This window comes from Doryrhamphus excisus, linkage group LG17, assembly GCF_037039965.1.
Source record: "Doryrhamphus excisus strain RoL-2023G ecotype Guam linkage group LG17, RoL_Dexc_Guam_v1.1, whole genome shotgun sequence".
In the NCBI taxonomy this organism is placed as follows: domain Eukaryota; kingdom Metazoa; phylum Chordata; class Actinopteri; order Syngnathiformes; family Syngnathidae; genus Doryrhamphus; species Doryrhamphus excisus.
The window spans coordinates 2,461,383-2,583,278 of record NC_136373.1 but is presented as its reverse complement, the minus strand read 5'-3'; the positions used below and the strand labels follow the sequence as shown (position 1 = coordinate 2,583,278).

General features: G+C 42.1%; 8 protein-coding genes and 3 long non-coding RNA genes across 16 annotated transcripts; 6 read left to right on the top strand and 5 right to left on the bottom strand.

Moving 5' to 3' along the window:
* The first annotated feature begins 1,679 nt into the window (after window positions 1-1,679).
* Window positions 1,680-28,969, top strand: LOC144901988 (uncharacterized). Its single transcript, XR_013630196.1, has 3 exons — window positions 1,680-1,917; window positions 18,055-18,175; window positions 28,892-28,969. It is a non-coding gene; the product is annotated as an uncharacterized LOC144901988 (long non-coding RNA).
* An 8,798-nt stretch (window positions 28,970-37,767) lies between these two features.
* runx1 (RUNX family transcription factor 1) lies at window positions 37,768-44,602 on the top strand. Of its 3 annotated transcripts, XM_078798148.1 has the most exons (9): window positions 37,768-38,022; window positions 38,104-38,204; window positions 40,189-40,331; window positions 40,413-40,523; window positions 41,528-41,684; window positions 41,976-42,080; window positions 43,119-43,355; window positions 43,643-43,789; window positions 43,852-44,602. In XM_078798148.1, exons 2-9 carry the CDS (start codon window positions 38,126-38,128, stop codon window positions 44,382-44,384), a joined length of 1,512 nt encoding a protein of 503 aa, XP_078654274.1. In that variant the 5' UTR covers window positions 37,768-38,022; window positions 38,104-38,125; the 3' UTR covers window positions 44,385-44,602. The 3 variants fall into 3 exon arrangements, with proteins under 3 accessions (XP_078654274.1, XP_078654273.1, XP_057941881.2); XM_078798147.1 differs by lacking the exon at window positions 37,768-38,022 and having other exon boundaries at window positions 38,069-38,204; XM_058085898.2 differs by lacking the exons at window positions 37,768-38,022; window positions 38,104-38,204 and adding an exon at window positions 39,179-39,444.
* A 189-nt stretch (window positions 44,603-44,791) lies between these two features.
* On the top strand, window positions 44,792-48,986 carry donson (DNA replication fork stabilization factor DONSON). Its single transcript, XM_078798145.1, has 10 exons — window positions 44,792-45,312; window positions 45,401-45,592; window positions 46,488-46,666; window positions 46,749-46,824; window positions 46,886-46,988; window positions 47,050-47,209; window positions 47,275-47,470; window positions 48,271-48,340; window positions 48,408-48,538; window positions 48,606-48,986. The coding sequence occupies exons 1-10, from the start codon at window positions 44,887-44,889 to the stop codon at window positions 48,744-48,746; spliced, it is 1,674 nt and encodes a 557-aa protein (XP_078654271.1). The 5' UTR covers window positions 44,792-44,886; the 3' UTR covers window positions 48,747-48,986.
* A 778-nt stretch (window positions 48,987-49,764) lies between these two features.
* On the bottom strand, window positions 49,765-55,477 carry LOC131137692 (serine/threonine-protein kinase 24-like). Its single transcript, XM_058085930.2, has 11 exons — window positions 54,604-55,477; window positions 53,199-53,429; window positions 53,066-53,122; window positions 52,890-52,998; window positions 52,009-52,166; window positions 51,755-51,940; window positions 51,515-51,663; window positions 51,319-51,442; window positions 50,979-51,047; window positions 50,786-50,907; window positions 49,765-50,706 (listed from the first exon to the last, which is right to left on the bottom strand). The coding sequence occupies exons 1-11, from the start codon at window positions 54,643-54,645 to the stop codon at window positions 50,667-50,669; spliced, it is 1,287 nt and encodes a 428-aa protein (XP_057941913.2). The 5' UTR covers window positions 54,646-55,477; the 3' UTR covers window positions 49,765-50,666.
* Window positions 55,478-56,602: 1,125 nt separating this feature from the next.
* On the top strand, window positions 56,603-77,241 carry LOC131137649 (sodium-driven chloride bicarbonate exchanger-like). The gene is made up of 26 exons (XM_058085837.2): window positions 56,603-56,854; window positions 57,515-57,544; window positions 61,073-61,154; window positions 62,279-62,422; window positions 62,486-62,627; window positions 62,697-62,857; window positions 63,586-63,774; window positions 65,035-65,123; window positions 66,742-66,899; window positions 66,987-67,074; window positions 67,177-67,323; window positions 67,772-67,872; window positions 67,945-68,119; window positions 68,190-68,323; window positions 68,419-68,664; window positions 68,933-69,038; window positions 69,722-69,883; window positions 69,987-70,100; window positions 70,529-70,690; window positions 70,760-71,011; window positions 71,079-71,147; window positions 71,909-72,082; window positions 72,149-72,271; window positions 72,999-73,063; window positions 73,130-73,234; window positions 76,866-77,241. The coding sequence occupies exons 1-26, from the start codon at window positions 56,807-56,809 to the stop codon at window positions 76,939-76,941; spliced, it is 3,342 nt and encodes a 1,113-aa protein (XP_057941820.2). The 5' UTR covers window positions 56,603-56,806; the 3' UTR covers window positions 76,942-77,241.
* A 2,459-nt stretch (window positions 77,242-79,700) lies between these two features.
* On the bottom strand, window positions 79,701-83,556 carry LOC131137726 (uncharacterized). Of its 2 annotated transcripts, none has more exons than XM_058085987.2 (6): window positions 83,373-83,556; window positions 81,783-81,885; window positions 81,585-81,713; window positions 81,118-81,234; window positions 79,804-79,950; window positions 79,701-79,737 (listed from the first exon to the last, which is right to left on the bottom strand). In XM_058085987.2, the coding sequence occupies exons 2-6, from the start codon at window positions 81,869-81,871 to the stop codon at window positions 79,713-79,715; spliced, it is 507 nt and encodes a 168-aa protein (XP_057941970.1). In that variant the 5' UTR covers window positions 81,872-81,885; window positions 83,373-83,556; the 3' UTR covers window positions 79,701-79,712. The 2 variants fall into 2 exon arrangements, with proteins under 2 accessions (XP_057941970.1, XP_057941971.1); XM_058085988.2 differs by lacking the exon at window positions 83,373-83,556 and adding an exon at window positions 83,321-83,369.
* Window positions 83,557-83,618: 62 nt separating this feature from the next.
* LOC131137660 (dipeptidyl peptidase 4-like) lies at window positions 83,619-91,948 on the bottom strand. The gene is made up of 26 exons (XM_058085857.2): window positions 91,836-91,948; window positions 91,661-91,748; window positions 90,464-90,562; window positions 90,307-90,398; window positions 90,150-90,224; window positions 90,020-90,072; window positions 89,882-89,954; window positions 89,656-89,776; window positions 89,435-89,589; window positions 88,827-88,924; window positions 88,628-88,757; window positions 88,517-88,555; window positions 88,346-88,444; window positions 88,206-88,276; window positions 87,965-88,018; window positions 87,776-87,885; window positions 87,660-87,707; window positions 87,495-87,593; window positions 87,328-87,397; window positions 86,541-86,735; window positions 86,396-86,450; window positions 86,032-86,131; window positions 85,542-85,600; window positions 85,409-85,481; window positions 85,028-85,101; window positions 83,619-84,959 (listed from the first exon to the last, which is right to left on the bottom strand). Exons 1-26 carry the CDS (start codon window positions 91,836-91,838, stop codon window positions 84,867-84,869), a joined length of 2,226 nt encoding a protein of 741 aa, XP_057941840.2. The 5' UTR covers window positions 91,839-91,948; the 3' UTR covers window positions 83,619-84,866.
* LOC144901986 (uncharacterized) lies at window positions 84,379-87,723 on the top strand. Its single transcript, XR_013630194.1, has 3 exons — window positions 84,379-86,125; window positions 86,239-86,387; window positions 86,509-87,723. It is a non-coding gene; the product is annotated as an uncharacterized LOC144901986 (long non-coding RNA).
* A 1,514-nt stretch (window positions 91,949-93,462) lies between the features above and the next one.
* Window positions 93,463-97,714, top strand: gca (grancalcin). Its single transcript, XM_058085973.2, has 8 exons — window positions 93,463-93,596; window positions 94,086-94,292; window positions 94,375-94,444; window positions 94,523-94,566; window positions 94,637-94,784; window positions 96,352-96,465; window positions 96,569-96,627; window positions 97,229-97,714. Exons 1-8 carry the CDS (start codon window positions 93,573-93,575, stop codon window positions 97,253-97,255), a joined length of 693 nt encoding a protein of 230 aa, XP_057941956.2. The 5' UTR covers window positions 93,463-93,572; the 3' UTR covers window positions 97,256-97,714.
* On the bottom strand, window positions 97,104-100,816 carry LOC144901979 (uncharacterized). Its single transcript, XR_013630174.1, has 3 exons — window positions 100,635-100,816; window positions 100,005-100,037; window positions 97,104-97,898 (listed from the first exon to the last, which is right to left on the bottom strand). It is a non-coding gene; the product is annotated as an uncharacterized LOC144901979 (long non-coding RNA).
* Window positions 100,817-101,011: 195 nt separating this feature from the next.
* On the bottom strand, window positions 101,012-111,666 carry LOC131137651 (voltage-gated inwardly rectifying potassium channel KCNH7-like). Of its 3 annotated transcripts, XM_058085841.2 has the most exons (16): window positions 111,391-111,666; window positions 110,616-110,846; window positions 108,754-108,909; window positions 108,146-108,601; window positions 106,180-106,403; window positions 105,492-105,697; window positions 105,272-105,413; window positions 104,975-105,206; window positions 104,737-104,904; window positions 104,417-104,617; window positions 103,475-103,729; window positions 103,192-103,397; window positions 102,753-102,840; window positions 102,594-102,677; window positions 101,895-101,973; window positions 101,012-101,384 (listed from the first exon to the last, which is right to left on the bottom strand). In XM_058085841.2, exons 1-16 carry the CDS (start codon window positions 111,464-111,466, stop codon window positions 101,267-101,269), a joined length of 2,922 nt encoding a protein of 973 aa, XP_057941824.2. In that variant the 5' UTR covers window positions 111,467-111,666; the 3' UTR covers window positions 101,012-101,266. The 3 variants fall into 3 exon arrangements, with proteins under 3 accessions (XP_057941824.2, XP_057941823.2, XP_057941825.2); XM_058085840.2 differs by having other exon boundaries at window positions 103,475-103,727; window positions 104,418-104,617; window positions 105,272-105,697; XM_058085842.2 differs by lacking the exons at window positions 101,012-101,384; window positions 101,895-101,973; window positions 102,594-102,677; ... (1 more) ...; window positions 103,192-103,397; window positions 103,475-103,729 and adding an exon at window positions 103,987-104,237 and having other exon boundaries at window positions 104,418-104,617; window positions 105,272-105,697.
* Window positions 111,667-121,896: the final 10,230 nt, after the last annotated feature.

The window sequence follows — 121,896 nt, the reverse complement described above, 5'->3', positions numbered from 1 at the left end:
ATCTTGTGATTAAATGTGATTAATTGTGAGTTAACTATGGACACAATGCAATTAATCATGATCAAATATTTTAATTGATTGACAGCCCTAGTTTATATATGTGTCTACCTGTGAAAATAGAAAAAAATGCTCATAATGCTGTTATTCCGGTACATTGTGCATGAAAATGTTAGCATGCTAACAATGCAATGTTCTGAAAAAGTGCTCTGAGTTGAAAAGTTTGCAGAGTTGTAGGCACTAATGCTAAAAATGGTCCTATCTTGCAATGTTAAAAAATCCAGACAGTGATCAGGATCAAAGTTTGGACATGACACATTTCTCCACATTTGACATCACGTGCACATCAAAAGAAAAGGCTTGGTGTGTGCGTGTGTCAAGCTGTGCTGCGGCCAGCACTTCCTTTATTGTTTGTGAAAGTCGCAGGGATTTGAATTGAACAAAAAAGGCGCGGAGGGAGTGAAAGGGCCTCCAATGCTTGCTAATACCATCCTGACCTCTGCACTCCTGCGCTTCTACGGACCGCTGGGCTCGAAGCAACACACCCCAACTCAAGCAGGCTGATATCAGCACGTGCACATCCCTGCGACAACCTCCTTCCTCGTTTCTAATGGGCTAAGGCTAACAGCTAGCTCGCTTGTGTAGCTTATTTTTGATGAATTCCAGGAAGAAATATCGTACAAAGAGGTGAATTGTAACATCTGACGCCATATAAAAGCATTACAGTTAGTAAATGGCTCTCAAACCAACTTTAATGGTAAAAAAATAAGCTTTTAGAAAGGAACTGGCTCACCTGACACGCCGCCATTTTGGGGACATACCATGCTTCTAATGGGTTATGGCTAACAACGAGCTAGCTTGTGTAGCATGTTTACTATGAATTCCAGGAAGAAATATTGTAAGAAGAGGTTAATTGTAACATTTGACACCATATTTAAGCATTACAGTTACTAAAAGGATCTCAAACCAACTTTCATGGTAAAAAATAAGCTTTTAAAAAGGAGCTGGCTCACCTGAAACGCTGCCATTTTGGGGACATACCATGGCTTCTAATGGATTATGGCTAACAGCTAGCTAACTTGTGTAGCATGTTTACTAGGAAGAAACATTGTAAGAAGAGGTGAATTGTAACATTTGACACAATATTTAAGCATTACAGTTACTAAATGGATGTCAAACCAACTTTCATGGTAAAAAATAAGCTTTTAGAAAGGAGCTGGCTCACCTGACACGCCGCCATTTTGGGGACAAACCATGGCTTCTAATGGGTTATGGCTAACAGCTAGCTAGCTTGTGTAGCATGTTTACAAGGAAGAAACATTGTAAGAAGAGGTGAATTGTAACATTTGACACCATATTTAAGCATTACATTACTAAATGGATCTCAAACCAACTTTCATGGTAAAGAATAAGTTTTTATTTTATTTTGGGGACACACCATGGTGACGAATGGGGGATCGGCAACTCTTTAGCGCCGCCCTAGTGGCTCCCTGGAGCGTTTTGAAAAATGTTTAAAAATGAAAAAAAAAGATGGGGGAGGGAAATATAATTTTTGTTTTAATATGTTTTCTGTAGGAGGACAAACATGACACAAACATTTTTAACGTTTTCCAATGCTTTAAAAATGTGTAGAGTAAATATTGAATTTCATCATTTCTGTCAACGAAGAATTGCGTCATAGCCTGCGACACACGTTTCTATCAGCAGGGCGGGATGCCGGGCAGGTGACTGTTGTAAACCAACCGGCGGCTGTGTGATGGGGGCCATGCATCCCAAAGGGAAAAAGAGAAAAATAACTAAGGAGAACAGAGGATTAAACGTTTCTTGGACCGAATCATTTGCATTCATTGCATTCATCTTCCATGCCCGATGTTGACAAGCTGACCAGTCATGTCCGAAAACAGAAGTGACATTAAACGGGTAAGAACACAATTCTGTCATAAGCACATATTTAGTAACAAAGTGGCTGTTTTTATAAAGGGAATTTCGTCAGTATATATTTGGAATGACACTTATAATATTATTGTGTTTTGTTGCTCGTGTCCGAGTGTTACAGGCATTTGCCTTGGGCAGCTATGTAGGGTGGACTTGCATGAACTTTGAACCAGGAAGTTCGTTCGGCTGCTGTTTTATTTTTATGAATGCAGGCTGCGTTTTGTTAAGCACGTTCGATTTTGTTGTTGTTTTTTTCGAATCCTCAAAATAAAAATTACATCATAAATCGGATTTTTTAAAATTTCATCAAAGCAATGAAACATAATTTATTAATATTGTAATAAGTTATACTTGAGGCGGCATCTATGACAGAGTAGTCACGTGGTGCGTCATTCCCTACAGGATGTGCTGCAGGGAAAATAAACATTTAATCATGAAGGCTCATTATGTTTTGATTGTAGGCTAATATAGCTAACATAGATACATAGAGCATGTGTTGCCTTCATTATAAGGCTTTGAATTTTTTGCAGCTCCAGACACATTTGTTTTTTTTTTGGTCCAATATGGCTCTTTCAACATTTTGGGTTGCCGACCCCTTAGTTAAGGCTATAAAAGCTAGCTAGCTTGTGTAGCATGTTTTCTATGAAAATATTGAGTGGATCAACAAGTCAAGTCAATGTATGAATAAATGATTTCCGTACAAGACCGTTGTGTATTTCTTACACAAGCGTGTACAGACACACACACTCGTCACTCGGGCAACAGTGGCGTTACAACTCTGAATATAATCAAGCACAGTTTACTCATCCAGACAGAAAACACACTCAGTTACCATGGAGACACAGGAGGAATGTTCTGCTGTTAATACTATGGTAGGACAAATAACACCACCATCGACCAGGGGTGTTCAAAGTGCGGACATGGGGGCTATTTGTGGCCCTGAGCTGTTTTTTTATTGGCATATAACACATTATAAAAATATAATTTAAAAAGTTGCCCATTTTGCTGCATAATAATGCACGGCCCCATCTTGTGATTGTGTCGCCGTTCATCCACAACCACCACTGGATGTTTCGTTATGATAATACACGGCCTAATGTTGTCATTTTTGTACAGATTATAAACGAGCGTGCCACACAAGCACCGCCCCCTGTCCCAGCATAATCATGCATGGCCCCACGTGGTGCCGTTCATCCACTAGCATCACCTCATGTCCCAGCATGATGATGCACGGCCCCATGTTGTGGCATTCATCCACTAGCATCACCTAATGTCGCAGCGTGGCAACGCACGGCCCTGTCATCGTTTTTGTGCAGTTCATACACAAGCACCAGATCACGATGCGGCACGATAATGCACAGCGTGAAGTGAAACCATCATGAGTGTATAAAAATGAAATATCAATCTTTATTGTTGCCATAGGTGGTTGCTATGGTCGAGAAGGACTTTATTTCACGAGTGCGTACACATACAAAAACAATGTGCATCTGTCTTCAAATCAAAAAAATGTAGGAGGGGTGCTATTAATCGGGGTTGTTTCTTCATGCGCTCGGCTGCGAGCACACATCGTCTCCTTGGATTGGTCACTTTTGAAAAGGTCTGCGTCCAAGCTGGCGCCGCCACGGGAGCCTTCCTGATGCCACAGCGACGTTGCCTAGCACTCAGAGGTCAAACACTCGCCCACGGGGGAGGTATGGAAGGTGGGGTGGTGGTGGTGGGGCGGGGCATGGATGACAAGTAAACGTTGCTGCATATGCTCTTACAAGCACTGGGATAAACTATAGTATTATGTTGAATGGATGATAGGGGGTTAAATGGAAGAAGCTCGCTGGTTATGCTGGGTGGCGCCCACTCAGTTCTGGGAGCAGTACTTCCAGAAACATACTGTTGAAGAAATACCATCACTTCAGGATGGAGACCAAACATTCTAAATTCTCAAACAAGGGTGGGCAAACATTTTCACTTTAGAAATGTGGGCCAGGGAGGGGGGCATGCGTTTATGTGTACCACCGTGTCATGACTAAGCGAGATTGTCCATCCTTTCTGGACCCAGGTCGTGGGGGCGGCAGTGTCAGTAGGGTAGCCCAGATTTCTCAATCTCTGCCCAACTCGTGCAGTTCAACCTGAAGACCAGCTTTGAGACATAACCCCTCCAGTGTGTCAGGTCCTCCCCAGGGCCTCCTCACCGGGGAGGCATCCGAACTAAATCCCCATGTATTTAGAAAATAGTACTGCAAATCACGGGGGACAGCTTTGGTGTTCTGTATGTTTGCCCACCCCCGGGTTGAAAGCCTGACATTTTTACCTCTTTTGTTAGTCTTCTTGGGTTGCGGTGGGAGGGACTTCCGGAAGTTCCGACCAGTCAGGCTGGGAACGAGGACGTCGGCGCTCGCTCTGGATGCGGTGCTGTCATCAGCTGCTGGGGTGACGGTGCTGGGAAACACTCCAACCTTAATGCAGCAACAAGAGTGACAATAGAAAATTGAGGTGAACCTGATTGGTCGTCTGCATATGTCTAAAATTTAAAAATTATCAATCACTGAAAAAACATTTAAAAACACTAAGATTGCACTTCATCGGTAAAAGGAAGTGGCTAAAATTTGCATTTGTGGTAAGTGTACAATGACCGTAATGCCATTATGTTAGCAGTGTTAGCATTAGCATTCACACTTGAGAGATGACTGAAAAGTCTTTTATACGAGATGCTTGATAGGGGGCTGCATCGGGGGGCTGACCGATCGGTCTTGTCTCAGAGGCTAACTACCCCTCAGGAAGACCTGACCTTGCGGTCTTTGTTGTCTCTTTCAATGGCGGACCTTTGAGGTGTGTATTAGGGATCCTGACTAGTGCATGGTCGCCCACCGGGGGTTTGCACATGTCTCTGGCTCCTGGGCTCTGGGTTCATAGACTGGAATGGTGCTGGGTTTCTCGGTGTGCTCTCCAGGCTACGTCCACCCCTGCCTCTGGTGGTCTGGATTGGGTCCTCTGTGCCCCAGTGTTGATGTTGTGCCTTAGCGATGATATCTAGTGGCATACTTTGTCCCAAACACTAGCATGCTAGTCTAGCAAGTGTCTCTGCCCCAAGTATCTATACTGTGTTCTCTACTACTTAAAATAAAGTACAATACAGAAGGTGTCAGTCGAGATTGGAAAGATATAATAATAAAAAAAAAAGACCTACCACTTTATTTTTTTGTCCTGCATTTCTGCCATTTGCTGTAATAAAAAAACACATGAACTGAGATGTTATAGCATAATATCATCATTTGATACTGGAGAATAAAAAGTATACATATAAACACAATAAGCAATCTTACATTTTCCAAGTAGTTGTACCAGTGAAGTACCCGTGTGTCAGGGAAACTTGACTTTTTGTTGAGTACGCATGAGTTAGCGAAACTGCAACAGTGAGTCAGTGAATGTTGAGTATTTGATGAATACCCGTGAGTCAGTGAAACTGTGTTTTCGTTGATTACTCGTGAATCAGTGAAAGTCAAGTCTTTGCTGAGTATCTCTAAGAGAGTGACTCTCCAGTCTTGGCTGGGTATCCATGAGTCAGTGAAACTTGAGGTTTCATTGAGTACTCGTGAGTCAGTAAATAGTTGCATCATTGTCAAGTACCTGTAAGTCAGTGAAACGTGGGTCTTTGCCGAGTCCCCTTGACTCGGTGATATTCAAGTCTTCACCGAGTACCTGTGAGTGAGCGCTGCAGCAGTCTTTGTCAAGTACCCGTGAGTCAGTTCAACTCGAGCTTTTGCCGAGTACCTGTGAGTGAGTGAAGCATCAGTCTCTGTTGAGTACTTGTGAGTCAGTGAAAGTGGCTTCTTCCCCAAGAGCTTGTGAGTCGGTGAAACCCGAGTCTTTGCCAAGTACCCGTGCGTCAACAAAACTTGAGTTTTTGTTGAGTACCCTTGAGTCAGTGAAGCATCAGTCTCTGTCGAGTACTTGTGAGTCAGTAAAAGTCGCTTCTTCCCCAAGTACTCATGAGTCGGTGAAACCTGAGTCTTTGCCAAGTACCCGTGGGTCAACAAAACTTGAGTTTTTGTTGAGTACCTGTGAGTCAGTGAAGCATCAGTCTCAGTCGAGTACTTGTGAGTCAGCGAAAGTCGCTTCTTCCCCAAGTACCTGTGAGTCGGTGAAACCTGAGTCTTTGTCAAATACCTGTGGGTCAACAAAACTTGAGTTTTTGTTGCTTCACTGACTCACAGGTACTCATCAGTCTCAGTCGAGGACTTGTGAGTCAGTGAAAGTCGCTTCTTCCCCAAGTACTCGTGAGTCAGTGAAAGCTGAGTCTTTGCCAAGTACCCGTGGGTCAGCAAAACTTGAGTTTTTGTTGAGTACCTGTGAGTCAAGACTTTGCTGAGTATCTGTAAGTGAGTGACTCTACAGTCTTGGCTCGAGTTTTCGTTGAGTACTGAAGTGTCAGTGAATCTTTGCCGAGGCCTCTTGACTCTGTGATATTCAGTGAAAGAGTCAGTGAAACCCGAGTCTTTGCTGAGTACCCATGAGTCAGCAAAACACAAGTTTTGGTGAGTCAGTGCCTTTGTTGAGCACCTATGAGTTAATGAAACTTGAGTTTTTTCCAAGTACCCGTGAGTCAGTGAAACTGGAGTCTTTGTCAAGTACCCATGAGCTGAAATAGATCCATTAGGTATACATGATTTATGGGAAAATTAGCTTTTGGAACGGATTCATTACGAAAAGCGTGGTACGGCTGTGGAGCGATGAGTGTCAAGTGTGAGAATATGAACCTCTCGGAAGGAAGGTCATCCGTGTGCTCAGTGTACTATTAAAAGTCCGCTGCATCTCCTCCAGGACTGACATCATCTTCCGCATCTGGGCCCGCTTTTCCGGACCGTCTGGCCCAGGGTGGGTTCTCATGGCGGCAGTAAACGTCCTGGAGGTGGTTCTATCGGCTCTCCTCGCGCCTTCTCCTCTGCCATTCCAGCGCCATTGTTTGAGGAGCTGGCTCTGACCCAGGGTTGGAGGCTTCGGTGGTACGGCTGACAAATGAGTCAGACTGGGATGAAGCTCCGGTGTGTATAGACGTTCTAAAGAAATGGAGAGAGAGACCATATGGATGGGCGGTGGTTCTTGTAGATGTGACAAGCTAGTAGGGTGGGTACTAGTAGGTACCTCTGATTGGGTTGAGACGTGTGGAAGTAGTACATAAAATGTGTTGTTCTGTGGAAAAGTCTGCAAATGTTGTCTGGAAATGCTGAACGTGTCAAAGGAAGTGTCCATTTATCAACAACAACATGTGTGTTTGCGTGTGAATGCTGAAGCTGAACCACAAATGCTGCATGGAAAATTTGGACTTTTGGGAAAAGAGGCAATTTATAAGATGTGGAAAATTGTTTTCCTGAATGTTTTGATGTTTGGGTTAGAGTTGGTGTTAGACGTGGTCGGGGTTCAGGTTAACGTAGGTTAGGGTTGGACATGGTTGGGTTTGGGTTAGCTTTGGCTAGGGATAGGGGTTAGACATGGTCGAGGTTAGGGTTAGCGTGGGCTAGGGTTAGATGTAGTCAGGGTTAGGGTTACTGTACGTTAGGGTTAGCGTAGGTTAGGGTTAGGGTTACTGTACGTTAGGGTTAGACACGGTCTGGGTTAGTGTAGTTTAGGGTTGGATGTGGTCGGGATAGGGTTAGCTTTGGTTAGGGATAGGGGTTAGACATGGTCGAGTTTAGGGTTAGCGTGGTTTAGGGTTAGATGTGGTCAGAGTTAGGGTTGCTGTACGTTAGGGTTAGCGTAGGTTAAGGTTAGACATGGTCAGGGTTCGGGTTAACGTAGGTTAGGGTTAGACACGGTCTAGGTTAGTGTAGTTTAGGGTTAGGGTTGGATGTGGTCGGGTTAGGGTTAGCTTTGGTTAGGGATAGGGGTTAGACATGGTCGAGGTTAGGGTTAGCGTGGGTTAGATGTGGTCAGGGTTAGGGTTACTGTATGTTAGGGTTAGCGTAGGTTAGGGTTAGACGTGGTCGGTATTAGGGTTTACATAGGTTAGGGGTAGCGTTTGTTTGGGTTAGGGGTTAGATGCGGTTAGGGTTTAGACGTGGTCGAAGTTAGGGTCTGCATAGGTTAGCGGTTAGACGTGGTCGGGGTTAGCGTAGGTTAGGGTTAGACGTGGTCGGGTTAGGGTTTGCGTATGTTAGGGTTAGACGTGGTTGACGATAGGGTTAGCGTAGGTTAGGATTAGATGTGGTCGGGGTTAGGGTTAGCGTAGGTTAGGGTTAGATGTGGTCGGGGTTAGGGTTAGCGTAGGTTGGACGTGGTCGACATTAGGGTCAGCGTAGGTTAGGGTTAGACGTGGTCGACATTAAGGTCAACGTAAGTCAGGGTTAGACGTGGTTGACGTTAGGGTTAGCGTAGGTTAGACGGGATCAACATTAGGGTCAGCATAGGTCAGGGTTAGACATGGTCGACGTTAGGGTTAGCGTAGGTTAGACGTGGTCGACATTAGGGTCAACGTAAGTCAGGGTTAGACGTGGTTGACGTTAGGGTTAGCGTAGGTTAGACGTGGTCGACATTAGGGTCAACGTAAGTCAGGGTTAGACATGGTCGACGTTAGGGTTAGCGTAGGTTAGACGGGATCAACATTAGGGTCAGCGCAGGTCAGGGTTAGAGTCGCTAAGGGTCCTTCATCCTTACCTCGGTCAGTGGGCGCCGCCCCTCCTCCACGGGTTGCCAGAGCCAGTGCCATGATGGTGATGTTGAGTAGCGGCGTGGTTTTCCAGAGCATCTCGGGTGTCGCCAATCACATCAGAAACATGAAAAGTCAAACAAGGAAGTGATTTGGGGCGGGATTCTTTGGTTTGATCTTATTGCCGAGACGCTCCATCGGTTGTCAGCATTTCTACAATATTTTCAGTCCTCTTGCCGTGAATTTGGATGTTCCTTTGAAAAAGGAAGTATTTCAACCCGGGGAAGGTGCTCGTCGATGTAAGGATGGATTTAAATACTTTTGTTCTTCGAGGAATGCGCCTCTTGAAGAAGAAGGCTTGTCGAGCGTTTGCCGTTCCCCTTCCACGGCGTCGCCTTTTTAAAAATCTGCCTCGGAAAGACAGAGCGGCGACATGGCGTGGACCAATGGGTCGGCGCGGCTCCGCCCCTTCGCTTCTCAAAGACTTGGTGACATTTGAGTATGGCGGCGGTGAGCTTTGAGTCCAAATGGTTTTGTAAATGTGTGTTTAGGCTTTAAAGTGTTGGGGGGGGGCAGTGATTAGGTGCTTCTTAACATGTTTGCTCGGACCACAGGGACAGAAAGACCCTCTGACGCAGGAGGACACGCAAGGCAAATACAAATACCTTCACAACACCAATCGTACACAAACGCACACCATCCCGGGACGAAAGGTTGCCGCGCACACACACCGGAAAACAAAGCAGACGTGTGATGCGCATTAGACGGCGTCCAAAGTACACACCAGGCCATTCATAGCGAGTGACGATGTCAGGGTCCCCAAGAAGCTCCTTTTGGGAGGGAATCAAAAGAAATGATATTTACAAGTATTCAGTACGTGTGTGTGTGTGTGTGTGTGTGTGTGTGTTGCTGGGAGAATAGAATTTCCCTTGTGAACATCCACTCATTCATTCCTGCGCTCTGTAAAGAAAGCGGGTTGGGAGGGGTTGGGGGTCAACAGGAAGTGAAGGACCAAGAGCAAATTAGTCGTCTATCGTTTATAGCGGCTCATTGCTTACAGACTTAGATCATTTCTTTCACGTATCATCTTAGTAGCTACAGCATCGCATCATCATTAGAGCCCTCCAGACAGTAAATAACATCCCTATAGCCAACTCTTAGCCTGCATGGCTTAGAGGGCGAGCTAACTTTAGCCAGCTAGCTAGTTAGCTTCGAGAGGCCAAAAGCTACAACAGGGTATTTGTGGTATTTATTTTAAAAAATCTGAGATTTCAAGGACAAAGTAAATGGAAATAAGCAAGAAAAAAGTCGGAAATGTATTCTTGGAAATTTACTTTTTTATTTCTCGTACATTTACTAATATATGGCTTTTTCACATAATTGTACAATTTTTATTTACTTTTTTCTCTCCATTTCTTTTTTCTCGTAAAAATGAATGTGACTTTTATTCTCATAAATTTACTTTTTTCTGTACATTTACAACTGTTACTTTAAAAAAACGACTTTTTTTGTAAATTAAATTTTTTTTAGTAAATTTATAGCATTGGCTGGGAGGAGAACATTTTACTAAGGTTATAATCTAAGTTATTTTGTTCTTTTCATGTAATAATAATATGTTTAAGTGTGTTATTGTGTCTCCGCATTGACATTACTTCATATGTTCAATACATAAAGTGTCCTTTAGAGGGCAGTGTTCGTCTTTCCAAGACCTCCATGCTGCAGCTCACACTTCAATCGTCTTAGCTTACTGGTCAAACATTTGGGATCATAAATAAACATTTCTATTCTATCTTCCTAATTATGCTTTATAGTGATGGTAATCACGACGGACAAAAAAAGTCATTTTTAGGTGTGTGACCCTGGCTGGGCTTGTGGATAGATTCTCCCCGCCAAAACCACAAATGCATTTTTCTACAGCAGGAAGTCTCCTAACCCCAACCCTAACCCTAACCCCAATCCTAACCCTTGTATGACTTTCATCTTTCCGTCTTTCTGGGGTGGGGCTTGGTTTTGAGGTTGGGGTTGTGGTTGAGAATATGCTTGGGGTTAAGGTTGGGGTTGGATTTAGGGCTCGGGTTAGGGATAGGGCTGAGAATGGGGACTAAGGTTGAGGATGGGATTGGTTTTAAGCTTGGGGGGTACGGTTGGTGTTCAGGTTGGGGATGGAGTTGGGATGAGAGTTGGGGTTAGGGTGAGGATGGAGTCGGGGCTAGATTTGGGGTTAGATTTAGGGGTTAGTTGGAGATGGGATTGGGGTTAGGGTGGGGATGAGGATGGGGGTGGGAGTTAAGGTTGGGGATGGGATTGTCTTAGGGTTGGGGGTACGGTTGGTGTTAAGGTTGGGACTAGAATTGGGGTTAAAATTGGGGTTTGTATACGATTAGCGTTACGATTGAGGATGGGATTGGTTTTAGGTTTGAGGATGGGTTCGGGCTGGGGTTTAGGTTCGGGTTGGATTTCGAGCTGCTGTCAAGTTCGGGGACTTTATTCTTCTCAAATGATTGCTGATTTGTCCATTTTTGCTGTGGTGGGATTTTCTTGTTAAATGATATTATTAGAATATGCCACGGGCCGCAGGCTGCAAATGGCCCCCCCGGGGCCGCACTTTGGACACCCCTGGCCTAGTGTAGTCTCTAGAAGAGGCAGGCATGCGATCAGACTAAAACGATGGCGGGCCCAGTGACGGGGAGGAAGAAGAGAGCACCCGTGGGACAAAAGGAAGGTCACAAATACAAATATAGTGTGTGTGTGTGTGTGTGTGTGTGTGTGTGTGTGTGTGTGAGAGAGAGAGAGAAAAGGAGTGAGTGATTTGTTTTCAGTGAAAGGTGAGGCCACTTAGCTGCGGCGTGGAGCTACAGTGGAATCTATTACAGTGTGTCAAAGGAAACACGAGAAGGGCACGACTTCAAAGTGTGTGTGTGTGTGTGTGTGTGTGTGTGTGCGTGTGTGTGACGTTGGTAGCCGCTGTGCTCGTTGATTTGATGCCGTTTGTGTGATTGTTGATGTGTGCATTATATTAGTTGCATTAAGTATATTAATAGCATTAAATATTGGGAGACAGAGTCTGTCCATGGTGTCCTGGGTCTTCCCCGAGGCCTCCTACCGGTTTGACCGGGGTAGACGTCCCGACCAGAAGGCCGAGCCACATCATCTGGCTCCTCTCTTGTACTCGAAGTTTCTCTGCCGGATGACAGCGCCCTCATCCCTAAGGGGACTCAACCCAACCCGCCATCTTGTCATTGGGTCACTACCCAAACCTCACGACTATAGATGAGGGTAGGAATGTAGATCCTTTGGGCTCAACGTCCACTTGACCACAACAGGCCGACGTAGAGTCCGCATCACAAATCCACCTTTACGTCACTCGTGAACAAGACCTTGAGGTCAGGTCAGGATTTTCTAGGAGAGAACCAAGGTCAGGGACTCAATCCTGCAGCCACCAAAAATGAACCCCAGAACCAGAACACCCAGGCTGCGCCTAGAAATTTTGTCCATAAAAATATTGAACAGAATTGCTGACAAAGGGCAGTCCTGGCGGAGTCCAACCCTCATCGGAAACCGGTCCGATTTATTACCGGCAATGCGAACCAAAGTCTAACGCCGGTCAGACAGGGAAGGGACAGCCTGAATTTGGTGGTCCGATATACCGTATTCCCCGATTCCCCGGGGAACATGAATGCCTTCTCCGCCAATTCAAGGGCAACGCCCCACATGATGCCCACAGCAGCCAGGGCCTTGAGGAACTCCGGGCAGATTTCTTGACCATCTCGGCAACCTGAGGCCCCAGGCACTACTTCCTTAATGGAAGCCGTGTCAGGGGGATTGAGGAGGTCTTTGAAGTATTCCTACCACCAGTTCATAACACCTCGAGTGGAGGTCAGTACCCCACCATACACAGTCTTGACAGGGTACTGCTTCCCCCTCGGTGGTCCAGACACTCCGATTTTTTGCCTCAGCGACCGCCAGAGTCATGGACCGCTTGGCCTCCTGGTACCTGTCAGCTATCTCTGGAGTCCCAAGGCCCAAAAAGACACAATAGAATTCTTTCTTAAGCTGGACGGCATCCCTCCCCACTGCCGTCCACCAACGGGTTCCGGGATTACCGCCATGACGGGCACCGACCACTTTACGGCTGCAGGCACAGAACACGGACCACCACCTCCCTGGGAACATAGTCCAAGCAGAGTTGAAACTCTGGCAGACTTTCCCAGCAGACCCTTACAATGTGTTTGGGCCTGCCGGGTCTGACAGGCATCCTCCCTTCATCTTGGGAGTCAACCCCCCACCAGGTGTTGATCGGTTGAAAAAACAAGTTAAAAAAGTATTTAAAAAATACGAGGATGATCTTTGACAGTAATTGAGTGGGCTGATGAGCGTGGGATGAAAGTGGTGTGTCTGAGAGGACTCGGTGTCAGCATTTGGGTGGGGGTGGGGGGGTGGCCGGGTCCAGGAGGGAGGCGATGCCAGTAGATGGATGTGAAAACAAGTGAGTAGACTGACAGCCAGGGGAGCCATTGATCCTCCGCCATGCTCCCTCCATCCAATCCCGCCTTCCATTGGCAGAAGACAGATAGTGTTTAGGTGGCCTGTATTGGATTTATGACTTAATGGCCTTGCCAGGATGAGACAGATGGAGAAATAAGGAAGACCAGAGGCCAGGGGGAAAAGATCTGGACGTCAAAGAGACAGGACAACGTGGTAATATTTTATTACAAGCTTTTACAAAGGATTTTTATCAAACCGGGGGGGGGTGTCCAAAGTGAGGCCCGGGGGCCATTTGACGCATTCTAAAAATATAATTTCACAAGAAAACAGAAAATAGCAAAAATAATGTCATTTTAGTTGCATTGAGTTGACATATAAAGTAATTTTTTTTTTTTTTTGTCATAATTTATTCCTGTGTTATTAGGGGCAGGGGGTCATTTGTGGCGGCAAATTAAAAATGTATATTTAATCTGAGTGGTGGGCGGAGATCTATGGGGGGGGGGTTGGAGGATGTAATTTTATCAGGATGACAGGGGATCAATGGTGACTGTCTCACACACACTCACGTGTATTTAAGCCAAGATGCATGTCTTGTAAGGAAGGGAAGGATGTACGTAACATCTAAAAGGACGAGGAGGACAATGTCCCCTCATCCTCCTTTTTTTATGAATATACTGCTTGTTTTAACCCATATGAAAACTGTAAACGTGCCCAGAATGTGTCCTAGATTTGTCAGAGTACATGAAATCATTTTTTTTTTACAGCCTTAACCCATAATAAGCCATGGTGTATCCCCAAAATGGCGGCGCGTCAGCAGGAAAGCTAGCTCATTTCCTAAAGCTGATTTTATGCCACAAAAGATCATTTCAATCAATCAATCAATTTAACGACTGTAATGTTTTAATATGGTGTCAACTATTACAATGCACCTGTTATTAGTAATATTTATTCTATGATTCATTAAAAAAAATGCTATAGACACAAGCTAGCTTTTATAGTCTTATCCCATAAGAAGCTATGTTGTGTCCCCAAAATGGCGGCGTGTCAGCAGGAAAGCTAGCTCATTTCCTAAAGCTGATTTTATGCCACAAAAGATCATTTCAATCAATCAATTTAACAACTGTAATGTTTTAATATGGTGTCAACTATTACCATGCACCTGTTATTAGTAATATTTCTTCCATGATTCATAAAAAAACATGCTATAGACACAAGCTAGCTTTTATAGCCTTAACCCATAAGAAGCTATGTTGTGTCCCCAAAATGGCAGTGTGTCAGCAGGTAAGCTAGCTCGTTTTCTAAACATTATTTTATGCCATGAAAGCTCATTTTAGATCCATTTAACAACTGCAATGCTTTATTAATGTGTGGAAATATAACAAGTCAACTATATTGCTTCAATAACTTAATAGAAAACACGCTACAAAAACTAGCTAGCTTTTATAGCTATGGTATGTCCCCAAAATGGCAGTGCATCAGCAGTTAAAAAATAATTTTATGCAGTGAAAGCTCGACAACTGTAATGTTTTAATATGGTGTCAATTATTACAATGCACCTGTTATTAGTAAATAAACATTAGTAATAAGTTATTAGTAATAAACATGCTATAGACACTAGCTAGCTTTTATAGCCTTAACCCATAAGAAGCTATGTTGTGTCCCCAAATGGCAGCAGGTAAACAAGCTCCTTTTCTAAACATTTGATGCCATGAAAGCTCATTTTAGATCCGTTTAACAACTGCAATGCTTTATTAATGTGTGGAAATATAACAAGTCAACTATATTTCTTCAATAACTTCATAGAAAACACGCTACAAAAGCTAGCTAGCTTTTATAGCCACGGTGTGTCCCCAAAATGGCAGTGCATCAGCAGGTAAACATTATTTTATGCCATGAAAAGTCGTTTTAGATCCATTTAACAACTGTAATGTTTTAATATGGTGTCAGAAATTACAATTCAACTCTTCAAGGTAGCATTATTAGCTGTGGAGACTCCAGCTATGACTTGTCTAATCAATTTCACGTCTCAGCAAACATTGACAAAGTTATCAGAACAGTAAATCTCCACACTGATAGAATTTTGACCTTCAAACATTGACGTCTTTGTGACCCACGCTGCAATTATTAACTCTTGCCCCTTTTTTTCCAGCCAGTGAAAAATTAAAGTCAGGAATATATGAATACAGGCATATTTTGTATTAATATTTTGACTTTATTGTTACGTATACTTTATAACATTGTGATTTTTTCCGCCACCTAAATTTCCAAAATATGCAATCATTATATTCTCATTATACATCATTATATTCTCATTATATTGTGACTTTTTCCTATTTTTTTCTTCATTATTTCAACTCTACGCTACTAAAATATTTAAAATTATAAAATGATACTAAATTGATATTTATTTAACTTAATGAATTTATTCATATAATGTATTATATTATTAAATGTTTATATTATGTATAAAAAAGAAGCGAGAGGCAGCACCTGGGACACCTGTGTGTTATACGATGGTGACTTTTGGTGGTTTTCTGAATGTTTTTGGTATAAAATATCTTCTTACTGATCGCTGCGGTCAGCTAATGTTGCCGCACACACACACACACACACACACACACACACACACACACACATTGGCACGGTGGGTAACAAAGAAACATTCCTATTGATTGGGCTTCGAGTTACAGCAAAGAAATATGTACACAGAGCACTAAATAGGTTACACACACACACACGCTAAAATTCCCTTTGAAAAGGCAAAGACACAAACACACACTGGTCAGTGCAAAGCAGGTTAGCGCCAGCCAGTGAGTGAGTTAGCATCGACAGAGCGTCTACGGCCGTCCGAGCTAACCACTGTGTAGAAGGCGTTAGAACCCTGCAAGGAATGATGGGGATTTCTTTCAGTCGTGGTGTTGTCGTTCCAGTGTAACTGCTGAGCTTCTTCATTCTGTGTGTGTGTGTGTGTGTGTGTGTGTGTGTTTGTGTGAGACATCTTTTAGCATCATAAACGTCATAGAGGAGGTCACATGACTAATGCCTCCATTACTCAAATGTGCTGCCACACAGTAACATTAGACAAGAACAAACCATTTCCACTTAGATTGGAAAGATGATTATTGATCTATTTCAAGCAGGTGATGTCCAAAAAGGGCCTGCTGGGGGGACCTTTTGTGACCCCCGCGGCACAATAGTCACCTTTACACTCCTATCACCCAATATAGTAGACATCTTCAGAGAAAATATGACATATTAGGCATAATAAACCTGTGTACCACCTTCCAAATATACATTTGAACATTATTAGAGCCCTCTATACATGACATAACACCCCTATAGTCACATTTACACTCCTATCACCCAATATAGTAGACATCTTCAGAGAAAATATGACATATTAGGCATAATAAACCTGTGTACCACCTTCCAAATATACATTTGAACATTATTAGAGCCCTCTATACATGACATAACACCCCTATAGTCACATTTACACTCCTATCACCCAATATAGTAGGCATCTTAAGAGAAGATATGACATATTAGGCATAATAAACCTGTTTACCACCTTCCAAATATACATTTTAACATCATTAGAGCTCTCTAGACATGACATAACACCCCTACTGTCACATTTACACTCCTATTACCCAATATAGTAGACATCTTAAGAGAAAATAAGACATATTCGGCATAATAAACCTGTTTACCACCTTCTAAATATACTTTTTAACATCATTAGAGCCCTCTAGACATGACATAACACCCCTATAGTCACCTTTACACTCCTATTACCCAATATAGTAGACATCATAAGAGAAAATATGACATATTAGGCATAATAAACCTGTTTACCACCTTCTAAATATACTTTTTAACATCATTAGAGCCCTCTAGACATGACATAACACCCCTATAGTCACCTTTACACTCCTCTTACCCAATATAGTAGACATCTTAAGAGAAAATATGACATATTAGGCATAATAAACCTGTTTACCACCTTCTAAATATACTTTTTAACATCATTAGAGCCCTCTAGACATGACATAACAACCCTATAGTCACATTTGCACTCCTATTACCCAATATAGTAGACATCATAAGACATATTGGGCATAAGTAAGAGTGCTGGTGCGTGTTTAGCTAGTTGTTGGTTAGGAAGCTCAGGGAAGAAGGTTCTTGTTGCGTTGGGACAAGGTCAAAGCTTGAGGGCGACAGACATCGTATGATGCGATTACACGGCCTTGATAGCGACTCTGTGTCCAAAATGCACAGAGAACATCTGGATTTGACAGATTTGGTTGTTGAACCATGACACACGTCAACCGCAATCACACTCAATACGCACACACACACACACACACACACAGGGTGTGTGTCCATAATAATAATACATCAGATCCACCTTGATTGGAGCAGAGCTAAAATCAAAAGCACCCGGCCGCCCCATCAGCCTCGGCCAAATCCAATCCCTGCTCCATACCCGGCCTGATTGATCGGCTTCCAATCCTATTGCGTCTCTCACATGAGGGAGGGGGGGAGGACAAAGGAGAGATGGCAGCAGTAGAGAAGTAATTGAGAGAGATGGAGAATTTGTGGCGTGGAAGACAGACAGGGACACCAGAGTATGTATGTGGATATATTTGTATAACAATTTACTAACAATAATACATACAAATGTCATAGGAGTCAAAGATCATCTCCACGACAGGAGCAGTACATTTGAATTCTTTATTTTCTGTTTGTGTTTGGGTTTCTTTCAGGAGTCAAAGATCATCAATATGACAGGAGCACCACTTTTAACTTTTCATAAACATACACTACTTCTAATAAAGAAATAATGACTGTCGTGTCCTACTGTAAGGATATACACTAGTCAAAGATCCTCTATATGACAGGAGTGCTCTGTCATTGTGAAGGAACGAGCGGGGGGGGGGGGCAAGGAGCGTGATATATGTGACTGATATTCATCATATCTCCTCTTTCTCATGCAGCCATAAAGATAAAGATTACACGCCTCCACACGGCCGTCTAAACTCCAAAGGTGGCCTCGGCGTCCTCAACAAGACCCCACCCGGACCCGCCGCCCGCCTCACTCCTGTGCCGGAACAGCGGGTGAGTGAGCATGCATGGCTTATTCAGCCTTCTTATTATTAAAATCAATAATAATAATCATAATAATAGTAATAATAAAAAGTTCCAAATTTCATTTTAATAGCATAAAATTGAAATATTCAAGAAAAAATACATTTGTATACAATTATTATTTATTTTTAAAAGTCATAATTAGGGAAAAATATATTACTACTAGATATTTGAAATAGTAGGAAATAAAAAAATCATACTCTAAGGAGAAAAAAGTTGCAATCTATAATATTACTATAATACTATAATATTATAGTATAATATTATATATTAATATAATAATATAACACTATAATATTACTATAATATTAAATATTCATAATATTATATAATTAGAAGCATAAAGTTTAGATATTAGAGAAAAAAATATCACAATATCATACCAATTAAGTCAAAATATTACAAAAAGAAGGGAGGTAAAATAGTTGGAAAATAAATACAAAAACAAAAAACATGCAAATAAAATAAAATGAAAATATTCAAATAATATTGAGGTAAAACAATGCCTTTTTAGTAGCATACAGTGGAGGAAAAACACATCCTAAACAAAATAAAGGGGGCATTTTTGGACAATTACATAGGGGGGAAATGTGGTAAAATGATGGGAATAAAGTGCTAATATTAGAGTCCGGAGTAGAGTGGTGGTAGGGAGGAGTACAGTGGAGTACAGTGGTGTAGGGAGGAGTAGCAAGGAGTAGTGAGGAGTAGCGAGCAGGGAATGTTTTGCTTGTGTAAAGATGTTAGCAGGTGTTAATGCAGTCAACATGATCTCAATCCAATAGATGAGAGCTACTGCTAAAAGGCCACACACACACACACACACACACACACACACACGATGGCTGCAATCTCCAGCCAATTAACAAGCTAGCGCGTGTGCTACTCGATACACATCCAAAGTGTCCTGCTAGTAAAACACCACACATCCCTTTTTTTGTTATTTGGATTATTTGCAATCTCATTTCCTTCTTGAGGCACCTCCTCAAGGACAATTAGGCCTTTAGCCTCATCAATAATACACACCTCACCCCTTCAATTATTTACTCCCATTGTTGACGTCTCTACGGTGACAAACACATGCAGTCCCTAGTTCTTAGTAGCCATCAAATTTTATTGCCCGAATGAAGCATTTCCAAGCAAAATGAAGTCAAACACAAAAATATGGCACTCAAAAGTACTGTTAAGTGTAAGGGTCACTATAGGGGTGTTATGCCATGTCTACAGGGCTCTAATTATGTAAAAAATTGTATTTAGAGGATGGTAAACAGCTTTATTAAGACAAATATGTCTTATTTTCTCTTATGATGTCTACTATATTGGGTAATAGGAGTGTAAAGGAGACTATAGGGGTGTTATGTCATGTCTAGAGAGCTCTAAAGATGTTAAAAAGTGTATTAAGAAGGTGGTAAACTGGTTTATTATGCCTAATATGTCTTATTTTCTTCTATGATGTCTATTATATTGGGTCATAGGAGATTAAAGGGCACCACATATCGAATATGTCTTATTTTCTTCTGACATTTATGTGCTTGTTGATGGAAGACGTGACCGTGGCGCGTCGTGGTCAGTAACAAGGATTCATCCTGTTTCTTTGCTGAGCGCAGACAGGAAGTCAGTGTTACTGGATACGAGAGTCACACAAACGCACACGCGCAGCTTTGATGATTGAGCTGATGCTTTGGAAACAAACAAAACGCGAAATAAATATTTGTGCTATTCTTGTGTTTGTGTCCTGTGTGTGATTTTACAGTGAATACAGAATGTTGTTATACAGTATATTCATTTTGTTGTATGCACAATTGAGTTAGGGTTAGTTTAGGGTTAGGTTAAGGTTAGTATACACTTCCAGCCCTTTCCAAATAGCGTGATAGCTAACTAGTATTTATTTGTTAGCATCTTCCAACACGTTCCTGCACTTTTACTCGCCTTCATGGCTTTGTTTTCACGCTGCTAGTTTGTGGACAGGCCCTTGTGTGTGTTTACCTGCCACGTCGTGTTTTCACACAAGCAAACATTTCACTCTGACCCATGGGAAACCTCCGCTCGCGCACACACACGCAAAAAAGGCTGGCACGCTGACCCTGCGAGGCCTCCCGTTAGCGCCGGCTTCGACATCCCAAAGTGACACTCGGGAGGAAAGGCAGCCCAGCGGAACCGAGCCGAGGAAAACACAAACAAAATAACAGCGGCCAGATGCCAAAACAAGAGCGAGAGATCAGCGCTTGCTACCGGCATCCACGCTGCATCTGGACTTTTTATTTCTTTACACAATCATCACCACCCACAAACATTAGCATGCCACACAGCAAACAGGATTTATCTTTATTTCACGAAGGACAAATAGCCAATTACATTGATTATTTTGGTTTTCAATTCAAATCAATCCAAGCCAATTCAGGTATATTTTATGTTACATTTAAAAATTAATTCAAGGTGTTTTTTTAATTTTATAAACACAACAAAATAATACTAATTTTTTTTCATGGAAAAAAATGAATAATAATAATGTATTTCATGATGATAATATACATTTAAATCTGACAAATTAAAGTTAGTGTTATTGTTCATATATCAGCAATTTCCAAACATGAGAAAAAAAGGCACATTCATCATCCAGTGTTTTTTTTCTTGAATAAAATCACTGGCTGTGAAGTTACCCGATCGCTGCGTATTAAGTGTCATCAGCGAGCTGTAATTAAAGTCCCGTTAGCCGCCGTTGACGAGGGTGTCTGGTGACACTGCCACGAAGAGTAAGAAGTGCCCCCCCTCATAACCCCCCACCAACCAGCCACGCCACTTTACTCCTTCCTGCCTTTCCTGCACGCTCATAAGCTTTTCGTTGGCCGTTTTTTGGCCACATTTCTTTTCCAGACTTATACTGACAAAAACATCAGTCAAACATCCTCACTCTGTCGTTCTTAAAGGAAATACTGCAAAATAAATACGCTAGTCAAAGACCCTCTATATGAAACGAGTGTGAGGATCTGGGGGCAGAAAATGGTAGTCAAAGATCCTCTATATGACAGGAGCAGTCTGTCATTTTTAATGACCTATACTGCAAAGTCATAAGTCAAAGATCCTCTATATGACAGGTGTGTTTGTCGTTCTTAGAGGACACACTGCAAAAAAAAATAAGTTAGTCAAAGATCTTCTATATCACAGAAGCACTTTGTTGTTTTTAAAGGACCTACTGCAAAAATATACTAGTATAAAAATATACTAGTCAAAGATCCTCTATATGAGACAAGTCCTTTTTAAGGATCTGGGAAATTAAAATGCTAGTCAAAGATCCTCTGTTGGATACTGGAGTTTTTAAAGACCAACTGTGGAAAAAAAATGGTCATTACCAGGATATAAATATAGTATATGGTATATACAGTATGTACAGTATGAGATGGAAATGGAGTACATACTGTATAGCATATAAGGTGTACAATATTAGATGGTTATAGCGTACATACTGTACAGTATGAGATGTATACAGATTACATAAGGCATATATGGTGTACAGCATGTACGGTATGAGATGTACATAGAGTACATATAGCATATATATGGTGTACAGTATGTACAGTATGAGATGTATACACATTACATATATAATATATGATATACAGTATGTAAAGCAGGTCATGAGCAGGATAGGATAGCCAGGAAGTCATGCCCTACCTGGGAGGTCAGGGTGGACGGAGGGCTTCTAATTACAATCTGCTCAGCATTCAGCATCGTCACAAGGGTGTACTGTACCCTTTTAAAAATATCAAAGAAACAGAAAATTACAACAAAATAAATCACTTTAGTAGCGTCAGCTTGACATACCAAAAAACACCTTCTTTTTTTTACAGTTCTAATATTATACAAATGAACAGTCATCATACTATGGGAATAATGTCATAATATTGTGGGAATAAAGTCCAAAATACTTTGGGAATTAAGTCGTAATATTATGAAAAAACTCAAAAGATTTTTTGGGGAAAAAAATATTCAGGGAATAAAGTCAAATTATTCGAAAAATGCAATAAGGAAAAGCAAAAATGGGGGAAAGGAGTGAAGTAGGTATGAATGGGAAGCAGGTGCACCTTGTTGTCCGTGCGGTAACTTGATGATTGTTTTCCGTAGGGAGCGCTGCTGCTGTGTGATAATATCGCTTTCTTATGGAGGGAAATAGGAGCGGAAATCTTTAAGCGACAGAGAGGGTCCGCATACATCTCCAGGGCCACTTGGAGGATATTTCTTGGCAGGGTTATTGTTTATCAGTGTCATGTGAGAATGTCTGGCATGGGAGCTGTAGGTAAAGTCACGGGTGTGGAGGGGGGTTCCCTGGGGCGCACCTGTGCTGCTGGTCAAAGTGTTTAGGAGCTGCAGCAGCTCACCCATCTGTTGGTCAACAGGAAGAGGTGTCACTGGTAGGTTTCAGGTGGAGGTTGGACGGCTAGCTTCTTGTTTGATGGACAGATTGACAGGTGAGGTGAGGCAGAAGGTCCTTTGGACAATGATGATCAGAGATTGTGATCTGAAGTTGGAGCAGGTGGTGGAAAAACCAGAGAGGAGTGAAGGTCTATGAGTGAAGGCTGTCGGGTGGAACTGTGAGGGTGCAAGGGGCAAAGGTTAGGGAGGTACGAGTTTTAGGACTGAGGGTCAACCTGAGTGGTGTTCAAGGACAGAACATATGACAAGGCAGCGACTCCACCCCCTTCCTGTACCACAGTAGCAGTGAACTTACCTCAGAGTCGGGTTTGGAGGAAGCACCTGATAGGTGTGGAGGGGTATCGAGCTGTAACAGTTTTCAAGGGTGGAGAAACGTGGAAGCCATCACCCTTTCCCCATCTCTGCATCTATCTCATACGTCCGTCTCTCTTTGCCCTCCTCTTCTCACCCCGTGTTTGTGTCCTTTGCCCACTGCGGTGGTCTCGGGTTTCTTTAATGGTTCCCAAGATGCACTGTGGCTTTGTGGGAAGGCGTAGGCGTGAGTGACTGTGGGTGTGTGTGTGGCCGGCAAGAGGTGATGCGGTCATTTCTGACACATGAGAGGCTTTTTCATCAGCGGCCAGAAGCTGAGTAAACTGACTCAAAGGCACTTTCCTCTCCAAAGCACTCTTCCTCCGCCCCAGAGAAACCATCCCTCTTCTCAAAGGAAGGAATGTTTTGGAGGAGTATAAGGCACTCTGGTAAATGCACATAAACCAATTTGGTATGCAAGCTAAAGAAGCTAATGTATGTGCTGAAAGCTCTTCTTGATGATGACATGACTGTCTCTGCCTGCTATTCACCAGGGTTCCCATAATCTCAGACCACCAGCAAATTGTGCAAAAAAATGCCAGTCATTGAGGCGCCCATGAGATGCCTGGTTCAGCTGTCCGTTCATTCGTCAATCTGTCTGTCCAGTCCACGTATCCTTTGGTCAGTTCATCTGTTCAGCCGGTCCCTACATCCGATTCGTTTGTCCGATCCAGTCCTTCCATCCCATCCATTCGATTGTTTGCCCGGTCCCTCCGTCCGTCCAGTCCAGTCTGGTCCAATCCAACCGTCTGTCCATCTGATCCTGATTTCTGGGATTTCTTGGGTCTGTCCATTCCTTCCGTCTAGTCTGGTCCAGACCGTCCATCTCTCCATCTGGTCTCTCTGCTAATCTGTCGATCCAGTTTAGTCTGGTCCCGGTCGTCCATCCAGTCCTCTGTGCAGCCAACCAGTCCCTCTGTTCGCTGTTCTCTTCGTTCCACCGGTTTAGTCTGTCCATCTGGTCTCTCCATCTGATTCTTAATTTATTTGTCCAGTCCCTCCATCCACCCGATCCAGTCTAGTCCATTGCATCCGTCTCTCCATCCGATCCCTCTGTGCCATCAGTTTGTCCGTCTCTCCAGTCCTTCAGTCCAGTCTGTTCCAGTCCCTCCATGTGGTCCGTCTGGCCATTTGATTCAGTGCGGTCCGGGTGAGCCATCCGGTCTCTTGCGGACATCAAAAACAAACATCCTTGGGGTGGCAAATGGCCTCTGGGGTGGCACTTTGGACAATCCTGGACAAGCAGAATCCCCAACTGAGGTCAAGAGAACCCTGATTCCAAACCGCCCAGCTCCCTCTGGTGAAGCATTTGGTCCAAACAGGAAACAGACCTATAAAATAAAAGCAGCAAACAGGACAATAACGCCAGAAAAAGATGTAAGCCAAGCAAAAGTATTTGACTGTAAACGTGTTCCACGTATTTTGAATATTACTTTTGCAGATTCAGCATATTTGCATTGGAGTAGATGTTGGCGACATGGCTCGATATTTTAGCTGGAACTAATCAGGGGCCAGTTGGCTGCAGTGACACTGACTGATGCCGATTTCATCATATCTGTGTGTGTGTGTTATGCAAAAATATCACCTCCATCGTGACAACTTGATTACCTCATTGATTATTTTTGGAAATATAAATAAATATTCCCATATTGGTATGTGAGGGTGAAATGGGACATGACCCCGTGTTAATGGAGGGCACGTTTGGGTATTTCCAAATGGCTCTGACTGTACCACACTTGGGAGAAGCCAAAGGGGTTGAGGTGTGTGTCATACAGTTACACTCCTGGGTTTTTGGTTGATTTCAGCTGTTTCCTTGTAGGGCGTGTCGTGGTGGCGCCGGACTACGATGTTACGCAACGTATCATTTCATCACATGCAAATTGTGTTGGCAGGACATAACCATATGTCCGTCTTCAGCCGTGAGAGTGGTGGCATCCTTTGTCCTCCCCCAGGGACAAATGAGACCCTCTCTCTCTCTCTTCCATATCTCCCTCCTCTCTCACCCAATCTGGACCAATAGTAAATACCAACAACAAGTAAATAACGAACTGGTATTGTTATAAGGAACAATTAGGTCATTCTAGTAGCATAGAGGTGGAATAGTCAACAAAACAAATAACACAACACATTTTTGGCAACTTAGATTGGAAATAAAGCCATAACATTTTGGGAATAAAATGGGAATAAAGTATATGGAAATAAAGTCATAATATTATAGGAATAAAGTCATCATCTTATGGAAATAAAGTCATCATGTTATGGGAATAAAGTTGTTATATTGTGGGACTAAAGTCATCATATTATGGGAATAAAGTCATCATATTATGGGAATAAAGTCATCATATTATGGGAATAAAGTCATCATATTATGGGAATAAAATCATATTATGGGAATAAAGTCATCATATTAAGGAAACAAAGTAATCATATTATGGGAATAAAGTCGTTATAGGAATAAAGTTGTTATATTGTGGGACTAAAGTCGGCATATTATGGGAATAAAGTCATCATATGATGGGAATAAAGTTGGCATATTATGGAAATAAAGTCATCATATTATGGGAATAAAATCATCATATTAAGGAAATAAAGTCATCATATTATGGGAATAAAGTTGTTATATTATGGAAATAAACTCATCATATGATGGAAATAAAGTCATCATATGATCAGAATAAAGTCATCATATTATGGGAATAAAGTCATCATATTATAGGAATAAGTTAATATTCCAAGAAAATTGGTGAAGATGATTTGAGAGTAAAATGTAAAACAAATATGAGGGAGGTATGAGTTTGGTGAATATGGGTGAAAAAACAAAGAAAGAGTGAAGGAGATATGAATCATTGAATAATATTTCCCGCGTTGTGACAAGCAGATCTGCACTTGTTAGCATCCTTTCATGTTTGGCTAGGCTGCCCTGGGCGGCCCTGGTTGTGTTCTTCTGGCTGTGTTCTTCTGGCTTCACCATAAAAAGCCATGTTGTGTCAGATATCCGGATAAATCAATAGGCGTCTTGTCGCCATGAAAGAAGAAGTTTGATGACTATCTGAAAAGCACCACGTCCAGTAGTTACCTTCCCATGTGGATCCTGTTTCAGACGCTCCGAGATGAGAAAAGAGTCTCGTACGTCTTGTCGGTGGTGGAGTGAAACCCGGGTGGCACCAAACGTGGGATCAATGGGCCGAGACCGGCAGCGCCGGAGCAGATAAGGTTGCACGTTTGAACCCGACGGACAGAAGCTCAGCATGTCTGCTCGATATATTTGATTGCTCCTGAAGCGCTCATGGAGGAAAAACAACACAGCAGAGTTTATTTGAGGGATGCGGGACGTGCAGGAGACATGCTGTCTGTCTCTGGACAAACACGCAAACTTGTGTGTTATTTATCGTCGCCGTCTCGGCCTCGTATAACTGTCACGCCACACAATGGCCGCGAAAACACTCACTGGATCTCCTCTGTGACTTATTTTCTTCTTCCTGTGAGCCCCAGAGCAGTAAAGGATGTCAGATTGGGAGCTCAGCACTTCCTGGCTGCTTCTAACACCTAGCATCACAGTGCTAAGTGTTTATATACTGAGTGTCTAGCTACTGAAGTGTCTAAAAGTGCTAACATGCTAACGCCAAGCATCATTGTGGTAAGCTAGATATCACTATGATGCTAGATGTTAGCATCTCAATATTAGCATAGTAGCATTTTTACCCATTTTCATAGCGAGACACTTGTATAAATAAATTGCCACTATAATGCAATGTGTTAGCATCTAAATATGTAGATAAAATAAATGTAGGGCTCATTATATTACGACATTTTTCACAATTTGACTTTATTCTCGTAAAATTATTGCTTTCCATTTTTGCTGGTTGTTTTTTGTGAAGTGATATTTAATAATATAAAAACGTCAGAGGTCCGCCAAATTTGGACATCCCTGCTTTAGGCTTTACAAAGCATTACAAATATTGGGATTGTCTTGAGGCTTGGCATCACTAAATATTTGTGCAGATACGCTGGATGATGTATGACACACACACACACACACACACACACACAGACACACACAGACCACAATGGGGTATGAGGTCCACGGTGTTGACTGCCAGGACTCGTATGGGATGTGGCTTGCCGCAACGTTGGCTTCACACAAAGCAAGCAAACAATGCGGTCTCTCACCCCTCCACCACCACCACCACCCACCCCCACATGAAGACCAGGGCAGTGCTGCCCCTCCTCTTGTCAGACTTGACGTAGAAAATGCGGACAGGAAGGCGGTTGAAACATCTGTTACGTACGCAATCCCTCCGTCCGTTCTAGTCAGCATCACTAATCGGTCTATGGAAGGACAGCAGCGACAAGCACCATCTACAGTTGCCTCAGCATTTGACGCATCTTTGTGCCTTATTGTTGGATTAGCAAGATTCATATTTCGTATAATTAACTCAAGACAACTCAAGATACACTCTATACTCACATTTGCGCTGCTTGGTGGGAGCTGGGGGGCAGGGGGGCACCTGTCCAGGATTTGTTGGATACAACTAATATTTGAATAAAACTAAGAACAAAAAATGTAAAATTTAATAATTAAAAATAAAATGCAGTCTGAAAAAAATATACAAAATTTAATAAATAAAAATAAAAATAAAGAATTACAACCAAAATAAATAAAACATTTAAACTTTTTCAGTTTTAATTAATTATTTTATTTTTACAATTAAAAAAATGATTAAATGTTTGCTATTTTCAATGACTTTCCTGAAGGAATTTAAAAAGGGTTTGCCTCGGTAAAAAAATAAATAAAATAAAATACAACCAAAAAATTAAAGTATTCAAAATTAATTAAATAAAAATAAAATACAATTCATAACAAAATCAATAAAAAAATCAAAACTAAAAATAATCATTCATTTTCTACCGCTTATCCTCACGGGGTTCACAAGCATAATCATCATCATCATAAAATTAAATATGTCTGAAATAAAGTTTACAAATGTAAATAAATCTGATAAAAATAAACATAAAGTACTAAATAAAACGTAATACAACCAACATTTTTTTTAAAAGCTAAAAATAAAAAGCCATCAAATGTATTACTTATTCATTATTTCTTTGACAAAAAAAACCACAAAATAATTTCCTTTGGGTGTGGCGTTCCAATCCACACAACTACAATCTGATATGGCCGCCACCTGCCGCCCCGCCCGGCTTCTCTTACTTGTAATTACACCCCGCCACCAGGTAGCGTGGCCATCTTGTCCGCAGATTGCACGCCTTTGCTTGCAAATTACTGGCTTGCTTTGCTAGCGACAGACGGCGGGAGGCGTGTCCACGCCAAATGTGTGGCACGAGCGGAAGGTTGCGCTTTACCGCCAACGTATCCAGGTGTGGGGGTCATGTGGGGTCATTCTCTGCTTTTAGCAGCTTGGCGGCTGAACAAACGATGAGGTTGCAGCATACCTGGCAACCCTTCGGGCTCATACTATATTTCTTCAATACATTCACAGAAAATAAGCTACACAAGCTAGCTAGCTTTTATACGTAGCCTTGACCCATAAGAAGCCATGTGTCCCCAAATGGCTGCATGTTACTTAAGCTAGCTCATTTCCAAACACTTACTTTCAGCCATGAAAGCTGGTCTTAGATCCATTTAACAAGAGTATTGCTTTAATTGCGTGTCAACCACTACAATTCAACTCAGCAAACAAGCTATAAGCTAGCCAGCTTTAACAGACTTACTCCATAAGAAGCCATGTTGTGTCCCCATAATGGCAGTGTGTCAACAGGTAAGCTAGCTCATTTCCTAAAGCTTATTTTTATGCCATGAGCGCGAATATAAGATCTTGTCATGCGGTAATGCTGTCAGATGTTACTTAATTCAACTGTTCTCACGATATGTTTTCAATGAATTTGTAGTAAACAAGCTACACGAGCTAGCTAGCTTTTATAAGAAGCCATAGTGTGTCCCCAAAATGGCAGTGTGTCAGCAGGTAAGCTCATATTAGATCCATTTAACACCTGTAATGGGTTGATAGGGTGTCAAATATTACTATTCACTTATTGTTACTATATTTTTTCCATTAATTAATAGGCAACAAGCTACACAAACTTGCAGCCTTATTCCATAAGAAGGTACGGTGTGTCCCTAAAATGGCAGTGTGTCAGCAGGTAAGCTAGCTCATTTTCTAAAGCCATGAAAGCTCATATTAGATCCATTTAACACCTGCAATAGTTTGATAGGGTGTCAAATATTACCATTCACTTATTGTTACTATATTTTTTCCATAAATTCATAGGCAACAAGCTACACAAACAAGCAGCCTTAACCCACAAGAAGCCTGAGTGTGTCCCCAAAATGGCAGTGTATCAGCAGGTAAGCTAGCTCATTTTCTAAAGCTGTGAAAGCTAATATTAGATCCATGTAACACCTGTAATGGTTTGATATGGTGTCAAATATTACCATTCACTTATTGTTACTATATTTTTTCCATAAATTCATAGGTAACAAGCTACACAAACAAGCAGCCTTAACCCATAAGAAGCCACGGTGTGCCCCCAAAATGGCAGTGTATCAGCAGGTAAGCTAGCTCATTTTCTAAAGCTTATTTTACGACATGAAAGCTTAACTATAATACTTGAATGAGGCGGCAAATTATACAATTCTACTCTTCTTCTTCCATAAATTCATAGACAACACGCTAGGTAATGCTAGTAAGCGCTAAAATAAATGGTGATGCTAATAAGACACTCAGTAAATGTGAGAGTTTGAATGAATATACGTTCTGACTGAGGACATAAGGACCATCCCAAAAGAGAAATAGTGTGTTTGTGCTTGTTGCCTAAAGCTGTTTGCGACGTCCACTTAGCATGCGTCAAATAATCTTGTTCGCTAACATGTCGTTCCATTCTTAGCGGCATGCTAATTGTCCAATTACGTGCCAAATCCCCGGCGCCATAAAGTGCCCCTGTGAGGTCGTAAGGGCAAAGCGCGTCGTCAAAAATCAAGATGTTTGGCTCCATTTAGTCGTCACGTCGTAATCACGCGTCGTCAGTCGTTATCTCCAACAGGCGGGTCGTATTTGCTGACGGCGGCGCTCAGAAAAACACCATAAACAACACTTTGGCGGGGGTTACATGAGATTAATTATTTATATTATTCAAACTCATACTTTATTATTACTTTAAAAAGCTTTTAAAGTTATTTATTATTTTGTGTTATTATTCTTTGGTTTTGTTTTTAAAATATTTTTTATTGTAAATGATACTCATTTGTAGAAATAATGTCACTTCTGCATCTTTCCTCCATGCGGCCCGAAACAAAAACAGCAACACAGAGCTGGCCCGCCCGCATGCACACAGCCGGCACACGCTTGAAAAGCTCCTGGGACCAATTATTCTACTTGCCGACACCCCAAAGTAACTGACGGATACTGTAAACGCACCTCATTAGCCCCGGGTGCCGTCATCTTGGCTCCTGAATGATGCTATTAGTTTAGCGTCACGCACCCTGCGTCCGTTTGCACCGCTTCAACTTTCAAAGGACGTCCACCCCTACGCCTCTCTGGGGGAGGACAACCCCCCACCCCCCCACCCCACCCTCACGGTCGTGGAAAGCTTTGAGTGATTGCTTGATTGTTTTGGTAAATAAAGTTTAATAAAAGTAAACAAATTCAAGTAAAAAATAAAACTTAAACATTTTCAAAAATAATCTCTTGGTAAGTAAAATAAAATGAAAAATAAAATTTCAATTAAAGTAAAAAAATGTAAAATTTTTTAAAATCACTTTTTTATAAAGTTTTTAAATTTTCATTTAAAATATTTGAAAAAATGCTTTATTAATGTTTTTAATAAGTGAAATCAAATATTACATGCAAAATTTAAACTATTTAAAACATGTTTTTCATTGAATTAAATTAAATTTGCCCAGGAGGAAATATAGATTTTTTTTAAATTACAGTTTTTGAAATACAATTTAGTATTTATAAATTGTAAAAAGATTTTTATGAAAAATTATGTGGCCAGGTTAAAAAAAGAGTTTCTGAAATGCAAATTTTTAATAATTTACAAAAATACTTTTTTGTAATTATTATCTTGTTAAATAAAATGAAAGAAATGTACCAATAAATTAATTAATATAAAAAATAATAATAAAAGAGAGAGAGTTTTCTTAAAGGGACAGGACCCCCCCTCCCCATCCATGTCAACCTGTGACCTCAGAGGGCCAACTATTTCTTGCCGTTGCGCCTGCACCTTGTCCGGTGGAGGAGCGGAGACCCGGCCGCGGTCTCCGAGTCTGGAATGTGAGCGTCTGGCCGTGGTTCACTTCTGACCTCAGCGGAAAGCATCCCATTCCCCTCCAGGCCGCCCACGTTGCTTCTGGTTGTTGATGTTTTAGCAGCTGCACGGATGCACACAGAGTGACGCGGCGGCCGCGTATTCCCGCGTTTGATGTCGTGGGAGCCCGGCGGGGGGGCAGAGCCGAGGGAACTGGGGCGGGGGAGCTTTTTCAGCACCGCAGGAAGATCAATAGCACTCTGGTGCTAATGTCTTATGCTAATTCTGCTGCAAAAAGGCTACTTTTGCTCTGCGTCCTCACCATGAAGGCATCTTCCGGTAGAAGAAGAACTTGGTGTCCAGGAAGTTGCAGCTGGGGAGGGGTCGGCACCCGGTGAGCGCTCCCAGCCAAAATGTCAACTAAAATGTCAAAATTATTTCATAAAATTCAATCAAAGAAATACATTTACGGTTTAAATTATTATAAAATTGTGACTTTTTTTTTTGCTAGAGTACAATTTTTTCTATTTTTGCTGTAATTTTAAAAATTTTATTGTGATATTTGGGCTTTATTCAAACTTTTTCCCCCAACTTATTTCACCCTAAATTTTCACAATATTCAAACGTTATTATTATTATAAAATTGCAACATTTTTTTGCCAGAGTGCAACTTTTCTTGTGAAATTTTTCTATTTTTGTTGGGTTAAAAAACTAGTTCTTAGAATTTTATTTCCTTGTGATATTTAGGCTTTATTCTTACAATATTATAATGTTTATTACAAAAATTATAATATTATTCAGGTATTATTTTTACTACATTTTCCCTACAGTACTAAAATAGGATTATATTTCTTCATCATATGACCAAATTGTTTACGTCAATTTTTTCTCGTTAGAAAATGATGTTTCTTTGAAATATTTTGACTTTATTCTTATAAAATGTCATAAAAAGACTTTAGTGATTGTTTTTTTTCCCGGATTTTTCCCATGTTAGCTTTACCGTTGCAAACATGGCAGCCGTCCATCATGGTCATCATGACATAGAATTTGGGCGATCGGCGTTTGTGGCGGTGACCGGTCCAACCACAGCTGCTCGGGAGAAGACATCTTGTGGCTTTTGTGTTCAAGCCTCACAGGAACGTCCACCCCCCCCCCCCCCCCACCCCACCCCCTGGGTTATCAAATAACCTGCACTGAAAACACAGTCTTTCTTTTTGCGGAACGAATGAATCCCGACCACAGCGGGAAGGATTGTGAAGCAGCGTGCGGTTAAGCCACTGGTGGTTTTTTTCCTCAGCCCCCCCCTCCCGACTGGATTCAAGCCAGCGCTTCAAACATTGGAGTGTACAACATAGCGTGGATTTCAGTGTACTCTATATCTCCCACGTCATCCGTCGGTGTTGATTTGCGGCCTTCCCGAGTCCTCGTAGGTCAAAGCCGGTGCTTTTCTCTGATGAATTTACATCCCAGCCGGCATTGTTGCTGTTCCCTGCCCGGTCGCGCCGTAGCGCTTGTGGTTATCTGGGGGCTCCACCTGCTGTGTGCGTGTGTTATCAGGGGGGGGCATCGCACAACAGAGGAAACTCAACAGGTCTGTTTGCGCTTGATGGATGCCAACTTGCCGTTAGCACATCATAACTCAGTTTTAAAGGCAGGGCTCTTTATGGGCCCCCAGGCGCTCCCGGCAGGTGAGAAGTCCCACTTCCTTTTCCCTGGCATTTCACCAACTTGTGCAGCACCGCTTGGAATGGCGCACACCCACCACTTTGCCGAGGTCTGGAACGTTGGTGTAGGGTTAGGATTAGGACCCTCTTCCTAACTTGTTAGTGTTAGGATTAGGACCCTCGTCCTAACTTGTTAGTGTTAGGGTTAGGATTGGGATTAGGGCGCCACACCTAACCTGTTAGTGTTAGGGTTAGGATTGGGATTAGGGCCCCAACCTTAACCTGTTAGTGTTAGGGTTAGGATTAGGATTAGGGCCCCAACCCTAACCTATTAGTATTAGGATTAGGATTAGGGCCCCAACCCTAACCTGTTAGTGTTAGGTTTAGGATTAAGGCTATAGAACTGCTCTGTTTTTGCTGCCACGTATTAAATAAAGCTTGCCTAAAACAAAAGGAAAGTCTCACATTAGAAAATCCTCAGACATCTTTTACGAAGAGCAGGTCTGAACCGGTAGGAGGTCTCGGGGAAGACCCAGGACACATTGGAGAGACTAGGTCTCTCATCTATCCTGGGAACGCCTCTCCTCCACCAGGAGGAGCTGGACCAAGTAGCCGGGCAGACTTCCCTGCTTCGGATGCTGCCCCCACAACCCCACCTGGGATAACCGGAAGAAGATGGATGGATGTGGAAATAGTACAAATTCTTAAGATCAAAGGAATGTTGTGATTGGAAAATGGGACATCTGGGAAAACTGGGAATTTTGGCAAAGTAGAATTTGTTGAATGTTTTAATGATGGAATTGTTTGGAGGATGAGAAATGTGGAATGAGTAGGAATTCTGATCCTATAGGATCAAAGGCAGTTTGTCTTATGGAAAAAGGGGAATATTGTTGAGTTATGTTTGGAAAATGTGGAATTTAGTGAAAACTAGGCATTCTGACAACATTCGGAATGGGTTTAGTCGTGTGGATCGGAGCCCAAGTTGCAGCAATGGACTTGTACCGGCGACCCCCCAGTCACCGCGTGTTCTCTTCCCGGCTGACTTCAACTCCATCAAAGTTTTGTACCGCCGCCGGCAGAAACCGCCGACAGCGAAGAGCCATCTGACGATCGATGGAGCCCGTGATCACCCGAAGCTCTCCGGATGTTCTTAATGGCCCGAATGGCGGCTCGCCGCTCTGCAAAGTCGTCCGTGCGAGGCCGCCCGAGTCCCATCGGTGCTGTGGTTAGCAAAGAAGTCATGCGGCGAGTCGCCTCACCCTTTTCCTCGCTCATCCTCACCCGATGCGCCTCGGCTGCACCCCATTTGTCCCCACTTTGTGGTTGGGAAGTCTTGTCTTCACGTGTGCGTGTGGGCCCCCTCCCATTAGCATCCTTCTATTCCGTATTGTAAATTCCCAACATTGACTGCGCCTTTTCATTTATTCATCGGCTCGTTTGGGATTTGCAGCGTCCCGACGCATCCGATTGGCTCCTTGGTACGGGTCCTTCCGCTTTAATGACTCGCCCGCCTTACATACAATCTTCTCAGGTACTTAGCATGCAAAGACGCAGCGCGTGTAGGGCGCCATCATCACCCCGCAATCGCCCCAGGCCGTGAATGGATAATGTGCCGTCCAAAATCTGTCGTCCATTTTCATCAAAGCCTTAGTGTCATTGTCCGAAAACATTCCCTACGTTTACCTTTGGACAGCAATTCCAATTTCCGCTTTTTGTACATTTCCCACCTTATGTACCATCAACTTTATTCCCATCGTACGACCACTTTATTCCCATCATACGACCACTTTATTCCCATCATACGACCACTTTATTCCCATCACACGACCACTTTATTCCCATCGTACGACCACTTTATTCCCATCATACGACCACTTTATTCCCATCGTACGACCACTTTATTCCCATCGTACGACCACTTTATTCCCATCGTACGACCACTTTATTCCCATCATACGACCACTTTATTCCCATCATACGACCATTTTATTCCCATCATACTACCACTTTATTCCCATCATACGACCACTTTATTCCCATCATACTACCACTTTATTACCATTGTACTACCACTTTATTCCCATCACACTACAACTTTATTCCCATAATATGATTACTTTATTCCCATCGTACTACCACTTTATTCCTATCATACTACCACTTTATTCCCATAATACTACAACCTTATTCCCATAATAGTACCACTTTATTCCTATCATATGATGACTTTATTCCCAAGCTAATTTTCCCAAAATGACATGATATTGTCTAAGTATTGCTATTATTAAATATCCCAACTTTGTGCCCCTAACATGAGATTACTTTATGTCAAGTCAAGATGATATGACGACATTCCCTGATCTGAACCCCCAACCAGACAAGGAAAAACTCAAAATCCATTAGGGAAAGAAGAAACTTTGAGAAGGGACCGCAGATGGGTGGAATCCCCCTTCCTGGATGTCCAGGCTGCAATGGACGTCGAGAGGCCAACATGTGACACAATGAAGTATAAACAAACATCTATAGAAAATAGCATAGCCTAATATAATAGTCCACTTCCTAGATGTAGTCCCATCAGCCGCGGTTCTTGGGATGATCATCAGCCAAAACGGGGCCCAAGAGGTGGACCACGTCCGATGTTGTCCCGTTGAGTCATGGCAAGTTCCAAAGTTCCAAATGATAAAGTGTAAAAAAAAGTCCGATTTCTTATTCTTGTAAAATGCTGACTTTTTCTTGTGACATTATAACTTTTTCCACCCAATATTTGGACTTTATTCTGGTCAAAATGACTTCATATTTCTCCATCTTTGCTGCTGTGTGTGTGTGTGTGTGTGTGTGTGTGTGTGTGTTTGCGTGTCTTGAAGCGTTCCCGGGTCCTAATGCACCTGCTCAGCCATTCAAACTGCACTAAACACCGCCGGAGGCTCCTTCATCGCCCCGCATCAATCTCTTCCCAGCGCCCCCGGTGTCACTCCACACGTGTGCTCTCACTTTGGACCCCCCCCCCCACACACACACACACAGCCAGTCCGCCTCTGTCTCATTCCTACCTTCCGCTGGCCAAAGCGCCGCCCGTGTTCTTGATGGAAGCGCTATCCCGCCATCCCTCCTTGCCCGTCCTTCATCTCCTGTGGCAGAAAATCAATGTTGAGTTTAGCGAGACGGAGGCGCGAGTCTGGCTGAATAATTCAGTCAACACACACACACACACACACACACACACACAGCCAAAGGACGTCCTTTTGCATATTTCAAGTCCTTTCCCTGCCAAAGTTGCAGCGATGGAGTGAGTGATAGGAGAAGGTGAAAGGCCAACTTCTTCCTCAAAGGAGACTAAAAGACTTCATGGCTGCCAAAGTTGCTGAACTTCTCTCATTTCAAATAGTACCATTTTTTAAAATAATTTTTCTTTTGTAAAAATGACTGATTTTTCATCATTTTAGTTGGATTTTGAAAATTAATTAATAAACAGTTTTTTAATTGTAGTTTTCTTTTTAAATCTTACGGCATTTTAATTATTATTTTCTACTATTAAATAATAATACTAATACTATTAATAGTAATACTAATTTTTTAAATTTATTATTGAATATTACTATTTTAAAATGATATTTTTTTTACATTTTAGAATGTATTTATATGTATTTAAAATTTGCATTGAAAGCACTTTTTATGCTACATAGATTGTCAATATTTTTAAAAACAAGAATCGTGTGCACATTTACATTTTTTACATTTATTTTCAAATATTACTGGTTTTAAATTCTTTTATTTGAAACTTTAGAAGTTTTTATTTGTTTAAAGTTTGTGTTTGCATTAATTTCTTTGTAAATATTACAGTTTTAAATTAGTTGTTTGTTTAGAATGAATATGCATATATTTACATTGATATTTAAGTAGATATACGTAGCCCCAATGTTAATAAGTGTGTATCGTCATCAAGCTGTGTGTGTGTGCGTGTGTGTGTGTGTGTGTGTGTGTGTGTGTGTGTGTGTGTGTGTCACTTGCGGCTCCTGCTAACCGATATGTCAGAAAATCAATTAATTACTTTTAAGCGGCAGTTAACTGCATCCGCACAATACACCCCATGAATTATAGACAAGGTGTGTGTGTGTGTGTGTGTGTGTGTGTGCACGCGCGCTTACGTTGACTGTATGTGTGTGTGAAGTGGTAATAGGCGACACGTGTGTCGCCGCTCGGGTTTGCTTGTATAGAAAAAAGCAGTAGAACGAGACGAGACCAGTGCAGCACCACGGACAGCTCCACAAAGCTGCACATAGTCCTACACATGGAAGGGTAGAACTTATTCCGAAAATACTCAAATATACAATTCCTTATTGTTGACTTATTTTGGAATACAATAGCACACCTGACATGAAAAAATGTTCTCTTAAAAGTAATGTCAAGTCCAATAAAAAAAGAGTAAATCAACCAAAACACATGAATGAATAATTACGGCTATATAAAATAATATAAAAATAATAAAAAAAGTTATAAAATTCCTGCCAAAAATGTTCAAAAATGAAAATAAGTAAATAAATATTAAGAATATTTATTTGCGATTTATCCAGTCATAAATAAATAATAAAAACATAAAAAACACATGAATAAATCATTACATTGAAATAAATAAATGAATCATTTTAATGTAAAATCTTAAATGAATAGAATAAAATAATCACAAATAAACTAACATAATTATAATAAATAATAATGAGTAAATTAATAATTTATGAATAAAAATGAAATAATATAAATTTAATTTAAATAAACACGTCATTCTAAAAAATGTAAAAAATAATACAGTCGGTTACAAAAATGTATTTTTTTTAGCTAATAAAAGAATTTGTTGGTCTCCGGTCTTCTTGTGAAGAAACCCCCATTCTGCTTTGTACAAAAGCCCGGTCCTCCCCGGGAGGCGTTAGAGAAAAGGTCTCTGGTCCTGAGCAGGCATCCCAAGTGGCGAGGAGGAGCGGGGAGAAGAAATCAGCGGCCGGCGCCCGAGGGCAAAGTGGACGCGTGTCCCCCGTGGCGGTGAGCTTCAGACCCCTTCAAACTTCAGCTTGACCGGATTCCCTTTTGATGGAGGGGGAGGGGGGGCACGGGGAGGTGAGTATAAAAACAGCCCGCTCGCGTTCCTCCGAGTGCACATGAATCTGAGTTTTGGTGATTTTTGGATATCGCCGGCAGGACTGGCGTCGAGGATCCCGGCATGAACGCGGGGGCTTTCTCTGGTTCTTGGGCCATGCTCTTGATGAGGAAAGGCCCCACAGGAAGCAGCCAGCTCTTTGGTAAAGCGCCATCTTTTTCTATACACTCTCTGAAAATGAAACGTTTTTTTTCCTTTTTTTAACATGAATTTCTTTCATATGTGAGATATATTGTTTTATAGATTGATAAAGGAAGAATGAATTCTATCTAAATGAATGAAATCTTTCATTCTGGCTTTTTCTTGGTGGTATTATTGGGAAAGTGAAATATAAATATTTCCGTGTGCGGGTCAAACAAGAAAGGAGGCGTTTGCATTTTTTATCATTCCCCTTTGGCCACGCCGCTTTGCAGGAGGCAGACTGGCATCTTCTCAAAACTCTTCCGACAGCAGCTTGAAGTCGATCAAATGTTCATAAATATATAACTTTTTCCAGATGGAACAGTTTTGGTTTTTGAAGTCAAACAAAACTAAATAAATGTGTTATTTTTAAAGAAATCCTGCTCTAATAATGCTAATAACACTTAATAAATACTTCAATTGAAGGACATTTGAGTAAAGTCAAACTATTCCAACATTAGCATGTGAAAAATATACATTAAGATGGAAAAACATTACCTTCCATCTTTATTGTGGCTTGAAGACATGGTTTCGATCTTTTACTGACCCCTATGGGCCATCACTGGTATGGCTTAGTTTTAACTTCAAGCGAGCGGCACACTTCCCGTAATTTAGCTCACCTTTTACTCTCATTGCATTGTATATAACTTATTATAAGTGTGAATACACTTGGATATAGTATAATGAAATATTATTGCGTCGTTTTTGGTGTTTTTTTGTTTTTTGGGCAAGAAAAGTGCAAGTTTGTTTCACTTTACTCGGACGGATCTCGACCTGACTGGTTAAGATCACCCCGTTGTCCCCGCCCCCTCAGGCCAATCAGCTTGCCCGATGGTCGCCTTCAGCCAATCAGGTTCCGAGTGAGCTATAATGCACTGATGACAGGCCGGCCAAAGCTAGCCCGCTGCCAGTCTGAATTGGCATTAAACGGAAACACACACGCGCGCGTGCGCTGCAGTGTTTTCAACACTTGGTCGTGTCGGAAAGCTCTTTTTTTTAATATTTATTTTGGAGGGGAGAATGTTGCCACCCTTCGGGACGGAGCTTTGAGGACTTTTATTTCACTCAAAACAAAAGCAAGTGTTGGGAGTCTACGGTTGTTTCTGTTTGTTTTTTCAATTAACTCGAAGAATTTGCCCTTCCGCCGGAAGTTTGTTGTCGACGAGCCGCACAAATGGTCTTTCTGTGGGACGCCAAATACGGTACATCATCATTTTAATGGATATTTATGTCCTTCAAGGTGACGTCATGTTCGGTTATTGTTATTATCCTAAATGATACCAAGCAATTCCATGGTTATCAATCAAATCAGGTCATATTATTCTCTTTGCTGTCGCTACATAAATAATATTTTATCATAATAATAAGATTTGCTGCAGTAATAATGTCAGAATCAAGCTAAAAATTAAATACATTAACTCTAATATAAATATTTATTATTATATTTCTTAAGACATAAATGGCAAATATGTAAAAAAAAACTTATTTAAAATTAAGTTAATAAATGAAGTTTTATATACATTTATCATATTTATTTATCGGGCATCCTCTGTCATAAAATGTCAATTTTATGTATGAATATATTTTTAATATAAATGGTTCAAAAATGTAATGGCATAAATGCTAAATATGTGTTGCACTGTAAAAGTTAACAAAAATATTAATTGTAATATTACATTTTTATAGTTGTTTTGGTGAAAATTCACATTTTCCGTGTGTGTGTGTGTGTGTGTGTGTGTGTGTCCAGCGCGTCCGGACAAACAATATACATCCTGCAAATAGTAGGGAGAGAATGAATAAAATGATGAATGTAATATTCCTGGTCTAATAAGAAAGTATGCTAACATGAAGAACTACTGCCATAAATACGTAAATATGATTTAGCATGAATGCTAGCTGTGGTATTTTTGCCTGAAGTATCTGAAAAAAAGAAATGTCTCCTCCAGACCCCTCCCTCGGCCGGCGCTACACCCCCCCTTCCACCGTGCCGGCGTCCGGGGGAAAGATGGCCGAGGCCCTCGGCGCCCGGGAGGCGGAGGGCGGGGGGGCGTCCCTGGTGGGCAAGCTGCGTCTGACCAACCACGACACGGTAGGCTGGGAGGTCCGGCACGGAGGCCGAGGCGCCGTGTGTTTCTCCGAGGCTTCACGTCAACCCTTTCCTTCTGGCCAGGTCATGGTGGAGCACCCGGGCGACTTGGTGAAGACCGACAGCCCCAACTTCCTGTGCTCCGTGCTGCCCACCCACTGGAGGTGCAACAAAACACTGCCTGTTGCCTTCAAGGTCAGAAAGCCTTGGCACTATCTCTTTGGTCAACGAGTAGATCCTTGGCACTATCTGAAGAACGAGTAGATCCTTGGCACTATCCGATGAACGAGTAGATCCTTGGCACTATCTCTTTGGTCAACGAGTAGATCCTTGGCACTATCTGAAGAACGAGTAGATCCTTGGCACTATCCGATGAACGAGTAGATCCTTGGCACTATCTCTTTGGTCAATGAGTAGATCCTTGGCACTATCTGAAGAATGAATAGATCCTTGGCACTATCTGATGAAAGATTAGATCCTTGGCACTATCTGATGAATGAGTAGATCCTTGGCACTATCTCTTTGGTGAACAAATAGATCCTTGGCACTGTTTGATGAACGAGTAGATCCTTGGCACTATCTCTTTGGTGAACAAGTAGATCCTTGGCACTGTTTGATGAATGAGTAGATCCTTGGCACTGTTTAATGAACGAGTAGATCTTTGGCACAATCTCTTTGGTGAACGAGTAGATCCTTGGCACCATCTGATGAACGAGTAGATCCTTGGCACCGTTTGATGAACAAGTACTAGATCCTTGGCACTGTTTGATGAACGAGTAGATCCTTGGCACTGTTTGATGAACTAATAGATCCTTGGCACTGTTTGATGAACGAGTAGATCCTTGGCACTGTTTGATGAACGAGTAGATCCTTGGCAATATCTCTTTGTTGAATGAGCAGATCTCTTTGTTCAATGAGTAGATCCTTGGCACTATTTCTTTGGTGAACGAGTAGATCCTTGGCATTATCTCTTTGTTGAGCGAGTAGATCTCTTTGTTCAATGAGTAGATCCTTGGCAATATCTGTTTGTTGAACGAGTAGATCTCTTTGTTCAATGAGTAGATCCTTGGCACTGCGGCTTTGTTAAATGTTCTATTATTTCTGACTTTATGGACTAAATAGCAAGTACATGTTTTTAAACAATGATTGTGTGACACACGCATGGAAAGTCTTTGACACATCAGCGTGCCGTCTTTCAGGTGGTGGCACTGGGCGAGGTCCCTGAAGGCACCATGGTGACGGTGATGGCGGGAAATGACGAGAACTACTCGGCCGAGCTTCGCAACGCCACGGCAGCCGTGAAAAACCAAGTGGCCCGATTCAACGACCTGCGCTTCGTCGGGCGCAGCGGCCGGGGTGTGTGCGCACACACACGCACACACACATACACACACACACATACACACACGCAGAGGAGGAAGTGCACGTGAATAAAGATCAGTATTCAAAGCAACTTCCTCATGGGCGCCAACCTCCTTCCTCTCTCTGCTGCGACCGTTACGCTCAGCCCTAAAGTACATGCTACATACAGTACATGTAAGGTAGTACTTGTACTACTAGTAGTAGTATTTTGTGGTGATTTGGAGTGCATGAGAAAGCGGAAGAGGAGAAGCTGGTGTGATGTTGTCTCTCTTGTCCTCCTGGCAGGGAAGAGTTTCACCCTCACCATCACCGTCTTCACCAACCCCCCCCAGGTGGCCACCTACCAGAGAGCCATCAAAATCACCGTGGACGGTCCCAGGGAGCCCCGACGTGAGTGGAACACACTAAACAGCAAACATGGAAACGTCAGCAGTCCTTTTGGAACGTGAAGAAAAAGAAAGTTAACTCATTTTACTCGCTTGAAACATTAAAGACAAACAGGACTAAAGTCATAATATTATGGCAATAAAGTCATCATATTGTGGTAGTAAAGTCACAATATTATGGGAATAAAGTAAACATATTATGGTAATAAAGTCAAAATATTATGGAAATAAGTCAAAATATTATGGGAATAAAGTCACAATATTATGGAAATAAAGTCAAAATATTATGGGAATAAAATCATATTATGGTAATAAAGTCACAATATTATGGTAATAAAGTCACAATATTATGGGAATAAAGTCACAATATTATGGGAATAAAGTCATCATATTATGGGAATAAAGTCACAATATTATAGGAATAAAGTCACAATATTATGGGAATAAAGTCTCAATATTATGGGAATAAAGTCATCATATTATGGTAATAAAGTCACAATATTATGGGAATAAATTCACAATATTATGGGAATAAATTCACAATATTATGGAAATAAAGTCATCATATTATGGGAATAAAGTCACAATATTATAGGAATAAAGTCACAATATTATGGGAATAAATTCACAATATTATGGAAATAAAGTCATCATGTAATGGGAATAAAGTCATCATATTTAAGTAAAATTTTGCAAAAAGAAACAGCAGCTGTAACTGTAGAACAATAAAGTCCAAATATGAAGGGAAAAAAGGGAAAAATGATCATTTAGCAAGAATAAAGTAGTAATATTATGAGGAAATTTTTAGTAGCATAAAGTTGAAATCAGTCCTAATATTCTGAGAAAGAAGCAAAAATAAGGTTTGGGTTCTTTCTGGAAAAAAGGCTGGTCGTAAATTCTCAGGTAGGCTAACACAAACAAGGAAGTGTGCGCGTGTGTAAAAGTGTGCGCGTGTGTAAAAGTGTGCGCGTGTGTAAAAGTGTGTGCGTGTGTAAAAGAGGAAGCGGCCATAAGTCCCATAAGCTACCCCCCCCCCCTTTAGGTCACCGCCAAAAGATGGAGGACATGAAGCCGGGGTCCTTGGCTTTCTCCGAGAGGCTGACGGAGCTGGAGCAGCTGAGGCGGAGCTCCGTGAGAGTCACACCCCCCCACCCTCATCATCATCATCATCATCATCATGCCCATCATCAGCATCATCATCATCACCATCAGGCCTCCGCCGCCAACACACGCCAGTCAGCCGCCTTCTCCAGCCCCGCCCACACGCAGGTGTCTGCTGGTAAGAACATCCCATCTATTTCTGCATTTTTTTATTTGTATTATTTATTATTTTTACTTTTTTTTTATTTTATTTGAAGTATAGAATTGTTAGTCTTATCTTCATATTTCAAATAATTGATTTCATGTTCTTTCATTTTTATCATTTGAATAGCTAATCATCAAACATTATATATTTATAAATATGATATATTTAAAATATTGTATTATAATTTTGATTGATTTGCAGTTTGATTAAAATGATAGATTTGATTTTGTAAAAGGTTTTTTATTGGCCGTCTCTGTCAGATGCTCGCCCGATGCAGTCGTCTCCATCTTGGTCCTACGACCAATCGTATCCCTACTTGGCCCAGATAGCCACGCCCAGCGTCCACTCAGCCAATCCCCTTTCACCATCTCGCTCGTCGCTTGGTGAGCTGTCCTCGCGTCTAACAGGTAAGACGCCCACGCACGCACGCATCTCGAAGGAGGAAATGTAAGACCCGATTCCCGTTCAGGTTCAGAGCTGACGTTCGGCGACCCGAGGATGACCTTGGAGCGCCCTTTCACCTCTCTGCCCTCTTTGCCGGACACACGTTTCTCCGACCCGCGCGTCCACTACCCCCCCACGGCGGCCGCCTTCACATACACGCCCCCCCACAACCCCGTCTCCAACAGCGCTCTGGGCATCACCATGGCGACGGCCATGGCGACCACGCCCAGCGGCCGCTACCACACATACCTGCCTCCGCCGTACCCGTCCAACGCGCCGCACCAGCCGCAGAACCGACCCTTTCAGTCCACCTCGCCGTACCACGTGTACTACTCGGCTGCCGCCGGCTCCTACCAGTTCTCTATGATGGCGGGGGGAGGCGGAGACTCGCGCTCCCCGCCGCCGAGGATCCTGCCGCCGTGCACCAACGCTTCCACCGGCTCGCCTCTGCTGCACCCGTCTCTGCCCAATCCCAGCGAGGGCGTGGAGGTGGAGTCCAGCCACAGCAGCTCTCCGGCCAACATGGCCGCCGCCGAGGCCGTCTGGAGGCCGTACTGACTGACCTGGACCTTTTCATCGACAAAACCAGGAGGAAACAATACAAAATAAAAGGCAGGACAGCAAGTATAAAATTTCAAAAAGTTAAATATTAAGGTGTGACAGCCTGTTCGTGTACCCCTCCCACCCACTTCTATCTATTTTTGTCATAATGACGTCATGACGCTGCCTGCTAACATGGCGTCCACCTGTCACCTGGGAATGTTGAAATACAATAAACGGTGTTTTCGTCGCTGGTTTGGTTGTTTTGCTGGTAAAACTGTGACATCTAGCGGTGGAACTTCATCACTGCATTGTCGCAGCACTTGGGACGCTTGGGCCCTTCCACTCCAGTCCAGCAGGTGGCGGTAATGCACTAATGACTAGTTGCCAACCGCCAAAAAAATAACAAGCAGACAAGGAAGCGGAAGAAGAAGAGGCGGCAAATTTGGAAGGTACCGACCTGTGGTTTGTTGACGTCTTGTCGTACAGTTTCGGTCATATATCGAGAAAGGTCGACAAAATGTCGGAAGAGTGCGGCTATTCTCCCAGCTTCAAGCGGCCTTCGGAAACCATGCGCATGCGAAGGAAAAGAGCCCGCAGCGAAGCTTTCCCCAGCCCGGGCGGTGGTCACGACGGCAGCGGTACAGGACAAACAAGCCCGTCGCCGCCTTCGTGTCCGTCCCTCCGTCCCTTCGCACCCGGTCCGCTTCTCGGCAAACTGAGCCGCTCCGCCGGCGCGGCGAAACGCAGGAACCCGTTCGCCAACATCGAGAACAGATTCGGTCTCACCCGCGACGACGGGAAAGATGACAAGATGGAGTCGACTGCGGAGGGAGTTTCGACCGCCAAAGCAGAAGATGCGGACGTGCCGACGTCTTCTCCCGAGTCTTCCCTTCAGTCTCCCCCTGGTTCCGAAGGGGGGGACGTCCAGACGCCATTGTTGAAGGTATATTTGACAAAAACATGAACATTTCTTACATTTCTAGCAAAGTTGAGCGAATGGTCAGGGTTTGACTCCCCCTCCCCGCCCCCAGGCCGTGGCTCCTGAACCCGCAACGCCCCCCCTCTGCACAGAATACCCGGCCGACTGGAGCCTGAAGACCCGCCTGCTCTTCTCGTCCTCGCTGACCTTGGCTTGGACGGAGCATCCAAAAGCTCAGGAAGAAGCGTTGGGGCTGAGCCAGCACTGCAGGACACACTTCTCCACCGTACCACACTGCCTGCAGGTACCCAAGTCATCACGCCTAAAAAAATACTATTTTAGAAATATTACTACAGTTAGTACTACATCTTCAAGACAATTTTGTTAAAAAGGAGTACACTCCAGCAGCCCAATATGTGCCCTATAGTACACTCCAGCAGCCCTGTAGTACACTCCAGCAGCCCAATGTATGCCCTGTAGTACACTCCAGCAGCCCTGTAGTACACTCCAGCAGCCCAATGTATGCCCTGTAGTACACTCCAGCAGCCCAATATATGCCCTGTAGTACACTCCAGCAGCCCAATGTATGCCCTGTAGTACACTCCAGCAACCCAATATTTGCCCTGTAGTACACTCCAGCAGCCCAATACATATATGCCCTGTAGTACACTCCAGCAGGCCGGTGTATGCCCTGTAGTACACTCCAGCAGCCCAGTGTATGCCCTGTAGTACACTCCAGCAGCCCAGTGTATGCCCTGTAGTACACTCCAGCAGCCCAGTGTATGTCCTGTAGTACACTCCAGCAGCCCAGTGTATGCCCTGTAGTACACTCCAGCAGCCCAGTGTATGCCCTGTAGTACACTCCAGCAGCCCAATGTATGCCCTGTAGTACACTCCAGCAGCCCAGTGTATGCCCTGTAGTACACTCCAGCAGCCCAATGTATGCCCTGTAGTACACTCCAGCAGCCCAGTGTATGCCCTGTAGTACACTCCAGCAGCCCAGTGTATGCCCTGTAGTACACTCCAGAAGCCCAGTGTATGCCCTGTAGTACACTCCAGCAGCCCAGTGTATGCCCTGTAGTACACTCCAGCAGCCCAGTGTATGCCCTGTAGTACACTCCAGCAGCCCAATGTATGCCCTATAGTACACTCCAGCAGCCCAGTGTATGCCCTGTAGTACACTCCTCCTCGTCTTCCAGGATGCGAGGTCGTGCGTGGATCTGCGTTGCGCCTTCCAGCAGAGTCTGATCTACTGGCAGCACCCCAGCCTGCCGTGGGTGCCGCTCTTCCCCAGGATGGACGCTGAGCGGAGGTTCGCGGGCACCAGCGCCCCCTGGGCGCACGATGCGGCGCTGCAGCAGAGCCTGATGAGCGAATGGTGAGGTGACGCCGGGGCCCGTCGGGTGAGGTGGCGCCTCTGTGAATGCCAAGGGAATGATTTGTGGCGTGCGTGGGCGCAGGTCGGCCGCCCTGTCGTCGCTGTACGGGCTCCTGAAGGCCAGGCTGTGTCCGTACTTCTACGTGTGCGCGCATCAGGTACCGCTTACTTCCTGTTCCACCGATCCCACGCACGCTAGCTAGCGTTCCTCGCTGTCAGTTCACAGTGTTGTTCAGGGCGGCCGGCGTGGGAGGTTCGAGCGGCGTCACCGCCACGATGTCCCCCACGAGCAGAGGCCTCCGAGACGCCATGGAGGCTGAAGGTGAGATGTGGCCCCCGCCCGTCTTCCTGCTTCCTGTGCTCATCAGCCATTGGTCTGTCAGGCATCCGCTTCACGTTGCCTCTAATGGAGGAAAGGAGGAAGTGCGGAGAGCCGCGGGACGAGGATGACGAAGACGACGACTGCGGTGGCGGCCTCTCCTGGCTGGAGGAAATAGGAGTGCGGGACAAGATCAGGAAGCCGGACGGCGTCTCCATGCAATTGTGTGTCCCCCGCCGCGCACCATTCCGTGTCCACCTTTCGTCCCCTAACGCTTGTCGTCCAGCAGCAAGGAGGGCCGGGCGGCCATTGTGGACCACAAGCCGGAGTCGGCGGCATGCGTGGAAGGAGCGCACGCCTTCACGCTCATCAACTTCCTCATCAACTCCAAGGGCGTGGTCGCCACGGCCGGCTCACAGGCGGGACTTCCTCCCACGCTGCTGGCCCCCCTCGCCTTCAGGGGTGCCGCCTTGCACACGCTCAAGGTACGCCACGGTTCTTCTCACGTTTATGGTCCCGCCTTAAGGGGGGCTTCTCTTGCACTTAAGATGGCGTTCTCAAATATTTCGCCTTCCCCTGCTTGCTTCTAGCCCAGCATGAAATCAATTATTTGAAATATGAAGATAAGACAAATCTTGAATACTTCAAATAAAATGAAAAAAGTAAAAAAAATAAACATGAGCCCTCGTTCTCACCAATTTTTTAATTTTTGGGGGAAAATTTATGGCTTAAGTCTCCAAATTTTTTGTCCTCCTAAGTTTGACTTTTAAAAATATTTTGTCAACTTACAAATTTATTTCCATAAATTTATTTCTTATTTTTCAACTTAATTTTCGTAAAAGGGCGACTTTATTATTGGAAATTTCTGACTTTTAAAAAATGTTCATCAATTTGATTTTTTCATCTTTAAAATGACAACTTGAAAATATTGCCAATTTTCAAAATTTTGGGATAAATTTACGACTTTTCTCATAAATTTTACTTTTTTTTTTTAAAATTGAGGACATATTTTTTTCTTGTCAACTTAGATTATTAATTAATTAGTTAATTGGTGTGCATTTTATTCTCAAACTGGACTTTTTCCCCTTGTAAATGTACTTTTGGTTCTCATTAATTGCAGACTTTACTGTAGCAAACAAGTTTTTACTGTAAATGAATGACTTGAAATTTATTTAGTAACTTTACGACTTCATTCATCATAATATGATATTTTTCCCAGTAAATTTGGGACTTGATCCTGGTAGGATTGATGTAGTCTGCTCTCTCCTTCCTTCCTTCCTTGGAGGCGCGCTGTGTGAACGTGAAGAGCCAGGTTGGTTCCACCTACCAGAACGTCAGCAGTCTGGAGATAGCAGGTAACCCGGCAGTCATTGAACGCAGCGTGGGACGATTAAGTTAGAGTTTTTTGTGGTCACCCTGAAGGACCCATCCTGCCGTCCTCCCTCCACGCCATCACCACTTTGCTGGGACCCGCCCAGAAAGGGAACTTTTCGGCTACGCTCTACACTCACACGCCGACGGCCGTCCTGAACGTCCGCGATCCCCGGCAACAGGTAGGACCATCCCTGGAACGTTTGTTCGAGTACAACACGTTTACCTTTTCACACGGGATCCGTGCAGTGCGAAAGCGGCCCGACGGACCTGTCCCAATGCGGCCTCCATCCCGCCTCCGTCAGGCAGCTGCAGCGACCCTCTGGCCTGGGAAAGTCGGCGCTCACGCAGATCACCATGAAGGACTACAGCTACGCCTGGAAGAACTGATCCTGGTGCTGCTTTTTCCTCCTATTTCCTACACATTGTGTTCTTTGGTCTTACCTTTTTATAATTATGCACATATTAGCATATTAATAAATATTTTCCTTTTATGCAGGGGTCTTCAAATGGCCTCAAACTAGGACCCACATTTTACAGTATTTTAGTCAAATATTTCAGTGACTTATTTTTGTATTTTCTAAATTCTATGAATGAATGAATAATTTATGTATTTAAAACTTTTTTTTTTACTTTTTTTCATTTAAAAACTATTAAATATTTTTTCAAATCTGTTACTGCATTTGTAAAAAAAAATATATAAAAATTAAATTTATTCTTGTTGCATTTTTGAAAATATATGAACCATTAAAAAATTGATTAGTTGTAAGTTTTATTGAATTTTTAAAATTACAAAATACATAATTTTCAAACAATTTTTCATAATTTGAGTTTGAAAATATCGTTTGCATACAAAATACATTTATATTGTTGAATTTATTTTGTATTTTTATTTTTGAAATGTTTACTCCATAAAAAAATATATAAACCATTATTCATTTTTTTAATTGCATTTACAAATGTATTTTTTTAAAACAATTTTCAATTTTTTTACATTTTTAAATAAATTTTTGCATAATGCATACATGAAAATGAAACATGAAAAGTACAGTAAATACAATATTTCATTTCGACATGGCACAGCAAAGGTGGGCTAGTATAGAAGCATATTGTTTTCAATTACTTGATTTATGTGTATTATTATTATTATGATGAAATCTATATTTTCATATTTGCGGGGCTCCCTGCACTCATAATGGTGAGGGAAGCAGAAAAGATGCGTTTAACAATAGATTTTTATTTCTTATGTCACTTTAAAAGCTTAACATTTCACTTGAAAATGATCAGACATTTACATACACACGCATATATATATGGCATTGTTGGCTTAACAACCCAGAAGGTGTCCAAACCCAGGGCCACATACAGTAGTCTTTCCCCCCATAATACCCCCCCCCCCCCCCCGCCCCCAAAGTTTATGCTACAAATATGGCATTATTTGTCCTTGAAATATTTCCATAGTATTCTCGTAAAATTGCCACTTTCTTGGGTAAAATATTTCAACAATATGCTACTAAAATGGTACTATTTGTCCTCAGAACATTTCAACTTTAAAACTATGTTATTTTTTTCCTCAAAATTAAACATTCTTGGAAAATTAAACATATTTCTTGATAGATTTTTTTTGGTCTCTTAATATTTAAACTTTATGCTTGTAAAAAAAATCTTGTTTTGCAATTTTTTTTAAATACATATTTTCTTGTTAAAGTATACTTTTAGAATGTGCCACCGGCTATAAAAAAAAAAAAGCTAAAATAAGCAGTTGCTAAAGTGCTAAAGCTAACACCTAGCCTCCGCGCCACTCGCCTATGCCGCAAAGCTGCTGTTTTTTTCTTGACGTTTATTTGCTAGCGTGGCGTATCTTGACTCAACTTTCTGTGTTGATGAAATCAAATGTAAAAACCGACCGACCCCCCCCCCTCCCACCCCCACCGTGGGAAAAGGTTCGGAGGCTGTAAAACTCCGAACGGACTTTTAAAAGCATTTGGTACAATCGGGCTGTGTCTCAAATAGAATACTTGCATCGGTACACATCCAAAAGAGTACTCCGTGTACGCCGTGTACTTCCTTCCTGACAGCGTGAGCGTTGAAGGCGAACATTCCCAAAGGGCGCGAGTGAGCCAATGGAGACACAGCAAGTGACCCCGCCCACTGACGAGGACTTTACCTGAGCTTTTTTCCATGAAGGATGCTGCTCGCCGTGAGGCGCGTGTGTGTGGTCTCTGATGGCGTCGTACGCGTGCTAGGTGGAAGTCTCCGGTCTTTGAGCTTTTTGCGAGTGTCGGTTCTTTGCACGAGAGTTCAGCTTGTTCACTGCGGCGTAAAAGGAGACGTTCTACTTGTGGAGAAACTGTGGGGGAAAAAAACAAGGGGGGGGTATTTACTGCCCAGGAAAGCCCGACGGGACCTCAAACAGGATGCGGCGGTACCTCTGAAGGCGGTGGACCATGTGAGCCACGAGGGAATCCGTAATGCCGGGGTAGGCCTCCTCGGCCCGTAGGATGGACTCCTTCAAGCGGTCGAGGACTAAGGGGTCACGGTCGGCTTTCAGCTGGGAGTCAACACAGATATGGTATCTTCCACGGACTTGAACACTTCCTGTGGATTTGAAGAGTGTGTTACCTCTGTGAATGCGGGCGAGATGACTGCGGTCAGGTTCTGTGAATAAGGCCTCTTTGGAATGTCTTTAGTCTGCAGGGCGACAGAGACGGTGAGAGGTCGTTACTTACGTTATTTTAGAGAAATCAAACTTCAGGAACAAAGCTTGGTTAAAAAAAAAAAAACGAAAAAGCTTCCAGCTCCCTGGCTCCCTCTGGTGGACAGAGGCAGCTGAATGAAACAAAATAGTTTTAAACTTGTATATTTCCTAGCTACCTTTTGGGTGTTAAGTTGCTGTGTGATGATTTTGATATTGTTTATAAGGCGACACTGTGAGTTTAGTCTTAATTCTCGTATGGGGCACCTGCTCTGCCGCCCCCGGCTGGCCCTCTCCATTCTGAAGCTTCTTCGGGTCTTTCTCCCGGATGGTGAAGATCCAGTCGTCGCTGCCGAAGTTGTTTCCGCCTGACGCCTGCCCATCCTGCTCCCTTTGTGACACATTCAAAAACAAGCGGTCAACCCCCGCACCCGCCGCTTAACGTGTCGCTAACGGCGCTTACGAATCGGACTCGTCGGAACTGGACTCTGCGGTTCTGGACTGCTGGGCCTTCCACCGTTTGTACTTGTCAACCAGCTCGGTCAAGTAGGACGTCTTCTTGGCGTGGCGGACAATCAGCTTATGCTTCAGCAGCTCTTTGGCAGTCGGCCTCTGCGGAAAAGGAAGCGGGCGAGAATTTAAAAAAAGATGGCGGAGGCACGCGTGGTGACGGGGGGGTGATTGAGGGGGGGCATATACTCACAAAACTGGGCTCTTTGTTGAGGCAAGCCTCCACAAACTCTTTGAGCGGTTTGCTGTAGTTTCCCTCCAGAGTCGGGGGGTTGTTCTTTGGGATGAGAAATAACACCTTCATGGGGTGGAGCTCCGAGTGCGGGGGCTCGCCCTTGGCCAGCTCGATGGCGGTTATGCCGAGAGACCAGATGTCAGCCTGGAACGCACACAAGAGGGGACGCCGTTTAGAAAAGTGTTCCCGGTAAGCGACCGGGTTTTCCTCACCTTGGAGTCGTACGCCGACTGCTTGATGACTTCGGGGGCCATCCAGAAAGGCGTGCCCACGAAGGTGTTGCGCTTGATCTGGGTGTCGGTGAGTTGGCCCGCCACGCCGAAATCTGCCAGCTTCACTTCGCCTTGCTCGGAGAGCAGCACGTTGGCGGCTGTGGGTGGGTGGGGGGGGGGGATTGGGGGGCATTGCATTTGGCTTTTAGTCCACAGTCAGTTCATGCTTAACGACTAGATAGGACAGCCCGGTGCTGTGAACCTAAAATATAAAAATATAAAATATTATATAAATAATATTATAAATAAATTGTAAATATTATAAATTATTTATTATACATAAATAAATAATATTATATAAAATATTAAAGATTATTTTGGGGAAAATGCAATTTATGGGAATATAATATTAAGTCAAAAATTGCCGAATGTTATTTAGGAGGAAAGTTTAAATATCCACAGTCAGTTCATGCTTAACGACTAGATAGGACAGCCTGGTGCTGTGAACCTACAAAAGGGATGTCCAAAGTGTAGCTCACAGCATTCTATAAATAAGTTTTATTGTATATGGCAAAAGTGAAAAAATCAGCAATGATTTTGATAATATTTCACTATATTAAAATATTATATAAATAATATTATAAATAAATTTTAAATATAAGTTATTTATTATAAATAAATAATATTATAATATATAAAATATTAAAGATTATTTTGGGGAAAATATGCAATTTATGGGAATAAAGTTATAATATTAAGTCAAAAATTGCCAAATGTTATTTAGGAAGAAAGTTTAAATATATTAAATATATAGAAAATGAAATGTTATGAATGTGGCTCCGGCTGGAAACTCCTATGGAGATGGAGGAATCAACTCTGACCTTTGATATCCCTGTGGATCTTCTTCTCAGAGTGCAGATACTCCAACCCCTTCAGGATCTCCCTCAGAATGGTGGCAATTTGGGTCTCGTCCAGCGCTCCTGGTTCCATCTGTCCAAGACTTTGTTTATTCAACTCTAACCTTAGGAGCATTGTGAGGGTTTCATCAAACACTCACCAGATCTAAAGCAGAGCCTCCTCCTAAATACTCCATGATGATCCATAGCTTGGTGTCCTGCCATGCCAAGGACAGGATGAAGTACAGACAGGAAATGGTGGAAGTGTGTGAGGCGTGTTGATGCGCCGCAAACCTTCAGGTAGGATCCGTAGTACTTGGTGACGAAGGGGCTGTCACACTGGCTCAGCACCGTGATCTCCTGCTGAATGTCCTCAATCTCTTCCTCGGCTTCCTCCAAGTCGATGATCTTGATGGCCACCACCTTCTGCGACCGGTTGTCGATGCCTTTGAAGACCTCGCCAAAGGAACCCTTGCCGATGCGCTCCAGCTTGGTGAAAAGCTCCTCCGGATCCACTCTGGCGTTCTGATGCGGGGAAATGTTACACCACCGTAATAGGACTTTTTGGTACAGAACCATCGGATTGGTACATTTCCCACGCGTTACACGTTAAAACTGATGGACAGGAAGTGTTTATGGAACCTACTCGGTAAACAAATGCAGCACAGACAAGCTAACAGGAGCCACGGCTAGAAATAGTGCCAAGGAAAAGAGATTAAAAACCCTTTTCTAACTTCCTGGTAGGACTGACCCACTTCCTGGTTGCACTGGTTTATTTCCTGGTAGCCCAGGCTAACTTCCTTGTCGTCAAATAGTTGTGACTGACTTCCTCATGTAGCTAACTTCCTGGTAGCACTGGCTAGCTTCCTAATAATCATGGCTAACTTCCTGGTTGCACTGGTTTATTTCCTGGTAGCCCAGGCTAACTTCCTTGTTGTCAATTAGTTGTGCCTGACTTCCTCATGTAGCTAACTTCCTGGTTGCACTGGCTAGCTTCCTTGTCGTCAATTAGTTGTGTCTGACTTCCTCATGTAGCTAACTTCCTGGTTGCACTGGCTAGCTTCCTTGTTGTCAATTAGTTGTGTCTGACTTCCTCATGTAGCTAACTTCCTGGTTGCACTGGCTAGCTTCCTAATAATCATGGCTAACTTCCTGGTTGCACAGGCTAACTTCCTTGTTGTCAATTAGTTGTGCCTGACTTCCTCATGTAGCTAACTTCCTGGTTGCACAGGCTAACTTCCTTGTTGTCAATTAGTTGTGTCTGACTTCCTCATGTAGCTAACTTCCTGGTAGAACTGGCTAGCTTCCTGGTTGCCCAGGCTAACTTCCTTGTCGGCAATTAGTTGTGCCTGACTTCCTCATGTAGCTAACTTCCTGGTAGCACTGGCTCGCTTCCTGATCATCATGGCTAACTTCCTGTTGCACTGGTTTATTTCCTGGTAGCCCAGGCTAACTTCCTTGTGTAGCTAACTTCTTGGTAGCCGTGGCTAACATCCCGCTATCCTTGGCTAAGTAGAACAATATAATAACACCTCATCACGCGACTATCAATCCGACTCTGGGTATCGATACACTCATTATTTGGATGGATCCGACTCTCCTTCGCAAACTGCGCATGAAACGTGTGTCATATTGTGCCGATGGTAACAGGCATAACAAGTCCGGTTTAAAAAAAAACGAAGAAGAAACTTTGTCCTACCTGCATACCGGGCAGGTTCCCCTGAACAGGGGGGTGGGCCATGGCGGTGATGGCTGACAGCTTCTTGCCCAAAGTACCGTCCACTGCTTGTCAGGTGACGCTTAAGTGGACACCTCGTACTGTTCAGCAGACATTACAACGTTCGAAATGAATAAGAAACATAATCATAGCATAAGGGCGCACACGCTAGCGTACGTTTGCTGGCCGTCAGGCGAGCAAGCGAGTAATAAACCCCCACCCGATTTGAACGTGTTCGAATAACGGCGGATGTGTTGGGGGTTTTGTGTTTTTTTGCTTTAATTCGGGAATACAACTTTTCTTTCTCTCGCTAAAGAGTTGTATCAGCTAGCCTTAGCCTAGCATCGTTAGCTTGCTATCGCGCTCGCTACCTAGCTTGTATGCTAGCAGTAACGGTCTCGAACGACGACAGCCGGCATGTTACATCTAATGTCCCTCAACAGGAGGACATGAGCGTCACATTATCTTGGTAGCAGTAAGCGTGCCAGTGCGTTCGCTCTCCTGCCTCACTTTAAGCCCAGAACTCCCGGCCATTTTGTCAGCGTCATGACGCCTCGCAGGGTGGTTCTGATCCGGACGACATCCCGCTATGTGTGTTTCCCACTCCGGTGCTGCTACACGCAGAACTTAAACAAAACCAAAAAGTGCAGTGATACGAATCCCTAACGTTGTCAAGTACACTGACCGCCATGTTTTATTGTTTGGATGCGTTAGAGCAGGGGTATGCAATGTGCAGCCCAGGAGCCATTCGCGGAACGAATAAAGTTGTAATTATTGGGAAATTTGGTTGCAGAAATGTGGTCAAAATATGGGAATGAAGTTATAATTACAGAAGAAAATGTACAAGATGAAAGTTGAAGATAAAAAAACAGCTATAATTTTAGGACAATAAAGACAAAAATCGATCTGTTGAATCGCTCACTGAAGTGAACTGTGTACCATTCACAGAACTCGAAAGTTGTGATTCGGATACTCAAGTCACAAGTGTGCCATATTTCATCAGGCCCTGACATGTCTTTTTTCATTTTTCCACTTAGCTAAGGGAAGCAATTCTGAGCCAAACACGATTCAGTAAAACACTCAAGTGTTGAAAGACCCGTTCATGACTCGCAGATCCGTATAGTTCACAACAGTTTGATGACTAAAAGCCCAATAGCAATGTTTCCTAGCTTCTTTTCTGTGAATTAATTGAAGAAATATGGGATAAGAGTTGAATTATAATATTTGACACCCCATTAAAGTATTACGGTTATTAAATTAATCTAAAATAATCTTTCAGCACAAAAATAACTGGGTTTGTGAAATGAGCTAGCTTAGCTTACACATTTTTGGACACACTATGGCTTCTTATGGGTTAAGCTGTAAAAGCTAGCTAGTTTCTGTAGCTGTTTTTTTTAATTATTCCTGGAAGAAATATAGTTTTAAAAAGTTGAACTGTAATATTTAATATATACCCAGTTAAAGCATTGCAATAGTTAAATTGATTTAAAATGAGGTTTTGTGGCAAAGAAATATTATTTTTGGAATGAGCTAGCTTACTTTGACACGCTGCCATTTTGGGGAAGCATCCTGGGATAGTCACATGACAAGCTCTCTTAAATGTTTCCTATACGTCACGTACGGACTCGATGTGTTCAGGTTAAATATAGAAGCAGTGCAGATCAAATTTGAAGTGTTGCGGGATGTTTTATGGGTTAAAATGACGAGTATGACCGTGTAATTCCCAAGTTGACCAGACGGGGGAGCCAGAATACAATGTCCAACTGCAACCTCCTGGTCACATTTCTACACAGTTTTTGTTCATATACTGTATTTTATTATGAGATGACTACCGTAATACATCAATTTAACACGCACACAGACATAAATGGGAAAACGTTAGGTATTTGTATGTCAAGGACGCCATTGCCTCGTTTTGAGTGGGAATAGTAATCAATAAAATAGCTTCATATACCGGTGCATCCTAGCCCCACACGCTTCAGCTACCCTGCACGAGAGCGGCCCCATCCACCCCCCAACCTCCATGCGTAAATGATGTAGGACCTCCATTTTTTTTTTTTTTTTGAATTTACTGTTCGGCAACCTTCCTCATCATCGTCGTCATCCTCCTCCTCCTCCTCGTCACTTTCATCATCACCTCCAAGCTGCATCTGAGAAAGAAGAAGAAGACGACGGAGGAGAAAAGATGGACGTCACCGACCAGGGCGCTCAAATGGAGCCGCTTTTGCCATCGGTAAGACACAATCCTTTCTTTCTTGTCTTGGAGGACGCAGATAGGATTGACTGTTTTTCGTGACAACCCCCCCCCCCCCACCACCACCACCTTCTTCCCTCCCAATGCTGTCACATTATACGCTGACATGATGTAGTGTGCGGGTGTACCTAATGAAATGTCCAATGTGTGTACTTCACACGTCCTCGACCTTCAGCGGTGTCTTACGCAACCTGTCAGCTAGCAGGAGAGCCATCTCCTCCTCCATCTTTCCCTGCTTTTTTTATTTATTTCTTTTCACTCTACAATGCAGTGCAGCACGGCAGGGGTGTCCTAACTTTTTTTTTTCTGGAATGCGGCCATTTAAAAAAATGATGTCCACAAAGCACCCTGTATGTACCCCCCAACCCCCTACAGCCCAAAGGAACCAGGAGAGGAACATGAAGAACACATATAGGACACCTGGGAGATGTTATTTTGCCAGTGCTTGTGTCCCCCGCAGCCCTCCTGCTCCTCCACCAGCAAGCAACAGCGTTGCCATGGTTTCAGCAGGGTACCATGTTGCTCCAGTGTGCGGAGGAGCGATCGCAGTGAGGGGGGAGGGCGGGGGGGTGTAGGCACAAGTGTGGAGGAGCGATGCAGCACGGCTACGCTAATAATAACATCTGCTTTGGCTTGCAGGAACAAAGTGCTCAAGAAAGCAAGAACGTGGTAAGTCATCCTTTTTCTCTATGCAATATTAGATATATTTTGGGTGATTAAAAGATTTGATTGTGATTAATCGCATTTAATAGCGGCTCAAAATACGTTTTTAATATATAATAAACAGGGGAAATCTCTGTGGTAAACGATTCAATGTGCAACTACAACAATAACTACATCAATTTTTATATAAAGGATATAAATTTTGGAAAAAAACGGGCCGTTATTTAATTTAGTCAGCAGGTATATTTTTTTGTATTAATATTTTTCTTTATTATTAGCATATTAGCTCTTAAACTTGCCCACAAATGTTCAGCAAATACAAAATGTGAGCGAGTGAGACCTCCCACACTGACACAAACATGTTTTTTTACTACAGTGTGAGCTCAAAATAAGATTTGTTTATTTATGATACAGGTTTTAAAGTCTAAATGTTTATGAGTTTAAAAAAAAGCCGATTTAGGAACAGTCAGAAATCATCAATCATTAAAGATTTGCCTCAATGCACCGTTCGTTCATGAAATGTCCAAATGAAAACACAGGGCAATAGTCGTAAACCATTTCAATAGTTCATTGCGCTGGTTACCATGGCAACATAGACACGAGCCAGGTGGTCCGGACTCCTGGGTATAGGCGCAAGTCGGTGTTCCTGATTCCGCAACATTTCCCACGCCAGTTTTTGGAGCGTCCCGTCCCGGGCCGAGACTTAGATAACAGATCTACGGGGCTCGCACGGCTCAGCAGAGAGACAGCGAGCGAGCGAGCGAGAGAGAGAGAGAGGGAGAGGGAGAGAGGGAGACATCAGGGTAGCATCTCTGATGTCACAACACTAATCCCCGTCGGAGGGAGAGGTCGAGGAGGGGATTGGTGGACGGGTGCGATCATTTGACCCTGGATGAGACCAGATTGAGTCAGAGCATCGTGTCTTCGCCGCACGTGAACGCCTTCCTCGTATTCCCAACCTCTAGCTCGCCACCAACATGCTCTCCGCCGACTACAACAAAGGATTTATCCAGCAGGTATGTCACTGCAGGGCCCTTTATCTGGACAGGCCTACGTCTCAAACCTAGTCCTGACCTGAACCTTAAACCCCCATCCTAACCTTAAACCGTATCCCGAACCGTAAACCCTCATCATTACCTTAAACCTTACCCCTAACTTTAAACCCTCATCATAACCTTAAACCTTACCTTTAACCGCAAACCCTAACCCTGACTTTAAACACCACCCCTCATCTTAAACCCTCGTCCTAACGTTAAACCCTCACCCTAACATTAAACCATATCCCTAACCTTAAACCCTAGCCCTGACTTTAAAACCCTTATCCTAACCTTAAACCCTATCCCAACCTTAAACCCTACCCCAACTTTAAACCCTAGCCCTGACTTTAAAACCCTCATCCTAACCTTAAACCCTCATCCTAACGTTAAACCCTATCCCAACCTTAAACCCTATCGCTAAACTTAAATCCTCATCCTAACCTTAAACCCTCATCCTAAACTTAAACCCTATCCCTAACCTTAAACCCTATCCCTAACCTTAAACCCTATCCCTAACCTTAAACTATATCCCTAACCTTAAACCCTATCCCTAACCTTAAATCCTCATCCTAACCTTAAACCCTCATCCTAAACTTAAACCCTATCCCTAACCTTAAACCCTATCCCTAACCTTAAACCCTATCCCTAACCTTAAACTATATCCCTAACCTTAAACCCTATCCCTAACCTTAAACCCTATCCCTAACCTTAAACCCTATCCCTAACCTTAAACCCTATCTCTAAGCTTAAACCCTATCTCTAAGCTTAAACCCTATCCCTAACCTTAAACCCTATCCCTAACCTTAAACCCTATCTCTAAGCTTAAACCCTATCCCTAACCTTAAACCCTATCCCTAACCTTAAACCCTATCTCTAAGCTTAAACCCTATCTCTAACCTTAAACCCTATCTCTAACCTTAAACCCTACCTTTAACCTTAAACCCTATCCCTAACCTTAAACCCTATCCCTAGCGTTAAACCCTAACCTTAAACCCTATCCCTAACCTTAAACCCTATCCCTAGCATTAAACCCTAACCTTAAACCCAACCCCTAACCATAAACCCTAGGCCCAGGCCTACAGGTGTGCCGTTGGTACTTGCGGGAGTTCCTGATGAGCTAGACCCGACACATAAGACTGCTGCTGTCCCCCCACTGACCCCCCCCCCCCCTCATCTGGACCATAGCGTACACGTACGGTACAGCCGATGCATTTTTGGACGTAGTGATGCTCTCAGTGAAGGATCGCCTCGGAAAAACATCTGTAGGGATGAAAAACCATGACGACTAAAACCGCCACGGCCAATCACAGAGCTCCTTACAAGCACGGCTGATAATCCATCTCCCGAGCCACAGAACCAAGCCATGCACGATGGCCATTCATCTCCTCTTATGTAATACCCTAGAACAATAACACCATATTCATATTCATTCTATTATTTCAACATGACAACAAAGATGACGCCAAATGGCCATCATCAATCAATAAAATAAATCAAATCAAACAGATCAAGTATTGTACAATAATAATAACTCCAAATGGTCATTGAAAGCATTTTATGAAAAAATATTAAATATGTCAAATAAATACATTAAAAAAACAATATTGTAAAAAGACATGTCTCAAACTCTCCATTATCAAATGAAATATATATTTGTAATATATTAAATAAATGTTATAATATTACACAAGTATTATTTCAAAAATATTAAATATGCCAAAATTGCATTAAAAAAAACAATATGTAAAAAATAAAATATTTAACAACATATCACATGTCACTTTTTTAACACTTTCATTTTTTTAATTGTTTTTTGACTTATTTGTACATTTTCTCGGTATGTACAGTATGTATGTATGTACAGTATGTATATGTATAGGGTGTGTACTGTATACACTGTGTACTTGGCACGCAGTACCAGAGAAACACGTGCATCATGCTGAGCATCGTGTCCGCCCCTCCTCCATCTCCTCCATCCCCGATCCCCTTGCGGTCTCGCTGATCACATGACCCCAGCACCGCCCCGCGGCCTGCACGGTTCCTGGCAACTCCACCGATGGGAGCCCTTTTTAATCAACAATTCAACATTTTCATAGCATATTCATACACCTGGTCATAAAAAATAACTCAAATTAAATTATTTACAACATTTTGAAATAATTACATACTCTTAATAATTGTTTAAAATGATTAAAAATAATTCTAATGAAATCTTTTACAACATTTTAAAATATAGAGAAATTAATGAATACCAATAAAATAAAGTACAAATTATTCAAACATAAATTAATAATAAAAATTGTTATATATTAGTTAAAAATTATTTAAAATAATTCTAATTATTTTTGTATAACATTTTATAATCTTGAGGAATAAAGAAATTATTTTAATAATTGTTAAAAATGATTGGAATTATTTAGAAAATGTTGGAATATAGAGAAATGAGGACATGCCTGTAATAATTCCGACTAAGCCCTTGTGGTGTTTGTGTTGGCAGAGGGCTGACGAGGAAGCGGTGGTGGATCGGGGAGGAACGCGCTCCATGCTCAACACCAACTTTGAGAAAGAAGAACTGGAAGGTAACCAGCCTGCTTCTCTTTCATGCCCTCCAACAAAAGCGTCCACGGCGGCGGCGCACCGTGCCATGCCGGATTTATGCACACCACATCAGCTTGGCAAAATTAGGTTGTGGGAAAAGAGGTGCTATTATGGGAATAAAGCCAAAATATTTAAAGAAAGTTGAAATATCTGGGCAATTATTTTTTTTTAATGGTCATAACAAATTCAATAAAATACTTAAATTTAAGTAATATTATATTAAACAATATTAAATATGTCAAATTTCAAAAACAGTAATGAATCAAAATCTATTTCTATAATAAATAAATTCAACTAAAATCATAATAATAATACAAATAACAAAATATTTAGAAATTCATTCATTCATTAAAAATAAATAAACTTTATACTAAAACATGAAATATGCAAAATAAATATATGTAAAAACAATATTTTAAAAAGAGGTCACTCAAAATCTCCATCATAAATACATTTAACTAAAATAATAATAGCAATAATAATTATTATCATTTATAAGTTAATAATTGAATTAAATAAAATGAATTAAAATGAATAAAATAAAAAGTTCACATTAAATATCAAATAAATACATTAAATTTTTTTTTTACGACTCAAACTCTCCATAATAAATCAATTAAATATTTAATTAAATATTTCAAATAGATGACTCCAAATTGTCATCCTAAATAAATAAATAAAATCAAATTCAAATTATGAGATTTAAAAATACAAAATATTGTCTGTAAAATTAATGCATTTCCAAAACTATTTAAAAAAAAAAGAATTCTCCATCATAAATAAATAAATGAAAATAAAATAAAAGTGATATTTAGTGATTCGGTGTGGCGCAGGAGGCAAGAGGGGACTCCACAGTTGTGTGAGCATTAGATGTCGGGGGCGGAGGTGGGGGGGGGGGGATGGGAGACAGTCAGCTCGGATTATCTTCACTCCCGCCGCGCGCATGCATGCTAGACTTGGGCACGCACAAGCACAGGCGCTGCAAAGGCCTTTTTTCTGAGCTGGCCTTTGTGTGGCTTTGCATGAAAAGAAAAGGAAAAAAGAAGCAGAAGGCATTCTCCTAAAAAAAAATTCCACTTTTCCCGTCACGCTGCATTTCCTCCAGGTCACCGCACCCTCTACATCGGGGTGCACGTCCCTCTGGGTCGGAGGTCGCACCGCCGCCATCGCCACCATGGCCACCGCCACCGGAAGCGGTCCAAGGAGAGGGACTCGCCGGCCGACGACGGGCGAGAATCCCCCTCGCACAGTAAGCCTCTCTACCCCGGTTGGCGTGCACGGAAAAAGAACTGAGGGCTTGTTGTGCCCGCAGAAGACACGCCGGCGCAGAGGGTGCAGTTCCTGCTGGGGACGGAGGATGGCGACGAGGAGCACATCCCACACGCCCTCTTCACCGAGCTGGACGAAATCTGCCTCAGGGAGGGGGAAGACGCCGAGTGGAAGGAGACAGCCAGGTGGGCGGACGTCGTATCACGCGTTGGAAAAGGTGCGCGTGAGTGATGTGTGTGTTTGTGTGTACGCAGGTGGCTGAAGTTTGAGGAGGATGTGGAGGACGGCGGCGAAAGATGGAGCAAGCCCTACGTAGCCACGCTGTCTCTCCACAGTCTGTTCGAACTCCGCAGCTGCATCATGAACGGCACCGTCATGCTGGACATGAGGGCTCACTCGTTGGAGGAGATCGCTGGTAAACAACAACAACGTTGCCTTTATTTGATTTTTTTTGCTTCTTTATTTTTTTATCTACCCCTTTTCCTCACGAGGGTTGCGGGGGGTACACCCTGGACTGGTGGCCAGCCAATCACAGGGCACATATAGACAAACAACCATTCACACTCACATTCATACCTATGGACAATTTGGAGTCGCCAATTAACCTGGCATGTTTTTGGAATGGAATTTGAAGTGGAATTGAACCCTGGTCTCTTAGCTGTGAGGTCTGCGCGCTAACCACTCGGCCGCCGTGCCACTTCTTTATTTTCAGCAGAAAAAATAACAGTGACATTTTTGCAAATTTGGGATATTTTTAAAATTATAAAATTGTAAAAAAATTTTTTTTGCAGTTTTACAAAATATATCTGTAGTTATTATTTTTTTTAAATATTTTTTAATAATAATACGTTTTTTTTCATGTTTCATTTTTGAATTGCTTGAGAATTTTCATTTAATACAAAACACATTATTCTTTTTAAATTATGTTTTGGTGAAAAAAAGAATATTTTCAGTTCAACTGTTGCTTTTTACTTTAGTTTTTTTATTTGTTTATTTTTATAAAAATAAGTGACATCTTTGCAAATTTTTTGAAATGTAAAAATTCTGTAAAAACTTATTTTTCCTCCTTATAAATATATTATGTATGAGTAAAAAACGAACAGATGATTGTGTTACCAGAAACGCATGCATTGTCCTCTGCAGATATGGTCCTGGACCAGCACGAAGTGTCGGGCCCAGTGGGTCAGGACGCCCGGAGGAGGATCCGGGAGGCTCTGCTCAAGCAGCATCACCACCAGAACCACAAGAAGCTGGCCAACCGCATCCCCATCGTGCGCTCCTTCGCGGACATCGGCAAGAAGCAGTCGGAACCGCATTCCATGGACAAGAACGGTGAGTTCCTTTTGGTGGCGTTCGGCCTCTGTGATGTCCGCTACCATCATCGTCGCTCATCTTTGCTCAAACTTCAAAGCACCTCCCGGTCCAGCGGAACCCTGCTCAGCTCCGACCGCTCCGGCGGAGTGGCGGCAGCCATACGAGTGCTGCATGCGGTGTCTGACCGCGCCTCGGTCACCACTGAGCGCGCTCAGGAGTCACGTCAGAGCCGGGCCGGAGGCGGCGGTTGACGGGAAGCGGGACAAGCGTCTTAGCGTCCTGGAGGCCGTGGCGCAAGGCTACCGGCCCATCTCGCTGGAAGAGCATGAAGTCTGCACAGGCAATGAAGATCTATAGTCCACCACAGTAGAGATAGCCTCCGTAATAGATCAATAGATCAATAGATCAATAGATCAATAGATCAATAGATCAATAGATCAATAGATCAATAGATCAATAGATCAATAGATCAATAGACTAACTACTAGATTTTCTCCACTTGTAGTGGTAGCACCCACTGCTTACTCACACACACTTTATTGCAGTCCATTACAGTCTTGTTGCGGGTCTACAATGTTGTTGATGAGTGTGCAGTCCGTTCCAGTCTTGCACAATTCTACAGTCTTGTTGCGGGTCGCATAGTTTGTCCCAGTCTTGCACGGGTCTACAGTCTTGTTACGAGTCGTATAGTTTGTTCTAGTCTTGCGCGGGTCTACAATGTGCCTGATGGCCATGTAGTCCATTCCAGTCTTGCGCAGGTCTACGATATTGTTGATGAGTGTGTAGTCCGTTCCAGTCTTGCACAATTCTACAGTCTTGTTGCGGGTCGTATAGTTTGTTCCAGTCTTGCACGGGTCTACAGTCTTCTTGCGGGTCGTATAGTTTGTTCCAATCTTGCGCGGGTCTACAATGTTCCTGATGGCCATGTAGTCCATTTCAAGTCTCAAGTCTACAGTCTTTTAGACTTGTGTCGTTTGTTCCAGTTTTGTGCAGGTCTATAATGTTCTTGATGGCCGGTTAATGCATTCCAGTCATCTTTTAGTGATGCCCCATGTTTGTTTTGATGAGAAGCACAACAGACTCAGCGCCCGCAAGGCATGCTGGCAAGCCAACGCAGCATCGCCACATTGCCCAAGCTTTGATTCCAACGTCAAAACTTTTGAGACATTTTTTCAGAAATGTTCATCACTCACACGTCACTGCAGTCCTTTTCCCATTTTTCCTTGGCATTCTTCCCACCTAGTTTTGGCGGGAATGACACTGCGGTTTTCTTCACAGGCCAAACGGTTTCACCGCAGTCCCAGCCGGCCAGCACCGAAGGCAAACAAGACGTGAGCAGGGAAAACAGCGCCGTGGACTTCAGCAAGGTGAGCAACCGCCTCTTCTGCTGTTTGTCCACCCGACGGGACACGCAAACCACCCTGGGCCAAAATGGCAGGGGGGTGCGTGTTTGATTAAGAATCGGATAACGTGCGGACCGCTCACCTTTCACCTCCAAGCCTGGGAAAATTCAGGATGACTTCACACCAGATGCTTTTCCTCCAACACCACACTCACTCCTCACTCACACGGCGAATACCGCTCTGGAAAAGACGCCATCTTTGTAGTTCCATTTCTACTCCATGTTTCTAGTCTCAGTTCTACTCCATGTTTGTAGTCTCATTGTCTCATTTCTACTCCATGTTTGTAGTTTAATTTCTACTCCCTGTTTGTCGTCTCAGTTCTACTCCCTGTTTGTCGTCTCAGTTGTACTCCATGTTTGTAGTCTCATTGTCTCATTTTTACTCCATGTTTGTATTTTCATTTCTACTTCCTGTTTGTCGTCTCATTTCTACTCCATGTTTGTAGACTAATTTCCTCCTTCATGTTTGTAGTCTAATTTCCTCCTTCATGTTTGTAGTCTAATTTCTCCTCCATGTTTGTAGTTTCATTTCTACTCCCTGTTTGTAGTCTCATTGTCTCATTTATATTCCATATTTGTAGTTTCCTTTCTACTCCATGTTTGTAGTTAAATTTTTACTCCCTGTTTGTCGCCTCAGTTCTACTCCATGTTTGTAGTCTCATTCTCTCATTTCTACTCCATGTTTGTAGTTTCCTTTCTACTCCGTTTGTCTCAGTTGTACTCCATGTTTGCAGTCTAATTTCCTCCTTCATGTTTGTAGTCTAATTTCTCCTCCATGTTTGTAGTTTAATTTCTACTCCATGTTTGTAGTTTCATTTCTACTCCCTGTTTATAGTCTAATTGTCTCATTTATATTCAATGTTTGTCGTCTCAGTTCTACTCCATGTTTGTAGTCTCATTGTCTCATTTCTACTCCATGTTTGTAGTTTCCTTTCTACTCCATGTTTGTAGTTTCCTTTCTACTCCATGTTTGTAGTTTCATTTCTACTCCCTGTTTGTCGTCTCAGTTGTACTCCATGTTTGTAGTCTCATTGTCTCATTTCTACTCCACGTTTGAAGTCTAATTTCCTCCTTCATGTTTGTAGTCTAATTTCTCCTCCATGTTTGTAGTTTCATTTCTACTCCCTGTTTGTAGTCTCATTGTCTCATTTATATTCCATGTTTGTAGTTTCCTTTCTACTCCATGTTTGTAGTTTCATTTCTACGCCCTGTTTGTCGTCTCAGTTCTACTCCATGTTTGTAGTCTCACTATCTAATTTTTACTCCATGTTTGTAGTTTCATTTCTACTCCCTGTTTGTAGTCTCATTGTCTCATTTATATTCCATGTTTGTAGTTTCCTTTCTACTCCATGTTTGTAGTTTCATTTCTACGCCCTGTTTGTCGTCTCAGTTCTACTCCATGTTTGTAGTCTCACTATCTAATTTCTACTCCATGTTTGTAGTTTCATTTCTACTCCCTGTTTGTAGTTTCATTTATTCTCCCTGTTTGTAGTCTCATTGTCTCATTTATATTCCATGTTTGTAGTTTCCTTTCTACTCCATGTTTGTAGTTTCATTGTGTCATGTCTTGTTGACGTTCTTAGATTGACCTTCACTTCATGAAGAAAATCCCACCCGGTGCCGAGGCGTCCAACGTCTTGGTGGGGGAGCTGGAGTTCCTGGAGCGTCCCGTGGTGGCATTTGTGCGTCTGGCGCCCGCCGTGCTGCTCAACGGCCTGGCTGAGGTTCCCATCACCACCAGGTCCCGCCCCCACCCCCCACCTCCCCCCCCCGCTGACTTCTGTGTTTTCTTGGGAACAACAACAAGCGCTCTCTGCGTCTCTTCCAGGTTCCTTTTCATCCTGCTGGGGCCGCTGGGAAAAGGTCCGCAGTACCATGAAATTGGGCGCTCCATCGCCACCCTGATGACTGACGAGGTGAGACCTCGCAAATGTGGACTTTCCGGACCCTTCCCGCCGTTTGGTCAGCATTTCCCACGGCGCCGATGCTGCTTTTCTAACATGGCCCCTCCCCTCCAGGTTTTCCATGATGTGGCGTATAAAGCCAAAGACAGAAACGACCTGGTGGCCGGCATCGACGAGTTCCTGGACCAAGTGACGGTGTTACCCCCTGGGGAGTGGGATCCCTCCATCAGGATAGAGCCTCCCAAGAACGTGCCCTCCCAGGTACTAACCTGGGATCAGCACAGCAAAGTAGCAAGTTGGGCTGGGATAGGCTCTAGCTGCTTGGGAAGGCTCCAAGTGGGTTGGGATAGGCGCTAGCTGCCTGGGGTAGACTAGAAGTGGGCTGGGATAGGCTCTAGCTACTGAGATGGGCTCCAAGTGGGTTGGGATAGGCTCCAGCCCAGCACATCCCAGAGCAGGAGACATGGTAGAGAACGTTGGCATGGATGGGGCTGGAGAAGATATGCTTAAATAAAGCATCCCAGAAATAGCCTGTGAAGGGAATGTTGTGTTCGGCATTCCAGTTTGTGTCCCCCCTCCCCCCACAGTGGAGTTGCATCATCAAAGCACGTAGTTGAAGACATATTTTTAGCTGATAGTAGTTGAATAGATTTTGGTAAAAATGCAACTTGTACGCCTCATTCCTGGCAATATTTGTTTGTTGTTGCAGGAAAAGCGTAAGATTCCTCCGGTTCCCAACGGTGTGACCGACCTGGTGGAGTCGGAGGAGCACGGAGGCCACGGCGGCCCTGAGCTCCAACGCACGGGAAAGTAGGTGGAAAAGAAAGCGTTAGCCTTTGCTACGCCGCTAAAAATGCCTGTTTGCCCCCCCCCTCCCTCCAGGCTGTTTGGCGGCTTGGTGATGGACATCAAGAGAAAGGCACCTCACTACCTTTCCGACTACACGGACGCCATCAGCCTGCAGTGTCTGGCCTCTTTCCTTTTCCTTTACTGCGCCTGCATGTCGCCCGTCATCACCTTCGGGGGTCTCCTGGGCGAGGCCACCGAGGGCCGCGTGGTAAGATGATGGCTCTTGTTGGAAAAGAAGATGTTTCTCTGATCCCCGGCTTTTGCCACGGTGCTTCCAGAGCGCGATCGAGTCTTTATTCGGGGCGTCCATGACCGGCATCGCCTACTCGCTCTTTGCTGGCCAGCCTCTCACCATCCTTGGCAGCACAGGTCCGGTTCTTGTGTTTGAGAAGATTCTCTTCAAGTTCTGCAAGTGTGTTTTTTTGCTTTTTTTGGTCGCTTTCTCGCTCGGTGGTGGTTCTTGCGCAGCGAAGCCGTGTCTGCAACATCTCCCGTGCCTCCACGCAGGGACTACGGGCTGTCCTACCTGTCCCTGAGGGCCTGCATCGGCTTGTGGACGTCCTTCTTCTGCCTCCTGCTGGTGGCCACCGACGCCAGCTCGCTGGTGTGCTACATCACGCGCTTCACAGAGGAAGCCTTCGCCGCCCTCATCTGCATCATCTTCATCTACGAGGCGCTGGAGAAGCTCATCCACCTGGGCGTGCACTACCCCATCAACAAGAACAACGACCTTCAGAAGCTGACGCACTACTCGTAAGTACTTCGTTTTATTCTCATGCTTTCACTTTTTGGGGGGTATTTTAAAGAATACCTTTATTCAATCATTTTTTTTAAATAAATGTTTCTTTTTAAAAAGTGTGGTTTTCCTATATATTTTATTTTAGATATACTATATATTATTTGAAAAATCCTACATTTCTCCAATTATTTCACTTTTCTATTTTTTAGATTTTTAAAAAATGAAATGAATAGTAATGACTGAGAGTGTCTCATGCGGTGAATGTTGCCCCCGCCCCCCCAGGTGCGCTTGCGTGGAACCCGGCCATCCCAGCAACGAGACGCTGCGCTTTTGGGAGGAGAGGAATATCACGGCCTCCCAGCTCAACTGGACCATGTTGGACGTAAAGGTAAATAAGATCCGGCACCCATCAATTCATCCATTTTCCTCCGCTTATCCGGGTCCGGGTCCGGGTCGCAGCAGTCTCATTCGGGAAGCCCGGACTTCCCGGTCCCTGGCCACCTCCTCCAGCTCCACCGGGAGGACACCAAGGCATTCCCAGGCCAGCTGTGAGACATAATCCCTCCAGCATGTCCTAGGTCTGCCCTGAGGTCTTTTCCCAGTGTGGGCATACCCGGAACACCTCACCAGGGAGGCGTCCGGGAGGCATGCAGTCTAGATGCCCGACCCACCTCAACTGGCTCCTCTCCATGTGCAGGAGAAGCGGCTCTACTCTGAGCCCCTCCCGGGCTTATGCTTTTTTTATTTTTATTTTTATTTTTATTTTTATTTTTATTTTTATTTTTATTTTTATTTTTATTTTTATTTTTATTTTTATTTTTATTTTTATTTTTATTTTTATTTTTATTTTTTTATTATATTATTATTATATTTTTATATTATATATTTTTCTATTTTTCTATTTTTCTATTTCTATTTCTATTTCTATTTCTATTTCTATTTCTATTTCTATTTCTATTTCTATTGCTATTGCTATTGCTATTGCTATTGCTATTGCTATTGCTATTGCTATTGCTATTGCTATTGCTATTGCTATTGCTATTTCTTGACGGTGTCCTCGGGTGTCAGTAGGAGTGCGAAGAGCTGCACGGGGAATTCCTGGGCACCGCCTGCGGCCCCCACGGTCCTTTCATCCCCGACGTCCTCTTCTGGTGCGTGGTCCTCTTCTTCTCCACCGTCTTCATGTCCGCCTTCCTCAAGGAGTTCAAGACCAGGCGTTACTTCCCCACCAAGGTGGGTACCGAGGCCACATCGGGGGGACACGTCGCCCCCGGTGACCAAAAGGCACACTGCGGTCAACTTGTCCTGTCGGGTGTGCGTTATTGTTTGTGTTCAGGTGCGGGCCATCATCAGTGACTTTGCCGTCTTCATCACCATCCTCACCATGGTCCTGGTGGACTACGCTCTGGGGATTCCATCGCCCAAACTTCAAGTTCCCAGCAAATTTAAAGTCAGTACGCTTTTTTTTTCTCTTTAAACTTTCTAACTGCGACTTTTTTAGATTATTAAAATCATCACAAGAAATATCAAATGTCAATTCATATCATATATATTTTAATCAAGAAATAATCATAAAAAATTATAATAAAAATATATATGAAATAACAATTTTAAAAAAATGAATAAATTAAAATAAATATAAAAATGTACAGTAATATAAATATAAATCTCAATCAAGACACAATATGATTTATTTTCTTAGGAGAAATTAAAATGCCAATTAATCTTAATCAAGAAGCAATAATGTACTCTACTGTTTTTGCAAATATATAAAAAGAAATATTTAAAAATGAATACAATTTGATTTTAATAAAATAAAATACAAAAAAATGAGTAATAAAAATGCGCTTTATGATTTTGTGTCTTGAACGGAATTAGCCGACCAGAGACGATCGTGGCTGGGTCATCAACCCCGTGGGTCCGAACCCGTGGTGGACCACCATCATCACCTTCATCCCAGCTCTCCTGTGCACCATCCTCATCTTCATGGACCAGCAGATCACAGCGGTCATCATCAACAGGAAGGAGCACAAACTGAAGGTATGTCAGGTGACAACTTGATCAGCGGCGCGTGTGCGAGACACGCTGGTCTGGGCTGTCCTCTTCCAGAAAGGCTGCGGCTACCACCTGGACCTGTTTGTGGTCGGGGTGATGCTGGGCGTGTGCTCGGTGATGGGCCTGCCGTGGTTCGTGGCGGCCACCGTGCTCTCCATCTCCCATGTCAACAGCTTGAAGCTGGAGTCCGAGTGCTCGGCCCCCGGTGAGCAGCCCAAGTTCCTGGGCATCCGTGAGCAGCGCTTCACCGGCCTCATGATCTTCACCCTGATGGGCTGCTCCGTCTTCATGACCTCCGTGCTGAAGGTCAGGAGAGACGCCGAGACGTCCGGGGATGAAGCACGTGTCCTTGACATCCGCCTTCTGATTGCAGTTCATTCCCATGCCGGTGCTCTATGGAGTCTTTCTCTACATGGGGGCATCCTCGCTTCGAGGCATTCAGGTCAGGAAGCTTACACGACAGGACCCCCCCCATTATTTCTCCAACAGGCGATTGGGTTGGGGGTCCTGTTCTTTATACATTTTTAAAACAATTTTCACCAGACTTAAGTTGTCCGAACTTTTTGCAAACAATTTGGTAAGATGTAATCCCATTCGGTTTTCGTACCACCAGCTTAGGTATTCAGGTCAGGAAGCTTGCACGACAGGACCCCCTCCCCATTATTTTTCCAGCGTTATATTAAACAGGGGTTGTCCTATTCATTATACATTTGTTACATTTTTAACCAAATGTCCAAATGGTGCGGCACGGCGCTCGAGTGGTTAGCGCGCAGAGCTCACAGCTAGGAGACCAGGGTTCAATTCCACCCTCGGCCATCTCTGTGTGGAGTTTGCATGTTCTCCCCGTGCATGCATGGGTTTTCTCCGGGTGCTCTGGTCTCCTCCCACATTCCAAAAACATGCTAGGTTAATTAGCGACTCCAAATTGTCCATAGGTATGAATGTGAGTGTGAATGGTTGTTTGTCTATATGTGCCCTGTGTATGTACCCCGCCTCTCGCCCGAAGATAGCTGGGATAGGCTCCAGCACCCCTGCGACCCTTGTGAGGAAAAGCGGTAGAAAATGAATGAATGAATGAATCTTTAAAATAACTAGAAATATAAATCTAAAAAAAAATACTAAAAAAATAAAAAATACATAATATATAAATAAATAAAATATGTTTTCGTTGGCCACACCTCATCCGGAATGATTTGTGCACAGTTCTTCGATCGTCTGAAGCTGTTCGGAATGCCGACCAAACACCAACCGGACTTCATTTACCTTCGCCACGTCCCGCTGAGGAAGGTGCACCTCTTCACCATCATCCAGCTCAGCTGCTTGGTGCTGCTGTGGGTCATCAAGACCTCCAGGGCTGCCATCGTTTTCCCCATGATGGTAAAAGCCCGGCCGCTCTATATGCTGGGATCGGACATCATTACGATCCCTCAATCCATATTTCAGGTCTTGGCGCTGGTCTTCATCCGCAAGCTTCTGGACTTCATCTTCAGCAAGAGAGAGCTGAGCTGGCTGGATGACCTGATGCCTGAGTGGAAGAAGAAGAAACTGGAGGACGCTGCGCAAGAGGTCCTATGGCTCTGCTTGACTGCTTTACCCCCCCTCCAAAAACATAAATAAATAAATAAATACATACATACATACAATTAATAAAAATTTGTTTAAAAAATATATTAAAAAATTATGTTTATTTTACATTACCAAATAAGTGAAAAATATAGAAATAGGATTCAGTAAAAAAAACTAATTGTCACAAAATAAATAAATATTAAATCAATTAAATAACTAATAAAAATAATAAATACATTTAATATTAGATACATTCAAAATTTTAAACAATGTCATAAAATTGTATAGAAAAATCTAAATAAACAAATATAAAATTGATGAAATACAATAAATAAATAAAAACAAAAATGCATTTAAAAATGAATAGATAAAAATGTAAATTCATATCAATAAAAATTAGGGCTGTCAATTGATTAAAATATTTCAACGCGATGATTTTTCGCCCAGTTAACTCAGAATTAATTACATTTAATTTCAGATAGAAATAAGTTTTTATCTATAAAAACTAGGGGAATTCACTTTGTGGTAAACGATTCAAAGTGCAACTACAACGATAATTACATCTAATTTTTTGTAAAAGGATATCAATTTCGGAACTATGGGCCATTATTTAAAACAATACATTCAGCAAGCATATTTTTGTATTACTGTTATGTTTATATAAATGTTAATGAAGACACTTTGTTGTGTTCTTCAGCAAACATTGAATGTGTAAATGTTGGAACAGGAGGAGCACAGCATGATGGCGGAAGAAGAAGGCGTGGTCCAGGTGCCACTGGAGGGACACCTCAAGTAAGTCCGACCCGGCCCCACCCCTTTCCCCCACGCTTTGACGCCATTGTCGTGTCTTCTTTGAAGGAGCGACCCGGCCACGGTCAACATCACGGACGAGATGTCCAAAGGCTCCTTCGGGGACGTGTGGAAGAGCGTCAGCCCCGTGGAAAAGGACCCACCCGCTAAAAGGTACGCTTGCTTCATCAGGAGATGCTCCCTTCATAGACTCCTTATCCTCTTTCCTTACCGCAGATCAGAAAGAAACTTCCATCTCACATTTTGACAATAACGTGGCAAATTGACCACTCTATTCTGTAAGTCGTACAGTCACAAGAATAATGTCGTAAATTTGCACGAGAAGAAAATGTCAGAAATATACAATAAGATAATATTGCAAGAATTTACAAGAAAAAGAAAGCCGTGGATTTCAGGAAAAAAAATCCAGAGAAAAAGTCAGAAATTCATGAGAATAAAGTCGTAAAGTTACAAGAAAAAAATAAGTTGTAAGTTCACAAGAAGAAAATGTTGGTAATTTACGATCACAAAACCAATATTGCAAAAAAAAATCTGAAATTGACAATAATAAATCGTAATGTTACAAGAATAAATTCATAAATTTAAATAAACAAATTTAGAAATTTCCAGGAATAATTACATACCTTTATGAGGAAAAAAAAAGTCATACATTTCTGAGAAAAAAGTCTTTAATTTACAAAAAAAAGAAAATAAAATGTTGAAAATGTATGATGAAAAAAAAGTTACGAGAACAGACGTGTAAATTTACAAAAAAAATGTCATAAATTTACAACAAAAAAGTAATATTACGAGGCTAAAAAAGAAAATAGAAAAAAGCTGTGAAGTTACAAGACAAATTAAAGTTGTACATTTACAAGAAGAAACTGTTGGAGCAAAAAAGTACATTTTTTCCAAGAAAAAAGTCCAATAAAGTTGTGTAAAGTTCAGAGAATAAATCTGTAAATTTACAGGAAAAATTTGCCATATATTTACGAGAATGAAGTCGTCAAATTACAAAACAAAAACCAAGAAGCAAATGTCGGAAATTTAAGTGCAACAAAATCACATTGCAAGAATTTCAGAGAAAGTCAAAAATTTACAACAATAAAGTTGTAAACTTATGAGGATAAATCTGTACATTTACATGAAAAACATAGTCATAAAATCCAAAAATAAATCAAAATAAAGGCGAAATTTTTTCTCAATTTTTTGGCGTGAATTTTCAACTTTATTCTTGTATATTTATGATTTTTTTTCTCATAAAGTTTTGACTTTATTGTTGTCTGTTCACAACAGTTCATGCTTTTTTTCTCTCGTATATTTATGACTTTTAATGAGTTGAGATGCCGCATGCTTTCTTGTGAGGACGGGACCACTATATAAAACAGTATGTAGTATTTTCTTGGTCAAAATAAATAAAATCCAATTCAAATCAATGAAAAATGTCATGTCATTTAATGATGAGCGTTGCGTCATTGTAGCAGTGCTTTGTGAAAGGGGAAAGGAAAAGGAAAGGCTGTCGCTAGGGACAAGAGAGATAGAAGGTGTGTATTGAAGGATGACGTCCACGGCGTAGACTAACATAGAAACTCCCGCATTGCCTCTCCCCTCCCCTCCCCTCCCCTCCAAGCTCCCCCTCCTAACCTCTAGAGGCCGACCAGCGACAAGGTGAGTCTCCCGCTTCTGCTCTCGCTAGGGTGTGGAACGCTACGCCGTTTGCATGTCGAGGAAGCTTGAAAAGCGCACGCTGACGGCATGTCCTTCTCCCGCCCGTGACTTCTTGTCATCACAATCCTGCTTTGCTTTCGTCTTCTTCTTCATCCGGCGACACCGCTGCTTTATGACTTTACATGACTTTACATTACATTGGATTAAAAGCTTCTCACTTGTATAGTTGCAACTTTTTCAAGTAAAATTCAGATGTAAAAAATACAATATGAAATAAAATATGACATACATTTTTTATTTTATTTTATTTTATTTTATTTTATTTTATTTTATTTTATTTTATTTTATTTTGTTTTATTTTATTTTATTTTATTTTATTTTATTTTAAATTCCCAATACAATTCATAAGTGAAATAAAATTATATTAAATTATATTTATTTTTTTATTTTCTTATATAGTTGCAACTTTTTTCAAGTAAAATTCAGATGTAAAATATAATATATGAAATTAAATTCAATTACATGAAATTCAATTCAAAGCTTGTCATAATTACCCCATGTTCATTTTGTATAGTTGCAACTTTTTCAAGTAAAATTCAGACGTGAAAAATACAATATCAAAAATAAAATAAAACAAAATTAAATGTAATTTGATGTAAAATATGATATACATATTTTTTTTATTTTATTTTATTTTCAAATCCCAATACAATTCATAAGTGAAATAAAATTCAATTAAATTAAATTTATTTTTTTATTTTCTTATATAATTACAATTTTTTTCAAGTAAAATATAATATATGAAATTAAATTAAATTACATGAAATTCAATTCAAAGCTTGTCATAATTACCCCATGTTCATTTTGTATAGTTGCAACTTTTTTTGAGGAATAAATTGTAATAATTTGTCAGAGAACTGTACTGATGAATAGATTAGGTAAGGCTCCACCGCTGTGAATGCTTTTACTTTGAAAATCCCCTTCCCCTAACCAGCACGCCGCCTGTGCTTGCATGTTCTCATCCCGCCTCTGCTCTGCACACCACACCTGGCTAGCGTGTTAGCATGTTAGCATGCCATGTCATGTGCTTTCATGGATGTTCCCTTTCCTTGGCTTCTTGCTTTTTTTTTACTTATTTGACGTCCAAACTTTGGCTGTGTCTCCATTGGGGCACTCGCGTGCAAAACAGGAAATGGTACCTGCTCAGTACCACTCTCGGTGTGTACTGGATCTGTGGCGGTCCGGTTGGATCTGTATCGGGACAGAGTACTCCACAGGAGACACGGCCGTCAAAGATGTATTTGCATGATGTTGCATCGATGATTGTTATGATCTGCTGTGATGTGTTCACCATATCCTGGCATTCCTCAGCAGCCACGCTCAATGGCTTCGGCTCACAATACTTTTTATTTCTCTCAATGAAATGAAATTATGATCATAATTATGCAATTGTCATCTTCTGCAGTTGCAACATTTTTCAATAATAATAATAATAAAAATAAGATAGAAATATATTACTTTTAATTGAACTGAATTCTATAGTTGCAATTGCAACTTTTTTCTAATTAAATTATTTTTTCTCATCATATAAACTGGATAAATATAATAGTTATATTTAAATTAAATTAAATTCTAGCATGATAATTCAGACTTTTCTAATAATATAAAAACAGATAGAAATATGTTATATATTTCATATAAATAATATATATTAAATATATATAAATAAATTTGATTTCACATAATTTTAAATAAAATTTAATTAGTTGAAATTTTATTTTATTTACTATTTTTTCTAATATATTTTTTCATAAAATAAAAATATATGCATATAATAGTTGTAAGTAAATTAAATATAAAATCATATAACAATGTTGTATTTTAAATGTAATAACATTTAAAAATCTAATTTAATAAGTAAAATCCAGACTTTTCTTATAATATTCCAATCATATTACCAAAATAGGGTGTGATTACAGTTACTACTTTTTTCTGTAAAATGACTCTCAAGCTAAAAAAAAAAAAAGTATAAACCATATTTTCTACAATCTCCCGATATATTTGATATATAATTCCATGACATTCTAATCATTTATTGATGATTTTATACATGTGATTTTTTTTTCCCACCACCCAGATTTCCCAAAAGTGGCGAGAAGCGTCACAAGCGTCGGCGACACGACAAGAGCTTGGACCGGGAGACCAGTTTGTGATGACACATCCCGGCATCTGTCATTTCTCTGTTATTAATCATATACGTATATACAGTATATCATATATATAGCATACATATATATATATATATATATATATATAAATACTGTGCCACATTTGTACTGTGATACACTGTATTTTTGTTTTTGTTTTTTTTTTTTGGTCTTACCCGTCCTGCGTGTGCAAAGGGTCCGACGTGCGCATTTGTGCCCGACCAGCGACGTCCGTGAGTGTCTCACCTTTTTAACTACAGCTGATGTGTTTTAGAGATTTTTATGCTTGGCAAAAAAAAACAAACACACAAAACTGCTTATTGCACCGGCGTCCCTTCTAGTCTGGATGTATGACAGTACCCCCCCTCTCTTTGTCCATCGTTCATTGTGGAAAACACAATTTTTACAGCAAAATTAAGAAAAAATAGAGGTATGACTAGAATGACGTATATATATATATATATATATATATATACTGTACTGTATATAAACTACTGTAAACGTGTCCTGTCCAGACTTTAGGGACACCACAAGGACGTGTCCCATTCACGTAACTTAGCGTTTCTGCCGTTTTCCCAAACATGGCCCTTTTCCAGGGTTGATTTTTGGTGGGAAATCGGCGTTCCTCGGACTCGGGTGATGCATCGCGAGCACTTCCAACACACGTCGTCAGTTGTCCGTGGACCCACATATGCACTCCTTTGTGCTGTTCTTGAGTAAACACACCCCGAGTACTTTTAGAGATGCAATAATCGGAATAAAAAAAATCTGCAAAGGGCAACTGTAATATGTGTTAACTGTCTGAGTGATGCCATATTTACTAATATAGGACTGAAATGATGTCCAGGGCAGGTAGATGTTTCTTTCCCGCTTCTTTCTCAAATTCATACTATGTATCTTTATTTTGCCTTAAAACTTTGATAGATGGTAACCATGCGCTTTCTGTTCATAAATTTGACTGGTGATTTTTGCTGTGATTTGAGTTCCACTTTGTAAAACGTTTGCAGAGAATGAGAAGGAAGCGAGCCAGAGTGTCTAGAAAATGTTCAATAAACTCATTTCATGTTTGATTTTCCCCCTCGTCTCAGTTATTGTCTAAAAAAAAGGCCCTTTTTATTAAAAATACTAAAAATACTAAAAATAATACTATACTAAATAATACTAAATACTATATAATACTATAATAATAATACTATACTAAAAATAATACTAAAAATACCATTTGTTTTTTTAAGTGTAAAAACCCCATGAAAAATCTGCAATTGTTGTACAAAAAAATGCTGTAAAAATATTAACATAAAAAGTCATGATTTTACAAGAATTACAATGCAATATGATGAGAGAAAATAATGTTGTTTTGGCAGGCAGTATAACTATTAAATATTAAAGAAAAAATATATGTTGTTTTTATATTACTTTAAAAAAACAGCGAAAATGAAAAAATATGGGCATAAAGTCAAAATATTATGAGAATAAAGTCATCATATTATCGGAATAAATCATGGAATCAGTCATCTTAGGGGAATAAAGTCATCATTATGGGAATAAAGTCATAATATCACAAGAGAAAAATTTAGAAGATTTGATATCTTCTAAATACGCTAAGAACGTGTGTGGAGCAGCATGAAGGTCAATTAGCTGGATGCTAAAGCTAGCCACTGGTTATGATAACATATGTGGTTCTTATTGACATGTGTCAGCTAGCTGAATGCTATGGATGCTAAAGCTAGCCACTGGTTATGATAACATATGTGGTTCTTATTGACATGTGTCAGCTAGCTGAATGCTATGGATGCTAAAGCTAGCCACTGGTTATGATAACATATGTGTTTCTTATTGACATGTGTCAGCTAGCTGAATGCTAAAGCTAGCCACCGGTTATGATAACAGGTGTGGTTCTTATTGACATGTGTCAGCTAGCTGGATGCTAAAGCTAGCCACCGGTTATGATAACAGGTGTGGTTCTTATTGACATGTGTCAGCTAGCTGGATGCTAAAGCTAGCCACCGGTTATGATAACAGGTGTGTTTCTTATTGACATGTGTCAGCTAGGCGAATGCTAAAGCTAGCCACCGGTTATTAGAACAGGTGTGGTTCTTATTGACATGTGTCAGCTAGCTGGATGCTATGGATGCTAAAGCTAGCCACTGGTTATGATAACAGGTGTGGTTCTTATTGACATGTGTCAGCTAGCTGGATGCTAAAGCTAGCCACCGGTTATGATAACAGGTGTGTTTCTTATTGACATGTGTCAACTAGGCGAATGCTAAAGCTAGCCACCGGTTATGAGAACAGGTGTGGTTATCATTGACATGTGTCAGCTAGCTGAATGCTATGGATGCTAAAGCTAGCCACTGGTTATGATAACAGGTGTGGTTATCATTGACATGTGTCAGCTAGCTGAATGCTATGGATGCTAAAGCTAGCCACTGGTTATGATAACAGGTGTTGTTCTTATTGACATGTGTCAGCTAGCTGAATGCTATGGATGCTAAAGCTAGCCACCGGTTATGATAACAGGTGTGGTTATCATTGACATGTGTCAGCTATCTTGATGCTAAAGCTAGCCACTGTTATGAGAACAGGTTTGGTTCTTATTGACATGTGTCAGCTAGCTGGATGCTAAAGCTAGCCACCGGTTCTTATTGACATTGTGGGCTGCCAACACAGGATGGAAAAGATAACTTTATTTGGTGTTTCTCTCCCTGAGTGCTTATGGAAGAATGGGATGTTTTTCTATGGCTTCCCTTTCCCGCCGTTTGAGCTCCGCCGTCTCTTCAGCGCTCTGCTTGTCTTCTCTTCCTGCAACACACGCAACGTCACGCCGGCAAGCGCCACCCGCCGATCCCCGGAGAGCCCCCGCTTTACCTCTCCCCCGAAGGCTTGGAGGTCATGACCCAGAGTAAGTACTCCTTGGCCGCCATGGAGTCCAGGACTTTGTTGACGTCGCTGGTGAAGCTTCCGTCCACGTGCCTCCTCCGGCTTAACCCCCCATGCTGCCTCCTGACGTCACATCTGGGTACATGCACACCACGGAAACCGTTACGGCTCCGTCACCACCCATAGGGTGGTCCCATTTGCCCCTGTGTGCAAAGCAAACCTCGACCTTGGACTTTGGCTTAGGTTTACGGGTTGGGCTTTGGTTAGGAATAGGGCTTGGACTAGATTTGGAGGTTTGGGTTTGGACTAGGTTTAGGAGTTAGGGTTGAGGTTTGGGTTTGGATTACGGCTTGAACTAGGTTTAGAGGTTAGGGATGGGGTTAGGACTAGGCCTTCAATTCGGTTTACAGGTTTAGAGGTTAGGGTTAGGGTTTAGGTAACGAGGTTAAGGTTGGGGTTATGATTATGATTAGGGCTTGGACTAGGTTTAGGGGTTGGGAATGGGTTTTGGGTTAGGTTTACAGTTAGGGCTTGAACTATGTTTAGAGGTTAGGGTTGAGGTTTAGGTTGGGATTGGGGATTGGATTAGGGTTGGGGCTAGGATTAGGGCTTGAGCTAGGTTTAGAGGTTAGACTTGAGGTTAGGGTTAGGTTTACAGTTAGGGCCTGAAGTAGGTTTAGAGATTAGGGTTGGGGTTTGGGCTAGGATTAGGTCTTGAAGGTCAAGGTTGAGGTAAGGCTTTGGTTGGGATTAGTTTTAGAGGTTGGACTAGGTTTTTAAATTGGTGTTTATGTTAGGATTAGGTTTTTGGGTTGGTGTTAGGTTTGGGATTAGGATTAGATTTTGTATTAGGTTTTGGAGTTAGGGGTTAGTGTCAGGGCTTGGCCCAGGTTAGGGTTCTGTAATCAGTAATTATTAATACAATTGATGCAAAGTAATAATCTTTCCACGGTTTTGTTGTATCCGCCATCTGGTTCTTTCGGTCACGACCAAAACCAGGCCCTGAGATACTTGAACGAGTCCACCAGGCAAGACCAAAACCACAATCATCTTTGGCCGTGACTGTGTTAGCTGCTTCTACGATGCTAAAGTAAGAAGCTAAAAGGTGTACTGTGCTATAAAATACAACTTCTCCGCTCGCTCTCACGCCACTCAGCACATTCATGTGATTTATTGTTGCACCAGGCAGGAAAAGGCACATCAGGTTCAAAGGTGAAGGGGGCGGGACAAAGAAGCCAAGGCCATGTTGTCGTGCAATCACGCACTGGAGGAGCGTTAAGAAGAAGTGGGAAGTTCCCCTACTCTCTTCGGATCTGTCCCGTCATGAGCCCGGCGACAAAGTCTTTCATGGCCTGGTCCGTCAGGTATGAGCTCATGTCGCTGGTGTAGGTGCCCTCGGCGTGGCGCTTGTCGGCGGCGCTGCGGACAAAACAACAATGCTCATTGGGACAACATCGAGGATCAGGATGCAGGATGCAGGTTTACGGCGCGTTACCACGGTGGACCACACAACCCGCCTACTGGTACTTGAACTCCTCCACTTTGGGCAAGATCTCGTCCCTGACCCGGAGAACTTCACCCTAGATCACCGACCATGGTCCTGATTCTCATTCCAGTTCTTGTCAACAATTTGGTACTGGTGTCCCAAACTTAAGGAAGCGGTATCCATAATGACGGGACTCACTGACTACCTAGCATGACCTAGCAACCCTGCTATGTGGTTCCACTACGAAAACCACGAGGACTTATTGTAACGTCAGACCACCAACCTGCTGCGCTTGTTGTTCATCAGCCAGCGAACAAAGTCCTGCGCTTTGCGGTCTTGGAGATACTTGCTGTAGTCGTTGGAGAACGTTCCCTCCGAGTGTCTCCTCACTAAAGCCTCGTCCATCTCTGAGCTTCAGGTGGAAGAAGACATCCGTCACACGGATTCAAACCATAAAAACATGTCCCGCTTTGAGTCCTACCTTGAGGTGTCCTGAAGTGGAAGCTGCCAGCCGCAGTGGACAAAACTGAAGATGACGAGGAGGCCGACCACGGAGCAGATGCTTGTCATTGCCGCTACCTGAACTACAGAACCACACCGATACTGATACCAACACTGATACTGATACCAACACCGATACTGATAACAACACCGATACTGATAACAACACCGATACTGATACCAACACCGATACTGATAACAACACCGATACTGATAACAACACCGATACTGATAACAACACCGATACTGATACCAACACCGATACTGATAACAACACCGATACTGATACCAACACTGATACTGATACCAACACCGATACTAATAACAACACCGATACTAATAACAACACCGATACTGATAACAACACCGATACTGATACCAACACCGATACTGATAACAACACCGATACTGATACCAACACCGATACTGATAACAACACCGATACTGACTAACAACCAAGTTCAAATGAGTTATGTCAGTGAAGCCTTAAAAACCACAAGTCGCCTTTCATTGCCTTGATAGTACTATGACCATATTAGCATGCTACCGATAATTTCACCATATTAGCATGCTACCGATAATTTCACCATATTAGCATGCTACCGATAATTTCACCATATTAGCATGCTACCGATAATTTCACCATATTAGCATGCTACCGATGCACACCTTTCATTACCTTGATACTACTATGACTAATATTAGCATGCTACTGGTAATTTCACCATATTAGCATGCTACCAATAATTTCACCATACTAGCATGCTACCGAAACACCCACTTCCATTACCTTGATACCACTATGACTAATATTAGCATGCTACCAATAATTTGACCATATTAGCATGCTACCGATACACACCTTTCATTACCTTGATACTACTATGACTAATATTAGCATGCTACCGATAATTTCACCATATTAGCATGCTACCGATGCACACCTTTCATTACCTTGATACTACTATGACTAATATTAGCATGCTACCGATAATTTGACCATATTAGCATGGTACCCATACACACCTTTCATTACCTTGATACTACTCTGACCATATTAGCATGCTACCGATAATTTGACCATATTAGCATGCTACCGATAATTTGACCATATTAGCATGCTACCGATGCACACCTTTCATTACCTTGATACTACTATGACCATATTAGCATGCTACTGATAATTTGACCATATTAGCATGCTACCGATGCACACCTTTTATTACCTGTCATTTGACGAAACTAGTGATTTCATGACTGATGCAGGTATGAAGATAACGGCGCAAGTTGGAAGTAGTTTATCATGGAGTAAAGAAAAAAGACAAGCATTATGACATTACTGACTGGACTGTACGTCGGAAAGACCGGAGAGACCGGTTTAGTAGTGACTATTGCTGCCCTGTATGAGATGGTTATTATGATAATGATTTTATGATTTTTTAAGATTATCAGCCTAACCTGACATGTTCCTTAGGAAATAAACTCAGGAGCCGCTCAGACACAGAAATGACGCCTCACCTTTTCCCGTATGGCCTTCAGAAGAACGTCGCCACTTCCCCGGACTACTTACCCCGTTTCTGCCGTCCACCCTTAAATAGCCCAGGTCGGCCACCTCCTCCATCCGCCCCGCCGATTACTCTCGAGCCATTAGCCAGGCAGCTCCGCCGTCAACGAGGCGAGGGATGGAAGCGTGACGCCAGCTGGCGCTCGGGTGAGAAGCTCAAACAAACGCAACACTCATCCTGGCAAACAGCAGGAAGGTTTAATGGGCGAGCGTGACATCATCCAGTCATCGTGTAACTTTTTTCACCAACCACAGGAATCATCAACTTGCTTTTACACTTTTACGCTCTTTTATGGCCCAAATAGGCGAGGAGCTTGATTTGAAATTACTGGCGGAAAATAATTTTTTCTTTGTATTATATATTAATATTATTTATTTTTTTAAAAATGCTATTGTTTCCATCTTGACACAATGTAGCCCACTATTAATGTTAATGACTAATGTTTACTTTTATAATTATTAATATGTTACAGTTAATAATTTAATATTTTATGCAACACATTTATATTTAAAAAAATAATCCGGTCATTGGTATAAAAATAGGAAGTATATTTTCATATATTGTTGCATGTGACATTTAAAAAAAAATCAATGGGTAACCAACAACTGGCTTTCTATTGTCATATAATAAAACCCTTCGTATATATACCGAGCCTGTGAAAAAAGTCATGAAATAATCAAAACAATTTGTTTTCATCCGAATAAACGTGTGCGTATTGATAGTTGTGTCGTGGTTAACAGACATGTCATTAAAGCCAACGGCGTGCTCCCCATGTCAAGAGGCGATAGGAAACATGCGAAAAGCCTCGTTGTTTGCGGTGGGAATCATTTCAATGTAACGCTTCACAAATTAACGAATTATGAAACAAAGTTCTGAAAATAAAAGAGCAAAGGTAAGATAAGATTAATTATCGTGAACGTTCGTTTTGGAGCTGTTTTGTCTTCACGTCTGAAGAGTTTTAGCGCTCGAGGAATCATACTTTGCAACTGTTTTGCCATTTTTTGCTGTGCTCTCCGATAATGTACTGTAGTGACAGCACTAAACTGTGTTATGTGTGAATATGTGAATGCAGCGTCCGGATCTCAACGCCTCATTGTTTGCGGTAGGAATCATTTCGGTGTAACTCCAAACAATGAACAAATTCATTCATATCATGTATGTCCGGTGAGTTTTCGCGCCAGAGGAATAAAAATGGTGGCTAGCGTTAGCTATAAGCTAGGTTAGGTTTATGGTGGAACTCTTAATGGTTTTATGGAATTATGAATGACATTAGCTGGTCTTGGAGTGTTGAAAAAGTTGTGGTTTGGGAGAATAACGTAATATTATGAGGAAAAATTACCTCATATATGTCTTAAATATTGCAGGAGTCTTGGAGTGGTTGTGTTCCATAAATAGGAAGGGCAGAGTAGTGATTACTCTCCATTATAAACAATATACATTAGTCATAGAGTCAGAGTCTCGGTAGTCTGCTTGATGCCAGTTGTGTTGATCCGTGGGCTTCACGCAAAGCACCTCTGCAGGAAGTGGCTCATGTGCGTGTAGACATGCTGGTAGGCTGAACCGCCGAGCCCATGGTCCTTGTCCGTGTACCACTGCCGGGACGACAACAGTTAGTCATTCCGCAACGTGACGCCTAGCTTGCGGCTGGCGTTGCTCTCACCATGGCGTCGAAGTCCACCTGCTCGTCCACCAGAGCTTCAGATATCTCCGCTGCCTGCTGGAAATGCACGTTGTCTGCAAAATACACAAAACTTCACACATCACCAAGGTAATTCTATTTCAGCAGCAATAAACAACATCAATGTTATCCTTGTAAAACGTCATTTTCCACAAGAGGAAAAGAATAACATCGTTTTGGTAGCATAACGTTGAAATATTAAAGAAAAAAGCTGTTTTTAAAAAATATGTATTCTAGCAATATTCTGAGAAATAATTCAGAGAAGAAGAAAGAAAATTGTAAAAAAAAAAAAACAGAAGCAGAAATTTGCAAGAATAAAATTGCAAAAGTTGAAAAGTCAAAGCTAGCATAGCCTTGGCTTACCGTCGGCAGTTCCGTGAACCAGAAGGTACTGCACTGCATGGAAGTTTTTGGCCCGTGCCGTCACCGTCGAGTTCTGCGCACACGGATATCACACTTGGACACCGTTCACGCGTGTGTGAATGTGTGTGTTTACCATGTAAGCTGCAGGATTGTCAGCCGGCGTCAACATGTACCTCTCTGTGTAGATGGAATCTGGAGGGAATTAAAAAAAAAAAAGTGCATGTCAAGCTTTTTCCAGCATTTCAACCATTTAATCAATCATTTCCAGAATATTTGAACTTTATTCTTATAAGAGAACTTTTTCCGCACCTTAGTTTTCCAGAAATTCCAACTTTATTTGTTGTTTGCTTTGTTTCTCATAATATTAGCACTTTAAAAATAAATAAATAAAACTTTTTTTCTGCAATATTTTGACTTCATGCCACGACTAAATAACTAAATATGTTACTTTTTCCTCAAATGTATTTTCATAAATTTTTGCTGCATTTTAAAAAATATTTTTTTAATATTCATGAAATATTTTGACTTTATTCTTGTAAAATGACTGCTGTTTTTTCCTGTTTGTCTTCATTTTTCTGTAAAATTATTGTGGAAGTGGTAAACAGCAAGAAGAAAAAAAATACCATAATATTCCCATTTGGAGACCGGAGCAACTGCCATCCCACATTTAAAGACGCCGCTTCCAGATCCCAAGGCCATGGATGCCACATAGCCGCCGTAAGACTGCACAGAAGAAGGGACTGGGCTTTATTAGGAGGCTGCAGGATTGACTGCGTGGGGGGGGGGTTGAAGTTGTTCCACCACTGATGCGTCAATGTCATTTGGCCCAGGTTCTGCTTGACCATCTCACGGTACACGTTGGAATTCGCGTTTTCATGAATGAACCACAGTCCTGTGGTGCTGGCAGCAATCGTGCAGCCCCGGACCGTGACGACGGTCATGGTAAACCGCCGACACGATCTGGCTACCGGCCTTAAAGGTACGTACCCATCCCCAGATGGCGACTCGATCTTTGTCAATGAATCCCATTTTGATGAATTCCCTGAAATCCAAACGGGACGTCAAAGCAAGGCTTTTTCTTTCTCCTGTCATCTGAGCAGAAACGTGTTTGCAGAAAGGGCGGCCTTCTTACCGGGCCGCCGTTATCTGATCCTCGACCTCGTAGGTTCCCAGACGTCGGTAGATTTCGTGCATGAGCTTGTCGCCCTGGTAGCCGCTACCTCTCCCGTCAAAGCTGGCAACAACCACTTTCTCCTCGCTGGCCAGGTAGGTGGACCAGCTCACCCGGTACAGGAAGTCCGCCTTCTGGCTGCACGGACCTGCATACCTGCAAAAAGTACAGCAATTAAACGCAGCAATAAAAACACAATATCAATTAAAAATACACCAATAGAATTCATACAAAATAAGTAAAATAGCATTATTTATGTTACATAAATATGCAAATAAAAATGAAATAAAATATTAAAAATAAATTTGACAATTTTTCTTAAAAAAAATAATTAAAATAAAATATACATTACATTTTAAAATGAATTAAATAAAAACCACCAAATCAACAAAAAATTAATAAAATCCTACAAATTTTATTACATAACTAAAACAAAACTAATTAAAAATTTATCCATATTATTGAAGTATATTAAATATTCTGTAAACATAAAATTAAAAAATATATATTTATGAGTAGAAAATAAAAGTATTGAAATGAAAAATAATAAATGAAATAAAATAATAAAATCAACACCAAAATAAATTCCTATAAACTTTATAAAATAACTATAATACAGAATTAAATTTAAAAAATAAAAAATGTATTTATATCAAAATCATTTTACATCACTAAAAAAATAAATAAATACACAAATGAATTGAAAAGGAAATAAATGTTGTAAAAAATATTATGAAATATCTCTCACACATCCAGCAGTAGCGGGTACTTCTTGGACTCATCAAAGCCCGGCGGCAAAAACATTTGGTACCAAAGATCTACATCCAAAACAACAAAACAAGATCATGGAATTGGAATGGCCGCCATTCATTACCATCGCTTGAATAACGAGTAATCATAAATAACACGACTGACCGTATCCCGCAATCCTGAGGGTGCCGCGACGCATGTGGGGCATGCGGATGTGCGATATCAGCTGGATGAACTCCTTATTATCCTCCACACGTTTCAGCTCTAAAAACGGCAAGATGGTTAGAAAGGAATACTGTCCTGTACAGGAATGTCCTCTACCCGGCTCACCTGTGCCGTCCCTGTTATCCACCAGAGAACTGTACGGAACGCCGGGACCTCGGAGCAAAAAAAAATAAAACAATACAAGAGGTTTCAGGAATGCAAGAGACGGGAAACTGACTGACCTCTGCAGCTCATGAGGTAAAAAGACGCATCGTGGCTGAAATCCGCCGAGTTGTACTGGCAGTCACCGCTTAGGGTGCAGGTCAGACACGTGACGGCTCCGTTGGTCCACCTGCGACACGCGGAACCGTAACATGCAGTTAGGAGAGCCGGCGAGTGGCGATGAAGCCATAGGCGACGCCCATCTTCACCTATAAACGTTGCGTCCTCCAGGTTTTCCACCCTCTTGGTTGCTGGAGTAATACCTGTGGAATACGTAGTATTTCATCTCAACCTGGGACTACTTTTTGACGCAATTTCACATGTGTATAATATGTATAATAATTAATAATATATTTATACTTTTTATTTTTTGAATTTACATTTAGGTTTTTACATTTTCTCATTTTCCAAGAGTTTTTGGACATACGTATCTTTGAAAGTGAAACTCACACGCTATCCGCAGTAACCTTCTGAATGTTGACGACTTCCCATGCGCCCGTGGTGATAGCTGTGGCTTTGCCCTGCAAGGTAAGGTAGCGTCGGATGAAGAAGTCGTTGTGCTAACGTAAGAGCTAGCGTCGCCTGCTGACCTGCGCCACGTGATGGATGTGTTTGTAGCCTTTGCCGTCACTCATCAGCAAATACAAGCTCTTCTTATCTGCAGCAAAAACTGGATCCGGTGGTGAAAACTAGCCAGAAAAAAAACTTAGCTAAAAACAAGCATGCTTCTCTAAAAGCTCATTCTTCCTTTTTTTTTTTACCCGTCCGATCCAACCAGAGGAGCTGCGCATGTCCACATGCTACATAAATCAAGACAAGAATGAGTGAAAAGATGTCTCAAGAAGATATCCCTCCAAACGAGGACTTGCTACCTCAACTGGGTCCCAAGTGGAGCCATTGAGGTTGTATATCTGAAGGATGAGGTGGTTTTGGAGTCTCTTCAGCCACTGGACGGCGAGACGCTGGTCTGTTCCCCAGGTCACGGTAGCCAAGTAGTGCTCGCTGGAAGGCCGGAGATGGCCATAAATGCTGGATGGACGCACAACTCAACAGCTGGGAAGGTTCCTTTACCTGGAGCGGAACGGTTCTGGGACGGGAACTTGCCAAGTGTGGGTTGTGTTGTCAGTGTCCACCACGAACAGACTGGCAACTGGGTTGGGGGAACCTGCCTGAAGACGACAAAAGAAAATAGCTTTGAATATGGGTAAGGGTTTAGGACTGTAGATGGTTACGCACCTTTAGATATGGATCAGAACTTGGGAATTTGAACCATAGGTGGACATAAGGTTGGGTTTAGGACTGTGGATTGGTACTCACATTTAGATATGGATCAGATCTTAGGAACTGAAATCATGGTTGGGTATAAGGTAGGGTTTAGGACTGTGTAGGGTTTAGGACCTTATAGGGTTAAGCGACTATGACTTTAGGTGGATATAAGGCAGGGTTTCATACTGTGGATTTGGGTCAAGGTTTAGGAATTTGAACTGAGTGGGTATCAGGTATAATTCAAGACTGGTTAGATACTGACTCACCCTTCGATATGGGTAAGGGTTTAGGAAGTAGGACCTTGGATGCATATAAGGTCGGGTTTAGGGCTGTGGATGGGTACTCACCTTCGGATAGCAGCCAAGGTTTAGGAATTAGGACCAAGGGTGGATATAAGGTGGATTGGTACTCACTTTTGGATATGGGATGGAAACAGTACTTGGGTACTGTTTATCCCCATACCAAGGGTACTCCACAGTGGGGACTTTTGTGTCGTTCAGCTGGATGTAGGCCACATATTTTCCTCCTGGAGACCACCAGAGTCCCTGGTTGGATGAGAACATCTCCTCTGGTAGGAAAAGAAAAGCTATTACTATTACTACTAGTACTAGTACATATATGTACTGTGTCTTACCCTCATAAACCCAGTCTGGAATTCCATTAAACACGAGGTTCTCCTTGCCGTCGAAGGTCACTTGCTGAGGCTGAGAATCTGGGCTGGTCTTTATGTACACGTTATTTTGGAATACAAAAGCCTAGGAATCCAAAAGAGAACAGTTCTGGTAATCCATCTTGTAGGCCGGGTGTGTTTGGGAAAGGAGGATCAAGGTTTGACGATCAAAGCCCTCCATCATACTCACCAGTTTGTTGCCTTCAGGAGCCCAAGCCAAATACTGGACTTGTTGAAGAAGGTCACTGGGTTCCAGGAACTTGCTGAGACCAAGTAGAACAGCATCAAAACCACATAGGGCATTCAAGTCGGACTTCTGCATACTTACTCCAACGTGCGGTCGTACAGCGAGTACGACGCCGTGTAGGAATGCCTCCAAATCTAGCGGGACACGACGGAGGCATCATTCATGCTGAGGACATTTCATCGATCAAAGCAAAGCCAAAGCTGCGTCTCACCTTGCTGTGGTTGCTCATGAACGCCACGTATCTGCGGTCCGCCGACAGCTGGTAGTCAGTGGCGTCTTTTTCCTTCTAAGTTCCAAGAAATGAAGGTCCATTTGATCCTTCAGCGTCAACTTTGTGTGCCGTCAAACCTTCCACGTGGATGACTTACAAACTTGTCTCCACCCAGGAAGACAGAGGACCCTCCCGTGGCCACGTTGTGGAGATAGACGGAGCCCTCTCGCCTCCGGAGGTACTCGGCATCTGGATGAGCGAGAACAGGAACGCTTATGGATGCAGAGCCAGTCATAGGACCTTGATGGACCCACCTGAGATCCACCTCACGCTGTAAGCCCTGGGTTTGAGGGAGCTGTTGAAGACGTCCGCCAATGTGAAGTACTTCTCGTAGATGCCTCCATCCTGCTTCTCTGAAACACACATGGCAACTTGACACCACCACCTTATTTGGTTTTCACTCAATTCATAGATGTTATTTGATCAATGTCCATTTTCATTTATTAACACAATCAATCACATTATTTCATTTATTTTCATCCAAGTCATGAATTTTATGAAAAAATTGTAGGTAGTTATAGTTATAAAGTAGGTAGTTATACTACACAAAGTTATACATTAGAATAAAGTTCATTCACAAAAGTCAAATTCCAAGAGAAAAAGTTATATTATTATGAGAATAAAGTAGGAAATTTACAAAAAAGTTGTAAATGATGAGAAAATATCGTAAATGACAAGAATATAGTCATAGTCATGAGAATAAAGTCTTAAATTATGAGAAATTTTTTAAAGAATAAAGTTGCAAATTATGAGAAAAACGTAAAAAAAATAAAGTTTACGCGAAAAACTCTTACATTATGAGAAAAAAGTGGTAAAATTATGAGAATAAAGTTGTAAATTAGTGAGAAAAAAGCCGTAATACTATGAGAATACATTTGTAAATTTATGAGAAAAAAGTCATGAGTTTCAAGAATAAAGTCATAAATTTGTGAGGAAAAAGTAGTAATATTATGCGAATACATGTGTAAATTTACGAGAAAAAGTCATGAATTTCAAGAAAAAATTTTATAGTATTACGAAAATAAAGTCAGAAATGTACCAAAAAGTAGTAAAGGATGACAAACAAGTCATAACTGATAAGAATAAAGTGGTAAATCTATAAGAATGGAGTTATAAATTGAAAGAAAAAGTGTAATATTATGAGAATAAAAGTGCTATATGAGGTCAAAAAGGTCAATTAGGAGAAGCGGTAATAAATGTCGGGTTATTTTTGTTGTCCCGTTTTTTCTTGTATGAAATGGTTCCTGCTGCAATGTTGATGTCACCTTTACTCTGCTACATCGTCGTTATTCTTCATTTCATTTTGGGACTTGAAGTCCTCAGGTGATTTTGACATCATGATAAGCGCCATAAACAATGGCGGGGCGGGGCGAGGGGGCGTGCTGTTAAACCCAATAAAGACGGGAAAGGGAAACGTGGACGATTAAGCTGGAAATGAAGCCAAGACTTACCTTTCAAATAAATGACGGTGGGCACCGTGATCAGAACCACCACCACGGCCAGTCCAAAGACCCCAAGGAGAACCTTTGCAACGGAGACCTGAGAGAAGCAAAAGCTATGATGTGAATGCCCGTGCTCAAACGCTAAAAACAGCAACAGCAACAGTGTGCTCGTCCATCAACTAACCATAACTGAAAGACACACACAAAAAAACACACAACCACAGCGTGCGGAGGAAGGAAATGACACCGGCGTCCACGCAGGTGTCTGGGAAGTGTGCGGGACAGGTTGTTTGTGGCGTGCCTTTCCAACATCGCTGTTAAATATTAGCCCAGCTTTCATAGCCACCACAATAAACGTGCAAAGAGCAAAGTTTGTCCACTTTGGAAGGACTTTTCTGGTTTTAAAGTCAATCAAAGGAGATTTTTCACCAAGGCAACGATGAAACTGTCAATACATTTTGATGGCGCTCTCTGGCTTTCCCCACCAAGTACGATGTTACAGTTTGTACTGGGATCAAATACTTATTTCAATACTTATTTCACTTTTTCCATTATTTGACATTTAGTTTATTTTTCTATTAATACTAATTCATGTATTTTTAATTTAACCTTTTCACAGTTTAAGTATTTTTTTACTTTAAAAATATTAGAATTTTTTGGACATACATTTTCTTATTTCTCTATTAATACTAATTTTTTTATGATTTCAAACTCTTATTTTTATATTAAATGTTTTTGTATTTATTATTTTTAATGTTTTTTATACAAACAATTTTTTACATGTTATTTCTTTTTGGACATGTATTTTTAAATTTCTCTTATTTCTCCACTCAGTGAAATGAATGACAAAAAAACGGTAAGAAGGCTGTTAAAAGCTTAACAAATAGAAAAGCTCTGCCTGTATGTGGAATAAACACCATTTCCGTCACTTGTTGGCCTGAAAGTGGACATCCTGGGCAAACAAATGCAGCGTGCTTTGTTTGAAGAGATGCAATGTACCATTTAGCTGCCACTAAAGCACATCCTTTATAGGTGACTGTGAACACATTTGGTCCCAATGGAAGAGTAAAGTGTTTATATACGGCCTTTTTTACTGGGACTACCAGCACTTAATGATATTGCTTGTCGTTCATGATGAACGTTTGGACAGGAGGAACCAATCTACAAAGCTCAGAGCAAATGAGCAAATATTCGTTCACAGTTTAAGTTTCCAATTGGAATAAACAGAAAGAGAAGCTTCTTTAAGTATGCTTGAGCACCTTTCATGATTTATGTTCATTAAACTCACACAATTAGAAATTCAAACACAAATCTACAATTTTAATAAATTCAGCTTTCTTCATTTAGCTCATACCAAACTGTTTTAAAGATAACAAAACAAGTTTAATTTGAACTCGCAGCAACAGCGAGACTGATACCTAGTCAACAAAATAAGTACAAAAACAAATATTGTAAACACTTCCTGTTTACGTGACCGCCTCGCACAAGGAACCAATCACACGCCTTTTTCTTCAAATCCTTTGGTTTGATTGGCGAGCGGCATCAGCAGTACATCTTGCAGCCATTGGCTGCCGAAATAAAACGAAAAGTAACGAGTGGCGACGATGCTCGTCGAAACTTAACGATGCTGAAGTACAAAAAATAAAAACGTAGACGCAAGTACAGTAACGAATTGTTGAAAGGTCGTTACTGTACAACACCGTGAAGATAATTACAATGATAATGGTCCATATCTTTATTCTACTTTGAGTTATAATTTTGTGACTGGTTTATTGTCATTTTCAATAAAGTTAAGACTGAAAAAACACGTCTTTCCCGGAAGTAGAACAGGAGCAACTCAAAGGAGTAGTGGAGTCTGTGCTGTTAGCGCTTCAAACAGCCTGTTTGAACCAACTTGTGCCATTAAAAAATAGAACTTAACATGGCTTACCCGGGATACGGTGGGGTAAGTAAACGTAAACTTGTAGATGAAAAGAACGTGTTCGCCTGTTCGCTCCTCTTGCGAAATATGTCAGGACATTCTTAATCAGTTTGTGTTTTTACTAAACTATTTGTGAAAATAGTTTGTCGTAATACTATTTGTCAAAATAAATTATATATAAACAATAAGCATCACATGTCGAGTTTTATAGCTGTGCTTTGGAAAGAAACGAGTCGTGAACACTGACTTCCGGGGTGCAAATAATGACAACATTACAATATTTAACTTTCACGTGCTCCTGCTCCACTTAACTTCCGTCTTGGGGTAAGCTTTGAAAACACTGATATATTACTTAGTGCTTATATCACGTTAAGTTTGTAAGTTTAAGTTCGAGTAGTATTGCAACAGGAAGTGCACCGTCAGTACCCGATGCCGTCAGTCACTTTGGTGGCATGGCTAATTATGCATATTTCACGATGACGTCACATAATGTGCTCCTTTTTCTCCTCTAAGTATGGTGGACCAATGCTACCTGGTGGGATACCAGGCGGAATACCCGGTGGACCAATGCCCGGTCACATGGGCGGACCAATGGGAGGTGCTCCGCCCCGGGGGCCTGGATATGCCCCCTACGGAGGAGGCTACCCCGCAGCATACGGTGCTCTACCCCCAGCTGCCAATGACCCCATGTGGGGTTACTTCACAGCCATTGCTGGCCAGGTAAGCCCCACCCCCCAGTACCTGTAGCAGAAGCGCATCCGGACAGACACCGCCACCATGTGGTCTTCTCACCTCTCTGTAGGACGGTGAGGTGGATGCAGAGGAGCTACAAAGGTGCCTGACTCAGGCTGGCTTCACTGGAACCTACAGCCGTGAGTAGCAAGGCTAGGCTAGGCTAGGCTAGGCTAGGCTAATCTAATCCTGACAAACTTTTTTTCTTCATGATGCAGCGTTCAGCCTGGAGACCTGCAGGATCATGATCGCAATGCTAGACGTATCCTTTTCACGTATCGTCACACAACATGTCTGTCATCAGTGATTGAACCTTCACCACGCCTTCCCAGAGGGACTTCACGGGAAAGATGGGCTTCAACGAGTTCAAGGAGTTGTTTATGGCTCTGAATGGCTGGAAGCAGAACTTTGTGATGTTCGACCGCGACAGGAGCGGGACCGTGGAGCCCCATGAGATGAGCCAGGCCATCAGCTCCATGGGTGGGACGCTGACTTTAGTTTGCCACTTTTGCACCTTGTTTACCTTTACCGAGCACCTTTAGCCACCTAGCACCTTGTTTACCTGTACCTAGCACCTTTAGCCACCTAGCACCTTGTTTACCTTTACCGAGCACCTTTAGCCACCTAGCACCTTGTTTACCTTTACCTAGCACCTTTAGCACCTTGTTTACTTGTACCTAGCACCTTTAGCACCTTGTTTACCTTTACCTAGCACCTTTAGCACCTTGTTTACCTGTACCTAGCACCTTTGGCACCTTGTTTACCTTTACCTAGCAACTTTAGCACCTTGTTTACCTTTACCTAGCAACTTTAGCACCTTGTTTACCTTTACCTAGCAACTTTAGCCACCTAGCACCTTGTTTACCTTTACCTAGCACCTTTAGCACCTTGTTTACCTTTACCTAGCACCTTTAGCACCTTGTTTACCTGTATCTAGCACCTTTAGCACCTTGTTTACCTGTACCTAGCACCTTTAGCACCTTGTTTACCTTTACCTAGCAACTTTAGCACCTTGTTTACCTTTACCTAGCAACTTTAGCACCTTGTTTACCTTTACCTAGCACCTTTAGCACCTTGTTTACCCGTACCTAGCACCTTTGGCACCTTGTTTACCTTTACCTAGCACCTTTGGCACCTTGTTTACCTTTACCTAGCAACTTTAGCACCTTGTTTACCTTTACCTAGCACCTTTTGGCACCTTGTTTACCTTTACCTAGCACCTTTTGGCACCTTGTTTACCTTTACCTAGCACCTTTTGGCACCTTGTTTACCTTTACCTAGCACCTTTGGCACCTTGTTTACCTTTACCTAGCACCTTTGGCACCTTGTTTACCTTTACCTAGCACCTTTTGGCACCTTGTTTACCTTTACCTAGCACCTTTTGGCACCTTGTTTACCTTTACCTAGCACCTTTGGCACCTTGTTTACCTTTACCTAGCACCTTTGGCACCTTGTTTACCTTTACCTAGCACCTTTTGGCACCTTGTTTACCTTTACCTAGCACCTTTTGGCACCTTGTTTACCTTTACCTAGCACCTTTTGGCACCTTGTTTACCTTTACCTAGCACCTTTGGCACCTTGTTTACCTTTACCTAGCACCTTTAGCCACTTTAGCACCTTGTTTACCTTTACCTAGCACATTTAGCCACTTTAGCACCTTGTTTACCTTTACCTAGCACATTTAGCCACTTCAGCACCTTGTTTACTTCCCAGACCACTTTGTCCTGCAAGCTACCCAGCATGCTTAAAATGATAATTATAAATAGTAATAAAATAAAAACAATATTAAAATATAATACAATAAAATACTCTAAAAAAAATAAGTAAGTGAATAGAAAGTATAAAATATATAAATAGGATAATACAATAATTAATAATCTGGTTCAAAATAATGAATAATATAATTAATAAAACTATGAATGTAATACAATAATAAATAGCAATAAAAGTAAAAACCATGAAACATCAAATTGTGGGTGTTTTCTGGCCCTGCTCCGATCCCTGGCAAGTGATGGTGACTGGATTGTATTTTACCGCCCCCCCCCAGGATACCGCATCAGCCCGCAGGCCCTCAACACCATCCTGAAACGCTACAACCGAGGCGGGCGCATCTTCTTCGACGACTACGTGGCCTGCTGTGTCAAACTTCGCGCCCTCACAGGTACGCAGGGCTCGCCGTTTTTCAATACGTTCCTGTTTTTTTGTTCCTGTGTCGTTTATTCTTCTTATTCTTCTTGCACTCCAACTGCATCTTCCTCTTTCAGAGAACTTTAAGAGGAGAGATACCATGCAGCGAGGTTCTGTCAACTTCCTCTATGATGACGTAAGTCAGTCAGCGTCGCACGCGAAAATTCACATTTTACATATTTGATAGAAATAATATCATTTAAATCAATTTATTCATAGCATATTTAAAAATATATATTATTCAGATTATTACATTTTGAAATTTATTTAATTGTTACATTTTCTTGGATATGTAATTTAATTTTTTTATTTATAAAAATGTCAAAACTATACTATGTATATAAGTTTATTAAATTGTTCAAATTATTAAAATGTTATAGATTCATTTCTGAATTAATTAATTAAATTGAACTTTTTTTTATTTATTATTAGTTTTTATTTATTTTTTATTAATAGTATTTTTAAAATTTGTACAATCATGAAGAAAAGGTGCATTGTGGCAAATCTTTATTTCTTCTAATATTATATCTATGTTGACAGAAACACTCAATTTAAATAATTTAATTTGAATGTATTTTTATTGGAAAAATACATTTAAAAAATGAAAGGAAAAAAAAACTTCAACATTTAAATCATTGCATTATGAATGATAACATATATCAGTTTATCAGATATTTGTCAATGAATGAAGGAATCGGCGCCTGTCCGTCTTAACCAGCCGTGTTCTCATTGGACAGTTCATCACGTGCACCATGGCCCTTTAAGTGCCGCCTGCCGATGGGCGGAGCCGTGAGTCCAGAACCCGCTAAAGAGCCAATCGCGGATGGATCACGTCCCAGTCCTGCAGGAACCAAGGCCAGTCGGGTTCCCGGAGGGAGAACCTGTGGCTTATGAATGAATGCTAATATGTAAAACATGTAAAACAACTTTCTTCTTGAATCATTTTCATACAGTTTTTGTCATAATGAAGCTTTCTCATATTCATATTTCCAGTCTATGCCGCTAAAAATGACTTTTTTCTCATACTGCCAGTCGGAAAACAGCACTTTTTAGCCTGTTTTTCTTGTGATGTTATGATTATTCCCATTGAACTTTTTCCCGATTTTGCCAAAAAATGTCATATTTTGACAGATATGGCTTCTCATGAGCAATCAGGGAAAAAGTCATAAAAAAGTGGTCATTTTATGAGAAATAAAGTTGTAGTAAATTTACAAGAAAAAAGTCAAATTGATGATTTAGTATTGTTGATCTAAGCAAGCGCAGGGGGCGTGCAGGCGAGCATCAAGGCACCCCACCGCACCGGCCGACACCCGCCGGGCAGCTCACCCCCGGAGAGGAAGTGCCACAGCTCCAAGGCACGGGGAGGCCAAGCACCAGAGCCGAGGAGTCAAGAGGCCACCAACAGACCTGGGCAAAGACAAGGACAGCGATGCAGCAGAGTATAGAGACATTGGTAGCTGACATTTTTGTCATTTGGTTAGCTCAACTGGTAGCACTGCAGATTCATGGTGCACGGGATCACGGTTCAATACCCAGTAAGGACAAGGGTAGTCCTTTTGCTATTTCTGGACCTGGTCCAGCACCTATCGTAGTCATCACCTCCGTTATAACATCAAGCAGGCTTGCCAGATGGTTAGCTCAACTGGTAGCGCTACAGATTCATGGTGCAGGGGGGCCTGGTTCAATACCCCGTCAGGGCGGTTGTCGTTGATGGTAATTTTGCTATCCTACCAGGTCCAGCACCTATCGTAGTCATGACCTCCGTTATAACATCACGAGTGTTCGCCAGCTGGCTAACTCCACTGGTAGCACCGCGGGTTTATGGTGCAGGGGACCGGGGTTCAAATCCCGGTCAAGGTTACTTACAAAAAATAGGGCGTTGCCTTCCCAGTTGGCGATCAATGAGGCACTTGCTAATAGGGACATGAAAGGTTGACCTGGAGGATGCCTGGACGACTTGAAATTATGCCACCGAGGAGATGATGAAGATGCCGAAGAGGAGGAGACGACGACGAAAGACTCCACCCCCATAATAACAGTGCTAGGGAAAGAATGTGCCTCAGAGATCTGTCCCGCTGGAAAAGGTCAACATAAAAGATAAAGTAGGCCGTGGAGGGGCGGAGGTGATGGCGGAGGGGGTGGCGGTGAAAAAAGGGGCCGGCGGATAGAGGGATGGATTAGGCAGCTGGCGTTTTTTTAAAAAAAATTAGCAAGATTTTTTATTCTTAAATTGCCATTCAAATGTGCCCCATCCATATTTATAGCAACCCTGGCCGGGATTTGAACCAATATCACCTGCACCTTAATCTGCAGTGCTACCAGTTGAGCTAACAGGCTCACAAACACCATGATGTTATAAGGGAGGTGATGATTATGATAGGTGTTGGACCTAGAGAAATGGTAAAATCAGCAACTACAGTCAGCCTCACCGGGTATTGAACCACAATCCACTGCACCATAATCTGCTGTGCTACCAGTTGAGCTAACAGCCTCACAATCACCATGATGTTATAAGGGAGGTGATGATTACGATAGGTGCTGGACCTAGAGAAATGGTAAAATCAGCAACAACTACAGTCAGCCTCACCGGGTATTGAACCACAATCCACTGCACCATGAATCTGTGGTGCTACCAGTTGAGCTAGCCATCTAGCAACCACCATGATGTTATAACGGAGGTGATGACTACGATGTAGGAATGTTAAAATGAGCAACAATTACTGTCTGCCTCAGCAGGTATTGAACCTCAAGTCCGTGCACCATGAAACTGTGGTGCTACCAGTTGAGCTAGTTAGTTATATTTGCTACGTTGGAACACATGCAAGAAAGCCTTGCTATACATCATATCCAAAAAATGACTTACTATACATCATGTCCAAAAAATGCAAAAAAATGCCTTACTATACATCATGTCCAAAAAATGCCTTACTATACATCATGTCCAAAAAATGCCTTACTATACATCATGTCCAAAAAATGCAAAAAATGCCTTACTATACATCATGTCCAAAAAATGCAAAAAAATGCCTTACTATACATCATGTCCAAAAAATGCCTTACTGTACATCATGTCCAAAAAATGCAAAAAATGCCTTACTATACATCATGTCCAAAAAATGCCTTACTATACATCATGTCCAAAAAATGCCTTACTATACATCATGTCCAAAAAATGCCTTACTATACATCATGTCCAAAAAATGCAAAAAATGCCTTACTATACATCATGTCCAAAAAATGCAAAAAAATGCCTTACTATACATCATGTCCAAAAAATGCCTTACTGTACATCATGTCCAAAAAATGCAAAAAATGCCTTACTATACATCATGTCCAAAAAATGCAAAAAATGCCTTACTATACATCATGTCCAAAAAATGCAAAAAAATGCCTTACTATACATCATGTCCAAAAAATGCAAAAAATGCCTTACTATACATCATGTCGAAAAAAAGCCTTACTATAGATCATCTCCTAAAAAATGCCTTACTATACATCATGTCCACAATTTACCTGGGGGCCACTGGAGCTTTGGTCTGGGTGAGGCTGCGCCGCATCAGGTTTTCAATAAAACAAAACGCATTTATTAAAAACAGAATTAAAAAAGTGTCTTCAATGCTTTTGCTTCCACTTTTTCAGTGCTTTGGTTCAGGTTTTCCACAAGAAAAGCTCTGATAAAACATTCCACTGTTCTCAAACATCTTCATTTTTATTTTTCTACACAAAATAAGATGAAAAAATAAATAAACAAATCAATAATAAAGAAAATAAATAAATCATTCAGTAATAAATAAATAAAATAATAATAAAACAGCAAAGAAGTAATGGGGAGTGAAATAATGTTTTTTAGATTGAAATGAACAGTATTAAGTTATTTAACCTTTAACATGAACATGAATGAAACTTCATCATTTGACCCAATTAGCAAGTTAGCATCCTACTCAGTTCCATAACTTGAAGCACATGTTTGATGAGCTGCTCCATCTTGTGACTTGTATTTACACTTTTATTCCAAATCATTTCCTGCATTTATTTGTACCAAGCGTCATAAGTCTGTAGCTTCACTGCTAATCCAATGTTGTTGTTGTTGTTGTACCCTTATTTACTTATTGATTCGGACACAACAAACATTGCTATACTCACCAGAGACAGGCGGACAGCCACTTAGCAGCGGAAATAAAACACCTGGAGTTTCCTGGTTTCCTGCCTGGAAATCCTGGCGCTAACCCGAGCTAGCAGGTCCTCAAACTCCGGCGAGAAGCGTTGGAAAGCCGGGCTCTGTGCGCCTCGAGAGGGTATCATGTACCCGGAAATGACGGCGGTGATCATGGTGGTCATGGATGATGAGAGACAAAGCAAAACAGGCGGGCTCGCTCGCTGTGGGCGGGGCAAAATCACGTCAATTGAGTCTGTCGTTTCCGGGTACATGATACCATACAGCATCCATATCAAACATGGAGGAAATATTTACCCCCCCCCCCCACACACACTAGGTGCAAGACTCAATTCATTTACAAGCTTTATTTTTTGTTTCCTCTTACAAATGGTGTCGACTTTCAAGTTAGAAAATCAGCAGGTCTTCTTTCCCTCCACGTCAGCGAAGGACCAGATCCCAGGAAGCCGAGGGTCACAAACAGGTCTGAGGTCTGAGCCTAGCCTCACGTCCGTTTCCGGTTCAATCATCCGGCAACGTGAGCATCTGGAAGACTCCGTGTGGATCAGGAAAGCCAAGGTCTCTTAGAGTCCCAGGACTTGACGCCGGTCAACAGTCTAGTCTACCGTGGCCTCTGGTCCTCGGGGCTGCCGGAGCCGTAGGAAGGAGGGCCGGCGGCGGTTTGCCGCTGGAGGATTTGGAGGATGGCTTGGATGTCCGCCGTCATCTGGGACTCCAGCCTGTTAGACCAAAGACCGCAACACAGCATCCGTTCTCGGGTCAGGTATCTGGTCTTCACAGCGTGTGGACTGACACCTGAAACCGAGAGCCTGAGGGGGCCACTGTTTGTTGTTTTTTTTAATCCATGCATTTAATCAGAAGGTAATGTGATTAAAAAAATAATCGATGGGCAGCAAGTTGCGATTAATTGCATTAAAAAAAAATCAAGTGACAGCACTAGTAATTAAATAGTTAAAATCAGAGCAAGTTAATCAGGAGGTAATGTTGCGATTAACTGCATTTCTTACAATTAATTGACAGCCGCCTTATAAATAATCATATCCAAATATTTGACAAATCCATGCATTTAATCAGAAGGCAATAATGCGTTTAGTTGGAGTTTTGAAAAATGAATGGATAGTCGGCGCCACTAATGAAAATATTGAATGAATATTGATCATATATTGTCATTCATGCATTTCTGGATTGTCACCATTCTTTCCCAAACAGGAAGTAGATGTAGAGCGTACCTGCTGAGGTGCCGCTGCAGCCGGTCCAGCCGTCGCTCCGCCTCTCCATAAGTGAGGTCTGCGTCATCGTCCCTTCCGGCTGGCGTAGCGTGGCGTGGCGAGGAGGAGGGACAAGGGACATTTTTTTTTCACTTTTTTATGTTAGACTTCATCACTTGTAGTTTTTTTGCAACTTTTGTTGGCATCAAATATATTCTATTTATTTCACATTCTAATGAATAATCAGTTCTACCTTTAGTTTTACTTTTGTTGGCAGAAACACTCTTTTAGTTTTATTTTATTTGGCATTTTGAGGAAAGAAATTAAAGTATTTAGTTTAGTTGGTAGAAAAATATATGTTTACTTTATTTTTGTTTTACTTATAATTTACTGTATTTTATTTTATTTATTCATAATTTTTACTGTATTTTATTTTATTTATTTAGCATTATGACAAAAAATAGAAGTATTTACTTTTGTTGGTAGAAAATGTTATTTTTACTTTAATTTTGTTTTACTTAATTTTTACTCTATTTTTATTTTATTTATTTACTTATAATTTTTTACTGCATTTTATTTTATTTATTTGGGATCATGGCAAAAAATAGAAGTATTTACTTTTGTTGGTAGAAAAAAAATATTTTTACTTTAATTTGGTTTTACTTATTATAATTTTTACTGTATTTTTATTTTATTTATTTGACATGAAAATGTTGTCACCTTTTGGGTGTTTGTGCTGGCCGTCGAGCCTGCAGCCCCAGCGGCGGCCCGGCTCGCCGACAGCGGGCCCCTCCCGTTGGCCGCCTAGCAAAACAAGGCGGGGATTTCCAAATCAATCATCCAATATTGACATTTATGGGTCATTTTTCCAAAACGTACCCGAGAGAGACTTCCTTCTGTGTGAGGCTCTCGTCCTCCGACTCGCCACTGACGATGATGATGATGATGATGATGATGGTGGTGACGTCTGTTCATGGCACACGGATCAAACGCATTCCCATTGTAATGATCCAAAAAATAATACACAGTACAACGTAAGCTACCTTAGCAAAATATTCAAAACATTACACACTCCATTATCAGCTACACTACTGAATACTAGCAAAATAATATGTACTAAAATGTAAGGCATATTACGCAAAAAAGTCAAATAATACCTACTAAGTGTAAAAAAATATTATTGGAAATAAGACAAATAATATCTACTAAAATGCTAAAATACTACATTTGTGAAATGAAGCAAAATTTCAAGATACATTAGTAAAAATAAGCCAAGTACGTGGAAATATTCGGGAAGTGTGGGAAGGAGGTACTATGCCTTGGAGTTTTCATGGCAGAGGTCAAAGGTGAGTTCCAGGTTATCGAGGAAATGCTCAGCAAATTCAGGGTACATGTCCAGCACCTCCAAGACCTGGTCCCGCCGGATGGTGCGCAGGTCGCAGTAGCTCAGGACTCGCACGTCCACACACGATTTCCCCACCTTTGCGTGTACGCGGATCTCCTCGCCAAAGATGTCGTTCTTGCCTTCGGAGCGAGAGAGAGAGAGAAGGAGGTTGGGGGAGTCCCGACTTGTCACCAGCAGCGCCACAAAAGGGACTCACCCAAAATGGCCACCACCACGTTGTCTTTGAGGATCTCAATGGAGCCGCAGGTGACGAAATAGAGCGTGTCCAGCACGTCCCCGCTGTGGACCAGTGTGTCCCCAGGGGGCGCGTGCATGGTCTTGAACCTCACGGCCAGCGCCCGAAGGCAACCTTTGGAGGCGCCGCAGAACGCCTTGCAGCCCTGCAGGAGGTTCTTGTTCAGGTGGAGGCTGACGTCCGCCTGCAGACACTCGGGGAAACCCTTCAGGACCTGCACCATTACATACTCTTAATAAATACAATAAAATAATCAAATATCACAAATAAAGCCATGCAAAAACAATATCAATAAAATCCTGAAATATTTTAAAATATCTTTTAACAAAAAATAAAATCATGAAATATATTTTTGAAGTAAGTTTACAAAATATTTTTTTAAGATCTAGTATAATTCCTGTAATTAATTATAATAATTACAATTATTAAAGAATACAAATTTTATCAATAAAAAATTACATACAAATAAAATATTTTTTATTTACAAATACATATATTTATTTTTATATATTTATTTTAGTGTATATAAATACATTAGAAAAATTATGAACTAAATTTTTTTAAAAATAAAATGTAATCAATAAAATACAAATATTGAGGTTCCACTGTGTGTATTATATATGCATTTTTATAAAAATATGTATTTTTTACGTGTTCTTTTAATATGATTGTAGGATTTGCCATGGATTTGGTGTAAAGGTGAAGACATGTACCCGTGTACCTCCTGCTCTTACCAGAGGGGGGCGCCATTGTTCCGTTTGAGACGAGGCAGATAAAAAAAAGACACTTCAATAAGCTTCGTTCATTTCTTGTCAAGTTTGGATTTTCTTTGTAAAATTCAGATTTTCTACTCATAAAATGCCAATTATTGTCATTTTTGCGTGAAAATGCCATATTCTCCTACCATATTCATGTCTGCCCCGTTGGTGTAGGTCCAGGCATGCTGGAAGTACTCCTCCAGGCGCTGCCTCAGCGGGTTGGGAATCTGGTGGAAGCGGATGAACTCTTTGACGCGGAGCATCTGGAGGTGATAGCGAGCCGTGCCGGAATACAACCTCTGGATGATGGCCGACACGTTCCCGAAGATGCTGGCGTACATGAGAGCTGAGGGACCAGAAAAAACGAGTCAGTTCTCAGTGTAGCAGGCTAGCATTTTGCATTTTTGCTGTGTTTTTAACCGCACGAGTTATTAATAAGCAGGCAATAAAGACTAACTGACTCACATCCAATGAGCATGACACAGATGGAAAAGATCTTCTCCGAGTTGGTGTTGGGGGAGATGTTGCCAAAGCCGACGCTGGTCAGGCTGCTGAAGGTGAAGTAGAGGGCGGTGACGTACTTGTCCTTGATGGACGGCCCCGAGCTGGGGTCACTGTAGTTGTAGGCCTTCCCTAGAGTCGGAAAGCACAGAATGACCGAGTGCTCAAAGTCCGAGGCCCATGTGACGGATCGGAGCGTCACCTATGGACACGCCCAGGTTGTCCAGCCAGCCGATCTTGTGCTCCAAGTATGGTTTCTCCACATTCCCGATGGCGTACCAGATACACGCTAACCAGTGAGCGATGAGGGCAAAGATGCACATGAGCAGCACCAGCACGGCGGCGCCGTACTCGGAGTAGCGGTCCAGCTTGCGTGCGACCCGCACCAGACGCAGGAGGCGGGCCGTCTTCAGCAGGCCGATCAGGGTGGTGGTCTGAGATGCAAGAGTTTGGATTATTTGTTTGCCGTCTTTCGGCACCCGACCCTCCCCCGTCTCACCTCGTCTGACCCGGATCCGAAGATGAGCAGGTCAAAGGGTATGGCGGCCACCATGTCGATGAGGAACCAGCCTTTGAAGTAGTGGATGGCTAACTTGCCCGGGTGGCTCACCACCTCCTCGTTCATGTTGACGTACGTGGTCCTGAAGTTGATGAGGATGTCCACCATGAACATGATGTCCACGATCAGGTCCACCGCGTTGAGCGGCGAGCAGGAGTACCCGCATTCCTGTCTCCGCTGCTCCTCCGCGTCGTTGAGAAGGAAGGCGGCCGAGTAGGGCGTGAAGACGGCCGTGTAGATGACCAGCAGCAGGATGAGCCAATCCCACACGGCTTTGAAGGGGCTGTAGTGCAGGATGGTGAACTTGTCCGTCCGCTGGCTCTGGAGCTTGTACTCGGGAAGCACGTCGTCGCCCAGCGAAAGAACCTGAAAACGACAATTGTACCTTTTGATTGGTTCGCTTAAAAGACCACACCCCAAAAAATATTTATACTTTATGTAACTAAAACGACGTTATTATATTCAGAGTTTATTCTCGGAAAATGTAAACTTTTTTTTACCCGTTAAGAGTAAAAAAAATTCTCGGAATATTTGGACTTTAGTCTCATTAAATTAATGCTATTTTTTGTCATTTTTTCCCCAACTATTGCAGCTTTCTCCTTGAAATATTTGGACCTTATTCCCATCCTAGTATTCATAGTTTATTCTTGTAAAATTTAGCCTTTTTTAGCTGTTAAGAGTACACAATTTTTGCGGAATAGTTGGACTTTAGTCTCATTAAATTCACGCTATTTTTTGTCAATTTTTGCTGATTTTTTCCCCAACTATTTCAGCTTTCTCCTTTAAATATTTGGACCTTATTCCCATCATAATATTCAGAGTTTATTCTCGCCACAAAAGCAACATACCTGCGTGACTTTATCGGTAACGTGATGCGTGCGGTCTTTGACCTTTGGCGTCAGGATGGCTTTCTCGGACGAGGACAGCGGTGGGGAGGCGGGGCACGTCCTCTGGTCGCTGGCCTGGGCCAGGTTGAGCGCCATGAGGGGAATCCTGTTGATGGCGCTGTACTTGCTGAGGTTGGAGTCCGAGGTGGAGCCCAGCAGGCTGGACTTGATCCGTCGGAGCGGCCCTGGGAGACACACCATCATAGAAGACATAACGTCACTACTTTATTCTCTAATATTTCAACTCTATCCCACCAGCATGGGATTATTTTCCCTCATATTACATAATGGTGTGAATGGATGTAAAAAAATATTTTAGAAAGTGTAAAAAAAAAATTGTACAAATAAATAAAAAATAAAAATGACTTCGACATGTGAAAGTGAGTGTAAAGATCAATTAAAATAACTTGTAAAAAGAATTAACATAAACAAACAAAAACACAGGTGTAAAAAAGTGTGTGTAAAAATAATACAAATTAATTTAAATAGTGTAAAAAAGAATTAAAATAAAAAGCAGTGTAAAAACTGATTATCAGTACAACAAAATTGTACAAATAAAAATGACTTTAAAAAATAAGTGCAGAAATCAATTAAAATAAAGTGTTAAAAATGATGAAAATAAACAAACATTGAAAAAAAACTTTAAAAAGTAATACAACAAATATAAATTAAGCCCACAAAACACATTGAAAATGCTACATTTCTTTAGTAAAAGTGTCAGACACACGCCGAAGGTCAGATTGGTGGGAGCGTACTCCTCGGGGCTTGCCAGGGGAGAGAACAAGTCCTGCCGATTTGGAATATTTCAGGTCAGCATTGTAATCCCTCATCACCTTGCGTCAACTCCAAAATGTAATCTACCGCCACGGAAAGGGCTTTTGTTCCGCTCTAGTCCGGCGTACTCTTAGAAGCTCAGAATATACGGACAAAGATGGAGACAGAAGGACAAACACAGGAACAACATCCACCGGAGAAGCCGCACACACGCCAGAAAAAGGCTGAAAACACAGCATGTGCAGTGTGCGCCAACGGTGCGTTCAAGGACCACTCAAAAACTCATATCCACCCAAGTGGCAATGTAGTTTTGAATTGGATTTGTAACACCATTGAGTTGAAACCTTGATAATTAAGACTTGATAGGACAGATCAGTAATTTATCCTCTAACAAATAACGAGTGCAACTCAGCCATCTTGGGTTCAGGTGTGTCCGTGACCATTGTTACAGCTGATAAAGACTAGATAGGACAGCTCCAGTCTAGACTCTAGGTTCTCAGCAATGAGAGCTCTAGTCTGGACTCTGGGGTGTAGCCTATAACTGTCCTATCTAGTCTTTGAGCATGAACTGATGACGCCTGCTCGGATGAGAACTCCAGTCTGGACTCTAGACTACGACGCTTATCCGAGCTCACATTCTCAAAGACTAGAGATAGGATATATCTATAATTTAACCTCTAACAAATAATCAGCCATCTTGGGTTCAGGTGTGTCCATGACCATTGTTACAGCTGATAAAGACTAGATAGGACATCTCTAGTCTAGCCTGTAGGCTCTCGGCAATGAAAGCTCTAGTCTGGACTCTGGGCTGTAGCCTATAATTTTCCTATCTAGTCTTTGAGCATGAACTGATGACGCCTGCTCGAATGGGAACTCCAGTCTGGACTCCGGGCTCTAGACTACGACGCTTCTCCGAGCTCACATTCTCAAAGACTAGAGGTAGGATATATCTATAATTTAGCCTCTAACAAATAATCAGCCATCTTGGGTTCAGGTCTATCCACAACCATTGTTACAATGACAAAGACTAGCTACTGCTCAAAGACTAGATAGGACAGCTCTAGTCTGGACTGTTGTGGGTAGTCTGGTGCCCAGAGTCCAGACAAGAGATGCCCTAACTAGTCTTTGACCACAACCTGTTTGGATGACCTACCTTCACTGACATGTCGATCCTTGAATGTGGTCTTGGAGTTGGCTCTAAACCCTTCCATGTTATGGAGGGAAGAAGCTCTCCGGATTTGACATACACGTTCTCCGTATGGCGACCGAGTGCAGCTTGGGATGGGTGAAGCGGCCCCGAGTGGATCCTCCTTGACGACGGCCTCATCTGTGCCGAATGCGTCCGAAGGAATTTGGGGTGACGAGTGATCCAAGGGATCAGACGCGGGGATGGAAAGATGACTTTGGGCGATGAGGGAGCGAGTGTCGTTGGCGTAGGAGGGACTGTCTCTCTGACAAGGGTTTGCCAGTCGGCGGTCACACGTTGTCGCCGAGCTGTCGCTGTGCCGAGGGGAGTCCACCATCACTGCGTTGGGTTCTTCCAGGGGCAGGGACTTCTTTCTGATGCCCAGAAGCGTCAAGACCGGGAAACGGAAGAATCGACCTTTGCCTGAAGAAGCAGAGAGCGGCATGAAAGGACAAATACGACTTCTGCTGTAAGTGGCGGACAGGAAGTGACTTCTTCTGAATGCTTAGTTGCACTTAAGCCACATTGGACAGATTGTGGCTTTAGCTAAACACAGAAAGAGTTTTCTGTCTTACGCTGGTCGGCATTGGATGGGGAGGCACGGTTTAGCTTCTCCAGCGAGTCGCCACTGTCCTTCTCCAGGATGTAGTCAAAACTGAGGATGAACATCATGACCAGGCCCTCCTCGTTCTTCATTGGGATAATATGCGTCATACAAAGGAACTTGGATCCTGGATGAGAATGGAAAAATAAGACGGTACAACCCAAAATGCCGTAACACAAAACGGCAAAACAGGAAACGTCATAACACAAAACGCAATCACCGTCGCTCATCAGCCTGCGTGAGGAGCGATTGCGTTGAGAAATGGACCTCTCGTTGGTCTTTATTACGTGCTGTGATGCTGCACCGTTGCACAAGAGCAGCGTGTCAAAAGTTAAGCCTTCAAAGTCAAACATTTTCCACTTCATTGATTCCCTACTTCATTTCCTACCTGGATTAGGAAGCTACCTGCTAATCTCTCTTCACCCAGATGGCACAGCAGTTCTCCACGCCAGGACCGGGTGCTGGCCGTTAGCATTATTTATTCTACTGATGACTGATAACACAAAAGGAAGTATTCACAAGAAGTTATTTTAGAATACGAGAAACAATAAAACAACAAGTTGGAATTTTTGGAAAATTATATTGTGCATGATAATTATTGGGCTGATACTATAAGGGAATGATGACATCATACCGGGAAGTCCGATAATATAGCTTGGATAAAATCAAGCGCTCCTTTTTTGTGTTACGATGTTTTGTTTTACGTTTCGTGTTATATTTTACCATTAATTACGCAAAAATATTTATCGTAATAAATGAAAAAGTAGTTACCGCCATTAATGCGTTATTTTTGACAGCCCAAGTTACAATGCTTCCTGTTTTCCGTTTTGTGTTACAATGTTTTGTGTTATGATTGGTGTTAGAGCATTTTGCGTAACTATGATTTACGTGATGGCTGTGCAGTGGTTGAGTGGTTATCATGCATGTCTCACAGGTAGAAGACCCGAGTTTAATTCCACCCTCAGCCATCCCGGCGCTGATGCTAGGTTAATTGGCGACTCCAAATTGTCCATAGGTATGAATGTGAGTGTGAATGGTTGTTTGTCTATATGTGCCCTGTGATTGGCTGGCCACCAGTCCAGGGTGTACCCCGCCTCTCGCCCCGCGACTTTCGTGAGGATAAGCAGTAGAAAATGAATGAATGAATGATTTAGGTGATGTTTTTTATTATGATAAAAGCGCTCATTGAATGTTTTTGTTGAACTTTTGTAAAGTTTTGGTCTTTTTCCAGAGTGAGGGAATGACATCACACCCGGAACGCCCCCTCTGTTGTTTTAATAATTGTTTTGGTGTTGTGATGGTGTGTTTTTTGGTGAATTTCTGTTGCTGTTATGTTTTGATATCAGGCCCGAGTGTGTCCTCAAACACTCAAACAGGAATACGCTTGTTCGCCTTTTCCAAAACACCCGATCCGCCAAAACAAGTGGACCAAAGTTCTTCTTTGAGGAGGACCAGATCCCAGTTCTTCCTTGACATAGCGAGTATGTCCTGTCATCACCCGTTATCTACTTCGCCGTGCTTGTGTGTTTGATTCATGCCACACTAGAACCGCATGTTCGAGTAACGCCACACCAGCAGCTAATCCCGCTCTGCGCTGTTTGCTTATCGCTCAAGGATTATATGAAGCACGTGCTTGAAATTCTTTAGATATTGGGCAGCTACGTGCTCGCGTTCCCATAGGGAGGAGGTAGACAGGCTGCTTGGAACCACAACATCATCTCATCTTGTCCTTCAAACACTTTGTCAGACCGTCACCAATCGGTATCAAATGAAACAAATGAAACACTGTAAGACTTTTGGAGTAGAACGGTTAAACGGTTATTTAACGCTCACCATCCTTGCGATGGTACGTGATCTCCACCTTGCGTTCCTCCGAGCCCAGCAGGGCCTGGGCCACATGGGCGATGGCGTGTCGGCTGGTGGACTGGCCGTGCAGGAAGTCGCACGTGCACGGTTTCTGCATGACGTCCGGCCGGGAGAAGCCGGTCATCTTGCAGAAGCCTTCGTTGCAGTAGATGATGCCGCAATCTTTCATACGGGCGTTGGCGATGATGAAATTCTTGTCTGTGAACAAAAAAACATGAACTGCAGTATACGATACTACTAGTCTAGTAGTACTCCTCCGAGTATGCGGTTAGCGCTATCTGGGATGGAGGTGCTGTCATTCACACTCACTTACGCTCTTGTTCTGACATGGAGAGATACAACTGGTATGTCTGAGGGTCCTCCAACCCTAAGTGCTGACAAAGACCCCTGTCCTGATAGTGGGTACAGTATTGGGTGAAAATTGGTATGCAATGTATGCTAAGTAAGGCAAAAAGGCTACTTTATCAAAAGCTAGTGTGTCTACAAGATCATTATAAGCAGCTGGTGGAAAGTGGAATCCATCTATGCTAGCTGGCTAACGGTGGAATGTACTCAGGGATGACCCTGCTGGTTATCAATTGATTTTCAGTGCATTCTATCAAATGAGATGTAGCCACTTTTATCGAGTCCAAACATTCATAGAGCAGTGTTATACAAAAATACAAAATAATAATACGAAAAGAAATAACGCAAGGTCAATATTTTTGTCATTTAACACATTAAACACAGCTCCTCCACTCACTTTGTCCTTCGAATTTCCGAATTAGCACCCCGAGAAAAGTGTTGTGTGGCGCCACGTGACCCCTCCGGACCGGCATGATTGCCTTGATGGTCACCCGTCAGTCCGTCTCGGCGACAGGAACATCACGTCCGTCGTGCCTCTGTGCGCTCATCCTGAAGTTTCCTTCGAGCTCCTCAATCAAACCGTACGGCTTGGGCCGCCATCGCCATCCTTTTGCGCCAGCCTTGTTGTCTCGTGCACGGCCGCGTTTCGTGCGCGTGCCTCTATTGTTGCGGAGGTGGGAGTGTGGGGGCAGACAAAGGCGGATGGGGGGGTGGGTGGGGCTTAACGTCAACCCCCCTAAGGCGAAATACACAGTGCACCAAAAATGGCAATTACCATTTTATTGTATATGCTGCATAATAATATACGTCATTTAATATTTAGGCAATATTTACCGGTGATGGTGTTAAACTTGCTGTTCTCCTCTTTCACCAGAAGAGGGCAGTGTTGTTGCATACATCTTCATGTCCATAACATATTTATGATATTGTTTTTATTTCAGCTATAATAATAATAATAATAATATAGCTTTCAGTTGCATTTTTATTGGTCACCAGGGCCGGTAAGAATGAATGAATAATAATAATAATAATAATAATAATAATAATAATAATAATAATAATAATAATAATAATAATAATAATAATAATAATAATAATAATAATAATAATAATAATAATAATGTTATTGTTATTGTTATTATTTATCCTTACCGGCCCTGGTGACCAATAAAAATGCAACTCAAAGCTATTTAAAGTATTGCATAATGATTTCATGCATCCATATACAGTATATCGCATCTGATCCAATGACATGCGTTATTGTCTGGGCATTGATTCAATCGCAATATGGCTGCTCAGGCTTCATCGGGTCATGCTCTGTGACTAGATAGGACACCTGATAGGATAGAGCTGTCATGGCAGAATGATAATATTCACAGGCTTCTATTAATTGCAACTTATATGTTGTCACTCAATCTGGTTGCAAAAAGGCCCCCACAAAGCAGGCCAACCACCACCGGTCTTCAGGCAAGAAGTCTCTTGATTTTCCCGTGATGTGAGCCCACCTCGCAGTTGGGTTTTTCCTTTCATTGCCTCCAGGACAGGCTATGAACTTTCCAAAGGCAGAAGGGTAAAGCAAACATAAAAAAAGACTAGGGAGCGCAGGGCAATGGATTTTAGCCTGTGGGCTCTGAAAAAAATGGATGGAAGTTGGCAGGGGGTTGGGGTGGGGGCAAGTAAGCACGTTTAACGAGGGGCCTTTCGGAAAGCCAGAGAACATGTGGGTCAAATCGGGAGATGAAAAGGGCAGCCAGTGACGGATGAAATGGACTTGCTCGCACGAGGCAAACCCTGGCGAGCCCAGTACACATCCACGGTGAACACCAAATGTGAGCAGGGGCTTTTGTCTGTGCCTGGGGGGGCGGCTGTGGCTGGGGAACCCCCGGCCGACAATAACTCCTCACCAGTTACCATATGCGCTGGTACGCCCACCCATGTCAAACACAAAACCCTTAGGACCACGCTCCAGAACCTGAAACGGGCCGGCATAGGTTGGTTGTAGGGGCGAACGGTGCAAGCTCCACAGGCATGACTGACCAGGGAAAACATTGGTGAACCGGGCCAGGAACCGAGGGGCCCTTCGACAAAAAGGGGTGCAGCTGCAAAGTGGAAAAAAACTCACCAGGGACTCTGAGCGGCTGGCTGTGGGATCACCAGTGTGGCAGTTAGAAGGTACATTTGTGGTGTCAGTCTGACAATACAGAACAAATTTTGTGAAATGTTGCCATAAATATTACCTTGAAGTGTCACTATCCAACCACCAGGAGGCACAATAACCCTTAGTTGCAGTACACTAGATTTGAATTTGATTCCAAAAATATATTGTGTAGTATATTTACATTTATTTTCCAATGTATTGATTATGTCATTATTTTTTCAGTGCATAATAACATGTGCGTTAATAATGATAATTAACTACAGAGGCAACTACAGAGGAATAAAGCTAATGAGCCATACAATAAAGTCATGGGAGAGAGTAGTTGAAGCTGGACTAAGGGAAGAAGTCAGCATTTGTGAGCAGCAGTATGGTCTCATGCCAAAAAGATTACTACGGATGCAGTATTTGCTTTAAGAATGTTAATAGAGAAGTACAGAGAAGGTCAGATGATGAGAAAGCCTATGACGGGGGGTGCCTGGAGAGGAACTGTGGTATTGTATGAGGAAGTCTGGAGTGACAGAAGTATGTTCAAGTGGTGCAGAACATGTATGAGGACGGTAAGACAGTGGTCAAATGTGCTGTAGGTGTGACAGAAGAGTTCAGGGTGGAGGTGGGACTGCATCAGGGATCATCTCTGAGCCCCTTCTTGTTTGCTATGATGACAAACAGTTAGACAAGAATCTCCATGGACTATGATGTTTGCAGATGACATTGTGATTTGTAGTGAGAGTAGAGAGGTTTGCCCTGGAAAGGAGAGGAATGAAGATTAGCCGCTGTAAGATGTAGTATATGTGTGTGAATGAAAAGGACCCGAGTGGATGAGTGAGGTTACAAGGAGAAGAGATACAGAAGGTGGACAATTTCAAGTACTGCAGGCAGGATGGAACGGGTGGAGAAAAGTGTCAGGCGTGATGTGTGATAGATAAAATGAAAGTAAAGGTATACAAACCTGTGGTGTTTGGTCTATTCTGGTAGAAGGATGCTGCGTTTTGAGCTGCCAGGTAGGAGGCACTGACGAAGACCAAAGAAGAGGTTTATGGATGTAGTGAAGGAGGACATGAGGGTAGTTGGTGTGAGAAAAACAGATCCAGAAGACAAGGTTGGATGGAGGAGATTGATTTGCTGTGGTGACCCCTGAAGAGAAAAACCCAAAGAGAAAGAAGAAGAACTGCTCAGGCCCTAAAAAACCCAAACCAGTTAAAAGTTAACGTGTTTGTGCATGAAAGCGTCATTAATGCCAGTCGGGTCCTCAATTAGATCATCACAATCAATAAATTGTAAAAAGGTTTAATGAATGTAGGTGACAAAAAATATAAAAATGCAGACATAAGCCATAATTCAAGGTTGTTAACATGCCCCCCCCACCCCCACCCACCCATCCACGGGTGCTGTAGCAGCCTTAAATCATCACTTCTTGGTGGGGGGGGGTGATGGCTAAAACTGCACAAACCGAAACCTCCATCTTTTCACATGACGCCACAATGGACTCTGACTCATCCAATAATTAGCTACCCAGGGACGCTTTCATGTGCCCTTTAATTGACGGCCGACATAACGATGACGAGCAACCGTCTTTGACTCCACAATTAAACACACCAACCCTTAAGGATCCATTTTCGGGCAATTTCAAGTGAAATATTGGCGGATAAAACACACACTGACTCACGGGTGATCGACTAAGAGTCAAATTTTACTGAATCATAAATGTTTGGCAAAAAAGGTGCCAACAAAGACGGACATTTCACTGACTCTTGAGTGCCCGATGGAGATTCGAGTTTCAGTGACTCACAGGTACTCACTGAAGAGTCATGATTCATTGACTCAAACATGTTCAGTGATCTCAAAGACTTGATTTTCATTACCTGGCGAAGACAAACACTCGAATTTCATTGGCTCACAGGGTACTGGCTGATCACCGACACACCGGTGCTCGATGAAGACTGAAGTTTGGTGGACTCATGGGGCCTGGACAAAGACTGGAGTAACCAGACCGGAGTCACTCCTGTCTACATACACTCAGTGTATTTTTGTTTTAGATCGCTGGGCGATCTGCTGGGCGATCGGCGGAGTGGGTGATTGACAGTTGAGACATTTTAGGCTCAGGTAACACCAAAGCGAACAGTATTTGTGCTCATTGGTATGCTACACACACACACACACACACACACACACTAAGGACCAGTGTGCAACCCTGAATGCAAAATGAATCCTTGTGGAAGTTTTTTTTTTTTTTTTATAAAACTTGACATGCTAAGAAACATACACATCAAACATGTCAAACATGGCGGGAAGACGACAGACCCCAGAGTCCTGCCCCCCCTCCCCCCGCCACCCATCCCAAATGTTTAAATGCGTTTTCAAACATATCATAGGTGAGACGTTCGGCTGTCAGCTAAAATGACAGATTGTTTCTTAGCGCCGTGCCGTGCCGCTTTCAACTGCGACACGTTAAGCAGACAGATTGTTTTTGGCAAGACGAAAAAATAAAAAAAAACCCTGACCTTGAACCCAAACCTTTTCACGGCGTCTAAAAATACCGCCCCCCCCCTTCTGAAGCAACACTGGTGGAATTTACCAGACCCGGTGTCACACATTAGCGCAAAGCGACGGCGCGTATTTTTGTCTTCGCCGTTCAAAGGCGGTTATCATTTAGCGAGCGCTGGGGTCGAAAGGTGAAGCTGCAATATTTGAGTACGTCGAATGAAAGGCAGCTTATGAAAGGTTGTCGTTTGAGTCGGGATCCTTTTGTACTTTTGGTGATGTTACATGTTCCGCCGCTAATTATACAAGCGACGCGATCCCGGCAAACAACTGACGTCTTCATCGTGTGCTGCTAATCAGATGTAAATATGCAAAGCAGGTCCGGCCGCCCTGTCTTTGATATGCAAATTGAAAGTGCAAACAAAGGTAGGGGAGACGTTTAAAAATTGACGTATGAGAAAAGAAATGAAGATGATGGACGGTGCGCGCCGGCGATGGATATTTCAAATGGCCTGCATCGGAAGCAAAAAGAATCATTAAAAAAAGTCTTTAGTTTCATTATTGATTTGTTTATGATGAATTAATTGATGATTAATTAATTATTATTATTGAAATTATTAATTATTGCCTCAGTTTGGATATTCCCCAATAAAAAAGTGTTTTGAATTGACTGTCCAAAAAAATTAGCCACAAATGAATGAATTTCTTGAAATTAAAATGTAAAAATTTCATTTAAAAAATTCTGCTTCAGTTCATGTTCATAAAAATTGCAAAATAAATTTGATTCTTATGTGAGCATGCTAGCAATGCTAACATCAGCATGCTAACAACCAGCACAATAGTATCTACCCATGAAAATGAAAAAAATGCGAGTATGCTGTTATGCTAGCAATGCTAACATGCTAGCATTAGCATAATAACACCTAGCATGATAGCGTAAAGTGTCTGCTTAAGTTCATGCTCACAAAAATGCAAAATAAATTGTAATATGCTAATGTTAGCATAAGCATGTTAACATCTTAGCATAATAGTGCCTACTTATGAAAATGGAAAAAAAATGCTACTGTGCTGTTATGCTAGCACATTAGAATAATGTCAATCAAAAATTGACCCTTAAACTCAGTATTTTCCAACCCTTGTGTGCATTGAAATATTCTCAGCGGCTGGCGAGCCATGCGTTGGCTACCCCTGATCTGCACATTCATCTTTATTCATGTGCAGTCTCTGACCTCGTTCGACCAGCTCTCACCTTGAATCTTCAACCGTGCAACGCAGACATTCACAGGGACATTCTGCACATACTTAATTCTACTGAAATGGGTTCCTTTGTGGCCGTGGTCACCATGGCGACAGCATACATGCTGTTACCACATACTAAAGTTTTTTTTTTTGGGGGGGGGGATAAAAATCTGATGTTTTTCTGTGAAGTTTGATGTCCTTTGACAGAAAGCAAATCTGTCACTCTGGGATAAAAAGCGGCCATTGACAAAAAGCGTCATTTTTCGATAGGAACGAAAGACAAACGCTGGTAAATGTCAAGCGCTGATAAGGCGTAAAAGCTGCACCCCTCCCCACATGCCACTAGAGAAGCTATTAAATGGCTTCGTGCCAGCCATGATCTGCCTCGACGACACCAAGGTTACAGGGGGAAGCTAAAATATTCATAAAATATGCAAAATCCAGCGCTTGTTCATTGGAATTCAAGAGCTGCTTTCAAACCTTTGACTACGGCTTAAGTCATTAGTCGCAGACAATCCCGCCAAGATGCCACCTCCCATTCGCCCTCTTCCCCTTGATTTGAAATAGATGTATTATTTTAAGTGCAACCAAACTCTGGTTATCTATTGTTATATCAACTAGAAAAGTTCACTAGAAATTTTGAATGGGGCCGCCTTTGCAATTCCAGTACTGTATTCTTGCAAGTCATTATGTTATCACAACCATCCATCCATCTAGTATGCTAATGTTAGCATGCTAGCAATGCTAACATAGCATGCTAACACCTACCATAATAATGTCTACCTATGAACATGGAAAAAAATTGTAGTATGCTGTTATGCTACAATGCTAACATATGCTAATGTTAGCATTACATAACACATAGCATGATAGTGTCTGCTTAAGTTTATGTTCACAAAAATGGCTAAATAAATTCTAGTATGCTAATGTTTGCATGCTAGCAATGCTAACATCAGCATGCTAACACCTCGCATAATAGTTTGTACACATTAACATGGCTAAAAATGCTAATATGGTAAGCATGGTAGCAATGCTAACAGGCTAACTTTTCTATACCGCCGATCGGGCCAGAGGCACGATGGAGCCTATCCCAGCTGTCTTGCTGTTTGGCCTGTGCGCTAACCACTCAGACACCGTTCAATCCAAAGCCTATTGTAGTAATAATAATATACAATCAGATTTTGAGTTGCTTAATGCAAAGGAAGAAAATCAAGTTAGGGCATGTAGCATGATCGCAAACTCTACAAGTTTTCGTCTTGTCATTGTTTCCGTTTCTTGGGTCGTGGGGCTGCTGCTGACTGGTTGGACAGAAACGGATCAGAACAAACAGTGGTTCGTTGAATGTGATGGCCCGCAGGGCTGCTTCTGCCTTATCGATTTGCAAGAACTTTCCTTGGTCGGCATCTCTTCCTCGCGTTTCATCCCTCGTCCTCGCCTCACTGCTGGAGGTTCTCCAGCGCTCCCTCCGTGGAAGGTCACCGGAGAGCGCAGCATGCCGAGGTGGAAGAGGTTTGCCAATCCTGGCGCTCGGCTCCTTCAAGATCACGTTTTTCCAATTCTACCTGACAGGTGGCAGAGTTCATGTTGTGTAGTGAGGGGGGGAGGGGGGGTTAGGCGAGGGAAAGCACGCCAGGAGCACAAGTAGCGTGTATTTCTTTCAATGTGTGTGAGTCTATTGATTTGTGCACGTGTGTCCATATTTGTGTGTTGGCACGTACTGGCACTCCTGTCAGGCTCCTCCAGGCCATCCAATCACCGTGCAGGCAGATCTTCTTTTGTCAAGAAGTGTGTGTGTGTGCGTGAAATCATCAAGATGACGGAAGAACTTTGGAATCATACGTACGCCCAGAAATAAGCAGTTGTGGTTATGATGTTGTGGACCCGTGGAAGGACTCCTTCTCAATCGCATCGACACCTCTACCAGTGGGTAAGCAGTGAATGGGGACTCCATGGTGGGTTCTCCAAACTCTGGGGCTCAGGCTGCTGAGAAGCTCCTCGGTAGCAGAGCCCCCAGGAGTGGATGAGATCAATCTAGAGTTCCTTAAGGCGCTGGATGCTGGGAGGTTGTCATGGTCATCAATGATGCAGCATTGTGTAAACATCAGGGGCCGTGCCTTTAGATTTGTAGACCACTACCTTGTGCTTGGTCCGCATTCCCGACAATAAGTCGGACTCCAGTGAGGGTTGGACTCCACCAGGGTTGCCCTTTGACACCGATTCAGATGATGTGGTCCTGCTGTTCTCAGTTCTAACATGCTAACATTAGCATGTAGCAACACCTAGCATGATAGCGTGACAGGTCTGCTTAAGTTTATGTTCACCAAAATGCCAAAATTCTAGTATTCTAATGTTAGCATGCTCTCAATGCTATCATCAGCATGCTAACAACTACCATAAATAGTACATATCTATGAAAATGAAAAGAAATGCCACTATGAAGTTATAATAATAATAACAATATATTTTATTTGTATAGCGCTTTTCAGGATGCTCAAAGACGCTTTACAGTGAGATAAAAAATAAAGCTGAATGAGTAGAAAAACACATTAAAATACAACATTCAGAGCTACAAACAAGGCTAAAACCAGGGCACAGCAGTCAAGTATAAAAAGTTGGACATTAAAATAGGATTTGAACAGGTGGGTTTGCTCGCAATGCTAACATACTAACATTAGCATCATAACACCTAGCATGATAGCGTGAGTTCATAGCGTTAAGTTCATGTTGACAAAAATCGCAAAATAAATTCTAGTATGCTAATGTTAGCATGCTAACAAGGCTAACATGAGCATGCTAACATCTAGCATAATAGTGTGTACCTATTAAAATGGCTACAAATGCTAATATGCTCAAGTAAGCATGGTAGCAATACTAACATGCTAACTTTAGCATGCTAACAACTAGCATAATCTTTCTATGAAAATGACCTAATATTCTGAAAAACCTAAAGGGAGGTGAAAGTGGCCCTTTTTGGCTTTATGGGGGTCGCCAACACCAGATTTTTGTCATTCGCCGGTGGTCCCAGAAAGTAAGCAGAGTTTATTTCACGGTCGGGCAGCTTCCCCCACGCCGTTGATCTCCAAATAAATAAGGTTCCACCTGAGATGTATGAAAAGAGTGAAGTTCAATGAAGTGTTTCAGTGTGACAAGACGCCTCCATCCATCAGCGGAGAAGAAACAAGCTGTCTTGCCACAGGAGGAGCTCATCACACACACTCTTGTTTACGTGTGTGTGTGTTGTGTTGTCAGGACGGTGACGCTTGCCAAGGTGTTCACAGACTCTGTGGAAGGGGCTGTCACGTTAGGACGACTGACATGACAGCTAACTTGTCTTCTGGAGGGTTCTCAATGCCGAGATTCTTCTCTCTTTCCTTCCATTGGGCTGATTTATGTTTCCCCTTTCTTCCATCAACACTTTAAATGTGTTAAAAAATGCAGTTAGGAGTGGTTGTCATATGACAGTCATGTGACGCTTTAATAGAGTGTCAAATATTACAGTTAAACCCTTTTTAACGATATTCCTTCCATGAATTAACCCAAAAGAAGCCACAGTGTCCCCAAAATGGCGGCCTGTCAGGTGAGCTAGCTCGTTTCCAAGTGCTTGTTTTTTAACTATAAAAGCTAATTTTATATCAATTTAACAACAGTAATGCTTTAATAGGGTGTCAAATATTACCCTTCACCTCTTACTGTATTTCTTACATGAATTCATTGAAAACCGGCTACTTCTGTTGCAGGTTTTTGTAGCCTTAACCCATAAGAAGCCATGGCGTATCCCCAAAATGGCGGCTTGTCAGGTAAGCTAGTTCATTTTCAAATGCTGTTTTTTTTTAACCATAAAGCTCATTTTATATCAATTTAACAATAGTAACGCTTCAATAGGGTGTCAAATATTTCAGTTAAACTCTTTTTACTATATTTATTCCATGACGTCATAAAAAAACAGCGACAGATGTTAGCTAGCTTTTATAGCCTCAACCCATAAGAAGCCACGGTGTATCCCCAAAATGGTGGCCTGTCAGGTGAGCTAGCTCGTTTCCAAGTGTTTTTGTTTAAAAAATCATGAACGCTTGTTTCATTGTTGACTATGGCCGATTACTAATTTTAAAATATTGAAATTATTGTAGTATTCTGGTCACTGGGTGCCAGTAATGTTACATTGATGAAACATTACTTTACATGACATTACCTTAACACTGCATGGAGTCTGCAGTGGCTTTTTTCTTACTTTCTTACTTTTTTCCTGTAATATATTGGGGAATAGGAGTGTAAAGGTGACTATAGGGGTGTTATGCCATGTCAAGAGGGCTCAAATGTTGTGGGAAAGTGTATTTAGAAGGTGGTAAAAATGTTTATTATGCCTAATATGTCTTATTTTCTCTTATGATGTCTACTATATTGAATAAAAGGTGTGTAAAGGTGATATAGGGGTGTTATTTAATGGGCACATGGCTCTAATAATGTTAAAAGGGGTATTTAGAAGATCATAAACAGGTTTTCTACACCAACTACCAAATATTCAATTTATCATTACTAAATCCGACTGTATGGCTAAAAAAGTGACTTTTTTAGAATTTGCAAATATTAACACTTTATTCTTGTACATTTTCCACTGATTTTTGTTACATTTATTGCCAAGATATTTTGACTTTAGTCTCATAACTTTTTTGTAATTGTATCTTTGTTTTCCGTCTCTAGCTTGCTTCTCATAACAGAACTTTATTCTTAATAATCCTTCACAATATCACGATTCTTGCTCTTTTTTCACATTTTTTCAGTTTTGTTTAGTTTACTTGATTAAAAAATGTAATTTACTATACATATATACATAAAAAAGACACTTGTAATCAACTGCATTTTATTCTGATATTTACAAGTGCATTTATGACTCATGACAATTTAAAAAGAAAAGAAGAGAGAGACTTTTCAATGAATGACGTGTTTGCTGACTTTAAAGGTCACAAGGTGGCAAAAAGCATGCTAGCTGTTACGAAGACAGCGTATTTACAACAGGAAGGCGCCGGT

What these genes read in the sequence shown, in the direction of transcription:
- runx1 (XM_078798148.1), top strand. Translation starts at nt 38,126, where the DNA reads ATGAACGCGGGGGCTTTCTCTGGTTCTTGGGCCATGCTCTTGATGAGG. An exon ending in AGGAAGCAGCCAGCTCTTTG is followed by an intron (nt 38,205 to 40,188) that starts GTAAAGCGCCAT and finishes TGTCTCCTCCAG; the next exon opens with ACCCCTCCCTCGGCCGGCGC. An exon ending in GCTGTCCTCGCGTCTAACAG is followed by an intron (nt 43,790 to 43,851) that starts GTAAGACGCCCA and finishes ATTCCCGTTCAG; the next exon opens with GTTCAGAGCTGACGTTCGGC.
- LOC131137660 (XM_058085857.2), bottom strand. An exon ending in CTCCTGAAGGCAACAAACTG is followed by an intron (nt 89,777 to 89,881) that starts GTGAGTATGATG and finishes TTGGATTCCTAG; the next exon opens with GCTTTTGTATTCCAAAATAA. An exon ending in AGGTGGACTTCGACGCCATG is followed by an intron (nt 84,960 to 85,027) that starts GTGAGAGCAACG and finishes TCGTCCCGGCAG; the next exon opens with TGGTACACGGACAAGGACCA.
- donson (XM_078798145.1), top strand. Translation starts at nt 44,887, where the DNA reads ATGTCGGAAGAGTGCGGCTATTCTCCCAGCTTCAAGCGGCCTTCGGAA. An exon ending in TCCAGACGCCATTGTTGAAG is followed by an intron (nt 45,313 to 45,400) that starts GTATATTTGACA and finishes CCCCGCCCCCAG; the next exon opens with GCCGTGGCTCCTGAACCCGC. An exon ending in GACGGCGTCTCCATGCAATT is followed by an intron (nt 47,210 to 47,274) that starts GTGTGTCCCCCG and finishes GTCGTCCAGCAG; the next exon opens with CAAGGAGGGCCGGGCGGCCA.
- LOC131137692 (XM_058085930.2), bottom strand. Translation starts at nt 54,645, where the DNA reads ATGGCCCACCCCCCTGTTCAGGGGAACCTGCCCGGTATGCAG. An exon ending in AGTTCCGACGAGTCCGATTC is followed by an intron (nt 51,443 to 51,514) that starts GTAAGCGCCGTT and finishes TGTGTCACAAAG; the next exon opens with GGAGCAGGATGGGCAGGCGT. An exon ending in AGCCGGGGGCGGCAGAGCAG is followed by an intron (nt 51,048 to 51,318) that starts GTGCCCCATACG and finishes GTCGCCCTGCAG; the next exon opens with ACTAAAGACATTCCAAAGAG.
- LOC131137651 (XM_058085840.2), bottom strand. Translation starts at nt 111,466, where the DNA reads ATGCCGGTCCGGAGGGGTCACGTGGCGCCACACAACACTTTTCTCGGG. An exon ending in TCTGCCATGAAAACTCCAAG is followed by an intron (nt 102,841 to 103,191) that starts GCATAGTACCTC and finishes TGCCATGAACAG; the next exon opens with ACGTCACCACCATCATCATC. An exon ending in CCAGCACAAACACCCAAAAG is followed by an intron (nt 101,974 to 102,593) that starts GTGACAACATTT and finishes ACGCTACGCCAG; the next exon opens with CCGGAAGGGACGATGACGCA.
- LOC131137726 (XM_058085987.2), bottom strand. Translation starts at nt 81,871, where the DNA reads ATGACAAGCATCTGCTCCGTGGTCGGCCTCCTCGTCATCTTCAGTTTT. An exon ending in CCACTTCAGGACACCTCAAG is followed by an intron (nt 81,714 to 81,782) that starts GTAGGACTCAAA and finishes TTCCACCTGAAG; the next exon opens with CTCAGAGATGGACGAGGCTT. An exon ending in ACGGGACAGATCCGAAGAGA is followed by an intron (nt 79,951 to 81,117) that starts GTAGGGGAACTT and finishes GCATGTACCCAG; the next exon opens with ATGTGACGTCAGGAGGCAGC.
- gca (XM_058085973.2), top strand. Translation starts at nt 93,573, where the DNA reads ATGGCTTACCCGGGATACGGTGGG. An exon ending in CCAGGCCATCAGCTCCATGG is followed by an intron (nt 94,785 to 96,351) that starts GTGGGACGCTGA and finishes GCCCCCCCCCAG; the next exon opens with GATACCGCATCAGCCCGCAG. An exon ending in CAAACTTCGCGCCCTCACAG is followed by an intron (nt 96,466 to 96,568) that starts GTACGCAGGGCT and finishes TTCCTCTTTCAG; the next exon opens with AGAACTTTAAGAGGAGAGAT.
- LOC131137649 (XM_058085837.2), top strand. Translation starts at nt 56,807, where the DNA reads ATGGACGTCACCGACCAGGGCGCTCAAATGGAGCCGCTTTTGCCATCG. An exon ending in GCATTCCATGGACAAGAACG is followed by an intron (nt 63,775 to 65,034) that starts GTGAGTTCCTTT and finishes TTTTCTTCACAG; the next exon opens with GCCAAACGGTTTCACCGCAG. An exon ending in GGAAGGAGCACAAACTGAAG is followed by an intron (nt 70,691 to 70,759) that starts GTATGTCAGGTG and finishes GTCCTCTTCCAG; the next exon opens with AAAGGCTGCGGCTACCACCT.